The following is a 121896-nucleotide window of genomic DNA, read 5'->3' on the forward strand; positions in this document are numbered from 1 at the left end:
GGAAACAGAGCTGCTGTTCGATGGATGGAATTACAGCTTCGTAAGATGAGGACAACAATGTAGACGTACTTAATGCTACTGATTGTACACCTAAAAATAATTAAGATGGGGAGTTCCCACTGGGGATCAGCGGGTTAGGAACTAGTATCCCTGAGGATACAGGTTCAACCCCCGGCCTCACTCAGTGGGTTAAGGATCCTGTATTGCCCTGAGCTGTGGCATAGGTCACAGGTATGGCTCGGATCTGGCACGGCTGTGGTGTAGGCCTGCAGCTGCAGCTCCAATTCGACCCCTAGCCTGGAAACTTCCATATGCCACAGGTGTGGCCCCAAAAAGACAGAAAAAAAAAAGAGTAAATTTTATAGTATGTGATACATATTATTAAAAAATTCAGGATACTAATCTCACATACAAATGAGGATAGCAGGGCATTCCCACTGTGGCTCAGCAGTAACAAACCCAACTAGTATCCACAAAGATTCAGGTTCAATCCCTCGCCACACTCAGTGGGTTAAGGATCTGGCGTGGCTGTGGCTGTGGTGTAGGCTGGCAGCTACAGCTCTGGTTCAACCCTTAGCCAGGGAACTTCCATATGCCACGGGTGCGACCCTAAAAAGATGGGAAAAAAAGGAGGAGAGCAGTATCAAGATTAAATCATACAGAAAGATATTTTAATATAAACAAAAATATTATTCAGTACTACTAAAGAAATTTTTAAAAACCTATACAAATGAGAGGTATGATCATAGGTCAGAAGACTTAATGTTGTTATGATGTCAATTCTTTCAAAATGGATCTAATACCTCAGAGCCACCTCAACCGAGGAAAAGACAAATTCACTCTAAACTCAAAGGGAAATGTGAAAGACATAGAACAGCCAAATCTTGATAAAGGAGAGCCATGTCAGAGACTTTACACTAATCTGTTTTCTTCCTTTTTAGGGCCACACCCATGGCATATGGAAATTCCCCGGATAGGGGTTGAATCTGAGCTGCAGCTGCCAACCTACGCCAGAGCCACAGCAAGGCCACATCTGAGCTCAATCTGTGACCTACACCACAGCTCACAGCAGCACCAGCTTCTTAATCCACTGAGCAAGGTGAGGGATCAAACCTGCATCCTCATGGATGCTAGTCAGATTCTTTACCCACTGAGGCACAAAAGGGAACTCCCCCCTTTTTCTTTTTGGTCTTTTGTCTTTTTAGGGGTGTACCTCAGCCTACGGAGGTTCCCAGGCTAGGGGTCTAATCGGAGTTACAGCTGCCGGCCTTGGCCAGAGCCACAGCAACGCGGGATCCGAGCCGCATCTTCGACCTACACCACAGCTCACGGCAACGCTGGATCCTCGACCCACTGAGCAATGCCAGGGATCGAACCAGAAACCTCATGGTTCCTAGTCGGATTCGTTTCTGCTGCGCCACGACGGGAACTCCTCCAAAAGGAACTCCTACACTACCTTTTTTAAAGACTTACTATATAATTCAAAAATGAAACAAGCCATAGGGGCTGTCAGCGGGGAGGAAACTTGCTTTCCTGTTTCTATTTCCATTCTCTGGAAGCAGAACAGACTCTCTGACGTTTAATGGAAAGCAACATCTTTGGAAAACACTACCCAGAGGACTTCAGTTATAAACGTATCATTCAAAAGAAGGGAGAAAAAACAAATTATTTTTCCATTTTCAATTTTATTCAAGTACAGAGTTAACAAGTTTAAGTTTTCTACATAGGAAATGACGGGTCAACTTCAGACGCTTTGTAGAAAAATTAGCATTCAAGAAAAAAAGAACAAATATAAATTCATATTTGCCTTTGTGACTGAAAGAAAAAAGTAACTCTTTTAAAAGTTATCAAAAATTCAACCTTATCTGAGACCATTATAAATTTCAAACAGTAGATTTACCACACACATTACGTTTTCAAATTCTAACATAGCAAAACATAACCATGTAATTTGGCTACATCTAATTATTTCAAAAAAGTTTTAAAAAATTAACAAAGTTGCGACTATAAAACATTTAAATCTTTAATAAAACAAAACAATCCTTAAATTTCTTATAAATAGCTCTCAAGACATATATTACCCATCTGCTGCAAGCTTTCTTTACCTGAGAATTTCCCAGGATCCTTCACCACAAAGGATTTCGTTAATTCTCCCCAAATTTCACTCACATAAATATGATTCAACACCTATAAAAGTGGATGTGAACAAATGCATTCTTTTTTTTTTTTTTTTTTGGTCGAACCCACAGCATGCAAAAGTTCCCAGGCCAGGGATCAAACCTGGACCACAGCAATGACAACATGGGATCCTTAACTGCTAGGCTACCAGGGAACCCTGACAAATGCATTCTTAATCCATCGTTCCCCAATTAAGTTTTTGCTGAAAGAATTTTGCTGTCAAAAAAAAGAATACCTCTTTGGTAAAAAGCCAAATAGTTTTCCCCTGTTCAAAATGGACACCTCTGCAAATGTTTTACTGAGGAAGGGAGAGAAGAGAAAGAGAAAGAGAAAGAGTATTAGAATGGCTAGTGTTGGTTTAAAACATCGTGAAAACAGCTCTCCAGTCTTGCAAAGCAGGTCTAATATTGGAGCGTGCATCACTGCCTTGAATGCAGCACTGGATTAGAAGGTCTGAGGCTTCAAAAATACACTTCAATGGCAGGAAACATGGTTTAAAAACAAGGCCATGGGGATTTAGCAAATTAACGAAAATCCCCTGCAGAAAATGCCATGAACCCAGGGGCATCGGGCACTGTCCTTGAATAAGGAAGGCCCAGCGTGTTCCCTGGACCTGTGGGGTCTTGTCCCAAGGCTACACTCTTCTTAGTTTTAGCTTAAACCCTCTTTCATTTCCAAGAGGGATAGAACATGACCATACACCAAAATGAGATGCTCTTTAGAAAAGCGGTCAAGGGAAAAAAAGCTCTAGGCAGCTTAAACGCACACAGCTCTGGAATTCCCTTTGCAGGGTAACAGAAGCACCAATGGTTGTAAACTTTCGGCCAAAATTAAATTAGCACATAATCTTAAAAAGGCAGAAGGTGACAATTTGGGGATGGGGGTGGGAATTAGTACTGCACAGAGCTCATCATCCATCATCAAGGTGCCTCTGAGCAACTGGACATAAAACAACAGGGTGTGGGAGCCCCTGCTAGCCACAGGGGATGGGCACTCGAACCCCAGATCCCCAGTAACCCCGCCCACCATCAGCCCATCTGCTCTACAAAGGAGCTCTGAACACTTCTGGCCAACAATTCTTTCAAGCCATTTCCCAAGAAACTGTGAGGACAAAAAGCAAAACCAACTAACTGGGATCACAGAAGATTCGACCCAGTAATGACACAGCAGGGTTTCCAAAAGCCTCAGATCAGTCTCTGCCTGGTCTGCAAGCAGGTGACATGTCTACGCATACACAGCAACACTCCCAAAAGAATCCCTCCCGCTACTTAAGTCTCTTTACTCGTGAAAATGAGAGGGGAAAACATTTCCACATCAGATGAACAGCACAGAGGAAGCAAGCATTCACGGTTTTTAAAAATCTTCAGCTTTCTTCGATAAAGGAGTCTGACCAGCAGCTCTGGGAATGCACTTTTAAAACCGGGTATAAAAAACTGTAGGAAGCAAAAGTCTATTATTTAAAAAAGATTATCGGTGAGTTTACAAATGAACATCGTCCTTACAGCAACTCAAAGAGACTGGCACGATTTTTCCAGTTTCTTAAAACACAATAGCACAAAAATGGAGGTCCTTTAAACCCATGAATGTTGACTGATCACCTGAGTATTGTTTGCTACAATTAATAATCATGAAAGTCAACTTATTTATATGCACTCAGAGTATGTCCACATCTCTTGATCTCTCACATAAACTTGCTTAAACTTTGAGCTGACAATAAAAATTAGAGTGACTGTAACTCCATCTTTAGAAAGGAACATCATTAAGCACAAACCAAGTCTCTCTTTGTCTTTTTAGGGCCGCACCTAAAAATGGAGGTTCCCAGGCTAAGGGTCAAATCAGAGCTATAGCTGCTGTCTTATGCCACAGCCACAGCAATGCAGGATCCGAGCCGTGTCTGCAACCTACACCACAGCTCCCAGCAATGCCAGATCCTTAACCCACTGATTGAGGCAAGGGATCGAACTCTCAACCTCATGGTTCCTAGTCAGATTTATTTTTGCTGTGCCACAACAGGAACTCCCACAAACAAAGTCTTAAGCAGCTGGAGAAAATGTAGGTTGGTGGGGGAGTGGCCAGGGAGTGGGAGAGGTAGTGGGAAGGCAGTTCCGAGGGCCTGGCCACCGAAACGTCCTTTCCCTTGGGTCTCCCCCTGAGCTTCTTTCTGCACAGAGAGAGCCCAACAAAGGCGAGCTAAAGAACACAGGGCCTGGTCAGCCTGCCCTTGGCCTACCATAAGGGCCAATTCTAAAGTCACGCAGCTGGCTGCCAGACCCCGCTAGACCCCAGCAGGAAGAAAACACAATGAAACCAGGTACTGGGGGCAGGCTCTTGGCCTGCTTTGCCTCTTGGTCTTTGCTCAGGCCAAGCGCGACTTACCCAGAGCCCCGTGACACCCCACCAGCCTCTGCGGCCACCTCTGCACACCACCCACTGCCTCCACCTGCCCGACCACAGAGCTTCCACACCCATGGGCTTAATCAAGGGCTGGGACCCTAGAGGATCTTTGCACCACTGGGTTCAAAGAGCTCCTGGCCTGCAAAGAAATCTGATCAAGTTCACAAAACAAGGCTCTCTCACACATACAATGAGTGCCTTTAAAAAACCCGACATCTCCAGCACTGTAAATAAGGCAAGATCTCGGAGGAATTCATGCATGCTTTGCCGCCTCTGCCTGTTTTCTTGGGAGGAGGGCAAAGGAACCAGGTGGAAATAAAGAGCTGGATGACCTTCCCGGGCCAGCATTTTGGCCTCCCACAGCCCAGCTGAGGCAGGACCCACATCGGCCCAAGGCAGGCAAGAGGCGCAGAGAGCGGGCCACATCTTTTCACTCTGGGCCCCTCTCTGCCAGGGTGCCGAGAGGATTCTTTCCACCTGTGTGAAGTATAAGAGGCGGGCCCCCACCGTGTCTCCAGCGGGGTCTCCAAGGGACTTTGCATGACGTAAACTCTCCCTGACTGCGTATCAACACCGAAAGTGGGTGTTTTCTTGGGCAGGTGCCTGGAGTCAAGTTACCACCCTCGAAGTATGTATTTTGGAAATTTCTGTGGTTTCTGCTTATGGCTTAATGAAATACCTCCCCACCGGCCTTTTCTTCTAAGTCTATTTGGTCATGTCGACAACTTGTATAATTAAGAGGCCTGGTCAGCCCCGTTTGAGGTGCTGCCTGTGATCCTCACCTTGGTCAATCTATCCCCCCAAATCATAATGGACGTTAACAGTGTGATCACGTCACACATCTGGAAAACAAAAGCCCTTTGGCGTTTCCAGTTTCAAAGGCCTCAAGGGGAAGAAAACCTGGGTGACTTTAGGAACAGAAACAGGGGTACAGCAGGCTTCAATCAAGAAGCAACGCCCCCAGGAAGCTCCTAAAGCATCACTACCATCAACCCACAAATAAGTAAGAGCTACAGCCCCCCATCCTTTCGGCAGAGAAAACAACATGAACACTGTTCTAGAATCATGAGAAAAAACACCACGAGTAAGAGTCAGATTACTGCAGTAACTCGGATCAGGTGGTGATAATCTGGTGAGGCAACCACATGGCTGATGATGGCAAGTTGTGCTTTTTTTCACATTAGAACAAAGATGCTGAACCCAGAAGGGAAGAGGGGACCCCCTGGGAAGGGTACGGGCAGAGGGAAGTCTGTGATTCCCAGCATCACAACCTCAAAGGGAAACGTTTGGGGGCTGGGAGGAAACAGCACAAGGGTGGAGTTGAAAGCAGATGCTTCCTCTTGGATCCAATAAATAGCAGGGAACCGGGAGCAGGGGTCCTGCAGGCGAGGTGTGGGAGAGGGGGCTGCATTCAGTCAGGGGCTAAGGGCTCCAGAGTTTGTCCTGTTTTTCTATTTCAAGGAAAGGAAGAATAGGCCACACAAGGCAAGCTTGTATCCCTGTGATAAGATATTGTACTCCAAATTCTGTTTGGGTAAAAACATGCAGAAGGAAACTACTAGCCTAACCGTTACCCCAGTTTTGAGGGGGTAAAACACATACAAAATGGAACTCAGGAGCAGCCCAGGTGAACACTGCAATCCTTTGGGGACAAATTGGTAGTTTCTTTCCAATTTCAGAATTCAAAAGCTAATCAGGTGATTCCCCCCAGCCCAGAGTTTTTTTAGACCCACCAAAGCCAGCTAAGGGAGGCCAACTTGTCACAAAGTACCAGTTACTGCTCAGACTCCTGGGACATTTGTTCCAAGGATGTCGCCTCCAGCCTGCAGGCCTGTGGAACCAGGAAGATGGGTGGGACCTTCACACGGAGAACTGGGGAGAGGGACGGCAGAGGGGGGCGATGAGCGTGCCCAGGTACAAGAGCACGCATATCCAGCAGGAAGCCATCTTGACCCAGAAGATGGACCAGCTCCCGCTGAAGAAGCTTTCAATGTTGGCACTTTCATAGCTGTGGAGACAAGAGGCCCAGCTGTGGTCAGAACAAGAATCTTCCACTAAGTGTGTCTCTCCCTGCTTCCACCCCCTCCAGCCTTTTTCCTCTGGCAACTTCATTCAGACATAATTCACATCCATTTGAAGTATACAATTCAGGAGTTCCCACTGTGGCTCAGTGGGTTATGAACCCCACTAGTATCCATGAGGATGTGAGATCGACCCATGGCCTCGATTAACCCTCCTTAATCAGTGGGTTAAGGATCCAGAGTTGCCATGAGCTGCGGTGTAGGTCACAGATGCAGCTAGAATCTGGAGTAGCTGTGGCTGTGGCTGTGGCGTAGGTTGGTGGCTACAGCTCCGATTCAACCCCTAGCCTGGGAACTTCTATATGCCACAGGTGTGGCCCTATAAAGACAAAAAAATATACAATTCAGTGGCTTATTTTATGTTCACAGACTTGTGTAACTACCGCTACAATCAATTTTAGAGCATTCTTATCACCCCAAAAAATAAAACCTGTGCCCTCGGGGAGCAGCCGAGAGGCTGCAGGGGATTCTGCTGCTGGTGCTAGACCACAGCACAGACAGCAACTAGGCTGCAGCTGCCAAGAACCCTGACCTGTCTGCTCCCTGCACTCAGAGCTTTGGTTTTGTTTTGGTTAGCCAAGGAAAGAAATGAAAATAAAGCCACTGCATTTGGAAAAAAAAGAAAAAAAGAAACCCTGTGCCCTTTAGCTGCCCTCCCCCCATTCTGCCCCTCCTCTGAGCCCCTGGCACGCACTTATCTACTTTCTGTCTATATGGCTTTGTCTATTCTGGACATGTCGACATGCAGAGAATTATGTGGCCTCTTGTGACTGGTGTTTTTCACTCAGCATAGTGGCCTCCAAGTGTACCCATGTTGCAGCATGTAATCTTCCTGTATTCCTTTTTGCTACCAAGCTCTTCCATTGTGTGGGTAGAGCACCTTTTGTTTATTCATTTGTTACCTGATGCACATTTTTTTTTTTAAGGGCCTCGCTCAGGTTCCCAGGCTAGGGGTTGAATCGGAGCTGTAGCCACCGGCCTACGCTACAGCCACAGCAACGTAGGATCTGAGTCACATCTGCAACCTACACCACGGCACAAGGCAATGCCAGAGTCTTAACCCACTGAGCATAGGCCAGGGATCGAACCCATGACCTCATGGATGCTAGCTGGGTTCATTATCTGCTGAGCCACAACAGGAACTCCCTCTGATGGACATTTAGATGTTTCCATTTTGGAGCTATTATGAATGATGCTGCTACGAACATTTGTGGACAAGTTTTTGTGTGGACACACGTGTTTTTCACACCTGGGGTGTATCCTTAGGAGTGGAATTGCTGAATCATAAAATAACCCTGCATTTGGCATGTTGACTAATTGCCAGACTACTTACCAAGGCAGCTGCACCATTTTACCTACCAGGAGTACGAGAGGACACCAGGTCCTCCACATCCTTGACAAGATCTGTTTTTTTGTTTTTTGTTTTTGTTTTTTGCCTCAACTATGGTTCCCTTCATCATTTCTTAAGCTTCCCAAGCCAAATTTGCCAGGAATTCTCAAATTATCACTGGGAAGCATTAGAAGTTTTAACACCTCTTCTTCCTCAGGAAGAACTTCCTGAGGGAAGCCTTCCCCATCTCGCTATTTGAAACCACCGCCCCCTCATCCCCAACTCCACGGGGTACTCCGCATTCCTCTTCCTCATTTTATTTTTCTCCTCAGTAGTCACCACCCTCTGACACACTGGATTTGGTCTGGATCACCATCGGTCTGCACCATTAAAATGCAGGCCCTGCCTCCCACGGCAGCATAGCACGGAACAGCCACTCAAATGTTTGTTGCACAATGAACCTAAATGTTTATCCCAAGCTATTCTTTTTTTTTTTTTTTTTTGGCCTCACCCCCTGCCAACGGAAGTTTTTGGGCCAGGAATTGAAGCTGAACCCCAGCTGCAGCCTACACTGGATCTTTAACCCACTTCATCGGGGGTGGGGGGGGGGATCAAACCCGTGCCTCAGCAGTGACCTGAGCCAAGGCAGAGACATTGGATCCTTAACTCATTGTGCCACAGCGGGAACTCCCTAAGTTATTTTTAATATCTATTCAGGTATATCCTAATTGACAACAAATTATGATTCAATAGAAAGTTTGGATCAAAGAAGGGTCCAAAAAAATAAAAAAGAAAGTCCATATGGAGTTCCTGTCGTGGTTCAGTGGTTAACGAATCCGACTAGGAACCACGAGGTTGTGGGTTCGATCCCTGGCCTTGCTCAGTGGGTTAAAGATCAGGCGTTGCTGTGAGCTGTGCTGTAGGTCGCAGACGTGTCTCGGTTCTTTTGTTGCTGTGGCTGTGGTATAGTCCAGCAGCTGTAGCTCTGATTCGACCCCTAGCCTGGGAACCTCTATATGCTGTGGGTGTAGCCCTAAAAAGCAAACAAACAAACAAACAAAACAAACAAATAAACAAAAAATCTCCATGTAATGACAAGGAAAGTTAGGCCCAGCATGTACTGCTAAGTTTAAAAAAACAAAACTAAACTAAACCCTCAAAGGGGAAAATATGTGTAATCACATTTATGTTTAAAAAAAACTGTATAGACTTAAAAATAGAGAAGAAATGAAAGGATACATGCCATAGTGTTAGCGGTGGTTATGTGGCAGAGCAGGGGTCCACTGCTACTTTTCATACTTTCACATTAACTTTTTTCGTTTTTTTATTTTTATTTTTTAAATTAAAAAAAAAAATTTTTTTTTTGGGGCCAGAGTGTGCAGTAGCTTGATGCAGGATCTCAGCTCCCAGACCAGAGACTGAACACGGGCCTCGGCAGTGAAAGCACTGAGTCCTAACCACTAGACCACCAGGGAATTCCAACATGAGTTTTTTAAGAAAGGTGATTCAAACTTTTATAATGAAAGTCTAAAAATAAAATAAACTTTTAAAAAAGACAAACAAAATACAAAGTAGAAAAAAAGAGTATCTTCTCTTCCTAAAAGCAAATGACTGTGGAGTTCCCATTGTGGCTCGATAAGAGTTTCCATGAGGATGCAGGTTTGATCTCTGGCCTTGCTCAGTGGGTTAAGGATCTGGGGTTGCCTCAAGGTGAGACATAGGTTGCAGATGCAGCTCAGATCCAGCATTGCCATGGCTGTGGTGGAGGCCTGCATTTGCAGCTCCAATTCAGTTTGCCACAAGTGCAGCCTTAAAAAAAAAAAAAAAAGCAGATTTCCCATCGTGGTGTAGTGGTTAACGAATCCAACTAGGAACCATGAGGTTGCAGGTTCGATCCCTGGCCTTGCTCAGTGGGTGAAGGATCCAACGTTGCCGTGAGCAGTGGTGTAGGTCGAAGACGCAGCTCGGATCCCGTGTTGCTGTGGCTCTGGCGTAGCCCGGAGGCCACAGCTCCCATTAGACTCCTAGCCTGGGAACCTCCATATGCCGCGGGTGCGGCCCTAAAAAAGGACGGAAAAAACAAAACAAACCTTCCAAAAACATCGAGGACAATGGGCTACTTACTTGAACCAGTTGGTGATGGTCATCATCACATAGAGGGAAGCCAAGAAGAACACAAAGTGGAAATAGGAATAGGTGTAGACGGTGCTCTTCTTCTCATCGTAAATCACCCGAGGGCCCTCTTTCACATTCTGCTGCTCTTCAGTGTCTGTGAACCACAAAGCAACCACAAGCTCAAGGCATGACCACATGCATGCTTACTGCTTCCACAAAATCATACTTGATAAATTCCATCCCAGGGGCTGTTGCGGAGAAAGTATGTTGAAAACCATTTGCACCCTCAGGCAATGTCATCTATGCCACAGGCCCCAAACCTCTACCTCACCCCCAGAATGTTCCATAACAGGAGGAGTTACCTCATATCACATTTATTTTAACTGACAAGAGCCCGGAAAAACATTAAATTTAGTATAAGCGCAAAAGAAAGTAAGAGCAGAGCAAGAGTCCTTAAGCCCCTGGGATCTTCCAATCCAAGGAGAAAAGTAAACTGAAATTTCCACATTTTCATTCCTTTAAAAAATGTGCTTCCTGCTCCTCTAAATCTCACTGTGTAATTTAACAACACAGTGAGATTTAGAGGATAAATGTGAGCCGAAATGCAGACTATTCCTTGCCTGCCAGAACACCAACACAAACAAATCCCAGCAACTCCTCGGGAAGAATGTATAAAGTATATAAACAATAAACCAGCTTCCGAATAAAAACTCCCCTTTACCACTCAAGTGATTGGTGTCTGAATCCCTAACGCCTAGAGCTACAAGTCTGTAGGGCCTCACAGAGGCACAGCAGCAAAGTTGGCTACTTACCCTCTCCACCAGAGCTGAAGCAAAAGCAACACCGGGCTACCTGGGAGGGCAAAACCAACAAAGTCAGAAGGGCTGCTTTCTGCTTTTCTATTTCCCCATCAGTAAAGCACTAAAAGCCACCTATGCACCAAACCTTACGCATCAAAACTACACGCCAAAGCCTGAACTGCACATTTTATCCCTTAGAAAGGTTCTAAGTGTCTGTTCTTCCCAGATGCTCTGGGGGCTGTGATAGGAAGCACAATGACATGGAGATGAGCCACTCAGAGTCCCTTCAAAGGCGCTCCCTTAGCCACTCAAGAGCTGTAAGCAGTCCCTAGAGTAAGCAGTCTCTAGAGGGCAGCTCCGGGCTTTGTCTCAGCTGCAGAGTCACCCTGCCCTAGAGCAAGCCCTTGCTGGGCATCCCTGGAGTGACGGCTTGTGGCAGGGGTGTAAGGCACAGCCAATGGCCCCTGGGGGTAGCTCTGAAGGGTCCTTGTCTGCCCTGATCACCTGAGGGGTCAGCAGTGGCTTGGTCCAGCCTGCAGTGCCCTCTGACTTCACTTTCTGCCCAGTTCTGCCCCACTCCCTCCCCTTCTTCCACAGGTATTGACCCCTAACAAACATTCTACACATCAGGCTCTGGCTCTGTGGCTGCTTCTGGAAAACTCAACCTGCAACACAGAGTGAATAAGACAAGTTCCCTCATTCACAGAGCTCTGCTCTACTTGCTACTTCATTACAGCCTCTTCGGCGCCTGGGGCTGGGTCATTATGTTGTTTACAGTTGAGGAAGGTGGGGTCAGGCAGGTGGAAAAACCAGCCTGAAGTCACAAAACTAGCTTAGTGACAGAGCTGAGAGGTGAAGGCAGGATGGGAACTCCAAGGTCTGTGATTCACAAGAGGCAGTAGGTAGCGTGTGTGATGTCTAAGAGATGGTAGAGCCACCAGTATCAGAGAGGGTAAGACTATGGGATCTGGAGCCAGGAGACTACCCACATTTCCTATTAAAATCAGGCTCTGATGCACATCAGAACTGCTATGAGATACCTCCTCACACCACCCAGAATGGCCATCATCAATAAGTCCACAAATAACAAATGCTGGAGAGGGTGTGGAGAAAAGGGAACCCTCCTACACTGTTGGTGGGAATGTAAATTGGTACAGCCACTATACAAAACAGTATGGAGATTCCTCAGAAAACTAAATATAGAACCACCATATGACCCAGCAACCCCATTCTTGGGCATATATCCAGACAAAACTTTCCTTGAAAAAGACACATGCACCCGAATGTTCACTGCAGCACTGTTCACAATAGCCAAGACATGGAATCAACCTAAATGTCCATCGACAGATGAATGGATTAAGAAAATGTGGTATATACACACGATGGCATACTACTCAGCCATAAGAAAGAACAAATGAATGCCATTTGCAGCAACATGGATGGAACCAGAGATGCTCATACTAGGTGAAGTGAGTCAGAAAGAGAAAGACAAATACCATATGATATCACTTATATCTGGAATCTAATATATGGCACAAATGAATCTTTCCACAGAAAAGAAACTCATGGATATGGAGAACAGACTGTGGCTGCCAAGGTGGGGGAAGTGGGATGGACTGAGAATTGGGCGTTAACAGATGCCAACTATTGCCTTTGGAATGGATAAGCAATGAGATCCTGCTGAATAGCACTGGGAACGATATCTAGTCACTTATGATGGAGCATGATAATGTGAGAAAATAGACAGAATGCTATAAACCAGCTCTAATGGGAAAAAAAAAAAAAATCAGGCTCTGAACTGACTACCTCTATGGAGATTGGAGTGGTGGGGACAGCAAAGGATGAGATGCTTTCCTCTGAAGAGTCTTTGGTACCTTCTGAATTTCATACCATGTTTCTGACCTACTCAAAACAATAAACTTGATTTAAAAAGAAATCAGGTTACAAAGAAGCACTACAGATGCAAGAAGGACCCTGTTGAACAGAATAAAAAGCACTACCTGTACTAAGACAGTCTGGGAAGTGCTGGGTCTTTAACCCTCTGGCTGACAACATTTTTACTACAAAGAACAGACAGCCAGGACAAGGACATGGAGCCTTCATCCCACTCAGACTCCTCAAATCCAAGCCCTTGCCTCCTTCCTGCATCAAGGAAACTTGTCATAGAGGGACTGGCCTTGACAGGATCTTGGATCAAGTGACATAGTCTAAGAGTCACGAATTTATTTAGTGGGTACAAGAAACGGTAGGCGCGGGGGGTGGGGGGTGTCCTCAGCTCTCTTGAAGACTAAGTTACCACAAGAAACGACAAATGTATATCCTATAAAACGTGATGCAAGGAGTTAACCAACCAATTTCCATCCTGCTTGCTCTCCAGTTCAGAGAGAAACACTGGGGCTCTTTCCTTGGAATGAGAAGAAAAACATCCTCTCTTAAATTTAACCCGGAGACTTGCTGTTCTTTGCACTTTAACTCTATACACAATAGGGATATTGAAACCAGAGGGGGGTGGGGTACAACCTCAGCAGGGGGCCACCCAGTCCGTGGAGAGAACAAACGCCTGCCTTCTTGAGGCCATTCTCTTCTGTATAATAGGCAGTAACTTATTCAAACTCAGCACAGTTTTCTCCTTCTTTAAGTGACAGATAGAGCTGGTAAATGATACTGGCAGATGGACAACCCCTCATAATAGTCCACTATCTCCAGGTCAGGTGCAGGGGAGGCCCATCCCCAGAGCCCCAGCTGCAGAACAAAGTGCCCATATCTGGACAGACAGCAAGGCTCTTCCTCCAGGGAAAGCCTGGAGGATGCAGCCAGGGGTGGCGTGCCAGGCAGGGGCAGCACGCCAGGCAAGGTCGGTAGTAGGGCCATCACAGAGCGGCTGAACTCTTGGGCAGCGGTGGTTAGGAGAACTTTTGGAGCAAGGGTACATGGTTTACAAGCTGCTAAATCAAAAGTTTAAAAGATATAACTTCTCTGTTTCTCCCTTCCTCTGTAAAATGGAGATAAAACCTTCCTTGGGTTTCTCTGAAGATGAGAGGAAATCACAGATGTAGCACTTAGAACAGTGCCTGGCGCACAGCAAATGCTCTCAAGTCTTAGCTATCATGGGAACTTCTTGTTCTTTCTACACTTTTGGGTTAGGGCTGAGTTTCCTCCTGGCTGTCTCCATCTAATTAGATCTTTCATGGCCTTGGTAGACGTTCCACTGAGGGCCCCAGAAAGATTTTTGCACAAGAGAGAAAGTGATAGACATTCTGCTGATCAATGGGCATCTGTTATCCATGGGATTCTCAGGATGCCCACTGTTGTTCACCCTTCTTCACTCAGGGAAACGGCCACCTGCTGGAGCTGATGCAGTGAGCAAGGTCATATACAGACAGTGCTCAACAGGGTGGCTCAGAGCAGAAGCTTGTTCCTCCCCTTCTCCATTTTTCTCTCCTCCTTCGAACAGCTACTACACAACCTCACAGTTGTGCCATGCACGGAAAGCACACAGGTACAGACTGGGGAAAGGGCTAGAGGTTAAAAAAACCCACGCACATTCTGTTTCGGCAGAGGAAAAGAGCAGAGAGCAGCTTGACAAGCTACCCAGGCCACTGGTGAGAGGAGGGTGACCAGATGCCACACTGGAGGCCAAATTTTTTGGAGGAAAATTGAGGGTTTATTTTCCCTTTTTTGGCCACCCAGATGGAAATTCCAGGGCCAAAGATCAAACCTGTGCCACAGCAGTGACCTGAGCCACAGCAGTGACAATTCCCAGATCCTTAACCCACTGAGCCACCAGGGAACTCCTAAAGGATTTATTTTAATCCCACAGTATATTCAGCACATTTCTTTTTCTGTAAAAAAACTGTGTTCTTTCCCAAGGAGCAAAATGGGATCACGGAATGCAGACCAATAAAGTTGCAAATAAAATAAACATATACAAAGCTTTCCTGAAAAACAGGTCTTCTGAGATGGAGCAGGACCAGAAAAGGACATGAACTTACTTCCAGTTCAGGAGCGCCGTATCGCCCTTGCAGAGCATCGGAACTTGATCTTGTCGTTGATGTCAAACTAAGAGACAAACAAAAAGGTCAGCGGAGCACATAACATGTCATATCATATCCAAGGAAGGCAGAGCTGCCTGGCCGAGGCTCCAACAAGACACTCTAACCTACAGTTCTGCTTAAATCAAAACAGTCTATTTTAGGAGTTCCCGTCGTACGTGGCGCAGTGGTTAATGAATCCAACTAGGAACCATGAGGTTGCAGGTTCGATCCCTGGCCTAGCTCAGCGGGTTAAGGATCCAGCATTGCCATGAGCTGTGGTGTGGGTCACACATGCGGCTCTAATCCTCCATTGCTGTCACTGTGGTGTAGGCCAGCGGCTACAGCTCCGATTGGACCCCTAGCCTGGGAACCTCCATACGCCTCGGATTCAGCCCTAAAAAGACAAAAAGACCAAAAAAAAAATTTTTTTTTATTCCTGCTACTTTCCGCATACCTAGCCTACAGGGGTAAAAAAGTATTTATTTTTCCTGAGGGAGAAGAAAGGACTATTTGAAGCAAAAATCAAAATATACAATATACGCAGTTAATCTATAAAGATTCATTTAACAAATATTTACTGAAGGTGTGCCATGTGCCAGGCCCTGTTCTAAGCACTGGGGACTCCATGAAATACAACAACCCTGCCCTCCTGCAGCTCAGGCACTCGTCTGGAGGTGGGTGAGGGCGGCTAGCAGAGAGGCAGGAATTTAGCAGGCTCATTTCCACCAAATGAACCACAAGAGGCAACACTGCCTTCTCTCCTCAGTCTCATCCTCTTTCGTAAGGAGAGGAGAGATCAATGAGACGCAAATGAACAATAAAAAGCCTTCCCCATAAAAAGGTCCTCAGGGATCCAAGAGCATCGCCTCTTTTGTGGTCCACTCAAGCCCAATACCATCACTTTCATTTCTGCGTGGAACAAACAGCTGTTAATGGATGCCCACTCCACTCCCACGTCCTGGCTTTGAGCCTGGTCTGAGGAAGGACAGAAACACTTCCCAAAGGCTGTGCACTCGAGACGAACACACACCTTGCTCCTGCTTTCGAGGCCGAGCTACAGTTTTGTGCATATGAATTAGGATTTATTGCAGTGTTTCCAAAGAAGAAAATGTAAAACTTTACGAAGACATCAATGCCCAGAATTTTCATCTGAAAGATGATGTTTATTTTTTAAAAGGATTTGAATAAATATTCTATTTTATAAGTTCTTGGGGATAAAATGGTTTCAGAAAAGCAAAGCTCTTGATCCGAGCACCTCTGCCACTTCACTCCCATCATCAGAGAGCACAAAATGGGGAAGCTTTTGTTCTCACTTCTAAAAATACCTATAATCAGTTCATCATTAGTGACATGTGACTTCTATAAGTAGATGTTCCCATAAAATAGGGTCTTTATTTAGTCACAGTCTTTACCCACAAAACACTCTTCTTGGAATTAGCAAGAAAATGTTTTTACAAACTCTTTAAAAGCTTAGGAAATTCTTACTGTCTGCACTCTTGTTATTACTAGCACCTGTCAGGTCAGCATAAGACAATTCCCACTTACCCATAATCTCTTCCCTCCCAGGGCTAAGGCAGGAGTGACTTTAACCCAGTACTTCCTGTGGGGGAGGGAGGAGCCAGAGAGCTTTTGGTTGGAACAAGACTTCAGTAAAGAGAGAATGTCTAATGAGCATCTCGAGCTCTCACTCATAAAAAACTAGCAGCACCTTGCAACCAAAAAACACCTAGCTGCTACCTCCAACCGCTCCCAACCACTGCTGTGCCAACAACCTCTTCCACTTTGGAAGAACAATACAAGTGCCTCACCAAGTCTGCTTCAGTTGCTTCTGGAACTGGCCAAAATCCACAAGATCACAGAAAATCTCGAGAGAACATGTCTAGATGCTCCTACTGGAGACCAGAGATTCAGAAGACCCTGAAAAACTTACAGGGCCCTTGAGAGATCCCATGACTGTTCTCAGCCTTGGTGTAATCAAGTTCAATTTTGTTGTCAGAGTACCAGGTCACGGGTGACGCGCAGCTCCCAAAGGAGACCAGACTTGGTGGGAAGGGGCCCTCAACATACCCTCTGAGGCAGAAACACGAAGATTTCTAGCTGGCAGGCTAGGGAGCAACAGGATGCCCAAAAATAAAGATACTCCCCTCCTTCTTAAATAAAAGCGGTAGGTCCAAAATGCATCAGAGGAAGAGAGACTCCCTGATTTGCCAACTTGTCTCAGGTCGAACCAACCTCTCCAGTGGCATCTCCTCCCACCTATTGCGTCAATGTCCCATTTCAGACGGGCAAGTTGTCTAACCTTTAATAAAGATTCTTAGTTTTTCCAATTTGCTATTCAAATTCCTAGACAGCTGAAAACAGAAATAACTTTTTTTTTTTTTCTCTTAAGCACAACTAAAACTGAAATAGCCAGGGAACATTTTACAGCACAAATGTCTCCTAATAATGCAATTATGCAAGCCATGCAGCTGATGGTTCTACCTCAGGGAAGGGCCACACTCCATGCCAGGCCAAGGGAAAATCAATGACTGTGCACCTGTCTCTCCCAACACACCAGCAAGGGAGACCAAGGAAAGCCTTCCTGAACTGAAGGAGAACCAGAGGAGCTGACTCCATGCCTCAGTTTCCTTTTACAAGGGAATAGAACCTGATGAACTCCAATGAGCCTGTCTAGTCTGACAGTTTGTGAACTTGAAACCAAGAGAATAGCCAATAATCAAAATCTAGAGACCAAGGAGTTCCTGTCGTCGTGGCGCAGTGGAAACGAATCCGACTAGGAACCATGAGGTTGCGGGTTCGATCCCTGGCCTGGCTCAGTGGGTTAAGGATCTGGCGTTGCCATGAGCCATGGTGTAGGTCACAGACACAGCTCGGATCTGGCGTGATTGTGGCTGTGGTGTAGGCCAGTGGCTACAGCTCTGATTCAACCCCTAGCCTGGGAACCTCCATATGCTGTGGGTGAGGCCCTAAAAAGGAAAAATAAATAAATAAATAAATCCAGAGGCCAAGAAGAGTCTTAAGGAATAGCTGGGGGGAAGTCAGGGCCTATCACAGCAAGAACCAGGCCTGAGGGGGTGTGGGGGCAGGAGCCTATTGAAAGAGCCATCAGGGAACACCTGACAGGATCCAGGCTGTGACCTCTCTTCACAGCAATAATGCCTGGATACAGGAGAAGGGGCTTCAGGAGAAAGGGAGTTCTCAGTTAGAAAGCCAGGAACAGGGTTTTGGCTGAGCCCTACTTCCAAGCTAAGACAGCCAAGAGTAATACTCATAGTGAGTGCTCCAGAAGTAGGACTTGGGACCAGGAGCCAGCAACTGCGAATGGAGGTCATCATGAGAGCCTCCTAAAACAGTGATAGAGAGGGACGTCCCATCATGGTGCAGCAGAAATGAATCCGACTAGGAACCATGAGGTTGTGGGTTCAATCCCTGGCCTAACTCAGTGGGTTAAGGACCCGGCATTGCTGTGAGCCGTGGCGTAGGCCCACAGCTATAGCTCCGATTAGACCCTCAGCCTGGGAACCTCCATATGCTTCAGGTGAGGCCCTAAAAAGACAAAAGACACACACACACACACACACACAAAAGGTGTGAGTGTGTGTGTGTGTGTGTGTGTGTGTGTGTGTGTGTGTGTGTGTGTGTGTGTGTGTGTGTGTTGGGGTGAGAAGACTCCAGATGGGTGAGAACACAGCACAGCACAATGAACCTCTAAACCTTACCAAAAAAACTCCCAATCCCAGACAATCTTGGACTTTCATTGAAAATGGGTGATTTCTTCTCTCTTCAATGCACACCATCACCCAGTCTTCTGGCTTCCTATAGTTTCTATCAAGAATTCTAGATATTCCTGCAATCACCTTCAAATGACAGTTTTCACTCAGGCAATGCAGCCTCCTTTGACAACATCTTCCAGCCTTTGAATCCTCAGTCTAGGACGTCAAGATTTGAAACCCCCCTAATGGGCTGCCTCCCACGCCTGGCAGCACTCCCCTTTTCAAGGCCCTCCTAGGCCTGAACACACCTTCCCGTGAGCTCCAAGACACCTGGTTGTCAAGTTCTCAAATCCAACTCCTCCTGCAGCTGTGGTGGGTCATCAGAGCAAACATCAGCCACCCAGACATCCCTCCAGCCCTCCTCCACCCCCACCCCAGAGCAGCACTTCACCGAGCCCTGAGAGGACTCAACCGCCATCACGAGGCAGTGGTTCGTGCCGTGTATTACACCAACACCCTAGAGCTGCCTGGTTACTCCTCATTTCCAGCCGGTGTGGCAGCTGTTTTCTATTTTCTCGCCCCTTTGGACGCTATGGTTTTGCAGCTTAATCACAAAACATTCATTAATGTTTGCCACTGGCATTTAGACAGATTTTAAGTAGCAGCTGTCAGCTTTGAAAGTTATCTCTTGGGAATATTAGACTAAACTTTACCGACCTCTACCAAGGTGCCTCTAAATTCTGAAATGTTGTATTTATCATTTTCTCTTTATCAGTGAAAATCTGAAAGGTGGAAATTCCATACCACAAACTAATACCATTAGTGGCAATTCTATCAGCACATTAAATAGTATTTTTGCCATCTTTTCCATTGATGGGCTTACAGTAAATCTAAATCCTATTTTATCTAAGAGACAATTTTTTTTTCATGTGGGATTAGGCATTCAGCGACTCACGAAAACTTTAATTTTATTCTGTCAATTATCTTTTTTTTTTTTTTGGTCTTTTTGTCTTTTTAGGGCCACATCTTTGGGGTATGGAGGTTCCAGGAAAGGGGTCAAATTGGAACTGTAGCCGCCGGCCTACACCACAGCCACAGCAACTCGGGATCTGAGCTGCATCTGTGACCTACGCCACAGCTCACAGAAATCCAGTAATCCAGCTCACCTCACCAGATCCTTAACCCACTGAGCGAGGGCAGGGATGGAATCCACAACCTCATGGTTCCTAGTCGGATTTGTTTCCGCTGTGCCACGATGGGAACTCTGCGAAAGGTACATATTTCATTGATGATCAAGCTTCTCTTTGATGGTAACCCTTTCATGTTTAGGTTTAGCTTCTCTGCTGTCAAAGAGAAGCTTGATCATCAGGGAAATACCTTTAGTGAGAAAGTTGCCATTTCTATCCTTTACTTTTCTCCTTCTTGTATTTTTTACACATTTTAAAGGTGGAATAAACCCCACCCTAAGCAACTGAAACACAGGCCGCTTGTGTATCTTACCTACTTTTGGAGGAGGACCTCACCTCCTTAACATAAAAAGGGGGTTTTTAGCATGAAAGAAAAGGGTTGTTTCCTGTCCCTCCTGACCAAGCACAACACAACCGTGTATATAGTACTTTGTACTCTTTCCATAAACAAAAGAACAAACGGTATTTTCTCTTGGAGGAGAAGGTTGCCAAAACATTCTGGCACATACCATCTCTTCCTCACTTTGCGCTCCCTTGCCCTCCAAAAATGCTTTAGCAAGTAATATTCAACTATCTTTTTGAGGGTTGCAACATTATCATATATTTATTTTACTTACCCCCCAGAAATACAAGTGAGGCAAATGAAGCCCAAACACCTAGATTTCATGCTATAATACCACCTTTTCACTTCAGGCTATGCCTTCGCTCTTCCACAGATGGTATTTGTTTGGCTACCACACACTATGAAAATGTACCTACGTTCTCCTCTTGTACTTTTAAAGTCTGCAGAGATGGCCTCAGGTAACTCCGGAAACTTACCATGAATATAAGATGCAGGCGCACAGGAGACTGGTACCCAGTCCAGCAACCAAGTTTTTGTCTCTGTACAGGTCCTGACCAAAGTCAGGCACACAGATGGTGACGTTCTTCCCATGTTCATCGAGAACTGGTGAAGAAAAGAGAGAGGAATCAGAGCCAAATTAGAAATGGCCGCTATAACTCAAGGAAGCAGTCTCTTTGGGAAGATTCAGGCAGTGCCAAACCGTGAAGCTGCATCATTGGGAATTAATTTCTACACTCTCGCCCACCTCGACTGAGACTACACTGCTGCTCCTGCAAAGCACACTCTCCCACGGAGGCAGGCTCTCAGAATCAGACGCTTGGGTTTCAGCTCAGTGATAATGGGTTCTTCACTTCTAGGACCTGCTAAGAGGTTTGCTCTTTTTCAGCACTATTGAAACAACAGTAAAAAGTAAACTTGGGGAGTTCCCGCCATGGCTCAGTGGTTAACGAATCCAACTAGGAACCATGAAGTGGCGGGTTCGATCCCTGGCCTTGCTCAGTGGGTTAATGATCTGGCGTTGCCGTGAGCTGTGGTGTAGGTTGAAGACGCAGCTCGGATCCCACATTGCTGTGGCTCTGGCGTAGGCCAGCGGCTACCGCTCCAATTCAACCCCTAGCCTAGGAACCTCTATATGCCACGGGTATGGCCCTAGAAATGGCAAAAAGACACACGCACACACAGAAAAGTAAACTTGGGTCCATTTTTTGGTTTTTTGGGCAGCAGATAACGTGCGGATAACTGAGCGTGCTCCGTATCTACCCTCTGGAGGAGTGCCAAGACTATTCAACAACCAATCAGGAACCAGCAGTAACTGCCCTCTGGCCAACAGCCTTCACCCAGACGAGAAGTCATTTACTGTTGGTAACAGGACAGTCACAACGTGTTTCAGGCTGTAACCTGGGAACCTCCTCGAGTGGTCTAGAGTTTCAAAAAACTGTGAGAGGCTACGTAACAAAGATTTCTATCATATTACCATCAGTAGGTGTTTACTTTTAAGGTAACACAGAGTCTTCAATTTTGCCAACTCTGCCCCAAAGTATGGAACAAAAACACATAATAACAGGCTCAAAACCTTTTTACAAACATGACATTCTAAAGAGTTTGGAGTTGAACTAAAATTATTACTGGTACTCACACTTGAAACTGTAAACTTAACTGTGTGTGCTGTGGTTTGAGGAATCTTTATTCTTAGGCCAATGAAAACTGTCTTTACCAAACTGACCAAAATATGAACTTTGCTGTTTAAGCAGTACCACCCGAAATCAAAAATAAAAGTTTGTTTCTGTATTTAAGTGATACTTACCCTTAAGAAGAAAAATGTCATAACCAAAAACCTCATTAAGTTAAAACCAGAGATTAATACATAGTCAAAACACTCATAAAAGAAAGTCTTAAATTAGACTAGATTTAAATAAAGACAATCTTTAAAAAGATTTAGCTTTTAAAAAAAAAAAATTATATCCAGGATAGACTATATTTAATGTAAGACCTACAATTATTTTCACACTGCACTATAAATAGCTATACAGGCAAGAACCACATATAGTACATGTATATGCTAAAATTTCCATTTTTTTTTTCTTTTTTGGCCACATCCACGGCATATGGAAGTTCCCAGGCCAGGCATCAAATCTAAGCTGCAGCTGCAACCTAACACAGCTGCAGCAATGCAGGACCCTTAACCCCCTGCCCTGGGCTGGGGATTGAACTTACATGGCCTCAGAAACAACATCAGATTCTTAACCCACTGTGCCACAGCAAGAACCCCCTCAAATTATCTTTGCTTTTGCTTTCTAAACTTAAAAAAAGAAAACAACTTCAATTTTCTATTCTAGAGAAAAAAGAGTACATGTATTTACCGTGACTTATATAAGATCAAATATACGCAAACATACATACATTTAGTATATATGTATATGCATTTACATACACACTTATTCATCACAAAAGTGATAAAGATGATGAAACACAATGAGTTTGGAAGTCAAAATAAGTCCTGGGAGTTCCTGTCGGGGTGCAGCAGAAACGAGTCTGACTACTATCCATGAGGATTCGGGTTCAATCCCTGGCCTCGTTCAGGGGGTTAAGGATCCGGTGTTGCCGCAGCTGTGGCTCCAATGTGACCCCTAACCTAGGAACTTCCATGTGCCGCAGGTACGACCCTAAAAAGCAAAAAAATAAAAAAGAAAGAAAGAAAATTGGATTTTTTGCTGGGAAAGCTCAAGCACTTGTATAATAACGTGTAATATAATAACGCTTTTCTAGTTCTCAAATATTCATTGTAACTACGAGAATAATAGCTACGTCTTATACAGTACCTATTTCATGTCAGGAACTGTACATATATATACACGCACACACACACTCTGAATTCTTAAAAACCACTTATAAAAGAGGAATTGTATTTTCTTGCTAAATAAATTTCTTGCTAACTAAAATTCTTATTTTAAAGGTGAGGGGACTAGGCATTAAAAAGTAAGTAACTTAACACAGGTTACTTAAGTGGAAGAACCAGGTCATGTAAATAAGTCCAGGGAGTCCAATTCCAAAGCTCAAGCATGTCCTGTCGTCTCTAAAAATAAATGCTATTTAAAAAGACTGATTCAAGGCCACACAGCCAGGAAAGGGTTGGGTTGGGCTCAAATTCTGTCTCCTGCTTCCCATTCCAAGCTCTTTCCACTTTCTGTTATAGTTAGAGAAATGCCCACCTGAACTAAAGTGATTAATAACCATTTAATACTCCTCCTCCTCCTACTAATAGAAAAATATTTCTTGACTGTTTTTGAGTATTTCTTGAATATTTCTGAGCAGGAAAATGCAGGTTAGGTCTACCAGCAAATTCAAGAGCCCTCTTTGGTTCGTGTCTCCCCTGCAGAGCAGGGAGACAAGAGAAGGGAGTTTCGTGTCCAGATGCCTCAAGAAGAACTTTATTTAATGAAGAAGCCTGGATCATCGCTCTATGTTGATTTATTGTCTCTTTAACAGTTAAACCATAGCTCATCGAGACAAAGTCCTCACTCCACAAATGGAAGCAAAAGCTCCCTAACGAGGCCGGCTTACCTACTTCTACGGGTTTGCTGGACAGAGCGGAAAACGTGAGATACGTGACGTAGCAGCTGATAAGCCCCGACTGCAGTAACCCGGAGTGTGGCTGACCTGGAAAATGGCAAGAGGCAGATCTGAAGGCGGTGTCTTACATTTCCATGATGAGAAGGACTATGTGCCTGAAAAAGAGGTCTCCCCCAAATGATAGCCCTGAAAACATGGAGCCCTACCTTTAAAGGAAAGAAAAGAAAAGGTATATAACATGTTTCTCAGACAACACTAATGAGACTGGAGCGGGAAGGACTCACTGAGCCTAACTGCTCTGCTAGAGAAGCCAACTTCTCCCAGCACTTTGGTGTGATAACGATAGCTGTGCTGAAACACACTGCCTGTCTCCTAAGGCTTCCACAGCAGTAAATCTCCTTAAATCACAGCAGTAAATCTCCTTAAATCACGAGATCTCCAAAGAAAAGGCATTATCGTTAAGGTGAGATTACACAGTGTAGTGGGGTAAATGATGGATTGTATTGGGAAGGCTTGGATTGCAGATTCAACAAGGCCATCAGACACTCACAGTTTATGACAATGGGAAAAAGCTCTTACCCTGCAGTGGACAAAAAAAACTTTTGGGAACACGGGAACACCAGAGCTTCAACATTACAGTATTTAAATTAAACTGTTGGAGAGTTAAGAGAAACCAAGATGTGATTTTTAAAAAAGGGATTTATCCTTTTTTGGGTGAAATTTTCACCTACCTGCTGACATGAAAGGATTTAGTTTTACCCAGCCTTTCCTCTGGTTAAATTTATTTCCAGAATTAAAATGGCTAATAAAGCTATAAAAATAGACCCTTTCACAATGTTGTTCTTTGACATGGGAGTAAGACTCATGTTAACAACTAATGGCACTAAACCAAATATTTCAAAATATTATAACTATTTCCAAAGACAGGACTGAACCCAAAGAATATTTTAATCTGAATATTAACAATGTTTTAGGAAATTCTTAACTGACTAATTACAGTCATAATCTCAATTTTAATAATGAACTTGATATTTTTATTATAGGAAAACTTTTAAATTGTTAAATACTAACTGCCTATTTAAATAATGATGTTAGAAAGAGTGCAAGGGGCTATCAATTTATTAGCCATATTGTACGTTTCCTATCCAGAAACCTGAATGTCAAGTACATTTTCAACACCTATCAAAAGAGACATATAAGAAACATCAAAAAAAAAAAAAAAATTCCCTCCAAAAAAAAAAAAAAAAAAGAACCATTAGACCAGGGACATTTCTTTCTATAACCAAAGAAAGCATACTAGCTTAAGATATTAGAAGTCATTTATAAAAGATAATTTACACCAGTATTTTCTAAAGCACTTTCAAATCCCATCAGCTCTTCCATTTGGCTTTGAAACTACCATGAGCAAGATGAGGTTTTTTTTTTTTTGTCTTTTGTTGTTGTTGTTGCTATTTCTTGGGCCGCTCCCGCGGCATATGGAGGTTCCCAGGCTAGGGGTTGAATCGGAGCTGTAGCCACCGGACTACGCCAGAGCCACAGCAACGTGGGATCCGAGCCGCGTCTGCAACCTACACCACAGCTCACGGCAACGCCGGATCGTTAACCCACTGAGCAAGGGCAGGGACCGAACCCGCAACCTCATGGTTCCTAGTCGGATTCGTTAACCACTGCACCACGACGGGAACTCCCCAAGATGAGGTTTATAGGTTTCTGCTGGCTTTGCTGAGTAAAGGCTTGGGTCTGAGAAAGGTTAGCTCCTGGGACCAGCTGCTGGCTGAGCCAGATTGGATTTCCTGCTTCATGACTCTGGGACCACGCTGTCCTCGAGTTGTGGTCCACAGGGGTCTTAGGTGAAAGATGAACCCAGAAACAGCTCCTTCCAGAGCTTTCTCATTCATTCAAGTTTTATACAGACATAATAGGGAAAATATCCACTAAAGGTTCCTGGTAGTACATTATTTCATGATGGCAACATCTATCTCCTTATTTATTGACTTGATTACACTCAAGTCTTTGCCACAAAGCATGCTTGACTATCCCATTCAGTCCAGGACAGTAAATGAAGAGGAGAGTCCCACCTTTCCCACTGCTGACCCCATCCATGGTAAATTAAGGAATGACCATAATTTTTTTCTAAGGGGGGGGGTGGCATTGCTCAAAGATATTTATAATATAAATAAGGAAGAATAGAAAAAACCATGCTTACGATCCTGGACACAGGGCGAGATGGCTACCACCGAAATAAGCAGACACAGGCCTCCGTTTACCCCCAGGAGAATTTTGTTTTCCACGCAGCCATCTTTCTGTGTATAAAACACTGCCATCAAAATCAAGCCTCCCGTGGCGATGGAGTACATGATGAGGGTCACCAAGGACAGACAGGCATACCACAGCTTGTTGGTCGCCGTGCCTGCAGTCCTGTTTCTCCGGGAAGTGGAGAAGAGGAAGAAGAGAAAAAACAGGTCAGTTGGTTCTCAGACAACATCTATCCCTCAGGCACTGGGAGCTAACACCACCCGGCCAGTCCCAGCCATCATAACCCAGGTAACCAAAAGACCTGTGGTTTTCCTAACTAGTAGTTAGAAGGTACAGGCATCTATGCAAAAAAGAGGATTGGCCCAAGCTTAGAATTTCTCCTAATCACTGAAAAAATTCCCCCCCCCGCTTTTTTGCTCTTTAGGGTTGCGCCCGCAGCATATGGAGGTTCCCAGGCTAGGGGTCCAATCAGAGCTATAGCTGCTGGCCTACACCACAGCCTCTGCCACACAGGATCCCAGCCGTGTCTTCGACCTACATCACACAGCTCATGGCAACACCAGATCCTTAACCCACTGAGCAAGGCCACGGATGGAACCTGCAACCTCATGGTTCCTAGTTGGATTCGCTTCCGCCGTGGCATGATGGGAACTCCAAAAAATTCCTTTTTACTCAAGTGTATTCATCAACTAAAATGAACATCCACACTCTTTATTCTAGCTTCCCCATTCTGGATGACAATTACCCTGGGACAGGTTTTGGCAGTATTAAAAAGTAGCCCGTTGGAGTTCCTGGTGACACAGCAGGTTAAGGATCCAGCATTATCACTGCTGTGGCTCAGGTCACTGCTGTGATGCAGGTCCAATCCCTGGCCTAGGGCGTGGCCAAAACAAAAAAACAAACAAAAAACCACAGAGCCTGGAGGTGCCAGTCTCTTACTCCAAGTGCTGCCAGCAGCTTCTGCTGATGCCACTCTCCTTGTTAGGGAGAAAGAAGCAAATGAACTTCACTCAGGAAGACGGAGCCAAGACCTCAGCTCTTTTGTCTCTGCACTGGAAGGGAGAATCTGTACTAGTACCATGTCTCCCAAACAATCCAGGTATGATTAGGGGAGAATGTGACATTAAAAAAAGTGAAGAGGAGTTCCCATCGTAGCTCAGCGGTAAGCAAACCCGACTAGCATCCATGAGGACACAGGTTCGATCCCTTACCTCAATCAGTGGGTTAAGGATCCGGTGTTGCTGTGAGCTGTGGTCTAGGCTGCAGACAAGGCTGGGATCCAGCATTGCTGTGGCAGTGGCGTAGGCAGGCGGCTACAGCTCCGATTGGACTCCTAGCCTGGGAACATCCATATGCCTTGGGTATGGCCCTAAAGGACAAAAAAAAAAATAGACCAAATAGAGTAAGTGAAGAATAAAATCAGCCAGGAGAAAAGCAAACATTTTAATGGGATGTACAATAAAGCATCTAAAAGAGGTTACCATGCTTCCAAGTTTATATAAATACTAATAAAGGAAAGGGACATGGTTCAACCATCTATAGAAATTGTTCAGAACAAAGAAAAGAGTGCTTAGCAGCGCTAAGTGAAGGGGACAGAACAACAACGGGGCGATGGACTGAATCACCGTCATCTGACTTAGGATTAAATGGCCCTTTGTAACCACATTCTCAGAAACCTTCGGAGGAAGCAACTTCCTTAATGTCTGCACAAAGCTGGGACGTGTTCAAGCAACTCAGCGAAAATGTGTCAATGATGAAAAAGTCACTGCAGCCAGAGACAAAGAATATGGGGAAGAAAGGCCAAAATGCAATGACCATCATACTCCTGAAACTGCACCAGGTGCACCCTGACCATGGAGTTATTCTGACATGGAAGACACACAAAACAAATGAAGAGAAAATGAGACTAGAGAAAGGAAAGAGCCACATGGTGACTGATGACATGGGGAGAGAATGAATCATACAGAAAGAGGTGAACACTGCTGACCATGTGTCAACTCACTAGGCGTTTGGGCCATGTCATCAGTCGAAGAAGGATTTTCTTAGACTTTCTTACAATTAACTTCTGCTTAGATTCCCAAGGTTCAACCTTCAACCCTAACCTCTCCCCCACTTCCATCTCTCTTACACCTTATCACGAAAAGCCTTTCCCTGCTCCGCTCTCTCCAGTTCCCACGCCCTGCTTTCTTGTTCTCTAGAGCACTTTTTACCATAGGACTTGCTCTGTGTGTGTGTGTGTGTGTGTGTGTGTGTGTGTGTGTGTGTGTGTCTTTTTAGGTGGCATATGGAGGTTCCCAGGCTAGGAGTCCAATCGGAGCTATAGCTGCTGGCCTACGCCACAGCCACAATCACGCCAGATCCCAAACTGTGTCTGCAACCTACACCACAGCTCACGGATCCTTAACCCACTGAGCGGGGCCAGGGATCAAACCCGCAACTTCATGGTTCCTAGTCGGATTCGTTTCCACTGTGCCACAACGGTAACTCCTGAACTTATTCTTATTTGCTTGATTTTAAGTTGATTATCTATCCCCCCTCCTCCCCAGAAGAATGTATGTTACACAGCACAAGATGTCATTGAGTTCACTGCTGCTCTCCTACTGTCGAATGCCTGGTAAGTAATAGGTGCTTAATGAAGAGTGGGTGCAAGAACTGCCAACTGTTAGAAAATAACCCGATGCAGCAATGGGAGCAGAGTGGCTGCTATTGCTATTGTTCCAGACTCAGCTGTTTCTCCTGATGACATTCGTTTTGGAGACATTCCACATAAGTGCCATGATTCATCTTTATGCTCTTGGTACCTGGCACACAGTTAACACTCAAAAAATTCTCAATCAATGCTCAGTGAGAAGCACTTGGATGAAGATTAGAAAAAGACCAGAAGGAGTTCCTGTCGTGGCGCAGTGGTTAACGAGTCTGACTAGGAACCATGAAGTTGCAGATTCAATTCCTGGCCTTGCTCAGTAGGTTAAGGATCCAGCGTTGCCGTGAGCTGTGGTGCAGGTCGCAGATGCAGCGCGAACCCTGTATTGCTGTGGCTCTGGCATAGGCTGGTGGCTACAGCTCCGATTGGACCCCTAGCCTGGGAACCTCCATATGCCGCGGGAGAGGCCCTAGAAAAGGCAAAAAAAAAGACCAGAAAACAAGGTGGAATGTATGCAAGCAGGTTATGAGCTGGGCTCAGGCTTGGGGTGAGGGTTAGTAGTAAACAAAACCCAACAAAAATATGTACTTAAAATTTAGAAAACCTAAAAAACGAGTTTTCCTTGGGAACACCTGAAAATACTGTCTACCTTTTGTTATTTCAGTTTTGATACAGAATTGATAATTCAAATAATAAAATTTGACCTAGAAATGTTAAAACCAAGACAAAAGGCTCAAAATGGAGTCACTTATGCTAAGCCTCAGATCACCAAACCAAGACAGCTTAGAGTTTGAACTCTCCCAGAAATGGAATCTTAAACCAGTCAATCAGGAATCCTGTCATTAACACTAGTCTAGGCAATCTAACTGGTGGACCTCTGCCATCCTCTAACGTAAAGTTATCACAAAATAACCAACCCACTGTTTTGCCTCATATAATTTCTTTGTCTTTGCTCCCTTTTGCCTAAAAAAGTCTTTTTTTTTTTGGCTGCACTTATAGCATGTGAAAGTTCCCCGGCCAGGGACTGAACCTGAACCACAACAGCCACCTGAGCTCCTGCAATGATAATGCCAGATCCTTAACCTACTGACCCACAAGAGAACGCCCCCCCACCCTTTTTTTTCTTTGTTATTAGAGCCACACCTACGGTGTACAGAGGTTCCCAGGCTAGGGGTTGAATTGGAGCTACAGCTGCTGGCCTACACCACAGCCACAGCAATGCGAGACCTCAAGCTGCATCTGTGACCTACACCACAGCTCATGGCAACACCGGATCCTTAACCCACTGAGCAAGGCCAGGGATCAAATGTGCATCCTCATGGATATTAGTTGGATTCTTGACTTGCTGAGCCACAATGGGAACTCTAAGAACTCCAATTTTTTTTTTTTAAGTCTTTTATTTTGTACAGCTCCTTGGAGCTCCTTTCTATTTGCTCAAGCAGACTCATAAAATTTTTATTATGCCTCAGCATATCTCCTAATAAAAGGAAAAAAAACACATTAAACATCTAGTCGAATCGCATCACTTTACAGGCATGAAAACTGAGGTCAGAAAAGCCAACTCATATGCCTCAAGTAAAACAGAAAGCCTGGGAGTGAAGGGCATTAAAATTTGTAGCCCTTCTGGTGTCCAGGCCCATGGCCTTTCTATCCATGGCCTCTGGGATCTTTTCCTTCTCAAGATTTCTACAAAAAGAAAAAAGAAAGGAAAAAGGAAGAAAAACTTAAGCAGTTTCATGAAAAGTGATATGAGTATTATCTTTTCTTGACTAACCGTCTAAGCCGAGAATTACTGTCAAAAAATTTTTAAAAAAATAAATTGGATGAATGTACATGAAAATAACAATATTAGTATGTTTTCTAGTGTAATCCTAATTTTAGAGAGACCAACCAAATATAAGTATGTAGACAAAAGGGATTTTGTTGGGATAGTGGCCTCAAAGCCAGAATATCAATTGCTGAAAAGCTCTTAAGCCATTCCTGAAGCTTGGTTTCTGGAAAGTCTTTAAAGCAACCAAACTCTTCCAAACTGCCTGTTAAAACTTGGCATCGATAATTAGTCCCGGAAAATGGCTTTAGAATCAATCAAAACAATAAAGTCAGAGCAAAGAAGCTCAAGTTTTCTCAAGAGAACACATCATTTAATGTGCAAATCAGGCACTCACTATCAAAGACATTAATATTTTACCATGAGTTCCTTACTCGAAGTTTATTTGTGAAAACTTCAGAAAAAAATTTAGGATGACGTATTTATTTTGTCTAATAAATTCAGAGTGAAAGTACATTAAGAATCATCAATGGAAAGAGTGATATTTAATTGATTAAAATGTATTTCCAACTCATTGTGCCTGTTTCTTCCACATAACTGAAAAAAAACAGGGTCACATAAAACTACAGTCGCCCATTTTGCTTACCTTTATGAAAACCTTGCTGCCTCAAAATATGATGTACTTGGAGTTCCCGTGGTGGCGCGGTGGAAACGAATCCAACTAGGAACCATGAGGTTGTGGGTTCCATCCCTGGCCTTGCTCAGTGGGTTAACGATCCGGTGTTGCTGTGAGCTGTGGTGTAGGTCACAGATGCGGCTCGGATTTGGCATTGTTGTGGCTCTGGCGTAGGCCGGTGACAACAGCTCCAATTAGACCCCTAGCCTGGGAACCTCCATAGGCCTCGTGTGAGGGCCTCAAAAAAACAAAAGAAAAAAAAAGAGCAATCTACTAGAAATCCCAAACAAATAAAACTAGGTTTCAGGGATGACTCAAAAAGCAAGACAACATGTAATAACTTAAATATGAGCACAACTTAGACCTAGAAATCTGTATTATTGTAGAGATTCAGACTTGAAAAATACTGAAATATGTTTGGAACGCTACTTGTATGACTATTCAATGTGCTGTAAATATTTTAAAAACTGACCATAAGCACATGAGTGCTTACTCTAATATTTACCAAATAATAAAAAGATTACTGCTATCTTTTCACTCATGTACCTAATGTTTTGATCCTTTTTTTTTTTTTTCAGGGCTGCACCCAAGGCATATGGAGGTTCCCAGGCTAGGGACTGAATCAGAGCTGTAGCTACCTGCCACAGCCACAGCAAGGAGGGATCCTAGTTACATCTGCGAACTACACCACAGCTCACGGCAACAGTGGATCCTTAACCCACTGAGTGAGGCCAGGAATCAAACCCGAAACCTCATGGTTACTAGTCATGTTTGTTAACCATTGGGCCATGATGGGAACTCCTAATTTTTAATCTTTAAAAAGCCAAACAAAAACAAAACAACTACAACTAACAGCAAGCTGAAGATACAACTAGAATGAAAAGTGTTTTGAGGGAATTTGGACAGTATATTTTGTTTTGTCCAAAATAAAAAATAAAATTCATATTCATATACAACTTTCAGATTCTCCACCTCAACAGTATAAAATAACATGATCCCTCCCTACAAAAATCTACAAAATAACAAAAGCCTTACTGGATCTAGCAGGCAGTTATTTTCATTCATATTTTATAAGTAAAGTAAAGACAGAGCAGTTAAGTGCTTTGCCCAGAGCCACAAAGACAGTCAACTTGGCCTTGAAGGGGCCGGACCCTTGTCTAGTTGTCATTTCCTCAATGTGGCTCAGCAAGAAATAAAACGAGCCACTAATAGTTTCGCATTTCCTACTTATCATGGAATGTGAACTCTATTTTCAAGGCACTTAGAGCCTGTATTTTCTAAAAGTCAGGATGGCTTTCCAAAGTAGCACAATAGATCTTACTAATGAAGGTGGTTGTTGAGAAGGAACAAAAAAATTCTTTTGGCTGTGCCCATGGATTGCGGAAGTTTCTGGGCCAGGGATTGAACCTGAGCCACAGCAGTGACAATGTCAAGTCCTTTACTGCTAGGTCACTGGGGAACTCCAAACAATTTGTTTTTTTTAAAGAGAGAATTATTCCACCACACATTCCCGGCAGAAAGTGAATCTCTCACTCCAAAGTACTTTTGTTTTAATCTCCTAGGGATGGGAGCCTAAGGGAAAGTCTACCCAAGTTTTCAGCCACTAACACAGGCAATGAAGCAGGGCTGTGAGGTGCCAGCAGCGGCACTGAGTGTAGCTAAGTCACAGCACTGGTTGACTTAGAGGATACAGGGAAAAGAGATCCAAAGAGCAGAAAGAAATCAAGTGGAGGTGTTCCTGTGGTGGCTCAATGGTAACAAACTCAACTAGTATCCATGAGGATGAGGGTCTGATCCTGGCCTCGTTCAGTGGGTTAAGGATTCAGGGTTGCCGTGTCATGTGGTGTAGGTTGCAGATGCAGCTAGGATCCTGCGTTGCTATGGCTGTGGCGCAGGCCAGCAGCTGAAGCTCTGATCTGACCCCAGCCTGGGACCTTCCGTATGCTGCAGGTGCAGTCCTAAAAAAGAAAAAAGAAAAAAGAAAAAAAAAGAAGTGGCAGCAAAAGGAAAGGTACAAAGGAAAGAAAAACAGTATGGGAGAGGTGGTAAATGAAGAGATCTCAAGAGCAGGAGGGCACGGACAGAACCAGCAAATCCTGGTTCTGGCAATAAACTCAGGATAGAGCCTCTATCAGAAGTAGGGCCTGGGCACTTTCTCCGAGTCAGGACGTTCACGTGGAAGCTTTCCATAAAGGCACATACCAGTTCTTGTTCCATTTATGTGCAAACTCCACAATCAAGAGGAGCTGGATGCCTATGAAGAGGAAGCCGCCGATGGCTCCCACATAACGCCAGGCTGCAAAAGAAGAGCGTTCAAAAGGAGATGAGAGCATGGTCCCAAGTATTTAATTCCCAAGAGAGCAATGACTCCAGTTACTTTTTACTGCATGCTCCCTATACTGTTAATCCATTTAATCCACACACAACCGTACAAGGTAGGTACTACTATTACGCCCACTTTACAGATGAGAAAAACTGTGTCGACATAGCTAACATGGTCCTATAGCCAGTAAAGGGTGTGGCTGGGATGTGAACACAGGCATTCCGGCGCCACACCATCCAAGCCTCACTGCCTCACCTCCAGGCTATAAATAAATGCCAGATATCCTAAAAGATGTAGTGATTGATAAAAATCAATAATGAGCCACAACTTAAAGTAAAAACACACATCACCAGAAAAACCAAGGATTCAACTTTTACTGGTTAAAGACCCATCAATGTCCAGTGAGGTTCAAACTGGGGGCCATGGACTCAAGTGTCTACCTCTGGTTCGGCCACAAAGCAGCTCCCAGCTTGGCTGAGCACAGAGCATCTCTGGGTTGTCTATAAAATGACAGAGCTGTGCTAGAGGACTGACCAAGAGGTCCCACCCCACGTTAAGCATATTATTCTAACATATACGAGGACCTCTGTGGGGAACAGAAACCTAGTTAACAGGAGTTTAGGTAAAAAGACAACTAGATACAACTTCCTTAAGGAGCATATAAAACCAGTATGACCCTAAGAAATGAGCTGGATCCTGGTTATGTGGCTCATTGAGGGGAGTATGGCCACTGCACAGGGTGAATTTTTTTTTTTTTTTTTTGGTCTTTTTGCCATTTCTTGGACCGCTCCTGCGGCAAATGGGAGGTTCCCAGGCTAGGGGTCTAATCGGAGCTGTAGCCGCCAGCCTATGCCAGAGCCACAGCAACGCGGGATCCGAGCCACGTCTGCGACCCACACCAAAGCTCAGGGCAACGCCGGATCGTTAACCCACTGAGCAAAGGCAGGGATCGAACCCGCAATCTCATGGTTCCTAGTCAGATTCGTTAACCACTGCGCCACAACGGGAACTCCCATATTTTTACTATCTTATTTGTTGTTCTTTTTTGGCCACTCAGAGGCACATGGAAGCTCCTGGACCAGGGATCAAATCTGAGCCACGGTTTCGACCTATGCTGCAACTACAGCAACGCTGGATCCTTTAACCCACTGTGCTGGCCTGGGGATGGAACCTGCATCCCAGTGTTCCAGAGATGCCACAGATCCCAATATGCCACAGCGGGAACTCCTATTTTCACTCTCTTAATTAAGAAAGTGAATCCATTTGGGTGTGAACAGTGTTTTTTAACCTCTGAAACTCAGGCCTTTTTTCCCTCCCTAGCTCATGTGAAAGAAGGGTCCTGTTTTTCAGCTATGATCGAATGCTTCATGTGAAATAATCTGGCAGGTTCTATCATCCATGAGGAATATAATTCAATGTTATATAGTTTTGCATAAAGTAAGTTTAGAAATAGCCTGGAGGCTGCCTTTCTTATCTCATTGCACCTGCAGCCAATTTAAAGCTGCCAAGAAGCCCTGTGCTCTGCACTGCTGGGTTTGTGTTCAGTGCTCAGAAAGAACAGAGTCACTGTGGGTCATGCTGACAGGCTAAACTAGTTTTCTTTCTTTCTTTTCTTTCCTCTCTTTTTTTTTTTCCTTCTTTCCTCCCCTCCTATCTTTTGCTTTTTAGGGCCACCCCCTCGGCATATGAAAGTTCCCAGGCTAAGGGTCAAATGGGAACTGCAGCTGCCAGCCTACACCACAGCCACAGCAACGCAGGATCCAAGCCGCATCAGAGACCTACACCATAGCTCACAGCAATGCCGGATCCTTAACCCACTGATTGAGGCCAGGGATCGAACCTATATCCTCATGGATACTAGTTGGGTTTATCACCACTGTGCCACAATGGGGACTTCGAAACTAGTTTTCAAACCAGTTTTAAGTGCCTCATTTCCCTTGAGGTCAAGAGCCTTAAAATTATCATTTCAATTCTTCAGCCAGCACAGAAACTAAAGGTCCCCTCACCCCTCGGCCAGGGAGGGAGGAAGTGGGGTTTTCTGAGGAGATAAGGACGAAGTGGGGGGGGGGGTGTGGGCAGGTGAGGAAGTTGTTTTTTTTTTGTTTTAAGCCACACAAAAAAAACTAGAAATCTAAAATATCAAAAGGACCCCAGACTACATTTTCTAACAGTTGTATAAAGTGAGTGAAAACAAAATAAACAGATAACCCCAATACCCCGTCTGTACCATTCAGAAAGGTCTCCTGATCTGGAATGAAGAAGGCTCCTGAGCACATGGCCCCCAACAGCAGAAGTTTAAAGAACCAAAAGCTGGAGGGGAAGGAAGGAAAAAAAAAAGGAAATGTATTTAAATGATATTCAAGGAAGGACAAAAGACCTCTTAGAAGGTAAGCGTGTCATTGCATGAGATTCTGTTCTCCCCAAATGGAGGGGAAGTAATTAAGTGACTGCAGACTGCCTTTTCCCATAATTAGGTGTGGCGTGGCCTCTGTGCAAAATCATTTCGTTTCAGGGGTGGAAATGATCTGGGGAAAGGTCTTCGTACAAGAAATAAACTTTTATCTCCACTGTATTTCTCAGTATGGCACACAGTGTTACAACAAGCTTCTAATTCTTAGGCCACTGTGTGGTGACAAGTGTCACCTTCCCTAAAATGAGCATCAACACTTTCTTTTTTTTTTCTTTTTTTTTTTTTTTTTTTGCCATTTCTTGGGCTGCTCCCCGCAGCATATGGAGGTTCCCAGGCTAGGGGTCTAATCAGAGCTGTAACTGCCAGCCTATGCCAGAGCCACAGCAACGCGGGATCCGAGCCGCGTCTGCAACCTACACCACACTTAATGGCAATGCCGGATCCTTAACCCACTGAGCAAAGCCAGGGACCGAACCCGAAACCTCATGGTTCCTAGTCAGATTCATTAACCACTGCGCCACAACGGGAACTCCACCACTTTCAACTAGAGGACAGCAGGCAGCAGGTCTGAGGAGCAGAAGGGGTCTAGAACATAAGGAAAGGAGACACGATCCCCACGAAGACTCACCCATTGTGAATGTAGGCTCTGCAACTTTTACTGTTGTTGACTTTCAAGGTCAGCAGGCAGAAGATAAAGAAGAAACAGGCCATTCCAAAACAGACTCTATACACTGCAGAATAGCCCACCAGCTTCTCGCAAGTGTCGCCAGCTTTAATACCTTTACAAATGTCTTCAAAAAAGGGGATCTGAAGAAAAAGAGAAAAAGCCATCTGTTAAAACTAGGTAAACAGAGGCTGCCATGCAGTGTTCTTTTAACCCACAAGTTAAAACCCAATGTGACATACACCGCCTGCAGAGAGAAACAGAGACGGAAAAGAAAGTCTCTCTTCCAAAGACCTTTTGCTTAATTTTCTGAATTTAAAGATACAGTGCTTATAACACACCACTCTGCCTTCACTTATCCCTAATGAATTCTGAAATCCAGCATCAGAATTTTTAAAAATTATACTTATAATACATGGATATCTTTTGCTTGAAATACATACATAGAATAATTGCACGTGTGCCATTATTTATACAGGAGAAGCTCCTGACCTGGAAATGAAATCAAAGGGTCAAGCAATGTCTACGTTTTAAAATTTCAAGAGATTAAGAGTTTCTGTTGGCCTAGTGGGTTAAGGACCCAGTGTTGTCACTGCTGTGGCTTGGGTTGCTACTCTGATGAGGGTTTGATCCTCAGCCTGGGAATTTTCATGTGCTGCAGGCGCAGCCAGATAAAATGTCAAGAGAGAAAGTTAAATCACACTTTCAAAGACTGCATTTACAGCCCATAGTACTATCTGAGACTGCTCACATTCCCAACCTAAATACCCAGTTGAAAGGTAAAAAAAAACACTATCTTGTTTCAACTTCCATCTTCCTCATTATTAATAAGGTTCACAATTTCTTTTTTTCGTCCTTTTTAGGGCTGCATCGGCGGCATATGGAAGTTCCCAGGCTAGAGGTCAAATCGGAGTTGCAGCTGTGAGCCACAGCCCCACCAGATATGAGCTACATTTGTGACCTATACCATGCAGCTCACGGCAATGCCGGCTCCATGACCCACTGAGCAGGGCCAGGAATCAAGCCCTCGTCCTTGTGGATATTAGTTGGGCTCGTTACCACTGAGCCACAACAAGAACTCCCAACTAATTTCTTAGTATAACTATGTCCCATACAATATGAGGGATATACTAAGGCTAAATATTGTATGGGAAATATTTATACTATAAAAGCATTCCTTGACAAGAGATGAAGCTCAAAAGAAGGCAGGGTCTGGCTGGGAAGGGCCAGGTGTTTGCCACACTCAAGAGTCTGGTTCCCAGCCTTGTAAGCAAGGGGAAACTACTATTTAAGCTGGACTGTCTCATGGAGTTCTTGTCATGGCTCAGTGGTTAACAAACCCGACTAGCATCCATAAGGATGCCGGTTCGATCCCCGGCCTTGCTCAGCGGGTTAAGGATCTGGCGTTTCCATGAGCCATGGTGTAGGTTACAGACACGGTTCAGATCTGCTATGGCTGTGGCTGTGGCTGTGGCGTAGGCTGGCAGCTACAGCTCCAATTCGACCCCTAGCCTGGGAACCTCCATATGCCATGGATGCAGACAAAATAAGCTGGACTGTCTTTGGCTGCACAGTGGAGGACATATGGGAAAGGGTTTGAGGCAGGAGGATGAACAAACAGTCTACTGGACTAAAATAAACAGCCACTGGATTTAATAGTGCAAGGTAATGGATGAAGAAGGTAAACCAGTGGCACAGAAAACAAATTCTGTGGGTAGGAATCAGAGTCAGTAGGACTGCAGGGATGACAAGAAAACAAAGGATGGTGGCGGGGAAGGTTCTCTGCTGCTTTTTCAAGCAGCAGGGGTATCAGGGGAGTAGGCTTGGCAGAGGATAATGAGTGGAACTGAAAAGAACAAATCAGGAGTTTGTTTTTAACATCCAGGGTTGGAAGCACCCTGGAGCATCCTAGTGAGACTGTCTAATCTGGAAATTGCTTCAGAGCAGTCATTATGATACAAGATACAGGAAGCGCCCCCGCACAGGTCATGAGAGAAGTCAGCAAGGGCCTTTCGAAGGCATTTGCATGTTTAGCTGTTTCACAGTGAGTGAGCAAACTCACAAGGTTAAAATCTTCATATACTGAAAGTAATGGTGGACCCACACAAGTGAATGAATCAGAGCCTCTAAAAGGAAACAAAAGCCTCACCCGTGTGAGTGGTACCAATAACATGGAGGGTCTATTGCTTTACATCTATAGAAGCCATATTCATAAAGGCACCACGTCACCCTCATTTATTCTGTTGTATTCACATGGGCTTTGTTGTTCCATAATAATCACTCCAGCTCTTTTCCTCCCTCCCTTCTCTGCTCCACTTTATCAACAAAGTGAATTCCTGCAGCACACCCGCCCCCACACTCCCCACTGTAACGCAAGCTCATCAGCATCCCTGTCATCTACACCAGCCCATCTTTCAAGGTCGGGATCTTCTCCACCTCCCTACCCAACACCCACCGCTCCCCTCAAACCCAGTTCCAAAAGAATGCTACTGCCAGCTGACCTGAGTACCTATCTGATCAGCCCCCACCATATCAACCCTGGTTTACTGTGAGAGGCCCTTAGGCTCATCAAAGGGTGAGTATGTGCCTTTGCATATTTTATCCAAAGTAAGAGGAGGCAAATAACCTCCTGCTCCAAATACTAAGACCTGCTTTATTCTCTGTGGGTCACTTCGTCATTTAGCCTTCAGTAAGTGGTGATTATTTTCAGGCAAAGAACCTCTGAGTTGAACAAGCTGGCAGGATTTAGCAAGAGGAATTTGCTCTGATTAAATATTTGCTGTTCCAAGTTCCCTCCCAGTTTTAGAAAAAGAAAACATACAGATTCCACACTGCGGGGTGAAGGGGACGGGCCTGCTAAGGGTGTTGCCCTGAAGTCTGGCTCTGGGCACCTAAGGACACTGCATCTGGGTTGGTTCTGTACAGACCTGGGGGCAATAGATTTCCTCCCAACCCTCCAGCAACCAAACTCAAAGTCATAAATTATCAGTAAGAATAAACAGCTCACGTGGACTTCCAACCCTAATTCCACTAATAACCTGGGCAAATTATACACCCTCCCTGAGCCTCAATTTCCCGATGTGTTCAATGAAATAGTACTGCCACCCATCTCGTGAAGATGCCCTGATAATTAGATCGGTCAATCCCTGTAAAAAGTGCTCATCACTATTCATAACCTGTAGTAACCACTAGTAGACTTCTTTAATTCTAAAGTACTATCTATTTTATAAAAGGCACATTACATGATCCCCTGATTGGCTGATGCAGTCCCATTAAACCAAGGAGGGAGAGTAACACCTCAGAAGTCAGCAGATGCTCTCCTCACTTTCCAAAGGATTCGTATAGAAAGATACAGTCAGCCTGCCCTATCTGCTGACTCTGCATCCATGGGATCAACCAAACACAGGTGGAAAATACTTTCAAATTATTTTTTCCACAACATTCCAAAAAGCGAAACTTGAAACTTTCATGCACCAGCAACTATTTCTATAGCATTTACATTGTAGTAAGTCTGATACTAGATTTAAAGTATATGAGAGGGGAGTTTCCTTGTGGTGTAGCGGGTTAAGTATCCAGCATTGTCACTGCAGTGGCCCAGGTTGATGCTGTGGCGTGGGCTGGATCCCTGGTCTAAGAACTTCCACCTGCCATGAATGCAGCCAAAAACAGAAAGATAGATAATAAAATATACAAGAGGATGTGCCTAAGTTATATGCAACACCATTCTATGCAAGGTACTTGAGCACCAGTGAATTTCAGTATCTGACAGGGTCCTGGACCCAATCCCCCATGATACTAAGGAATAGCCGTACCAGGTAACTTTCAATAAGATGAACCCCTCCTTGGTACACATGTATGAGCAGACCTCAGAGATACTGCCAGTTTGGTTCCCGACCACTGTGGTAAGGTGAATATCGCAATGAAGCAAGTCACACGTGAACGTTTTAGTTTCCCAATGCACATAAAAGTTATGTTTGCATGATACCACAGTCTATTAAGTGTGCAAAAGCACTATGTGTTTTAAAAAAATCACACTGTATATACCTTAAATGAAAAATATTGCTTGAGAGTTCCCATCGTGGCTCAGCAATAATGAACCCAACTAGTATACATGAGGATATGGGTTCGGCCCCTGGCCTTGCTCAGGGGGTTAAGGATCTGGCACTGCCATGAGCTGTGGTGTAGGTCACAGAGGTGGCTCCTATCTGGTTCGTCTGTGGCTGTGGTATAGGCTGGCAGCTGTAGCTCTGATTAGACCCCTAGTCTGGGAACCTCCATATGCTCTGGTGCGGTGCTTAAAAAAAAAGAAAAAACAAACAGAAAACAACTAAGAAAGATTTTTTGCTAAAAACACTAACCATCATCTAAGCTTTCAGCAAGCCGTGGTAGTAACATCAAAGATCACTGATCGTGTAACAAATATAATAATAATAGTAAAGTTTGGAATAGTGTGAGAATTACCAAATATGACACAGACGGGAAGTGAGCAAATGCTGTTCAGAAAATGGCACCAATGGGCTCACTTGATGCAGGGTTGCTACAGACCTTCTATTTGTAAAAACTGCAGTATCGGTGAAGTGCCATAAAGTCAGGCACAATGAAACAAGGTACGCCTGTCAAAGAGCTGAGTCCTAAAAAACAGTGCTCACTACCTATCTTTCAGAGACCTAGTTACCACCCAAAAAAAACTATATCTCAACTCCCAAATCAGGTACGACATTTCAAAATAGCAACACAGGAGTTCCCATTGTGGCGCAGTGGTTAATGAATCCAACTAGGAACCATGAGGTTGCGGGTTCGATCCCTGCCCTGGCTCAATGGGTTAAGGATCCAGTGTTGCCGTGAGCTATGGTGTAGGTTACAGACTTGGCTCAGATCCTGCGTTTCTGTGGCTCTGGCATAGGCCGGCAGCTACAGCTCTGATTGGACCCCTAGCCTGGGAACCTCCATAGGCCACAGGAGTGGCCCAAGAAATGGCAAAAAAAAAATTTTTTTTTAATTAAAAAAAAAACACACAAAATACCAACACAAGTATTAAGCTCAAAAAGATGGAAGCTAGAAATCCCCATAATGTTGTCTACAGAGGAGAGATGCTAGCTTTGTCCCCCAAATAATTTTAATCCCCAGTAGATAAATATAAAGAAACAACAGAAGAGGAGTTCCCACTGTGGCGCAGTGGGTTAATGATCCAGCTAGTCTCTGTGCAGGGGCTGGTTCGATCCCTGGCCCAGCTCTATGGGTTAAGGATCTGGTGTTGCTGCAGCTGTGGTGTAAGCTGCAGCTCTGGCTCAGATTCAGTCCTTGGCCCAGGTACTTCGGTATGCCATGGGTGCACGGAGAAAGCAAAAGAAACAATAGAAGCTATAGAAAGGCATAGAGGTCTAGTTGGCCGGGGGCCCACTAAAGTATAGACTCTGGGAGTGGTTCTTACAGAAATTTAGAGGAGGAAAAAGAGGGTCATGTTTCTATATTAAAATACTATTTGGGAGAGATGAGAAGATGCCCTGTGAGCAAAGCTAGAGAGTCTTAACATTTCATTTTACCAAATGTTTAGGGCATTGAAGGAAATCAAGCTGTAAAAAAAGCTTTGGGCAGCTCAGCAAGAGTAATACCATTAACAACTAGAAGAAATAAGTCCTGCAGGTTGTTTCGTATCTCCTACCTAAAATGAATTTCAGAACCGAGACCCCCTCCCCCCACCCCTTTTTTTAGGGCCATGTGGAAGTTCCCAGGCTAGGGGTCGAATCAGAACTGCAGCTGCTGACCTACAGAGCTACAGGTGCTGGCCTTCACCACAGCCACAGCAACACAGGATCCCACGTGACCTACACCACAGCTCACAGCAACGCTGGATTGTTAACCCACTGAACGAGGCCTGGGATTGAATCCGCCTTCTCATGGTAGTATCCTGTTTCCCACCAATGGACAGGAGCTGCAAATTGAACAACACTAAAATCAACTTTTGGAATTCCCACTGTGGTGCAGGGAGTTAAGGATGCTACAGCTGTGGCATAGTTGCAGATGTGGCTCAGGTTCAGTTCCTGGCCTGGGAACTTCCATATGCCATGGATGCAGCCAAAAAAGAAAAATTAAATTAAAAATAAAATAAGGAGTTCCCGTCGTGGCGCAGTGGTTAACGAATCCGACTAGGAACCATGAGGTTGCGGGTTCGGTCCCTGCCCTTGCTCAGTGGGTTAACGATCCGGTGTTGCCGTGAGCTGTGGTGTAGGCCGCAGACGCGGCTCGGATCCCGCGTTGCTGTGGCTCTGGCGTAGGCCGGTGGCTACAGCTCCAATTGGACCCCTAGCCTGGGAACCTCCATATGCCGCAGGAGCGGCCCAAAGAAATAGCAAAAAGACAAAATAAATAAATAAATAAATAAAAATAAAATAAAATCTTCCTCAAGACAGCCATGAGGCAACCAAGGTTCATTTCTCAGTAAACTGTCACCATTGGGGCCTTTTTGGGGTTGTGGGGCTATTTTAAGAAACAGTAACAATCACTTCTCTTTTGTCTGGTTTTCTAGACATTTTTAAAAGAAGTCTAAATTGTGTCATTAGAAGCCATAAGGGGAACTAAAATTCCACTACGTCTGGTTTTATGTGACCCTTTCATCTCTGCAATCAGGAACTTAACATCTCTAAATAGCAACTCCCCAGATGACAGATGCATACAAGACAGAAACCAAAGCTAGTGCTCACATGTCCTCCTGCACCACGAGCATTTCATCAGGATCAAACAGCCACCAAAATGATTAGACAATTAGAAAACAACTCCAGTCAAACTTTAAATTATAAGCTTTCAGAGTTCCCTGGTGGCTCAGTGGGTTAAGGGTCCAGCATTGCCACTGTTGTGGCTTGGGTTGTTACTGGGGCTTGGGTTCAATCCCTGGCCCGGGAACTTCCACATACCATAGACATGGCCAAAACAATCAGAAGAAGGAGGAGGAGGAGGAGAAGGGAGAAGAGGAAGAAGGAAAAGGAGGAAGAGGAGGAGAAGAAGAGGCAGCAGCTTTCAATCCAGATAAGACAACTCGCAGAGAACTGATTCATAATGACAGTATGAAGGGCGCTTCCATAGAAGAGAAGCAGGGGTCAGCTGACATCAACCTGCTTTGAGAATTAGGTAATATGAAGGCAGACTATATAAAAAAGAACCACACACCAGCTACTGATCTTGAAGGAGAACCAGGAGTTAATCCCAGCAAAAACTCATATAACTCTTCCAGGAGGCAATAGCAGTGGGGGTTGGGGGCCATGGATTAGATAGGTCTGATGAGCTGATTGGATGTGGCCGACGAGTAAAGGCAGAGGAACCCAGGACGAAGACTCCCCACGGACCTGGCAGATGGTCGAGTGGCAGCCCAGCAGCAGACAGGAATGACAGGAAAAGAGGGGTTTGGGGGTGGCAGGGCAGTCATTTCACTTAATGACGGGTTACCAGTATCAAGGGGAAACAGGGCTGGTGGCTAAGCAAGGGTGTGGTGCTCCAGAGTGAACAAGGCTCTGAGAGGTAAGGATTTGGTCATAACCAGCAGAGGGGCAATGGAGACCCTCGGTGGAGTAGCTAAACTCACCTGGAGAGGAAATGGGCCAAGGAGGGGGAGGGAGACAGAGGTGGGAACAGCCCAGGATGCTGGGGAATGCAAACCTGCAGGGGCTGGGAAGAAGCGGGGAACAAGGAAGAAAGGGAAAACGTACAGAATCAAAAAGATGCTGAGGGAGGCTCTTGAGATGCAGTGTGGTTGGCAGTGTCAAATACTGCCTATGTGAGGAGCCAGGGGTAACCTTGAGACAAAGAGTCATTTGTGGCAGTGATCAGAATAGTCTCTAGAGGAGCTCCCGTCATGGCTCAGTGGTTAACGAATCCGACTAGGAACCATGAGGTTGGGGGTTCAATCCCTGGCCTTGCTTAGTGGGTTAAGGATCTGGCATTGCTGTGAGCTGTAGTATAGCTTGAAAACACTGCTTGCAAGCAAGTTCCCTTTGTGGCTCAGTGGTTAACAAACCCGACTAGGATCCATGAGGATTCGGGTTCAGTCCCTGGCCTCACTCAGTGGAAGGATCCCGCATTGCCATGAGCTGTGGTGTAGGTGAGACTTGGCTTGGATCGAGTATTGCTGTGGTTGTGGCAGAGGCCAGCAGCTACAGCTTCAATTTGACCCCTAGCCTGGGAACCTCCATATGCTGAGGGTGTGGCCCTTAAATAGAAAAAAAAAGAGGAGTTCCCGTCGTGGTGCAGTGGTTAACGAATCCGACTAGGAACCATGAGGTTGCGGATTCGGCCCCTGCCCTTGCTCAGTGGGTTAACAATCCGGCGTTGCCGTGAGCTGTGGTGTAGGTTGCAGACGCGGCTCGGATCCCGCGTTGCTGTGGCTCTGGCGTAGGCCGGTGGCTACAGCTCCAATTGGACCCCTAGCCTGGGAACCTCCATATGCCGCGGGAGCGGCCCAAGAAATAGCAACAACAACAAAAAGACAAAAGACAAAAAAAAAAAAAAAGACACTGCTCGGATCTGGCATTGCTGTGGCTGTGACGTAGGCTGGCAGCTTTAGCTACGATTTGACCCCTAGCCTGGGAATTTCCATATGCCATGGGGGCGGTCTTAAAAAAAAATTTTTTTTAAACATTTATTTACAATTACACCATCAATTGCTTTTTAAGTCCACACACGTGGCATATGGATATTCCTAGGCCAGGGGTCGAATGGGAGCTGCAGCTGCCGGCCGACACCACAGCCAGATCTGAGCCACATCTGTAACCTACAATATAGCCCACAGCAACACTGGATCCTTAACCTACTAAGCAAGGCCAGGGATAGAACCCACATCCTCATGGATACTGGTCGGATTCGTTACCACTGACCCACAATTATATTTTTTAATTGAAGTATAGTTGCTGAACAATATTATATAAATTACAGGTACACAACATAGTGATTCTCACAATTTTAAAGGCTATATTCCATGCGTAGTTATTATAAAATATTGGCTATAGCTCTCATGTTGTACAATATATCCTTGGTAGTTTTTTTGTTTTGTTTTGGTTTAACCCACTGTACCAGCCTGGGGATCGAACCTGCCCTTCCATAGCCACCCATACTGCTGCAGGACCATGCGCCACAACAGGAACTCCTCCTGGTAGCTTCTTTCATACCTAATAGTATGTACCCTTTAATCCCCTACCCCTGTATTGCCCCCCCTTTCCTCTCCCCACTGGTAATCGCTAGTTTGTTCTATCTGTGAGTCTGCTTCTTTTATATAATTACATTCTTGTTGCCAAAGAAAATGTAAATTACAGCAAAGATTCCGATAACTGAATACACTTGACCATCATTACTCCAACCCTAACCTGACTGCTTGCCAGAGGAAACTACAGTCACATTTTCATGTGTATTTTCTAAACTCTTTGCTGTGCTATTCCCTTCTCATTATGGTTTTGTTTGTCTTCGGTCTTTTTAGGGCTGCACCCATGGCACATGGAGGTTCCCAGGCTAGGGGTCCTATTGGAGCCAGAACCACAACAACAAGGGATCCGAGCCACGTCTGTGACCTACACCACAGCTCATGGCAATGCCGGATCCTTAACCCACTACGAGAGGCCAGGGATCGACCCCACATCCTTATGGATGCTAGTCAGGTTCGATAACCGCTGAGCCACGACAGGAGTTCTCATTATGTTTTAGATTGTCTCATGTCCAACACACAGATCTATCTATATCCTTTTAACTACCAGGTAGAAATCTACAACCCAGACCAATCATGATTTAGTTTCTACCACACCAGTGGCAGACATTTAAGTTGTTTCTGAGTTTTCACTGTTATGAATAATGTACAATTGATAGTGTCCATATTGTGTGTCTCTATGGAGAATGAATACCTAGAAAGTGAATATTGGGTTATAAAGTTTTAATGTTTTACTTATTTTTTGGCCACACCCATGGCACGTGGAAGTTCTCAGGCCAAGGGGCCAACCCATGCCACAGCTGTGACCCAAGCCATAGTAGTGACAATTCTGGGTCTGTAAGCCACTGAGCTACCAAGGAACTCCAAGGTTGGTTATGTTTCAAACTTTAAGATACTGCCAAACTCTCCCCAGGAAGAGTTTTTGGAAACTCTAGGGTTGGGGGTAATAGGGAAAGCAGAAGAGAGGAACAGAAGTTGCAACAGAGCTCCCCACACACCCATCTTGGGGGCCAGGGAAGTCTCTACTCCCCCCAGCGTCAGCATTTCAGCTCTAAGTACTGCCCCTCCCCCCATAATAAAGAAGGATCAGGTGGGAATGGGGGCCTCTGTGTCTAGAAAACAAACTTATATCCAACCCCAGAGACAAAACCACAGCTATGGAGGTCTGGACTTTGTTTTAGATGGAAAATACGGTTATTACCCCACATTCCCTCCCACAAAACACAGGGTCTGACGTAGGACTCTGTACTGCCCTGAGAGGAACAAGGCCCACTGGCGGTCCTCTCTTGAACAAAGAGATGCTGAACTTTCTATAAAGAGGACTAAGTATCTAAACAGGCAGAGCTTCCTAGTCAGATCACTTGTCAGTGGGACGATGTGTTTATGGCCTAAGTGAGCCCCAAATTAGCTAATTTCCTCTTGAATGAGTGAACCTGGAATAGAGAAGTGACTTTTTTTTTTTTTTTCCTGGTCTTTTTAGGGCCATACCCAAGGCATAGAGGTTCCCAGGCTAGGGGTCAAATTGGAGCTACATCTGCCGGCCACAGTCACAGCCACAGCAGCTCAAGATCCAAGCCACATCTGTGACCTATACCACAGCTCACGGCAACGCCGGATCCTTAACCCACTGGTTGAGGCCAGGGATCAAACCAACATCCTCATGGATACTAGTCAGGTTTATTATCACTGAGCCAGGATGGAAACTCTGGGAAGTGATAAATTATATGCGATTCCAACTATGTGCATGGTTGTTCTCTGGAAAATCATTAAAAGCCCAGTGAAATTAAGTGTTTGCATGTGTATTCTTCATCCCACACTATAAATTATAACTATACCTACATATCACAATACAATATTTGATCATTCCCTCACTCACTCATATCTTCTATGTACGGGTACTGTTCTAGGTTATGGAGATTCAAGCAGTGAATCAAACAGGTCAAAAGTCCACACTAACACAGGAGCTAACTTTCCGGTGAAGTGCTGTATCCACAAAGCCACGTGTACTCTGCTCTAGGGATATTTCAGGCATTTTCATGGTTAATTGTAGCAATCCATGATTTTGCCCTAGTGCGATACAAGAACCTAATATCTTCTAAAAGACGGACCTCTACCAAACCCATACACTAAAGATTCTGAGAGCCCCTAATCACTTGTTCCTCAATCCTAGTGCTGAGAACCCGGTCATGCAGATGGTTTGGTTTCTGGCCCAGCATCCTTCCCACTTTACACCGGACCAGGACCTGGGGACCCCCAGCAGGAGAAGAACTGGGATATACATTCATTTTCTCCATCCCCACTCCTTCCTTACCACCTCTTGGTTTGGTTACATAAAAGGATGCTGATTATTTTTTTGTTTGATTACATAAAAAGAAAGCTGATTTTTTTTTTTTTAACCTGTGAATGATTTATCATGTATTTTAAAAGGCCAGGAAGACTAAGACATTATACCATTAAACATGACACACTAAGTTTACTGCTATATTGTTCTCGCCTCGTCAACCCACTCTGCAGCTCACATGGCCCAGGTATCTGCAACTTAATCGGGAGCTCCAGTACCCTCAGCACAAAGTTCAGGCCATCGAAGTTTCCCTGTTAAAGGAAAGGGGAAGTTGGAGTTCCCATTATGGCGCAGTGGTTAAGGAATCCGACTAGGAACCATGAGGTTTCGGGTTCGATCCCTGGCCTTGCTTAGTGGGTTAAGGATCTGGCGTTGCTGTGAGCTGTGGTGTAGGTCACAGACGCAGCTCAGATCTGGCATTGCTGTGGCTCTGGTGTAGGCTGGCGGCCACAGCTCCGACTGGACCTGGGACTAGCCTGGGAACCTCCACAAGCCACGGGTACGGCCCTAGAAAAGACAAAAAAATAAAAAAATTTTAAAAATAAAGGAAAGGGGAAATTAACTGCACATGCCATGCACAGGGCCACTGAGGTCTACCTGGGGTCAGCAGAGCAAGGGACAGACAGCCTGTGGGCCAAAGCCAGCTAGTTCCTGTTGACGTAAATAAAGTTTTACTGGAACACGGCCATGCTCCTCTGTTGGCATTTTGTTGTGGCTGCAGAGTTGAGTAGTTGCTAAAAGCCACATGGCTCTCAAAGCTGAAATGTAAGTTCCTAGCTGCCTCTTTATAAGCCAAGTTTGCCCACCCTGGGACCACTAGCAAGTAGAGCTGAGGAGCTGTGCTCAACTGCTGAAGTGTAAACTAACCTCTCAAAGGCAAATGACAACTGGCAACACCTTACTCTACAGATCAAAAGCCAAAGGAACAGCAGAGACCCCAGCGGCTGGTCTGGACTCTTCTGAGTGTCCTGCCTTCTCCAGAGCACTCTGTTGCTGTTCCACAATGGAACTTGTCTTTTTAAGCGAATTAAATCTCCCATAGGTCATTTTTAGACCTGCAGATGAAGGATTTTAATTTATCTGCCTGGAAAAAACAAAAAAAAAAAAAAGCTTTGTGGAGGGCATGGTAGAGGACCTGTCTCTGAGTTCAATGCTCTCCCTCTGTGGGTCAGGAGCCCTCCTAATAGAAAGACCTCCTCACATGTGTTATACAAACACAGCCTGCGGAACCAAAAATAAAACCCGCACTGATGAAAGCCGGCATGTCGAGAGATAATTTTAGACTTAAATTTGAGAGATAATTTTAGACTTAATTTTAAGACAGTAGTAACAGTCTCACTGAAATTTAAAAACCACACCTCCCCAAATACCCAATCCCCTGGTGATTAAGCACAATCCTGCTTTAAAGGGCAACACATTCCAGTCCCTTCTACAAACCTCCTACCTCATCATCTCAGCTCCCAGGCCCCCGATGAAGACAGAGAAAAAGCATTCCTGAGTTCTAACGGGACCCCAAAGGTCAAAGGAGGGCAACCTAGGCTGACATCCCCATCTCCGAGGGTCCCTAAGGGAGTCCGGATTGTTTTGAACTTTTAAGCACAACCACGTGATGCGTAGCCTAACTCTGGGGGCTCCTTCTGCTTACACTTCCCACCTGAGGCCCAGTTCTCAAAGGACAACTGCCCTAAACCAACATCCTCTCATCTTTTTTTTGTTGTTGTTGTTGTTTTGTCTTTTTTCCTTTTTGCCTTCTCTAGGGCCGCTCTCACATCATATGGAGGTTCCCAGGCTAGGGGTCGAATCAGAACTGTTTGCTGCCAGCCTACGCCACAGCCACAGCAACGCCAGATCCAAGCCGCATCTGTGACCTACACCACAGCTCATGGCAATGCCGGATCCTTAACCCACTGAGCGAGGTCAGGGTTCGAACCCACAACCTCATAGTTCCTACTCGGATTCGTTAACCACTGCGCCACGACGGGAACTCCAACATCCTCTCATCTTGCACAAGGCTTGGCACTTGCATAGTCAGGAAAGGGGGGCGGGGAGGGAGAGGAAGGAAGGAAGAGAGGGAGGAATAGATTACCATGACTTAAAAGATTTTTTAAAACACAAACTCAGATTACAGTTGAACCACGTAACATGATCACCCTTTTAAACTCTCGTTATCAAGTATCAAGACTCGACAATTCCCAATATTTATATTTCCCACTCCCAGTGATGTGAGGCTACTGCTGTTATACGTTGTGCCATTTATCTGTTCCCTCTGACCCCGTTTGTATAATGACCGGGCTGTCCCCAACTCTAAGCCCTTGTCTGTCCTATTTATCTGCAGAGTGCTCCAAGGCCCTGTCTACAGACAGATGCTTAACAGATGCTTTTGATGATGACAGAAAAAAGGGTTAGGAAAACTTCAGTTCTCACAGCTTATCATCGTCCCCCTCCCACAGTCAGATGGATCCTGAAATGGAGATCCTGGTAATATCTGATGCCTCCTAAAAGCTTCTGGCTAACAGATCCTCCAGACCAAGAACAATAACTATTGTTTCTTGTCTTCTGGCTCCTGGCAAGCTCATTATTACTGGACAAGGATCAAACCTCTTTGTCTTTGGTTCTGACTCAAAAAGGCTCTCAGCAGGGTTTGCATTAGTTCAAATCACTGCCTGTGGAACAGAACTATTTCCCACCATCACTTTCCCTGCATTCACTGTGCATAGGAGGATGGGGCCTGAGCCACGAGAGAAGCAAAGGACCAGAGGGCTACAGAGACTCTGATTTCTCCACTTGCTATAGGTCTGGACAGAATTTAGACCTAAGATAAATCTGTTTGGAAACATGTGTTCCCAGAGGGATCCCAACTTGGAAGGGAGGGGACTCAGAAGATTTAAGAGGTGAAACCTCATTGCCAGCGTAACCCAGGAAACCTCCAATTGCCCACAGTGAGAACTTTCCCTCTGTGTTCCACAAAGTACTTGACGTTCAACGGCCCAGACCCACCTCCAACCTCAAAAACATAGTCAATTATATACTTGACACGTATAAGGTACAACAACAGTACAATGAACTCAGCTGAGACCTTTTGAAAAGCATCTTATCCCAGCTGGATAAAAAGAAAATATTCCGGAGTTCCCGTCGTGGCGCAGTGGTTAACGAATCCGACTAGGAACCATGAGGTTGCGGGTTCAGTCCCTGCCCTTGCTCAGTGGGTTAACGATCCGGCGTTGCCGTGAGCTGTGGTGTAGGTTGCAGACGCAGCTCAGATCTGGCATTGCTGTGGCTCTGGCGTAGGCCAGTGGCTACAGCTCCGATTTGACTCCTAGCCTGGGAATCTCCATATGCCGCGGGGAGAGGACCAAAGAAATAGCAAAAAGACAAAAAGAAAAGAAAAGAAAAGAAAAGAAAATATTCCAGAGTCAAAGAACTGAGTCGGCAAGACTTTTTTCTTCTGCACTAACTCAACACTTGTTCTAACACAAAAACATAAAAATCCAGCTGAGAATGGGGAGTTCTTCTCTGCAGAACTTCAAGGCACTATAGCAACACCTGATGCTAGGTCTCAGACACACGGTTCTCTTAATAGTCAACCAGTAAAGAACAAAGTCGAAACAAGAGCCAGACTGTCCAGCTTCAGCATGAGTACCTGTCATTTACGCTGGGACAAACTACATGGTGTCTGGGATCAAAGTGGAATATTTTTCACTGCTGCTGTCTGTTTGCTTTGAAAAGAGGGTCATGCCAAACACAGCTCGAAGACAGGTTCTATTTCACATGCAAAGCCACCGAATAAATAAATACTAGGACTTGTGGTTGCTCCTATTTTCTACTTCAGACAAACCATTGTCTCTGGAGCCCAGCTTCTGGCTCTCATGACAGGAAGGGGGCAGGTGTGGAAGAAAGCTGAGAAAGCTGCTGAGGGCCAGAGGTGGTAGCATTTCCAGAAGGAATACTTCTCCCTCATCACCCTGTTCAGAAGACAGATCAGGAATCAAGAGGAAGGATCAGTTTGCTAAGGCTCCCCCTGTTATTTTTGTGAACATCTGAGCAACAGCCAAACCTAGCTGTGCAGGCCAGAGAGGCACCCCGTGGCCAGAGGCCAGCAGTCCTGGGTCCTTACCCCTACCCTGCAGCTGAGGCAACATTTAACTCACTGCGCCTGGCTGGAGATCGAACCTGCGCTGGGGATCTGAGCTGCTGCAGCTGGATTCTTAACCCACTGTGCCACAGCAGAACTCCAGGAAAGCATTTTGGAATCTAAGTTGCTTCCAAGGAAAGTAGCTGTTGTGTTTATCCATAGTCGCTAGGCTGTGGGGACTCCAGAATTTGAAAATGGAGAAATAGAGGTAGCAAACTGCATTCTTAGGTCCCCCGTGGGATTATATCTGGAGAAAGAAGTCTGAAAGAAGTGAACACATGAAGCTGGGGACATGAGGACAGTTCAAGACTGCATAAGACAACTGGAAGATAACATCAAGGAGCTGGGTGGGGTTGAAACAGGATTGCCTGGAATGCAGAGTGGAAACCCAACAGGCTTATGACCTGTCTGAGGGAAGTATGTGGTCAGTACTGAACCTAGAAAAAAAGGGGGAGAACGGGTCCGTCTGGGTCCCCAGCACCACCCTGAGATGTGCCCCAACCAGCAGATACACACTTGGGAATAACCAAAGCCAGAAATGGATGCGCTGCTTCAGGGAGAGCAGGTGAAGGAGAAGGGCTCAGGTAAGAGATGACCACTTCAGAATTCCCACTGTGGCGCAGCGGAAATGAATCCGATTAGGAACCATGAGGATGCGGGTTCCATCCATGGCCTCGCTCAGTGGGTTAAGGATCCGGCGTTGCCGTGAGCCGTGGTGTAGGTCGCAGACATGGCTTGGATCTGGCATTGCTGTGGCTGTGGCATAGGCCGGCAGCTGTAACTCTGATTGGACCCCTAGACTGGGAACCTCCATATGTCACGGGTGCGGCCCTAAAAAGACGGAAGTCACAAAAAAATAAAAAATAAAAAAGAGATGACCACTGTATTGGGGGGGATAGATAACGAGATGTGGATGTGGCCTCTGGCTGAGGCTGACTATAAATAATCCTTCTTTATTTCATTTTCATCCATCTACTTCCTCATCATCTTATGTTAATACAGCTAACATACATCAATTTCCCATTACCGCATCCTCTCTAATGAACTGTGAAAACGACCAAGAAAAAGAAACCAAAAGATAATTTATATATCACCTCTGGGGAATGTGTTGAAAGAGACTGGATTTTCTGAATAAATAAGAGAAAAAAAATCATTGAAGCCCACCCTGCTTCTTGTGTTCCAAGGGCCTACACCCACAGCTGGCAGCCTCAACATGTATCCCCGTTCCCCTGCCCTGGCAAATTCATGCTAACAGTAGAAATTGTGATTAAAACACATCCTTAAGGAGTTCCCGTCATGGCTCAGTGATTAACGAACTAGACTAGCATCCATGAGGACGTGGGTTCCATCCCTGGCCTCGCTCAGTGGGTTAAGGATCCGGCGTTGCCGTGAGCTGAGGTGTAGGTCGCAGACGAAGCTCGGATCCCGAGTTGCTGTGGCTACGGTGTAGGCCAGCGGCTATAGCTCCGATTAGACTCCTAGCTGGGGAACCTCCATATGCTATGGGTGCAGCCCAAGAAAAAACAAAAATCGAATCAAATAAATAAAATAAAATACATCCTTAAGATTCTAGGGGTGTGGTGCTGAATGTAACTTGGGAATGTAACTGAAGGAGGGGCCAGATTTACATCCAATTCAGTTCAGTGTCCCATTTCCACCCCTCCTTCGTCCTGAAATTGAGGGGTCTGCTGATGTCAGTGGGTGGCCCAAAGCGATGAGGACATTTTCTAAACAGTTACCTGGATTAAAATGCCAGATACCAGCGTGCAAAGGGGAGACTACTTATGGCAGAGATGGGCTTCTGGGGCCCCAGCCTGGGGCTGCGTGCGAGTCTGCACAGCCTACTTGAGTTTCCACAGCCTCCCTGCTGCCTGCCACAAGGATGGGTAGGAAGCCTCAGGTCCATTTTGATACTCACTGCCTTTTCAGAAACGTGTGAACTCCAAAGAGTTGAAACTGCTTCAGGAGTTGCAAACCGAAATGCCTTTTCTCTGAGGGCAAGAATTAAGGGTAAATGTATGAGACCTGAGGTAAGTAAACATCTCGTGATGGGGCCTGTGGTGAGCTGTAGCACGCTCTTCTCAAGGCAGCCACATGCACCTTAAAACAAAACAAAAAACCAGAGTTCCCTGGTGTCTCAGTGGATTAAGGATCTGGCCAGGATCCCAGGCCAAGGAACTACCGTGTGCCACAGGCACAGCCAAAAAAAAAAAAAAAAAAAAAAAAGCCAAAATATAAAAACCTGAAATTAACACATCATTGTAAAACAACCATACTCCAATTTTAAAAAGAAAAAAAAAAATCTGCTGGCCAAAAAAGAGCCTGCAAGCCAATTTTCCAGTTCCTGGGCTAGATTTCCAGGCTCACATGAAATCTCTAGGTGGGGCCGTGGCTTATGACTTTGTGACCAGCTGGGCTTTTACCAAGTCCAGGGAGAGAATGGAATTCCAGAGCTGCTTTTAAGACACGGAGGAGAACTTTTTCTTTTAACGATTTTTTTAGGGGGAGGGGGCACCACACCCACAGCCTTGGACGTTCCAGGGCCAGTTATCCAACCCGTGCCACAGTTTCAACCTGTGCCACAGCTGGGGCAACACTGGATCCTTAACCTGCTGAGCCACACGGGAACTTTCTGGGAAAGCTCTTTTCATCCGACCAGAGGAACAATGCAATTTCCACATTACTACTCACAGGAAAACAAACCCAAATCCACCAGCAGAATAGTGTATAAAGCAAAACATGTTCCCAAAAGAGATTAAGTAAAATTACAAAGAAAATGTAACATCTTTTCAAACAAATGAAGGAACAAAACAAAAAAAAGATTGCTGTCAAAAACAAAGATTGTAGTAATTTCTCTCAGTACAAGGAGTAAGTCTTCAAAATACATTACAACAAATACATTACAACACCACCACCAACACCAGTCTTCCACCATGCAGAAGGTGTGTTTGGGGTCCGGGAAACAGAAAAAGCAAAGATACAGCCATCTCAGCACCCAAGTCAGCGAATCACAGCTGCCTGGGGACCAAGTGGAACACGAGATGGAGAAAATGGATCTAAGATGCTTCAGCTTAGGAAACTTTAGGGCTCTTCCTACCTCAGTGGCACACAGCTCAAGAGGAGAAGCCCGAGGGCCACAAAGGTCACCTGTCGTCCCTTTTCCAAGGCAGTCTTAGTCTTAGGAGCCCCTATTTCATGGGAAACAAGAAGAACCCTCCTATCTCCTCCCTCCTCAAATGCCTGTGCAGCCTCACGGGGTTGCCCACACCTCGAAGTATCATCACTGGTGTGGGTTCAATCCTGGTCTCGCTCAGTGGGTTAAGGATCCGGGTTGCCATGAGCTGTGGTGTAGGTCACAGATGCAGCTTGGGATCTGGCATTGCTGTGGCTCTGGCGTAGGCCGGTGGCTACAGCTCCAATTGGACACCTAGCCTGGGAACCTCCATATGCCACAGGTGAGGCCCTAAAATAGAAAAGAAAAGAAAAAATAAATAAATAAATAGTGTCATCATTGGCTTCCAAACAGAAGTCACATCTTGATTTCAGGAGGCTTAAATCAATCACCCATTTTGCTGCTGTAGTTTCACATTCCAAAACAGACTTTTAACACTCACAAGGCATCAAATATCTCAAGACTCTTCCTGCTGGAATCACACAGTTACTGACATCAGTGACCTGCAAAAGAACGGCTGGTACGTTCTGAGATGGGAAAAATGTTCCAGGAGGAGACAGAAATCACGCCCAACTCAACCAGCGCAGCAGAGCCCAAGGTCTCCTGGGAACGAGGAGCTTCCCGAGTGAGAACAGGCAGGACGGAGTCTGGCCCAGCCGCTCTTGGCAGCTCCCTCTCAAACTTTCTCACAGGCCACATCCTGAACCCGGGGCAAAAACTGAAAATAACTGAAAAGGGCCACCCTTGTGTTTTCAACCCATACGCCAAAGGCCCGCATGGACGGAGCCCTGTCCCCTGCCCATGAAGGCGAGGGTGCCGGGTGGGAGGCAATTACACACTCCTGCGTGAGCTGTTCCGAGGATGCGTGCTTTCCCCCACAGCATCACATCCTAGAACATTTCCACAGCCAACAAAGGGGAGGGGGTGGACCAGGCGTGCTCCCCACAAGGGACCTTTCAGAGCCCACCCTCAAGCTCAGCCTGAGAATGAAGTCAGCCTCTGTTCTATAGGCCGAGAAACAAGCTGACTTTGTGACCAGCTGGCTGGTCCCCTGTGAGGCCATAGAGATGGAAAAGGATTGGTTTCACCCACAGGGGCCTCACTCCCTGGGCACAAAGTCCAGCCAAACCATTTTTAAATAAGTCCATTCAGAGGACAGGCAGAGAAATATTCACAAGAGCCTCTGTGAGGCCTCAGGGTTGTCCCTTACCTGTCTCCCTCCCTCTGCTCCAACCCCAAATCACACTAACACACACCACTGCTGGGCTCACCTCCCTCAATAGCTCTGCCTGTTTCTATGATGACGGACTCCTGACGGACTCCTACCCAAGAATCGATCATGGCTTCCCATTTGCCATGAGACCAGGGCCAAAAGCCTCACCTTAGCACTGAAATTCCTGCAAGCCATTTACCTGGCCATGTCCCTTCTCTGTCCTACACATGCCTTGTCCTTGTGCTACCATGGAGCCTAGTCACTAAGAACTCAATCTGCCTGGGTTCAAATCTCAATTTCGCCACTTAGAGTTGAAGATCTTGGGCAAGGTGCTTCAGTGACCCAGTATGCTGGTTTTCTCATCTGTAGAGCAGGGATAACAGTAGGACTAGACGGCCTAGGTGAGTACCCTAGTGATGAACGGAGATGATACAGGTAAAATGCTTAGAATTTAAAAATCACCCAACAGATATTAGGGACTGAAATACTCATTATTATCATACAAGGTACTTCTTCCTTGAGGCCCTTCCCAGCAACACCAGTCAGTATCTTGTTTCTTTTCCTTCCTTCCTCCCTCCCTCTTCTCTCCTCTCTTTCTTCTAAAAACCTCCTGTTTCTGAAATGTTCTATGAACATCAGAAATCACAGACGCTGGCTGGAGCTGTTAGGGACTATTCCATGGGACAGATGATTTTAACACTGTTCAATCACTGAAATTATCATAAAACCCATATCTTAAAATATGCCCTGTGGCTGCCAAATTTACCCTTACCTCCAGTAATGATGTTTTTGATGGGTTTATACTTCCTCCAGCACTTCATGCATCCTTTCAAATGGCAACTAATTTCTACCTGGTTTTACACCTCAGAAGACTTTATACTTGTTTTCTGGTTTATAAATTCTTTTTCCCACAAATGTGAATGCCCCAAAGCTCCCATGGCAGGACCTTCCTGAGCAGAGATCCACTGTTTAGAGCATCAGAGGAAAATCTAAATTTCACAGATTTTGACAGGAGTTCTATTATCTTCCAGACCATACAACCACAGTTATAAAAGCCTTACCCAACAGAAAGCCTCAAAGGGCCTACTTTAACTAATGGATAAGAAGCTAGCAAGTGCTTCAAAGAAAATGGTTGTTCTCAAGCCCTTGAAGCAGCTTCAGCCAAAGTTGGGAGAACAAACACTTCCTCGGGAGTTGCTTCTGGGGGTCCACCCCCACGGCTCCAGGAGGGCCCGCCCTGACCTCGCCCCTCCTCCCCCTGCCAGGCCCCAGTGGGGGTAAGTGCTGAGCACTGAGTCTGTAGGGCAAATGGGGTTTGGCTGGACTTTCTTCCCCCGATTTCCTTCTGAGGAGAGTGGCCCCCAGGAATACCCGCAGCTCTTCCTAGCAAACTGGGCCTGTGCAGAGGACACATCCCCTGGCCTGGGTGGGGTCCCCAGGTGGGGTAAGTCTGACTCATTTGGGGATGCAGTAATAGGACGCCCGCATCCTTGCAGATACAAGTCAGGCCATCTTTCATCAGTGTTATGGGGGATAAAGGTGATGTCTGGCAACTACTGCTGACACTGCAGTCTTTTTGTCAATTTGTTCAGAACCTGGGAGGAGAAGGATGATGTTATTTATTGGGCTCCCTACGAATCCCAGCACATCCCCCCATAATCAGGCCTCATATGGGGAAATTCCTGAAAAAAGTCCTATTTGTGTCTCTATCAGCATCGTGTACCTAGTTTGCCTCTGCACACTCTGCCCAGGAAATGGCTGGAAGTCCATCTCTCATCCCTGAAGACGCCCTCCCTGCAACTGACATGGCCAGAAAAGTAAAGCTTGCCCTATAGCCTACTCCTCACACTACTGCGGGGTTATCGAGGCTTCATCTTATTTCCCATTCAGGCCACATAAGTGTTTACATAACTGCTCCCTGAAACACTGGAAGCCATCCATGGGAATTCCCGTTGTGGCTCAGCGGTTAATGAACCCAGCTAGGATCCATGAGGATGCAGTTTCGATCCCTGGCCTCGCTCAGTGGGTTAAGGATCCAGGGTTGCCGTGAGCTGTGGTGTAAGTCGCAGATGCAGCTCAGATCCCAAGTTGCTGTGGCTGTGATGTAGGCTGGCAGCCACAGTTCCGATTGGACCCCTAGCCTGGGAACCTCCATATGTCACAGGTGCAGCCCTAAATTGGACAAAAAAAAAAAAAAAAAAAAAACACTGGAAGCCATCCTTAGGACAGGGGAAATGTACAAGTCTACAAGGAAGGACTACACATTCATTCAGGAACAGCCATCAACAAGGCTAAGACAACATACACCATCTTCTCCACCAAAAGTATCAGACGGCTTCTGTCCTACCACTAAAGATCAGGATGGTGAAGGGTTTGCCCGCTTGGCAGGAAAGCAATGAAGAGGCTTCAGGAAGATTCAGGGCAAGCGGGTATAACCCAGAACCGCACTGTCCCCTGAACTGAGTGTTTTCCAGACACCCCCACCAAGCGCCAGGAGTGGGAAGAGCTGAAGAGGTGACTCACACGCTCCCGCATCTCGTTGGCCACGGTGTTGGACATCATGATGCAGCAGAGGATGACGACCAGGATGAAGTACAGCGCGTACATGAAGCGGGTGCTCCGGGACTGGCGGATCTTGGGGCAGCAGCCGCAGCAGAAGGAGCAGCCAGCGTTCCCACAGCAGCAGGCCAACTAGAGAAGGAACACAAACACCCTGAGAGCTGCCCTACAAACCCACTGACCCCCGACCTTTGAGTGCCGAGCGGCCATTCTTCTGAGGCGTCCTGCCCACAGAACATGCTTGGACCACTGAGTGTGTGAACAAAGCTTTTGCCAGAATTGGCCTGATACGGTCTTTAATAGACGTGAGGGCTTGGAAGATGCGCAATAATTAAACAGAAAAGGCACACTTCACCTGAAGCCCTGTGATCACTCTTAGACAAAATCAATTAGTGAAGAGCCAGAGAAGAAGCCAAGAACGAGAACAAGGACTACGTGAAGTAGGGACGATGTGAAAACTAAGAATCTGGGCTCAAGAAGGGGACCTGTCAAAATCCACCAGCCAAAGAAGGAACTGCATGGCGATAGGGAGGGAAGGGGGTAACTTAAGCACAAAAGGTACAAGTGCCTCTTACCATAAGCATTGCTGAGCAGAGCTTCACACCCCTAAGGGGAGGCATTAGGCTAATGAATGAGGCATGACTAGACTTGAATGGTCAACGCAACTGGACATAACTTGGGAATATTAAATAAGGATTAAGTTTTCAGGCTTGGGGCTGGTGTTAATTTTTTTTCTTGAAGCGTTCACATTTTTTAAGTTTTAGGGTTATAATAAAATTGAGAGGAAAGCATAGCTATTTCCCATATGCCCCCACCCACTCATCCATATGCACAGCCTCCCCCATTATCTTTCTTCTACTTTTTTGGGTAACACTTTAACAATTATATACATATGTACAACCATCATCACAACCGAATTTTAGAACACTTCTGTCCCAAAACCCCAGTCCATTCCTTCCTCCCCGACCAGTCCCCTTTGGTAACTATGGGTTTTTCAAAATCAGTGAGTCTGTTTCTGTTCTGCAAATAAGTTCATGTGTATCCCTTTTTTTTTTTGATTCCACATATAAGTGATAGCATATGATGTTTGTCTCTCACTGTCTAACTTCACTTAGTGTGATAATTTCTAGGTCTATCCACATGACTGCAAATGCCATTATTTCATTCTTTTTTAGGGCTGAGTAACAGTTCCTTGTATATATGTACCACATCTTCTTTATCATGCCTCTCCTTTTTTCTTTTTTTGGCCCACGGCATATGGAGTTCCCGGGCCAGGGATCAAATCCAAGCCATAGTTGTGACCTATGCTACGGTAGCAGCAACACCGGATCCCTAACCCACTGGGCAGGGCCAGGAATCGAACCTGTGTCCCAGCGCTCCAGAGATGCAACCAATCCTGTTGCAGGAACTCCACCTCCCCCATTATTAACATGTCACCAGAATTTTTTTTTTTTTTTAACCAAGGACGAACCTGCACAGGCACATCATAATCACACCATATCCGTGATTTAGTTAATTAAATCTTGGTGTCGAACATTCAAAGGGTTCAGATAAATGTGCCAGGACACATATCCATCATTATAGTATCACAGTATTTTCAATGAACTGAAAAGAAACTAGATCTTTAGTAAAGCACAGGGCAACAGAACACGCTGTTGTGAAAAGCTCAGTGTGCTCAGCCTGCCTGGGTTTGGCGCCTGGCTTTGCCACCTACTAGCAATGAACCACGAGCAAGTCGTTTATTTTTCAAGACTCAGACGCCTCATTTATTAAAGTGAGGGTGGTGACAGTACTTAGTGTACTTGGTGATTTCTTGCACAACCTAATCAGACATACCTGGTGTAAGGGAGGGATTTCTGTTTAACAAATAGGAAATTCTACAAGAGATTACCATAAACTACAAATAACAACCAAATCTACATGTATTAACACTACATATACAACCTACACCCCAACAATTCAATCTTTTGATAATGCGTTGGCAGAAAGTGCAGGGCTTTGCCTGGCTTCAAAAGAAGCATCAAATAGAAACATCACTTACAGTAAGAAGACATCACAGGTATAAGATCACAGGCTGTAACTATAAGGACATCACGACCAATCTTGGAAACAACTGCATTTCCTGAGTTACTGTGTCTGCTTCAGGAAACTGCCACTGTCTGAGCCCTTTTGTCATTCCGTACTATGGCATTACCTAACATTTCTGCTCATGTACTCTTCTCTCCATCTTGCATTCAGTTTTTCTAAGCCATTTACCTCGAGCCTCTTCTCACCTCCTGAGGCTGGGCCTCTGCTTTGCCAGACAAGCTGTTCTACTGGGCTGAGCGAACACATCACACAAGTGAGATCCTAACACTGCTGCCTGTGTGGTGTTTTTATAGGCCACCTTCTTTTACGACTCACTCATCCATATTCTCTGTCCCTGATTTTACAGATCCCTTTCTGCTCAGATGCCCCGATTTTCCTTTCCTTTCCCTCTGGCGCTCCCTCTTCTCCCCTCCCACTGGCTTCGCTGGCTTCTCTCCCAGGCCTGCCTCCCTCCTCCTCTGCCTCCCAAATTCTTTCCCAACTGCCTCACTTGCTGGCTGCTAACTCTTGAAGCTCTTAGATAATCAGTTTTACTGTACTTCTAACTCAAATGTGATAAAAATATGTACCCTACTTGGAAAAAGAAATATTTAGAAGCAGTTGATGTGTCATCCAGGAGAGAACTTAACCCACAGCAAAACCAACATTTAAACTTACTATCTCCACAGAGGGGGAAAAATGAAACAAGATACATACATCACGCGAGCCCAACTGGCCATTTAATGACAAACAGAGACAAAGGAATGTGATTATGGAAAATGTGAACAGAAAATCATATTGGTTTAATCCTATCCTATCATTAAAGTTATGTATCATTGCATGGATCTAATTTTTTAACCTCTCCTGCTTGCTCCCATTCGCTCTACACAGTGCTATGGTATTTGTGTGTGTGTGTATACATATATATATAGGTGTGTACATATACACATATGCCTAATGCTAGAATCAAACAGCAGGTCTCTACGAGCCTAAAAGTTATTTATCAAAGCAAATACATCAATCACCAAGAGCACAAGTGCATTATCTTCAGCTAAACATTGATATGGAAATGGAAATTCAAAACAGCATCCATACAAGCAATGTTATGTTAGCATAGATGAAAATCTCCCAGCCCTGCTGACTTATCATTTCTTTCCACAAGAGCATAATTTAGAAGAAAATAGGTTTACCTTTTATTCCCTGTCACAAAGCTTTACTACTCTGACCATGTCACTCCCCTAATCTTCACCTTCAAAACTGGAAAAATAACTCTTCACCAGCCTAACTTCTGCAGCTGTCACAAGCTTGGAAAGAAGTACCTGAATCTTGTTACCCTGGGGCTCCAGAGGACCTAAACATTTTCCTGAAGGAGTCAACGTATAAAAAAACAAATGCAGAATGTACAATACACCAAGAGTGAACCCTAATGTACACTACGACTTGGGATGATAACGATGCATCCGATGCATCCGTGTAGGTTCCCTGGTTGTAACAAATGTAACCTCTGGTCAGGGGTGTGGAGAGTGGGGGAGGCTGGGGGTGGTCAGGGGACAGATATGGGAATCTCCATACCTTCCTCTCAATTTTGCTATGAACCTAAAACATCTCTTAAAATATAAAGTCTTGGAGTTCCCGTCGTGGTGCAGTGGTTAACGAATCCGACTAGGAACCATGAGGTTGCGGGTTCGGCCCCTGCCCTTGCTCAGTGGGTTAACGATCCGGCGTTGCCGTGAGCTGTGGTGTAGGTTGCAGAAACGGCTCGGATCCCGCATTGCTGTGGCTCAGGCGTAGGCCAGTGGCTTCAGCTCCGATTCAACCCCTAGCCTGGGAACCTCCATATGCCGTGGGAGCGGCCCAAGAAATAGCAACAACAACAACAACAACAAAAGACAAAAAATATATATATATATATAAAGTCTTGGGATTTCCCATCATGGTTCAGCGAAAACAAATTTGACGAGCATCCATGAGGACTCAGGTTCAATCCCCAGCCTTGCTCAGTGGGTTAAGGATCTGGGGTTGCCGTGAGCTATGGCGTAGGTCGAAGACTCAGCTTGGATCTGGCGTGGCTGTGGCTGTGGCATAGGCTAGCAGCTATTGCTTCGATTTGACCCTTAGCCTGGGAACCTCCATTATGCCACAGGGTATGGCCCTAAAAAATAAAAAGCAAAAAATATAAATAAATAAAGTCTTATCAAAAAAAAAAAAAAATCAGTGGAGTTCCCATTGTAGCTAGCAGTAAGGAACCCAACTAGTATCCATGAGGACTCGGGGTTCAATTCCTGTGCTGGCTCAGTGGGTTACAGATCCAGTGTTGCTGCGAACTGTGGTGTGGGTCGCAGACATGGCTTGGATCCGGTGTTGCTGTGGCTCTGGCATAGGCCAGCAGCTGTAGCTCTGATTTGACCCCTAGCCTAGGAACTTCTAGATGCCACAGGCAATGCCCTAAAAGACATAAAACGAACAAACAACATATTAATAAAATGTGCCCATTAATGGCTCAATGAATGGATGCTGAGTGAATGATATACGATTCAGTGGTAATAGCAATACTGCTCAAATAAAAGGGCTGGCAATCCCACTCCCACTCCACAAGGCCAAGAACACAAGTGTCGTGCTGCACTCTGAATTTCTCATACCCAAATGCTATCACAAAGAGTTAATTATATAGGTTTTGTTTGTGTTTTTCTTTTTTTCCTAGGGCCACACTTGTAATATATGTAAGTTCCCGGACTAGGGGTTGAATTTGAGCTGTAGCTGCTGGTCTACGCCACAGCCACAGCCACACCAGATCCAAGCCTTGTCTCAGACCTATATCACAGCTCACAGCAACACTGGATACTTAACCCACTGAGTGAGGCCAGGGATCAAACCCTAGTCCTCATGGATACTAGTCGGGCTGGTTACCACTGAGCCACAATGACAATTCCTATAGGGCTTTAATTTGCAGATACTGCACACAATCTTTTGCCACAAGAAAGTAATATTCAAGGGGGGGACCCAAGACAATCCCTTTGGGGGTGATGCTTGCAATTCTTCTAGAAGTTCATCCTGCACGTAAACTTACACAAGGGCACAGAGATTTACATAACAAGGTTGTTTGTTAAAAGCATAAAAACTTTAAAAAAAATTTTTTTTCTTTTTTTTTTTCTGGCTACATCTGTGGCATGAGGAAGATTCCAGGTCAGGGACTGAACCTGCGCCCCAGCGGTGACCTGAGCTACTGCAGTGACCTGCCAGATCCTTAACCCGCTGAGCCACAATTTGTGAGAACTTCTAAAAACAATCTTATTCTCCAGCTACACAGGGACTGAATAAATGAATTATGGACTAAATATACCACAGGATATAATTTAAAAGAATAAGTCAACATTGGAGTTCCCGTCGTGGTGCAGTGGTTAATGAATCCAACTAGGAACCATGAGGTTGCAGGTTTGATCCCTGGCCTTGCTCGGTGGGTTAAGGATCCGGTGTTGCCAGGAGCTGTGGTGTAGGTTGCAGACAAGGCTCGGATCCCATGTTGCTGTGGCTCTGGCGTGGGCCGGTGGCTACAGCTCCGATTCAACCCCTAGCCTGGGAATCTCCATGTGCCATGGGAAGCAGCCCTAGAAAAGACAAAAAAACAAAACAAAACAAAAGAATAAGTCAACATTATGGGCATCCCTACTCTCCCCCATCCCATCCATATGTTGTCGTCCTAACCCCTATACCTCAATCTAATGTGACTGTATTTGGCCAGAGGGCCCTTAACAAGGTAGTGAAGGTTAAATAAGGTCATTGGGGTGAGCCCTAATCCAACACCACTGGTGTCCTTGTAAGAAGAGATTAAGATACAGACACCTAGAGAAAGACGACCATGTGAAGACACAGGAAGAAGTCAGCCCTATGTGAGTTAAGGAGAGAACACTCAAAGGAGACCAACCCTTCCTACTCCTTGATCTTGGACTTCCGACCCCCAGATCTGTGAGAAATTCAATTTCTGTTGCTTAAACCTCCCAGCCTGCAGTACCTGGCTATGACGGCTCCAGCAAGCTAACAGTCAGGTGTAAAACTGATATTTTACACTTATGCATATGTGTATGTGTGTGTGTGTGGATACAAAGACTATTGACATCGATTATCTGAAGAGTGCGCCTAGATGTGGGCAGGACAGTAAGACAGCAACGTCTCACTGTTCTGCTCTCTTGTCTGGGTTTTGACCATGTGCATGCATTACTCTCATGATTAAAAAAAGAAAACTGGAGCTCCCGTCGTGGCGCAGTGGTTAATGAATCCAACTAGGAACCATGAGGTTACGGGTTCGATCCCTGCCCTTGCTCAGTGGGTCAAGGTTCCGGCGTTGCCGTGAGCTGTGGTGTAGGTGGCAGACGTGGCTCGGATCCTGCGTTGCTGTGGCTCTGGCGTAGGCTGGCAGCTACAGCTCTGATTCGACCCCTAGCCCGGGAACCTCCATATGCCACGGGAGCAGCCCAAGAAATGGCAAAAAGACAAAAAAAAAAACAAAAAACTGGAGTTCCTGTCGTGGCACAGTGGTTAACAAATTCGACTAGGAACCATGAGGTTGTGGGTTCAATTCCTGGCCTTGCTCAGTGGGTTAAGGATCCAGCGTTGCCATGAGCTGTGGTGTAGGTCGCAGACATGGTTTGGATCTTGCATTGCTGTGGCTCTGGCATAGGCTGGTGGCTACAGCTCCGATTCGACCCCTGGCCTGGGAACCTCCAAATGTCGCAGGAAGCGGCCCTAGAAAAGGGAAAAAAACAAACAAACAAACAAAAAAAAAAAACTGACAATTTAAGAAAAGCAACTAAGTTTGGAGATATGGATATAAAAATAGTTGCAAACGTGGCACTGACTTCTGCGATTCTTTTCTTTCTGAAGAAGCCTCTCCCCCCAAAACATACTGACAAAGAAAAATTTCAAAGAGCCGTCCACACCATCTACCTAACTTCCTTTGAAACAGCAACAGCATGAATAGCAAAGGCTTTCCTAAATAAAAGGAGCTTTGTCCTTGCAGAGCAGAGTCCAAATGAAAGGAGAAGCCAGTTATCCTTGCTGCTACCTGGAGCTAGGCCTCCCCTTAGTGTTAGTTTTCTTCTCTCATCTAAGGTACACAGAAACACACAAACACACACACCGCTCTCCCTCCTTATCCTCCCCATTGGCCTTCAGTTGATAGTTCTAAGGACTGATGCCAGGCAACTAATAGTTCTAAGGACTGATGCCAGGTTCTTCTTTCGTTAAATTACAAAGCATAATTCCTTTATTACCCAGAATTCCCTGCCAACAACAATATCATTTGGAAATAGCAAAGAATCAGGAAGAAAGCCAAAGAGATGTCATGGCATTGACACACATGCGCGCACACACACACAACGCATATCTTGTGAGAGCTCCTCTCTACCTCTCTCAGGTCTGACTTTCCCAGTTCCAACAGGCCTGCTCACGCCCACTGGTGGGAAGAGTGCAGATCTAAGAAGCAGACGGCCTGGATTCTAATCCTGTGCAGCTCTAGGTCTTGGTTTTCCTCCCTTGCACATGGAAGAGGCCTCGGTAGATGACAGGTAATAGGGAAACAGGTTTTCACCTGGTGCTCAACTCATGGGCAATCGTGGTCTCAAGGTGGATACTCAGGCTGAAAGTCTCACTTAACAGAGAAAATGCAAAAGCACCAATGAGAACCATGTACCAGAGGCCTGGAGGCGCCCATGCCACAGGCTGATATTCCCTGCAAGAGAGGACCTGATGCCTACCATCCGTAAATTCTTAGATGCTGAAAAATGACCAGCAAGAGGCAAGCACACTGAGAAGAATTAGGAAGGTCCCTTGTGGCACAGCAGAAGCTGGCATTGCTGCAGCTATGGTGCAGGTTGCAAAGACAGCACTGGTTTGATCCCTGGCCCAGGAACTTCAACTGCTGCAGGTATGGTCAAAAAAAAAGAGAGCAAAGAATTAAAAAGTGAAGCAGGAGTTCCCATCATGAAGCAGCAGAAACAAATCCAACTAGGAACCATGAGGTTGAGGGTTCAATCCCTGGCCTTGCTCAGTGGGTTAAAGATCCAGCGCGGCTGTGGCTATGGCATAGGCCAGCAGTTGTAGCTCCAATTCGACCCTAGCCTGGGAACTTCTGTATGCCTCGGGTGTGGCCCTAAAAAGAACAACAACAAAAAAAAAGTGAAGCTGTCCAAAGCCGACTAAGCACCCACATCTATGGGCATCACTCTACTGCTTCCTGGGCTAGTTCTGCGCGGTTCAGCTCCCTTGGCAGTGTCACTAACAATAAACTTTATACCTCTTTTCAGTCTTTGCCTCCTTGAAACATTCCTGCTTTCAACGGGGGGCAAGAATCAGGGCAATTTTGCTTCCAGCCTCTGATTAGTCTAGTGGCTAGGACTCCTTGTTTTCATCCAGGCTGCCCAGGTTCAATCTCTGAGCAAAGAATGAAAATCTCACTCCAAGCCATCATGCGCTGCTGTCTCTCCAAGATCAGTTCTACTTAGGGAGGCAAACAAATGCATAAGACACTTCCAGCACAAGAGTCACCCCAAACATAGGTCACATTTTTTTAGTTTCAGTGCTTTCCGTTTGGGGAGAGTAAATCCCTCAGCAACATGGAAAAACGTTCACTCATTCAGGCTTATTCCTCGAGAGCTTCTGGACAGTTTAACTGGCTTTAGTGTGTCTTAACTAAGTCCAAACTGCAAAGTGAAAGAACACTTCAGATCTGACACCTCCCTTCATTCAGTCCCTTCTCCGGACTTGGAAATGCAGGAGTCCTAGCAGAACGGAGGAAAGACTTAAGAGATTTTTGTTAACAACAATAATTATGATGCTTTCCCTTAACAAATGGGGAGGAGAGGGGACCAGAGTGGGTAAGTTCCTAAAAAACTCTGAAGTTGTTGAAGCTGTAGAAGCAGAACCCAGGTGATCCTGGACAAGCTGGAGGATTATATCAAGGAAAAAAAAGAAGCACTCAAGACATGCTCTCGTTTAATTTCAATTTCCCCATCTTTCAGTAAGACGCAATACTCCTCATGTCATTTCACAGCCCACTTTCCTTCCTTCTGCTTTGAGGTTTTAGAATTACCTATAGGACGTTCCCGTCATGGCACAGTGGTTAACGAATCCGACTGGGAACCATGAGGTTGCAGGTTCGGTCCCTGGCCTCGCTCAGGGGGTTAACGATCCGGCATTGCTGTGAGCTGTGGTGTAGTTTGCAGACTCGGCTCGGATCCCATGTTGCTGTGGCTCTGGAGTAGGCCGGTGGCTAAAGCTCTGATTGGACCCCTAGCCTGGGAACCTCTATATGCCACGAGAGCGGCCCAAGAAATGGGAAAAAAAAAAAAAAAGAGAGAGAGAGAATTACATATAAATTATCTGTGGTCCACAGAGAGGTAATAAGCAACTGATCCTACTTTGACAGTAGGCTTTATTTAAATTTTGAGCTCCACAACCAACATTTTGCAGCTCACTCTAGGCAGGAGATAGCCGGGCCCCTGGCTGAGCTGCTGCAGCTGGTGTCTTGATGACATTTCTGGATAAGACACCTGTAGGCCAGGTGAGAGAAAAGGTGACTACAATTTCCTCTTGTCTTTCCTCAACTTTGGTTGAGAGGGACTCTCCAGCCCAGTGCCTGCACAGAGAAGGTCCTCCATCTAAGGAGGGGGCCCAAGGAGAGAGGGGTTGCCAGTGCATAATATATCCTGCCAACCTCCCAGAAACCTGCCTGCTGAAATCCATCTTGGCTAAAAGGGGCACTGGCCTACCTCAAAGGACCCTCTGAGGTAGGAGGTAGATGGGCCCCTGGGCTGAGAGCAGCTGGGACTTGTTTTTCTTTGACACCTCAAGGAAAAAGTTAGTTGAAGGAGCTGAGCTCAGCTGGAGTAGAGAGATAAGATTGTTAGAAGGAGGAGTTCCCGTCGTGGCACAGTGGTTAGCGACTCTGACTAGGAACCATGAGGTTGTGGGTTTGATCCTTGGCCTCGCTCAGTGGCTTAAGGATCCAGTGTTGCCATGAACTGTGGTGTAGGTCAAAGACACGGCTCGGATCCCTCGTTGCTGTGGCTGTGGTTTAGGCCGGTGGCTACAGCTCCAATTAGACCCCTAGCTTGGGAACCTCCATATGCTGTGGGTGTGGCCCTAGAAAAAGACAAAAAAAAAAAAAAGACATTGTTAGGAGGAGGAGGAGGAGGAGGAGGCAGAGAGTGGGGCAATGAGACCTAAAGGACAGTTTGTTGACCAACAGAGTGGTCAGGAGCTCTGAGCAGGTGAGACTTGGTGCTTGATTTTTTATAGACCAGGGTCATTTTGCTAAGCCATGAAGCCCGTGGCCTTGGGGCTACCTTTGTCTTTGGGAACTCATCCGTTACAGGGGCCTGTTCAGTAAGGAGAAGTCTGCATCCTTTTAGGCCTTGTTTCATTTTCCACCTAAGAAAGATGACCATTCAGTCACTACTGGGGTCAAGGAGCCCTCCCTGATCACACATTGCAGTAAGACTCCTGGGGTCAGAAAGGGAGGAGGCACCAGGCCATAATAAGTCCTAATACCATCCCAGCACCCTTTGCTCTGGAATCCATCTTTGCCAGAAGATATGCACGCACATTGGGGATGGTCTTGGGTCCAGTCAGGTGTTAGAATTAAAACAAGATAACTGACTAAAGGTAAACAAAGACCTGGAAGAACCATGCTATATAAGTGATTTTTTTTTTTTTTGGTCTTTTCTAGGGCCCCCTCCTGCGGCATATGGAGGTTCGCTGCCCTACGCCACAGCCACAGCAATGCGGGATCCAAGCTGCGTCTGCAACCTACACCACAGCTCACAGCAACGCCAGATCCTTAACCCCCTGAGCAAGGCCAAGGATCAAACCCACAACCTCATGGTTCCTAGTCAGATCCATTAACCACTGCACCATGACGGGAACTCTGTTAAATAGGTGATTTAAATCACCTCTCTGGTGTGCTCCTCACTCAGGGGGACACCGGCACCCCTCTTTGGGGTGTGTGTTACTTCTTTGCTTCTGACTTAAATAAACTGCTTCTCTGTGTGCTCTCCTACATGCTGTCCTGTGACTCTAACAAGAAACTTTATACCTGTTTTTACAGTTTTTGCCTCCTTGAAACATGCTTGCTTTCAACAGGGGGCAAGAATCTGGGCAATTCTACTTTTAGCCTCGAGCTACTCCAGGGACTAGGACTCCTGGTTTTCATCCAGGCTGCCCAGGTTCAACTCCTGAGCAGAAAATTAAGATCTCACTCCAACCCATCGCTCACTGCTGTCTCTCCGAGAACAAGACCAAATGCAGGTACAAACAAGATAGTTGGCTAGAGACAACCCCTCACCCCTGCCAACCCAGAGGACTGCCCCCCCATCCCCAAAAGTGACCTAAGCTGCTTTTACTGCACGCAGTTCATTCTGCAAGCTCACCTGTGTGTGCTCTTTCACACGTACTGTGCTTTTTGGTTTTTTTAATCTTTTTTTTTTTTTTGTCTTTTTAGGGCCAAACCTGCAGCATGCAGAGGTTCCCAGGCTACAGGCCCAATCAGAGCTGTAGCTGCTGGCCTATGCCACAGCAACACCAGATCCAAGCCGTGTTTGTGACCTACGCCATAGCTCACGGCAACGCCGGATCCTCTACCCAATGAGTAAGGCCAGGGATTGAACCTGCGTTCCTCACGGATGCCAGTCAGATTGTTTCCTCTGAGCCACGATGGGAACTCCACACGTACTGGGCTTTTAATAAACCCTGCACCTGCTTCACACTCTTGGTTCCCTTGCTGAATTCCTTCCCCCAAAAAGACAAAGACCCAGGTCCTCTCACTGTTTCTCATGCTCAGAAACAGCTTCCCACTGGGCTTATACAGACCTCTTTTCCACTACAACCAGGAGGCAGGAGGCCAAGGGAGAGGTAAATAGTACTCGCACCACCATGGTGCCAGGTGCTGCCCCTCACTGGTAGCGGTGCAAGGGGACATGGAAACTTGAACATAAACACGCAATTCTTCTCAAGAAAGGAGTGAGTATCTTACTGCGTGACATAGGTGGCAAGTAGCTGCTAATTCACAAAATAACAGTGTTTTTAGAAAACTCAACACATTTGTTTGGGGCTTAAAGTGGATTTCTCCCACACAAAAGAATACAGGGCAACCTACTAAAGCTTGCTTAATCCATAATAATATTAGCTAACCACATAGCTCACATTTAATCTCTTGCTCTTGGCAAGGTACAACAACTATTATCATCAGCTATTCTATCGCCCTCACTTTATTTTATTTATTTTTTATTTATTTTATTTATTTATTTATTTTTTGTCTTTTTGCAATTTCTTTGGGCCGCTTCCGCAGCATATGGAGGTTCCCAGGCTAGGGGTCCAATCGGAGCTGTAGCCACTGGCCTACGCCAGAGCACTAGGGAGTAGTAGAGCCACAATTTGCCTCTGTAGACTCTTTGCTATTCTTCTTGCTAGGATACAGAAGGTGAACAGCATGGGCCTGAAATCTCGATTTCCTATAGAAGGGGAACTGGCTGTGTGGGAAGGAGACAGCAAGCTAGGAAGCAGTTTTTCTCCCCTGCCCTCAAGGGCACCGTCATCATTCAACAAATACCTGAAGAAGGCATCTTGCTTTGAGTGTCCTTTCCTCTCTCCAGGAAACCTCTGCCCTCAGCAGACAGACCTGGATGCCCTCTATGAGAGCCCTGCCCCAAGCAGCTCAACCATTCCTCTCACCAAGCTCCCAACCTCACCACCAAGCTCCACCTCACTTTAAAAGCCCTATTCCTAGTCCTGTTGAAATAGGAGCTGCTGTTGTGGCGCAGTGGTTAACGAATCCGACTAGGAACCATGAGGTTGCCAGTTCGATCCCTGGCCCCGCTCAGCAAGTCAAGGATCTGGTTGGTGTTGCCATGAGCTGTGGTGTAGGTCGCAGATGGGGCTCAGATCTCACGTTGCTGTGGCTCTGGCGTAGGCAGGTGGCTACAGCTCCAATTAGACCCCTAGCCTGGGAACTTCCAGATGCTGAGTGTGTAGCCCAAAAAAGTGGAAAAAAAAAGAAAGAAAATCCTATTAAAATAACCTTAACTCTTGTAATGTTTTTCTTTTTTTTTTTTTTTTTGTTTTTTAGGGCCACACCTGCAGCTGTGGAGGTTCCCAAGGCTAGGGGTCAAATCAGAGCTGCAGCTGCTAGCCTACACCACAGCCACAGCAACACAAGATCTGAGCTGCGTCTGCGATCCACTCTGCAGCTCACAGCAACACCAGATCCTTAACCCACTGAACAAACCCAGGGATTGAACCCACGTCCTCATGGATACTAATCAGGTTCATTATCGCTGAGCCACAGTGGGAACTCCCATGATGTCTTTTAGAGTTTAACTGTTATAAGTAACCTCTACTTGGTAGAATTTGAAGCAAATAAAAATGGAATGGAAAAAATTAAGTAGCTACCTAAGTTCAAGAAGTTGAACAAGAAGCTGTTTATCTGCCTGGCCCAGCAATCAGCTCTTATGTGTCCATTTTGGATTCCTAAATTTTTCTCTTCATGAGTTCAGAGAATCCCTTAAAAGCTTGGAGGTTTTCACAATCCTGTAGCAACAGGATTCCAGAGGTTTGTCAGAAAGGAGTTTGGGGAAAGTGGTTTCTCACACAGGTTTCAACATACTAGAACATGCTGGTTTCAACAGTATTTCCACGAAAAGCACCGTCAAAGGTCAGTGTCCTTCCTTCATTGGCACTTGGTACCCACACCCAAGGGGACTGAATCTGAAATGGGCAAGGACAGGCTGTCAACACGAAGCCAGCACGGCTCTCAGTTACAAAGGATCCAGACCAAACCAGCCCCCCTTCTGGGACTTTCCTTCTCAGGAGATTAGGGTTACTGTCAGCACCAAAAGAAAGCTGATCAACAGAGTTCTCTGTTCTCAGACCACAGGTGGATTCTTTGAGTCATTCCATCACACCACCCGCTGCTTTTCTATCTTCTAAAAAAAAATACCGCACCTGATATACTTGAGTAGGTTGGGGAAGAGAATCTGTAAGGTTTAAGGTTAAAAGGTAAATCAACTCCACTTCCTGGCGGTTCAACAGAAAACAAACACTTGTGGGATTCAGATCATTTAAGTTTGTTAAACTCAGAACATGGGGGTAACATAATTCACTGTTAGGGGGCTGGCCTGTGCCCTGGGGGATGTTTAGCAGCTGCCTTGGCCTCTACACACCACATGCCAGTAGCAATCCCCCCTTCTCCCTCAAAAGGGGAGACAATCAGAAATGTCCCAGACTACTGCCCACCCATCTTCTGTCTGGAGAATGGGATTAAGAGCAAGAGCGATGGAGCCAGATGGTCTGTTTCACACCCAAGCTCAAATGCAGCCTAGTTATGCAGAATTCTTTACCTCTCCAGGTTTCAATTATCTTTTTTTTTTTTTTTTTTTTTTTTGCTTTTTAGGGCCACGCCCAAGGCATATGGAGGTTCCCTACAGCTGTCGGCCTACACCACAGCCAGAGCAACTCAGGACCCAAGCCACGTCTGCAACCTACACCACAGCTCACGGCAATGCTGGATCCTTAACCTTGAGTGAGGCCAGGGATCAAACAAGCAACCTCATGGCTCCTAGTCGGATTCTTTTCCACTGCGCCACAGTGGGAACTTCTCAATTACCTCATTTTAAAGCGGTAATAAAAATATCTAGGAGCTCCTGCTGTGGCACAATGGCATCGGTGGCATCTTGGGAGCACCAGCCTGGCACAGTGGATTAAGGATTCAGTGTTGCCACAGCTGCAACTGAGGTTGCAACTATGGCTTGGACCTAATCCCTGGCCTGGGAGCTGTATATGCCAGTGGGCGGCCAAAAATGATTTATTCTTATTTATTTATTTTGCTTTTTAGGGCCTCACCCATGACATTTGGAAGTTCCCAGGCTAGAGGCTGAATCGGAGCTACAGCTGCCAACCTACACCACACCCACAGCAACGCATCTGCGACCTACGCCACAGTTCAGGGCAACTCCGGATCCTTAACCCACTGAGCGAGGCCAGGGATTGAACCCGCATCCTCACAGATGCTAGTCAGATTAGTTTCCACTGTGCCACAAAAGGCACTCCAAAAATGATTTTCAAACAAACATCTACTTCACTGGGTGAGGATTAAATGCATCAATTCAGGAAAAGTTCTTAGCACAGAGCCTCTTAGCACAGGGTACATCTCCCCTCCAGAGAAAAACCTCTACATCTGTTATCATCTGCACCATCAGTCATGTCCCTCCTTCCCCAGGGAGGCCCACACTCCTCAGTCCATCAGGTAGATATGGAAAGTGGTCAAGAAGGCAGGGAGGTGAATGAACACCTGAGTAAAGCAATGCTTTTATTTTCTGCTCTAACGTGGAAGATAAAGGCAGCTGTTGAAGGAACATACTTTCAGAGATAAACGTCCTGCGATCTTTAAGAGAGGATCCTAGCAACTTGGGAAAGGAGTTCCATGCATGTGGAAGCACACAAAATACTGCCTGCCACATCAGTACACACAGGATGTCACAGTCATCAGCCAGTGATTGCAGCCACTTCCAAGCCTGGAAGCCCTGAGGGAATTCAGGAAGGAAACAAAGAGTACCTGCCATCTAGCAGGCATCAGAATGCAGCCACTCTGGATGGTGCCACCATTTTCAGGATGTGAAACACAGGATACTGGCCCCAGACAGCTGAGGTGCATTATCAAAGGGATATTTTCAGGGAGCCCAGACATAGAAAAGTGCTCAGTTCCTTGACATGAGATACCTAGTTTTCAGATACCAACAGTAATCTTTTGTTCCTATGACTGCCCTTTGTTGCAAATCTCCTATCTATGCTAGCATCCCCTTGCCTCCTCAGAGCAGTTTTCTCAGGATCACTTGAGATGCTGCCCCCCAGGCTTAAGTGCACATTTTGCCCCAAATTAAACTTAACTCTCAACGTTTAGGTTGTGCATATTTTTTAAGTTGACACCTCTTTACTTCCACTCAGAACAAACAAGGTAATGAGAACATTCGTTTGCACCCACTGAAGCCGCAAATACCTGCAGGAGGACAGGCCTGAGAAAGAGGAGTCACACGAGTTCTAGAGGCGAAAGTGTAAGAAAATGAAACCTTGAAATTCAAAAATGGACAAGTGACAGATGATGGGGCAAAAAGTGCCCACTGGGTTTAAAACTTTTTTTTTTTTTTCGGTCTTTTTAGGGCCACACCCGCGGCATGTGGAGGTTCCCAGGCTAGGGGTCGAATCAGAGCCGTAGCTGCCGGCCTGCGCCACAGCAATGCAGGATCCCAGCCACAGCCACAGCAATGCCAGATCCAGACCATGTCTGCAACCTCCACCACAGCTCACGGCAATGCCGGATCCTTAACCCACTGAGCGAGGCCAGGGATCCTCAAGGATACCAGGACAGCAACTTCCCTTAAACCATTTTTAAAGGTTAGTTTTAAGTCTGATACCAAGCTCGTTTCACCAGACAACAGACCAATAAATCAGGTGTTAGGGTGAGTATAACAGCTATATTTGGAAAGCCAGGAATCTGAGAATATGGTGGACTAACCAATGTCCTAGAGAGTCAAACTTTCAGGGGTCTGGGTGTTATTTCTTATATAGAATAAAGACCGGGTAGGTGAGGAGGTAAAGTAAAAAGGCCATAAACTGACTCCAGGAAGGGATGTGTTAACTTCTTTCCTGCAGCCATTTACAGGTGGGCTGGGTCAGGAAGTTTCTCGGGAGCTGAACAAAGGTATATTGGTTTAACATTCAGGCATGGGGGGCAGGGTTTCCAGAAATGGGCCATTGTTTACCCTTTAAACTATAGACAACATCTCTCTAGTGATTAATTTGTAGCAAAAGCAACAGAATACAAAGGGTAACGTAAAAGAAACAGATCTACCATGGAGCCAGATTTGTTTTTCCCTATTATAACTCTTCTCACCAAAATGGGCGGGGTGAGGAGAAATCCTGCTTGTTCTACTTCATAATACCTTATCAACAAGCAGTTAATGAAACACAAGACCCAGAATTTGCCTGATTGTGTCGTGGAGATTATGCCACAATGAAGAAATCTGCCAAGCCCTTTCTAAAAGGGGCTTTAGGCCAGCACAATCCCCAGACGCTGCCAAGCCACAGAGCGCTGGTGATGGGCTCCAAGTGTGCTCTGGGATGGAGAAGAGAAAGGGGCTTGTTTCACAGACAGTTCTAGGGGGCATGACCTCAGCTGTCACGGAGGCCAGCAGTCTCAAGGGATAAGGAGTGTACTCTTCTCCCCATCAAGTGAAAACCTATGTGCAACTCCCAAAGTATAGACTATGTGGATGCACTCTTAACACTACGAATGTTCTTACATAGTCACGTAACACGTATTTATCTACTACTGACCAAGCACTGTGCTAGGACCAAGTAGTACAGTCACTGCCCTCATGAAGCTCACATTCTAGTTGATGACTCATCAGCCCCCAAATTCTAGCCAAACTGGGACATGTCACAGCACTGAGGCAGAAAGCATCTGATCCAGTTCAGTCCCCTGATTTTCCTAAAAGGAAATCTGAGGTCCTGGAGTTCCCATCGTGGCTCAGGGGTTAATGAATCCGACTAGGAACCATGAGGTTGCAGGTTCGATCCCTGGCCTTGCTCAGTGGGTTAAGGATCCAGCGTTGCTGAGAACTGTGGTGTAGGGTAGGTCGCAGACGAGGCTCGGATCTGGCATTGCTGTGGCTCTGGCATAAGCCGGTGGCTAGGGCTCCAATTAGACCGCTAGCCTGGGAAATTCCATAGGCTGAGGGAGCAGACCTAGAAAAGGCAAAAAGAAAGACAAAAAGACAAAAAGAAAGACAGACAGACAGAAAGAAAGAAAGGAATCTGAGGTCCAAAAGGTTAGGTTATTGGACTTGACAAATTCAGTGATGGGCATCAGCGGATCAGCAAAAAACATACTGGTTGAGACAACTCAGCAGTCTGGAGGCAGAATGAGCTAATAACTCAGCTTTGGGTCCCACCCTTCTGTATCTACAGTGCAATCAACACACAGTCATGATGTAAAACCAATAAAAGATGGCGCCATAAATAGTTTAAACGATGTTCTATCAACCCCAGCAAGAAAAAAGTACACAGTTGTTGGGGTTTTTTGTCTTGTTTTTTTCTTTTCTTTTTTAGCTGCCCCACGGCACATGGGCAGATCTGAGCCATAGTTGTGACCTATACCGCAGCTGCGTCAGGCAGGGATGGAACCTGTCCTGGTGCTGCAGAACCCCTGCCAATCCTGTGCCACAGGAGGGACTCCAGGAAGTGTATCATTTGAAAGGTGTTCCATCACGACATAGTTAAAGTGATGGCAATTTATGGCATGTGCTGTCACCTTTGGAGGGGCCACAAAACTGAATGGTCTGGAAGCTACAGGCCATGACTGCTAAGTGCCTAAGCCCCTGATGTGCCACCCCCCACCCCCACTTCTGAGAAGCAGGCAGCAGGCACGTCCCTCCCCTGCATGCCCCACACAACCCACATACAGGGTCAACTGCTGGCCACCCTCGCTCCCCACCATGGAAAGGGGTCACTACTCAACCAACACACCCCCAACCGACGGCAGGTGACAAGACAGCCGTCTAGACTTGGGGTTGAGTCTAGCTGCAGTGGCTCCATTCAAAGACACACTTGCACACACACCTCCTACCCTGGATTTCCCAGCAGTCAGCACTTCATATCATCCTGTTCTTTACCCATCTCCAAAATGACCCATAAAAGGTGACATTTCAAAACTGTTTTCACATAAATGAACAGAAAAACTGGAAACAGAAATGTCACACAATGGCCTCAGGTTTGGAAAACCTAGGGCCATACCTGGATGGCACCAGGCCTCCAGGGAGCAGCGGGGGAGGGCGGGGAGAGGCAGGAAGGGGAGAGAGAAAGGCAGGTCTCTCCTCCTGGGTCACCCTCACCCATTGCGCTGCATGAAAGCCTGGTGGCCACATGAAAAGTCTTGATTTAACAGCCTTTTCTCAGGGCTGAAGTAACAGCTGCACTGTTTCCCTACAGCTGAGAAAACACTTTCTCACAGTCAATATCTCTGTTCTTCAGCTCCTCCAAACTTCAGGAAGCCTTCTTTCCAGCCCTCCTTTCCTTTCATCCCTAGAGCTGATCTGCTCCTCCCACTTCTAGCTTGAAGAGGAAGGAACCAAGAGGTGTGGGCCCCCGTGCCCCCCCCCCCCAACGCAGACATCTGCACTTTTTCCATGGAAACGCTGCCTAGATGCCCAGTGGAGTCTATCGGCAAATCCCCTATCCTCTTCTGAACCAAGGCCTCGTGACAAGGCCAGCTGGCAGCAAACCCTGGGTGGCACTTCTGATGATGCGTTATTCAGGGCCTGGCTGCCTTGGTGGCACCAGCTGGCAGAGAACGCTCATACACGTGCAAATGCCCCAGCAACCGTGCCCCCAACCTGAGAAACTTCCTGCTAATGTTCTTAAAATATATTTGCAAAAGGAAGTGAGGCCACACTTGAAAGAGCCCATGAATCGTGTTTGTTCCATCCAAGTATCAACAGAAGTGAAAACATTCTCTGCCCCAACCTTCACCTTTGTTACTTTTTAATTCATCAGAGCACTGGCTGAGGAGCACAGGGTGCAGAGGGGAGTCTAAGGAGGCCTCGGGGCGGGGGGGGGGGGGGGGGGGGGGAGTGTGTGGCAATTCTAATGAAAGATGTCACTTACTCTTGCCAGCAGTGGCACTCCCTCTGCTAAAGATAGAGCCCTTCTATCAGCCCTAGACCACGAAAGAACAGTACAAAATCAAACACCGTGACCGCAAAGCCAGGCTGACACAGACTAAATGAACTGTTATTGGGCTGCAAGGTAAACAGGCTCAAAGGGAAGGCAGTTCAGGAAATTGACTTTAATTACTGTCATTAGTTCAGTCAAACCTGGTGTTTCTCAAGCTATCTGGGTGGGGTGCATAGATGGTGGACGAGTAAAGGTTCCTTGGAAGATGGGATCTGTATTTTTTTTTTTTTCCCATTTCTTGGGCCGCTCCCATGGCATATGGAGGTTCCCAGGCTAGGGGTCCAATCGGAGCTGTAGCCGCCAGCCTACACCACAGCCACAGCAACGCGGGATCCAAGCCACGTCTGCGACCTACACCACAGCTCACGGCAATGCCAGACCCTTAACCCACTGAGCAAGGCCAGGGATCGAACCCGAAACCTGTGGTTCCTAGCTGGATTCATTAACCACTGAGCCACGACAGGAACTCCAATGGGATCTGTCTTGACCCTCCTTCCCCCAGGGAAATCCAGGACCTGGTGTTCCAGGGACCCCAAGTGGGGGAGGGGAAGACTGGGGCCATGGGAGGGCTGCTGGGAGGCCCTTCTGGAAGTGGGGGCCCCACCCTCCAAGGAGAGGGGGGAATTGGCCACACACAGGGAGTCCCCACAGACAGGGAGCTGGAGCGTGGGGTGGAGGAGGCACGGCAAAGGCATAACTAAAAAAACCTCCCTGGCCCCCAACTGGGTAGTGGTGGGAGGCTCAGGAAAGTGAAGAACTCTCTGGAGTGAGCTAGTCTGGTGGGGATGTGGGTGTGAACACAGGATCACAGACAAGAGGCCTGGATAAGGGGACGAACAAAGGAAGTGCAGGAAGGCCCCCAAAGAGACCAGCCTAGAGCAGAACCAAGGCAGAGACTGCTTCACAGCAAGAGCAGAGCGACCTCAGCAAATTCTAAATAGCCCAGTGCTGCTCCCAGGCCAGTGGCAAGGGCATCCCTGGGAGCCTGTCAGTTTCCACCGCGCAACTACTCAGAACTGGAAACTGCTGGAGCTCCCACTGTGGTGCAGTGGGTCAAATATCCAACTGCATTGGCTCACAATACTGCAGAGGAGAGGGTTCAATCCCCGGCCCGTTGCAGTGGGTTAAAGGAGCCAGTGTTGCTGCAACTACGGCTTGGATGCAATCCCTGGCCCAGGACCTTCCATATGCCACAGGTGTGGATATTTAAAAAAAAAAAAAAAAATTGGAGTTCCTGTCATTGCTCAGTGGTTAACATATCCGACTCGGAACCATGAGGTTGCAGGTTCGATCCTTGGCCTTGCTCAGTGGGTTAAGGATCTGGTGTTGCCGTGAGCTGTGGTGTAGGTTGCCGACATGGCTCGGATCCTGCGTTGCTATGGCTCTGGCGTAGGCCAGTGGCTACAGCTCCAATTAGACCCCCTAATTGGACCCCTGGGAACCTCCATATGCTTCAGTAGCGGCCCTAGGAAAGGCAAAAAGACAAAAAAAGAAAAAAAAAAAGAATTGAACCTATATTTATTTATTTACTTTTATTCTATTTCATTTTGCGCCTCACCCGCAGCACACAGTAGTTCCCGGGCCAGACAATGTCAAATCCCTATCCGCTAGGCCACCAGGAAACTCCAGAACCTGCATTTTAATAAGTTCCCCAGGTGATCTGTGGCTCCTTCGAAGTCCTACCCAAGTTCTGGGAACCAGGGCAAAGGCTGTCCTTCTGCAGCTGCAAGGCCTCTTGGATCTGGAACTAGCAGAGGTGCAGGTGTGTGTTTATGGAAGACATTCCACACCCCTCACAGCCAAGTTTCCGGCTCTTGGCTGAGGAGGACTCCTCAGGGAGGGCAAATAAGGGGATCAAACGCTGTTTCAACATAACAAGAGCCAGAGTTCCTATCGTGTCTGAGCAGTTAACAAACCCGACTAGTATCTATGAGGATAAGGGTTCGATCCCTGGCCTTGCTCAGTGGGTTAAGGATCTGGCGTTGCTGTGAGCTGTGGTGAGGTTTGCAGATGCAGCTCAGATCTGGTGTTGCTGTGGCTGTGGTGTAGGCCAGTGGGTACAGCTATTTGACCCCTAGCCTGGGAACCTCCGTATGCCCTAGGTGGGGCCCTAAAAAGACAAAAGACAAGAGCTGCTTGAATATAACAAGATACATGAGTTACAGCAGATGAGAGTGCAAGTCCAGGAAAAAGGTGTCTTTAAATAATTTATTATGGGATAATGCTCATGGACACATCCCTGGGAAAAGACAGAGTATAAAGACACTAAAATATTAACCCGAGCTATGATGTTTTTCTTTAACTTGTCCTGGTTTTCTCAGGCTTTTAACATTAGCATGAATTTCACAGTAAGTTCATTCGCTTGGGGTACATTAAAGAATAAGACAACTCTGACAAAATCAAAGACTATCAGCAGGAAAGAAATACCAGAGTGAGTTTCAAAAACAGCTTTATTTAAAATGGCCCCAAGCTGGAGTTCCCCTGTGGCTCAGTGGGTTAAGGATCTGGTGCTATCACTGCTGCAGCTTGGGTTGCTGCTGTGGTGCAGGTTCAGTCCCTGGCCTGAGAACGTCCATGTGCTACAGTCAAAAAAAGTAAATGAAATTAAATGCTCCTAACCTCACCTTCTGGGGTAAACACCCCAAGATGTGCTTTGACGTGGGGTACGTTCTACTGTACCATCCTCCCTGTGGAAAAATCAACTCCACCAAGCAACCATGTATGAACCACTGTTTTGTGGTGATTTCTCAGTGGCAGGAAAAAGCTTTGCTGACCCACTCTCTCCAGCCATTACTTCTCAACCTCACCAGCAAGTTCAGTGTCATTAAGAATCTTGAAAATCCATATATAGTGGTCCCTGAACAGAGACTCACTCTGTAAGAACAAAACTGGGTCACATGGGGACCAGACCCCAAAATGTGATTTCACCTACTCCAACACCAGAGTTCTTACACTCTGTTCCTTTTCCTGCTCCTGTGTCACATGCTGGCCCAAAGAGTTTGTCATTAAAACTAAATCACAGTAGCTTTTTCCTAACTTCAGGGACAAAATGTAGCACAGTTATTTTCTTATGTTCTATATTATTTTTTTTTTCTTTTGTCTTTTTAGGGCTGCACCTGCAGCATATGGAAGTTCTCAGGCTAGGGGTCGAATCGGAGCTACACTGCCGGTCTACACCATGGTCCCAGCAACTCGGAATCCAAGCCGCATCTGCCACTTACACCACAGCTCACGGCAATGCTGGATCCTTAACCCACTGAGTGAAGCCAGGTATTGAACCTGTGACCTCATGGTTTCTAGTCGGATTCATTTCCACTGCGCCACACCTCCTCTTATGTTCTATATTCTTTATTCTCTGGTATCTGGGGCCTTACTGACCCAGGAGGGACTGCCCCTCCCAGGCTAACTAATTCCTAGATACAGCAAATTATACCCTCACCCCAGTAAGTAAACCTCTCATATGCAAACCAACCAACTCAGGGCTAAATTCTGGGTCACCCCTTCTATGTGGCACTTAGGCTCCAGGAAGTAATAGTTTTCTGCCCTGATCATCCCAGGGCCAGGTACAGACAACTAGAGACCACCTCTATGCCCCAGAGCCCACTGAAATTATTCAAAGCAGCCAATCGTAAACCTGCTTACTCTGCCATGCCTTGCTTTTCCCAAGGAAGCCACAATAAAGGCTCCAGGTTACTGCCCATGCCTTCCCTTCACTCCTTCTGCCTCCTGACTGACCCTGGTGCTTCCCCCTGCAAGGCATGGGTAAACCTTTAACAGATCATTGTTCCAATGGCAGTCATCTCTTGAGCTCTTCACATCACCACATCTGAATAATAATAAAACCAGGAGTTCCCATCATGGCTCAATGGTTAATGAATCCAACTAGGAACCATGAAGTTGTGGGTTCAATCCCTGGCCCTGCTCAGTAGGTTAGGGATCTGGCGTTGCCTTGAGCGTGTGTAGGTCACAGACGCAGCTCAGATCCCACCTTGCTGTGGCTCTGGCGTAGGCCAATGGCTACAGCTCCGATTAGACCCCCAGCCTGGGAACCTCCATATGTCACGGGTGTGGCCCTCAGGACAAAAAGACCAAAAAAATAATAATAATAAAACCTACATTTTAAAACACACCCCCAGAATGGCTTCATCTTCTCAATTTTCCTTTCTTAATTCCATATATTTTCCCTAAGCTTTCACCACATGCTCCCAATTATGTATGGGCAGATGGCAAACAGAAAGAACACATCATAAATATTAATGAAAGCCTAGGAATCAGAAGATGATAGTTAGCTTGATTTTTCATGAACAAATATGCTTGGGATTTTATAGGGCATATATAATAATCATTCTGCTATAAAATTATATGTAGTTCATATCACTCATTTTTCTCATGGTACTTGGTAAGAAACACCACGTTTTACAAAGAGTATTCCACCCCTAGAACAAGTTTGCAATTCAGAGTTCTAATCCAATTAAAAGCCATTTTATAGGGGAAATTCCTAGTATACCCTTTGGCAACCAGAATAACTTGAAGTATTCCAGGATAGGAAAAACAAAACAAATAAACAAAAAAATGAGCTATCAGGACTAAGACCCAAAGATTTAACCTTTGATGATACAAAGTACCACCCATCAACTAAAAGTAAGGAGGGCTCTGATTGGCAAACATTTTAGCCCATGTCCAGTTTTCCCAAAGAAGGCAAGGGAGAAACTGGGGAAAGAGTAAAGTAGACAGCAAACACAAAATTAACAGCAGCAACAGCTACTTACAAGTGTGTACAAACGCAATGTATCAAGCACCTATTATGTGCAACATACACCTTACTAGAGTCTTTATATCCAGAAGTTAATTTCCACATAACCCTGGTATCACCAATCTCTACTGTACACAGGAAAGTTGGTCACGTAACAAAGGCACACCTAGTATGTAGAAGAACTAGGATTTCTGCCTCAGTCAAGTACCTCTCAGCTTCATTTCTTTCTGCTATTTAATGTAGTAATGTTTAATTATCAGTGTAACACCTTGATCATGCCTTCAGAAACTTCCTGTCATTCTATCCTGATAACCACCCTTCGTGACAAGCAAGAAGCATAGCTTCTGTTCCACGCTAGCAATAAAAGTAAAGCCTGAATAAGTTACCTATTCTTTTTCTTTCTTTCCTTTTTTTTTTTTTTTTTTTTGCTTTTTATGGCCGAGCCCATGGCATATGAAGGTTCCCAGGCTTGGAGTTGAATCAGAGCTGCAGCTGCTGGCCTACACCAGAACCACAGCAACGTGGGATCCAAGCCGTGTCTGTGACCTACACCACAACTCGGGGCAATGCCGAATCCTTAACCCACTGAGAAAGGTCAGGGATTGAACCTGTGTCCTCATGGATTGCTAGTCAGATTCATTTCCACTGAGCTGTGACAGGAACTCCACTGGAACCCGTTCTTGTTATTTCTAACACAGCACCCCATAGGGATAAGAGTGGTAAGCAGCAAAACCTTGAGTGTGCAAGGAGAGGAGACTTGTAACATAGGAAAGACAAAGAGCAGCTTTGCTACCTTAATGCTACCTTGAAAGAACAAGGTGGTTCTGTGCACATGTGTACTCTACACCTGCACATGCGTGTGTTTACATGTTCTGACATCCACCCAAGAAGAGCAAACACAACTCCAGAGACAAGGAGTTCCCGTCATGGCTCAGTAGAAACAAATCTGACTCACATCCACGAGGACGCAGGTTCGATCCCTGACCTTGCTCAACGGGTTAAGGATCTAGCGTTGCCATGAGCTGTGGCGTAGGTCACAGACTCAGCTCAGATCTGGCATTGCTGTGGCTGTGGTGTAGGCCAGCAGCTACAGCTCCAATTTGACCCCTAGCTTGGGAATCTCCATATGCCGCAGGTACAACCCTAAAAAACAAACAAACAAACAAACAAAAAAAAAAACAGAGACAGAACAAAGCCCCAGATCCCCTGTACTACTTTGAACTGTCAAACTTTGCCCCAGATCCCCTGTACTACTTTTAAGAAGGCAAGAATTATATGCTGTGCTACCACCAAAACACTGAAAATTAAAGCTGGGAGTGTCTCAGGCTACTAGGGAGATTCTTCTACCCAGTACTCATTATAAATTATAGTTACCTACCATTTCTTAAACACTTCCTCTGTATCAAGCACGACACTAAGGCGCTTCCAAGACATTCTTTCATTTAATCTTCAGAAAATCCCTATGATCCCAATACCATTTTATAAGAGAGGAAACCTGAGTCTCTGACTACAAGGGCCATCAGGATTCCAAAAACTTACAACACATCTCCAGGAGACCTGGATTACACTGTTTTGAAGCTAACTCTACTCCCCCACCCCACCCAATACAGAAACATAAAATCAAGAGACTATAGCAAGAATAGGCACCTAAGGCCTAAAGCAGTCAGAAGAGCCCATCAGATTTGCAATTTCCTCACCAGCTCTCACTGAGCATTGCTCCAAAGGTTTGCTACATAAGAGTACAGAAAAGGCCTTCAGCACCAAATAACATTCTGAAAGGCATGTGGCATTCTTCATTCTTCTCACAGGCTGTGGCAGTGGCAGGAGTCATAACTGTACTGAAGTGCAGGTTTTGTTTTTTGGGGGTGAGGGCTGTACCGGCAGCATATGGAAGTTCCCGGGCCAGGGATCAAACCCACACCTCGGAGTTCCCGTCGTGGCTGAGCGGAAACAAATCTGACTAGTATCTGTGAGGCTGCAGGTTCAATCCCTGGCCTTGCTCAGTGGGCTAAGGATCTGGTGTGGCCGTGAGCTGTGGTGTAGGTGGCAGACACAGCTCAGATCCCACGTTGCTGTGGCTATGGTGGAGGCTAGCAGCTACAGCTCAGATTGGATCCCTAGGCTGGGAACCTCCATATGCAGCCCTCAAAAGACAAAAGACACATAAAAAACAAAAGTCGCACCTCAGCAGTGACCCAAGCTGTTGCAGAAATAATGCCAGATCCTTAACCCACTGTACCACAGAGGGAACTCTGTATTGTACTTTCTAGGTGCCAGGTGGGGGCCTAAATTCCTGGTATAGAATCATTTCATCCTGGTAACCCTGTGAGGCAGATACTCATTTACCTTTTTTTTTTTTTTTTAACCGCTATCTCTGCCTCTTCACAAATGAGAAGGTATTACTTAACTTGCTGGCAAGAAAATGTACCACTTTAAAAATCAGAAAGTTTATAAGCTATGCTGACTTTGAAAGAGGGATGGAAAGACAAGATGCAGAAGCAGAAGGGGAAAAGGAAAAAGAAGGTCAATTCCATTTTGTCAAATGAGAAAATGAGGTAGACAGAAGGAAGGCAACCTTCCTAAAGTCCTGAGATGTGAACTCAGGCAGCCTGGTCCCTAGGGCTCTCGCCCACACCTCTGTGGAGCCATGACTAGGTCAGAGCCACCATCAAGAGTCACGGGCACACCCTCAGGACAAAATTATGTTCTAGAGGGGCAAGGTGTTTAAAAGCTTCTAGCAATTATTTTGGACTTGACCTGGCATTTGCAGCAAGCATAAAATCTGAACTGTAACTCAAACAGCCTTTTACCATTGGCCTTCTTCTTTCAACTATTAAGTTAAAAAAAAAAAATGTTAAGTTGCCACACTCTTATTTATGTGATTTTGCACAGAATAATCCATTTCTAAAACATCCTGGGATTCACATTTCTCACATTGCTAACATGAGAATACCTCCCACTCTTTCTAATATAAGTAGAAGGTCATTCCAAACTCTTCAAAGTAAACCACATAACAAGAAGATGCAAAAGCAAAAGACAGAAAACAAAAATTATAAGGCGAATTTTGCAGTTAAGTTCAGAGAGTTCCCTTCCCCTCAAAAGATCTCGATACTTTACATCCATAGGAACAACTCCCACCTCCTGAATTAAATTCTTGGGATTATCTCTTCAGAGACTGCATAAGATGAAACAGATTTCTGACCAACCTTTGAAGTTATCAAATGACTGGAAAATGCTCAATATAAACAAACAAGAATCTGAAGTCACCTACATTAACTATTAGCAGTTTAAGTCATCACTAGGCAAGGGTAAAAGTAAACCGGTAACAAACCTGCTCCCTACAGATAGGTAGGAATCCCTTGGCCAGTGGAGCAATACAGACAGACTAGTTCCCCCATATTAAAATGAAAATTATTTGCCTCTATAAAGAGTACATGATGGGCTGGAGTTCCCATCGTGGTGCAGTGGAAACGAATTCAACTAGGAACCATGAGGTTGCAGGTTTGATCCCTGGCCTTGCTCAGTGGGTTAAGGATCCGGCATTGCCATGAGCTGTGGTGTTGGTCACAGACGCAGCTCGGATCTGGCGTTGCTGTGGCTCTGGCGTAGGCCAGGGGCTACAGCTCTGATTCGACCCCTAGCCTGGGAACCTCCATATGCTGCGGGAGCAGCTCTAGAAAAGGCAAAAAGACAAAAAAAAAAAGAAAGAAAGAAAAAGAGTACATGATGAGATAGAACATGATGGAAGACAGCATGAGAAAAAGAATGTGTGTATATATACATATATTTATGTATATATATGACTGGGTCACTATGTTGTACAGCAGAAACTGACACAACACTGTAAACCTTAATAAAAAATAAATTTTTAAATAAAAAAAATTTTTTTAAAGAGTACATGAGATCAGCCCTGTAAAGTGCTCAACCCATGCACCCAGAACATAGTAAATATTCAGCGTTAGCTCGTATTAAGTGCACATGCCATTCAATATAAGGTTAGTTAACAGCTCTGCGCCTTGGTTACCTCATCTAAAAATAGAGATAATAGTTCCAACATCATAGGATTATTAGGATGAAAGAAAACAGAGTAAAGCACTTAGAACAGCAAAGTTAGTTATGAATACTGTTCTGAGTGCCCTCAAAAAGGAAGTCAAAGTAAATTATATAACAAGAGGCTTACAGGGCTGGGATTGGAATCTAGCAGCTTCAAAGTAGCTAGCAGTTCACTTCCTCAAACCCAAGTCTGCAGCTGATGCTTAGGGAGATATACCTGGCTGTCAGCTCTCTTCCCACTGCTCAAAGAACAAGGGGTCAAGGAACCTATGGACCCTCATTCCCACAGGACAAGGAACCTAAGGGCTCCCTTCTACCTGGCAGCTCCACCTGCTCTAGGAACAAGCAGCTTTCGATTCCTCAACCCCATCACTGAGACCTTGCATCTAGCCAAAAAGTTATTTCCCTCTCAATTTATTTGCCAGCTTTTCCCAGAAGGGATGTGGTAGAGGTGAATTTTATAACTACCCAAACAAATAACAAAAACAAAGACAATGGATCCCGTTTATGCACTACTCACTTCCAAACGCTACGAAGGACTCTATGACATGTGCACAATTGATCCCAACCTGCAAGATACTTTTGTTGTTAACCTCACTGTAGCGATGTGAACCTCCGGCTCAAGGAGATAAGTGGCCCAAGATCACTGCTTGCTAAGGTTGAGGACAGGGCCCAAACCCAAGTGTGATTTAGTGTCAGCATTCTTACCTACCTTATCAAACTAAATGCAGAGGGAGAAATGGAAAAAGGGATTAGTGCTTTTAAAAAACTGTAATTGTTGGAGTTCCCTGATGGTCTAGTGGTTAGGGATCTGGTATTGTTACTGCCACGCTATGGGTTTGACCCCTAGCCCAGGAACTTCCATATGCCCCAGGTGTGGCCAGGAAAAAAAAAAAAAAAAAAAAAGGCCCAATCAAAATTCATTTTCCAATTAAGTTATTAATAAATGAAATTTTGTTTGTTTTTTGTCTTTCTAGAACCACACTTGTGGCATATGGAGGTTCCCAAGCTAGGGGTCGAATCAGAGCTGTAGCGGCTGGCCTACACCACAGCCACAACAACGCCAGATCTGAGTTGCACCTGCGATCTACACCACAGCTCATGGCAACGCCAGATCCTTAATCCACTTAGCGAGGCCAGGGATGGAACCCTCAACCTCGTGGTTCCTAGTCGGATTTGTTTCCACTGCGCCACAACGGGAAGTCCAATAAATGAAAAATTTAAATAGAGAACTGGCTAGTGCTCCATACGGTGAGAAAGGGTATGGAGACTTTAGTCCTGACAACTCTGTGACTCAGGAGCACAGGTTAACTGCGATATATCGACGACTCCAGTTTCTATGGCCACAGTAGGGGTATTTTGTGATCTATATAAACAAAATCATCTCTCACGCCTGCAACAACATCTGCCACAGCCCTACATAACTTATAGTTGGACCTCTGTAAATATTTAATCTCATGATCGCACAAAGAAATGAGTCAACCTTTTTTTTTGTCTTTTGTCTTTTGTTGTTGTTGCTGTTATTGTTGCTATTTCTTGGGCCGCTCCCGCGGCATATGGAGGTTCCCAGGCTAGGGGTTGAATCGGAGCCGTAGCCACCGGCCTACGCCAGAGCCACAGCAACGCGGGATCCGAGCCGCATCTGCAACCTACACCACAGCTCACGGCAACGCCAGATCGTTAACCCACTGAGCAAGGGCAGGGACCGAACCCGCAACCTCATGGTTCCCAGTCGGATTCGTTAACCACTGCGCCACGACGGGAACTCCATGAGTCAACCTTTTAAGAATGACTGTCACCGTCGCCAAATGGCAACCTTTAACCCACTGACTGTCACTTTGTGACTAAACCCAACATGAAGAATTCCTCCAACACAGGGTCAATTAAAAAGATTAAAAGAATTGAGAGCCCAGAAATAAACTCTAACATTTATGGTCAATTAGTTTCTTTTTTTTTCCCCTTTCTTTTTTCTTTTTAGGGCCACACCCATAGCACATGGAAGTTTCCAGGATAGGGGTCAATTGAAGCTGTGGCTGCTGGCCTAAGCCACAGGCACAGCAATGAGGGATCCAAGCCTCATCTGGGACCTACACCACAGCTCACAGCAATGCCAGATCCTTAACCAACTGAGCGAGGCCAGGGATTGAACCCTAGTCCTCATGGATAGTAGGTGCATTCGTTACCACTGAGCCACAATGGAAACTTGTATGGTCAATTAATTTCTGACAAATGGGCCAAGTTAATCTACTAGAAGGAAGAAAAACCGTATTTTCAATAAACACTGTTAGAACTGGATATCAAAAGACAAAAGAATAAAGTTGGGCCCTGTCCTTACACCATATACAAAAATTAACTCAAAATGGATCAAAGACCTAAAGGTCTAAGCTAAAACTAGCAAACTCCTAGAAGAAAACACAGGACTAAATCTTCATGACCTTGAGTTAGGCAAAGCTTTTTTACAAATAAGACCAAAAGCACAAGCAACAAAAGAAAAAGAAAAAAAAATACACTAGACTACATCAAAACAAACTTTCGGAGTTCTCTAGTGGCTCGGCAGGTTAAGGATCCAGTATTGCCACTGCTGGGGCGCAGGTTTAGTCCTTGGCCCTGGAAATTCCACATGCTGTAGGCACAGACAAAAAATGCTAAACTTCTATGCTCCAAATGATGCTATCAAGAAAGCGAAAAGATAATTCACAGGATGAGAAAAGACATTGGCAAATTAGGTATCTTATAAAGAGCTGATATCTAAAACTTAAAAAGTTCTCTTAAAATTCAATTTTTAAAAAATCCAGGAGTTCCCACCATGGCTTAGTGGTTAATGAACCCAACTAGTAACCATAAGGATGAGGTTCGATCCCTGGCCTCGCTCAGTGAATGGGTTACGGATCCGGTGTTGCCATGAGCTATGGTGTAGGTTGCAGATGAGGCTCAGATCCCGAGTTGCTGTGGCTCTGGCTCCAATAGGACCCCTAGCCTGGGAACCTCCATATTCCACGGGTGTGGCCCTAAAAAGACAAAAGACCAAAAAAAAAAAAATCCAATTTAGAAACAAGCAAAAGCAACTTAAAAGACATTTCTCCAAAGAAGATACATGAATGGACAATAAGCATCTGAAAAGATGTTCAACAACATTAGTTATTAGGAAAATGCAAATCACAACCAAAATGATCACTTCACACACTTCAAAAAAAGACAGACAATATTAAGTCTTGGTGATGAGGATATGGATAAATTAGAACCCTCATACACTGCTCATAGAAATACAGATGGAGCAGCCTCTTTGGAGTATGACTTGGCAGTTTCTCAGAAGGTTAAACATAGTTACCCTATGACGCAGCAATTCCACTCCTAGGTATAAACCAAGAAGAAATGAAAACACAGTCACACAAAAACTTGTACACAAATGTTAATAACAACATTATTTAAAACAGCCATAAAGTGGAAACAACCCAAGCAACCATCAACTAACATACGGATGAATAAAATGCCGTATACTGCATAAAACGGAGCGAAGTATGGACACGTGCTATAACATGGATGAACCTTGAAAACATGCTAAGTGGAAGAAGCCAGTCATAAAAGCCACATATTGTACGGTCCCCTTCACATGCAATGTCCAGAACACGCAAATCCTTAGAGTTAGCAAGGAAATTATTAGTTGTCAGGGCTCTGAGGAAATTTGGGGGGAAATTGGGAACAAATGCTAATGGTCACAGAGGGGAGAAAACTGCCCTAATATTAGATTATACTGATGCTTGTACAACTCTGTGAATACACTAAAAAAACACTGAAGAGTTCCTGTGTTGCTTAGCGATAATGAACCCAACCAGTACCCCTGAGGATGCGGGTTTGATCCCTAGCCTGGATCCGTGGGTTAAGGATCCGGAGTTGCCATGAGCTGTGGTATAGGTCGAAGACATGGCTTGGATCTGGCATTGCTGTGGCTGTGGCTTAGGCCGGCAGCTGTAGCTCTGATTGGACGCCTGGCCAGGGAACTTTCAGATGCCGCTTGGGCGACCCTAAAAAGGTAAAACAAACAAAAAACACGGAATTTTACATTTCAATTGGATCAGCTATACAGCATGTGAACTATTGTCTCAAAACTATTTTTAAAAATTCTTTTTTTTAATTAATTAATTCTGTTTGTTTGTTTGCTTGTTTTAGGGCCACACCTGCGGCATATGAAAGTTTCCAGACTAGGGGTCGAATCTGAGCTGTAGCCGCTAGCCTACACCACAGCCACAGCAAAGCCAGATCCAAGCAGAGTCTGGGACCTACACCACAGCTCATGACAACGCTGGATCCTTAACCCACTGAGTGAGGCCCAGGATTGAACCCGTGTCCTCATGGATGCTAGTGAGATTCGTTTCCATTGAGCCACGATGGGAACTCCTATTTTTAAAAATTCTATAAAGAATTTCTTTAATTAAAAATTAGGAGTTCCTGGAGTTTCTGTCGTGGCACAGCGGAAATGAATCTGACTAGGAACCATGAGGTCGTGGGTTTCATCCCTGGCCTCACTCAGTAGGTTAAGGATCCAGCATTGCCGTGAGCTGTGGCATAGGTTGCAGACACAGCTCGGATCCCACGTTGCTGTGGCTGTGTGTAGGCTGGCACCAACAGCTCTGATTAGGCCCCTAGCCTGGGAACCTCCATGTGGTGCGGGTTCAGTCCTTAAAAAAAAAAAAGGACAAAAGACCAACAAAAAAAAAAAAAAATTAGGAGTTCCTGCCATGGCACAGTGTAAACAAATATGATTAGGAACCATGAGGTCGAGGGTTCAATCCCTGGCCTCGCTCAGTGGATTAAGGATCTGGCATTGCCCTGAGCTGAGGCATATAGGTTGCTGATGCAGCTCAGATCTGATGTTCTGCTGTGGCTGTGGCATAGGTCGGCAGCTATAGCTCCGACTGGACCTTAGCCTGGGAACCTCCATATACCTCAAGTGAAGCCCTAAAAAAGAAAAGAAAAAAAAATTTACCTAGCACGGTCATTTTTAGACAAATAATAAGTATTCCAAAGAAAAGAAAAAGAAGAAATGTCAAGTAATAATTTTAAGAGGTTGGACCTTTCTGCTCAACAGAGAAGTAAATGCTTGGGCATTTCTCCAAATCTACTTTCAGGGTAAAAATAGAAATATGAGCGTTTCTGAACACCTGTTAATTTAAACAAGAATAAAGTATCCCCAGGGGCAAATTCCCAGTCCTTAGGAGCAGAAATGGGTCCATGTAATTCCTAAATTATTGGTCAGCTGTAAAATGCTTTGTAAAGTTTACATAAGGTATTTCAGGGATCTTTCAACATTGAGTTTCCTTAAGGGACTGAATATTGGAAATGGCTGGTTCTTAGCACTGGAGCGCCTTCCTACTCCCCCCACAATTTTCTTCTCTTATAGCAAAAAACCAGCCCTTTCAATAGTAACCCACATCTGGCTGCTGCACTCTGACAAAGACTGACTGACAGCTTAACTATGATCTTGGCAACTATTTTTATGGGGGCACACTTTTTTTTGTAGTTCTTTTCACCTCAATATGCTTTAATCAAGAAAAGTCTACATTTACATATGTGAACGGTGGCTAGTGCAGATAAAAATATAAATTACACCATATATCCTTACTGACTGACTGTGCAACCAAATCGATAATCTCATTTTCCCATGTTAATGTAAAAATAGGTTAAATCTGTCATCTCTAAACCCACTTTCTAAATACACATCTCTCTCTCTCATACCCACACACACATGCACACCAACCATCTTCTTGGGTCAGGAGTAATATCAAAATGAAAATAGTGACAGGAAATGCAATCATATAACAGGTTGATTTTCCTACATTTTAAGCTTGCTAAAACAAGCTTGAAATTTTTTAAAGTAACCAACACACGTGTCAAATGAAAAACACACACCCCCCCAACCTCCCATTCCAACTCCACTGAAGTAACCACTGTTGACTATTTTATCTTAAAAACTCTCAAAAAAAAAAAAAAAAAAAAAAAAACGGAGTTCCCGTCGTGGTGCAGTGGTTAACGAATCCGACTAGGAACCATGAGGTTGCGGGTTCGATCCCTGGGCCTTGCTCAGTGGGTTAAGGATCCGGCATTGCCGTGAGCTGTGGTGTGGGTTGCAGATGTGGCTCGGATCCTGCGTTGCTGTGGCTCTGACCTAGGCTGGCGGCTCTAGCTCCGACTCGACCCCTAGCCTGGCATTGCTGTGGCTGTGGCATAGGCCGGTGGCTACAGCTCCAATTCGACCCCTAGCCTGGGAAACTCCACATGCTGAGGGAGCGGCCCAAGAAATGGCAAAAAGAAAAAAAATAATAAAAAGAAAAAATAAATAAAAATAAAAACTCTCAGAGGAGTTCCTACCGTGGCTCAGCAGGTTAAGAAACTGACATAGTGTCCATGAGGATGTCTGTTCAATCCCTGACCTGGCTCAGCTGGTTAAGGATCTGGCATTGCTGCAAGCTATGGCCAGGTCACAGATGGGGCTCAGATCTGGCGTTGCTGTGGCTGTGGTGTAGGCCAGCAGCTGCAGCTCCAACTTGACCCCTAGCCCAGGAATTTCCATATACTACAGGTGCAGCCATAAAAAGAAAAAAAACCCAAAACTCTCAGAAACCTTTACGCATATTCAAGCATCTATGCTTATCAATACATCTGTGCCTCATTCAATACATATGGGCCTATTCCTTTTGAAAGCCTTAAACATGGATTCATCATACACAGATTGTTTTGGGATTGGGTTTTTTTTTTGTTTTGGTTTGGTTTTTTTTGGCCATATCCACGGCATGTGCAAGTTCCCGGGCCAGGAGTAGAACTATACCACAGCAGCGACCCAGGCCACTACAGGGACAATGCCAGATCCTTAAGGTGCCGTGCTGCAAGAGAACTCCCGCATACTGTTTCTTGACCCTTACTTTATATCTTGGACACCTCTGTCTACAAACACAAATTTACCTCATTCTTTTTAAGGGCAAGATAATATTCCATCATAAAGATGGCTAATAACGTTTCATCTTAAATTAGTCTCCAGTATCAATGATTAAGATGTTCCGTGTTCACTTTTACTACAACAACAGCAGAAGTGCGAGGTCCAAGAACATGAACATATTTAATTATGATTCAAAGAGACGATGCTAATTTAAGGATTCCTCTCCAAAGGTAAATGAACATGAACCCACAAAGGTGGGTGTTTCTTTCACCTTGTGATACTTGTTATACTTTTTAACGTTGCCAGCCTGATTAGTGAAAAATATATCCATTCTGAATTGTAGTTTTTGTTTGTTTGTTGGCTTTTTAGGGTTGTACCCACAGCATATGGAGGTCCCCAGGCCAGGGGTCAAACTGGAGATATAGCTGCCAGCCTACACCACAGTCACAGCAAGGCCAGATCCAAGCCACATCTGTGACCTATGCCACAGCTCACAGCAATGCCGGATCCTTAACACACTGAGCGAGGCCAAGGATAGAACCTGAGTCCTCATGGATGCTAGTCAGGTTTGCTTCCGCTCATCCACAACGGGAACTCCGAACTGTACTTTTAAATTAAAAGACTGAGGATCTTCTCCCATACTTATTGGCCATTTGCAACTATCCATGACTTGTCTCCTTTTCTATTGTGTGTCTTTTCTGTTGTTTCATAAGAACACCTTTTGGTTTTTGTTTTTTGGGTTTTTGGGGGGTTTTTTTGGTCTTTTTGCCATTTCTTGGGCTGCTCTCGCAGCATATGGAGGTTTCCAGGCTAGGGGTCGAATTGGAGCTGTAGCCGCCGGCCTACGCCACAGCCACAGCAACGAGGGATCCAAGCCGTGTCTGCGATCTACACCACCGCTCACGGCAACACCTGATCCTTAACCCACTGAGCAAGGCCAGGGATTGAACTGCAACCTCATGGTTCCTAGTCGGATTCACTAACCACTGAGCCCTGATGGGAACTCCCAAAAAAGACCTTTTGTAAAAAGAAATCTGTCCCATGAATCATTGTTTTTTTTTTTATTTTGTTTACATTTTGCTATGGACAAGTTTCTACTTTTTATATATCAAATTCATCAATTTTGCTTATGCATCCTCTGCCACCATTACAAAAGCCTTTACTATTCCAAGATTAAAAATTTCTTCACCTTAGGAGTTCCCTTGTGGTGCAGTGGGGTAATAAAGTTCTGGCATTGTCACTGAAGCAGCTCGGGTTGCTGCTGTGGTGCAGGTCCAATCCCTGGCCTGTGAACTTCCACATGCCTCAGGTGCAGCCAAAATAATGTATTCATCTTTTCTCTTAATACTTTTTTATGGACCCACTTTTTACTGATTTAAATGTGGTTAAATATTAGAGTAACATTACTAAAAGGCATGGACCAATCCCCCAAAGAAGCTATTCACAACTTACAACTTGAGCACTGATATTGCCAAGGGAGAGCATCAGCCCTCCCCTGTATTCTGGGCCAGGTCCTGCTCCAAGTGCAAAATCCGAGTAAGGTACTGGATTACCCCCCACTTTACAGATAAGAAAACTAAAGGACACATCAAGGGCATATTGCTGGCAAGGGGCAGAAACTTTATCTGGACTCGGGCTACCTCTCCCCAGAATCAGCTGTTAGCTACTCAACTGTTCTGCCTCTGGACTACCCATAAAAGGTTACAAAATGCATACCAGAAATATGCTAAATTTTCTTACCATAAAGCATTCTTCTCCTTCTATCAAATTCATCTAACTAGCTTAGCTTAAGCGCTAAATTTTCTCTTCCTTCCTTCTTTCTTTTCCTTCCTTCCTCCCTCCCTCCCTTTCCTTCTTCAAGCCTGTACCTGCAGCATACGAAGTTCCCGAGCTAGGGATCGAATCAGAGCTGCGGCTGCTGACAGCCTACACCACAGCCATGGCAACACCAGATCTGAGGCGCATCGGGGACCTATGCCACAGCTTGCAGCCATGCCAAACTCTTAACCCACTGATCGAGGCCAGGGATCGAACCCATACCCTCTGGACACTATGTCAGGTTCTAAACCCGCTGAGCCACAACAGGACTCCCTCAAGCACACTGTGTGTGTGTCTTTTTAGGCCGCACCTGTGGCATGTGGAACTTCTTGGGCTAGGAGTCGAAGAGGAGCTACAACTGCTAGCCTATAACGCAGCCACAGTAACGCTAGATCTGAGCCTGTCTGCAACCCACACCATAGCTCATTGCAACCCCAGATCCTAACCTACTGAGCGGGGCCAGGAGATCGAACTTGCTTCCTTTAGTCGGGTTCTAAACCCTCTGAGCCACAATGGGAATTCCCAATAGATACTTTCTTTGAAAAAATCAGGAGCTCTAAAGTATAAGCTATTTAATTTATAGTCCCTGACTTTTATTACTTTCAAAGTCTTAAAACATCAGGAAGGGGGAATGAAAGGGCAGTGCTTAGTGGAAGAGGAGGGGCCTCTCCCTAAAAACCTGGAAATACGGTCAGACTCACAAAGAGGAGCTAAGAGAATAAGCCTCAGCCTCTTCTGGCACTCCGTGGGCTGCCTTCCTGCTTGCCACGCCACAGCAGGAAAATGAACTCAGAGACTCAGCTCTGCTAGAAAACCCTCAACCCTCTCCTCCCCCATCATAAGGAAATAATTTACTGCTTCATGCCTTTCAAAGCCTGCAGCCAGAAGCTACTGCTGGGCATGACAATTTGCATAGAGTGCCTCATTGGTTAACCAGCTCAATCTAAGTGGTCTAATACCCCTTACTCAGCAACCTGCAACTCTCACAAACTATATCACTTTGTAAGAAATAATGCACACTCTTAAAAACTACTTTCTGTTAAATCCTGTAAATCTATGATTCACACAAAGAGCAGAACTTCTTGAAAAAAAATTCAAACAACTGCTTGGGAGTTTAAGAGAAGAGAGAGGATAAAAGGTTTTTATTGCAGCAAAATGCAGTGTAAAAAAAAAATTGCTGAGATTTCAACTAAAAGATTATGTTTAAAATCTGTAGCCATGAGCTCTTAGTGGAACTGCTTTGCAAAGACAGCGGATGTCTCCAGAAAAAGCCCAATACCTACCTACCCATTCTCTCTTGTCATTTTCCAAATATCCACTGTGTGCTGGGTCCTGGGGCACAGCAAAGGCCAGGGGAGCAGGGTGGCAGGCCCTGCTGCAGCTGATTTGCTGTGTGAACCTGGAAGAAGGGCCTGAGCTCAAAAACACAAGAAGGTGGATATGCCACTGCCTTAAGGATTCATCTGGCTCCAGAAGATGACTGTGACTAACCAGATTCTCACAGTCCATAAGGTATCTGAGAATCGTAACCCACCATCAGGAGTGACAGGCATCAGTTACCACTGACTGACCATCAGAAATCTCAAGGTCAGCAGTGAGACGTTCTCTGGTTTACTGTCAACCAAAGACTTCCTGAGATGGTTCTAGTTCTGAACTGCCTGACCATTATCCTTACAAAGGATCTGGGTGTGCTAGAAGTTCCAATGATTTGGATTCCAAATGAAACTTCACATACCCAGAGATGCAATTCCCCTTGGTCAGCATGTCCCAATTTTGAGCTAATGGTTTAGGGAGACAATGAGGATTCCTTCTCGTAACCAAGAGCAGCTGCATCAAGCTAACTGTGGTCCTCCAAGCCCCAGGAGCCAGAGCCCATTCCACTTTCAACGCTGCCTCTTCTGCTCTACTAAAGGACTGCATCCGTCACTCCGATCAGGGCCAGTCAGTCACTTAGGCCTTGGGAGGCTGACAGGAAGAGGAATTCAAGCGGAGCTCGCTAAAATGAAATAGCGCTCTTTCCCAAGCTAGGAAGTTCCTGTCTCTGGAGTTGTTCTCTGACTATAGAACAAGAAGTCTGAGCACAGTTGCGTAGGAGAAACGGAAGACCCTTCCAGCCACTTCCAGCACCCAGCTTTCTGGGAGTTGGTCCAAAGAGAGGTGGGGGGGCCTGCCCCTCCCTCATGCAGCTAACAGGCTGTGAACTGGTCAGCCTTTCTGAAGGAGGTTGGCCTTGTCCAGGGCTTCTGAGCGATGCATTTTGTAGTTGGTGCTGCTATACTTGCTCTAAAACTACACATTTTTTTTCCAACAAGATTGATACTGAAGGAGGTCAGGAGACAGCAGAAAGATGAGCTCCAGGACAGACATTTACCACCAGCTACCTGTTGATACTTCAAGATAGAGGTAACAACAACAACAAGATAAACAACTGGGCTTTGCCTTCTGTGGACACTTTATTTAAACAGTTACAAAAGGGGTAGAGAGAGACTAAGCCCTGTTTAGGCAAAGGATCAAGAGGTCACACACTTCCCATTCTTGGGGTCAGGAAGACCCCAACTACACATGTGCAAAAAGACTCTCAGGGTCAAAAATGGAGGGAGCACCACCCCGTAATGAGTGGTGTCAGGTTTCCCACAAGCCTTTGTGCTGGAATCCATCTTGGCTAAAAGATACACCGGCGCATTTGGAGAGGGTCCTGGGTTCTATCAGGTGTGAGAGATACAACAAGATTAACTGACCAAAGGACAACAATTCCGGGAAGAACTGCCCTAGTATAAGTGATTTAAGTCATCCCTTTGACATGCTTCCCACTGGCGGGGGTGTCCACACTCCTCTCTGAGTATGTTACTTTGCTTCTGATTGCCTGTGTGCTCTCCACAGGTACTGTGCTTACAATAATAAACCTTGGGCTGTTTTTACGGATTTTGCCTCCTTGAGACACACTTATTTTCAACGGGGCAAGAATCAGGGCAACTCAACTTTTAGCCTCTAGCCCCTAATGGTCTAGAGGCTAGGACTCCTGGTTTGTAGCCAGGCTACCCAGGTTCAATTCTCAAGAAAGAAATCAAGATTTCTCTTCAAGCCATTGCTCACTGCTGTCCCCCCGGAATCATTCAGAGCATCTCATCCCAAAATATGCCACTTTGGCATATCAATTATTTTCAGTAACAGGCACCTGAGAAACAACAGGTGCAAGGAGGGCACTCTGACCCTTATGGTTCCTCCTGCTTGAGAAACAATAGGTGCAAGGAGGGCACTCTGACCCTCATGGTTCCCCCTGAAAGCAGGAGATGAAACTCCCACATCAGAGGTGCCCTCTTTGTCCCAGGACAAAGGCATTCTTATTCAAGGACAAGAAGTTGAGATAGAATTCTACACAAACAGACCTTGTTGAAACAATTTTTATCTTCCTTTCACCCACCCCACAAAGTTTAGTCCCTTCTCCATAACTGCTCTTTGTTCAATCCAATAAAAAGCATATTTGTCAGAGTTCCCGTCATGGCACAGGGGAAACTAATCTGACTAGCATACATAAGGACGCAGGTTCGATCCCTGGCCTCGCTCAGTGGGTTAAGGATCCGGTATTGCCGTGAGCTATGGCGTAGGCCAGTGGCTACAGCTCCAATTCGATCCCTAGCCTGGGAACCTCCATATGCTGTGGGTTCGGCCCTGAAAAAAAAACAAAAACAAAAACCATGAGGTTGCAGGTTCAATCCCTGGCCTTCCTCTATGGGTTAAGGATCTGGTGTTGCCGTGTGAGCTGTGGTGCAGGCCAAAGATGCAGCTTGGATCTGGTGTTGCTGTGGCTGTGGCATTGGCCAGCAGCTGTAGCTCCAATTCAACCCCTAGCTTGGGAACCTCCAATGCCACGGGTGCAGCCCTAAAAGGCACCAAAAAAAAAAAAAAAATTGTCATTTCTTGGGTCTTCATTGCCTTATGAGGGCTCTCAAGTCACATTAAACTTACATTATATAAATGTGTGTGCTTTTCTTCAGTTAAGTTTTGACAGTTAAATTTTCAGACCCAGTCAGAGACCCTAAGAGAACTTTTTCCTCCCCCACCACATTAGGGAACAAAAATGACCATAACAGGACTTGCAATTTTGTTTGTGAGAAACGTTAACTGAAGGCAGAATACTGTGACCAGATGAACTGAGCTGCAGAGGAACAAATGAAACATTCACGCCTCCACTCCACTGAGGCATGAGTCACTCCACGGCACATGTGGCCTTTCAACTTTCCATCCAATTGCAGCTAATTCTCCAGCCACCATCACAACAACTCACAAGCTGCAACTTTTCCAACACCTGCATCCACAAGCAAATTTGAGGTCTTTTTCAAGGTCAAGTACCAACTATTTCACGGTCTTTATATATCTCTTCAACATTTAACATCTGTAAAACTCTAACACCATTTTTTACAAGGTTCTCTCTCTCTCTCTCTTTTTTTTTTTGGTCTTTTCTAGGGCCGCATTAGCGGCATATGGAGGTTCCCAGGCTAGGGGTCTAATTGAAGCTGTAGCCTCTGGCTAGATTTGAGCTGCGTCTGCGCCCAGCTCACGGCAACGCCAGATCCTTAACCCACTGAGCGAGGCCAGGGATCAAACCCACAATCTCATGGCTCCTAGTCGGACTCATTACCCACTGAGCCAAAATGGGAACTCCGTGTTTTTTTTTGTTTTTTTGTTTTTTTTCAAACATGTCATTGACAAAATTTTTGAATGCTGTGCCCCAACCCTAGTGTCCCCTCAAGGCCTTGGTTTTTATTGTGTGAATCTGCATAGTGGGATTTTTAGGAATGCATATTCATGTTGTGCTATAATAGGGCTATTTCCAGGGCTCTACCCTAAAATAAGACATATGGGCATTAAAAAAAAAAGATTACATAAGTTACCTATAATAGTTTTTAAATTTTTTTTAATTTTTCTTGTCTTTTTAGGGCCACACAGCATGTGGAGGTTCCCAGGCTAGGGGTTGAATTGTAGCTGTAGCCGCCAGCCTAAACCACAGCCACAGCCATGTCAGATCCAAGCTATGTCTGAGACCTACACCACAGCTCACGGGAACACCGGATCCTTGACCCACTGAGCAAGGCCAGGGATCAAACCTGCGCCCTTATAGACGCTAGTCAGATTCATTTCCACTGAGCCATGACAGAAATTACCAATTTTTTTTGGGGGGGGGCGCTTTTTCAGGACCACACTCACAGCATATGGAGGATGGCTAGGGGTCAAATCGGAGCTACAGCTGCTGGCCTGCACCATGGCCACAGCAACATCAGATCTGAGCCACTGTCTACGACCTACACCACAGCTAATGGCAACGCCAGATCCTGAACCCACTGAGGGGGGCCAGGGATCAAACCTGCAACCTCATGGTTCTTAGATTTGTTTCCGTTGCACCACAAAGGGAACTCCCCCAAGAGTTTTTTTTAAAAAAGAAATGTACTAAACATCTGATAAAAAGAAAATAGTGAAACAAATGTTGATGTGATTAAAAGTAATTTGCCATTAAAATGTTCTTACTCTTACATATATGAAAATGTTCATAATGTTATATGAAAATAAGGATATAAAATAGTACATAAAGCATGGTCTAATTTATTTCATTTTAATACTAGAATGAAATAAAACAAGATACTACTAACAGGGTTTGTTCTGTCTAGGATTGCAATGATATTTATTTTCTTCCTTATACTTTTCTGTATTTACCAAGTGTTCTGTAATAACTTTAGTTTCTTTTTTATTATAGCTGATTTGCAGTATATATTACTTTTATAAAATAGTAAATACTGTTTGGGGTTTTTTTTTTCGTCTTTTTAGGGCTGCACCCACAGCATATAAACGTTCACAGGCTAGGGGTCCAATCAGAGCTGTAGCTGCTGGCCTACACCACAGCCACAGCAACTCAATATCCAAATCACATCCTCGGCCTACACCATAGCTCATGGCAACACTGGATCCTTAACCCACTGAGCAAGGCCAGGGATCGAACCTGTGTCCTCATGGATGCTAGTCAGATTCTTTTTTGCTGAGCCATGATGGGACTCCGTAAACACTGTTTTAAAGTTGGTTTTCATGTAACCTTACTTATCATTTGCTATAAAGACTGGATCAGTGTCTAGTAAATCAATCTACCTATAAAGATTTCCGTCACTAATAGTGAAATTCTCATTCTTATTCCTTCTTCCTAGTGCTATATACTATAATCTTTACAACACTTAAAGGCATAAAAAGGCAATAAAGAAGAGAGAATACCGAGAAATCCTCAATTAATGCTTACCCACCCCCTAAAAAAAGAGAGAAAAAAGAACAACGAACCAAAGGGGAAATGGAAACATTATATAGCCTGAAGTTCAAACATGAATGATTATATAACTAGATCAAAAAGCAAATCCCAACTACATGCTGTTTATAAGAGCCAAATTTTTAAATGTGAGACACAGATGGGTTGAAAGTTAAAAGGCTTCAAAAACACACATTGCTAGAAGGCAGAATGAATGATAAATATAGAAATAGTTTCATATGAGATATATGAACAAATATAATTATTGTTGCATGTTCTTAAACAATGTTATGGTAAAGACACCACAAGGAGCACAGAAGCAGGGAAATGAAGGATGAACTTGTGACTATTGAGCTCTTGGTTCTCTCCTTGTAATGAGCACTAGCTGCAAAATACGGACCCAAACCTTGAAAAATTTTGCATGAAAAAAAAAAACCCCACAAACTATCACACTGTCAACTTTTCAAATTGCTTACATGTAGAAATGATATTTTGGATAAATCGGATTAAATAAAGTATATTATTAAAATGAAAAAAAGACAGTTAAAAGGGTAGTGTGGCCCTCAAACAAAAACTTTAAGACGAAAAGCATTAACAGAGATAAAAGGGATCATTTTATAAAATGATCAATTAATTAAGGAGTCACAATAATCTCAAATGTGTATATACCTAAGACTTTAAAAATATATTAAACAAAAACTGAGAGAATTAATGGGAGAAAGAGACAAAACCACAATGACAATCCTATTTGGAAAAGTTAACATCCTTCTCCCAGTAACTCACAGAATTAGACCCCTCTATCATTAAAGACAGATTTGCACAACGGGAGCAACCAACTTGAACACGATAGCCAATAACTGTAGAATTCATCTTCTTTCAAGAGCATATGGAACAGTTCACCAAGGCACATCAAATTCTAGACCACAAAACTGTCACAGCAAAAATCGGGCATGAGAGAGATGATCATGTCCCAGATCTTGGGTGAGTCCCTGGGACAGGCTTGCCAAGTGAAGGTCCTTGGCTTCATGCAGGAGAGAATTCAAGAGTGAATCAAAGTAAAAGCAAGTTTATTTACAGAGATACACACTCCATAGACAGAGCATCTTAGAAGGGGAGACGTGGCCCAGGGCACGCAGGTCATCTCTTCCTAAAGTGAGAGCACCAGGCTATGGGGGTGGTTAGTTTCTTTAAGCTGGGTAATTTCACAGGCTAACAAGTAGGAGGAATATTCTAACAATCTTGGAGAAAGGATGGGAATTTCCAGGAAGTGGGGCACCACTCACTTTTTGGCCTTTTATGGTGGCCTCGGAATAGTCATGGCGCCTGTGGTGTATCATTTTAGCATGCTAATGAGTGCATAATAAGGCTCAAGGTCTACTGGAAGTCAAATCTTATACCATTTTGGTTCTAACCAGTTTTTGAGGTGTCCTGTTCTCAATGGATGTGTTATTCTTGTAGTGGTTGTACCCTGCCCCATCTCAAAACAATAGGTTAAAAAGGAGTGAACAAAATATCTTCTCTGATCACAAGAGTAAATCAGAAATCAGCAGCAAAAACATTCCTGAAAAATCCTCAAAATATTTGGAAAATAACAACACATTTCTAAACAACCTATAGATCAAAGAAGACATCACAAGGGAAATTAAAAATATTTTTTAAATTGTTAAAATATTTTAAATTGAGCAATAATGAAAACAGCATATCAAAATGTATGAGACGTAGAGTTCCCATTGTGGCTCAGCGGAAACAAATCTGACTAGCATCCATGAGGATATGGGTTCGATCCCTGGCCTTGCTCAGTGGGTTAAGGATCCGGCATTGCCGTGAGCTGTGGTGTAGGTCACAGACGCAACTCCAGTCTGGTGTTGCTGTGGCTCTGGCATAGGCCGGAGGCTACAGCTCTGATATGACCCCTAGCCTGGGAACCTCCATATGCCGCAGGTGCAGCCCTAAAAAAATGTATGGGATGTAAATGACTTTAAATACTCAGAGGGGAAAAAAGACCTAAAATAATGGTCTGAATTTCTACCTTACAAATAAATAAATTAAAGGGTAGATTAGGCTCAAAGTAAAGAGGGAAAACACCAATGAAATGGAAAATTACAATGAAAAATTACTAGTTCTTTCACGAGAGTAATTAATTGATAAATTATTATTAGAGTTATTAAAGGAAGAAAAAAAGAAGACAAATTACGTTTACCAGGAATGCATGAGGAGGTATGTGTTAAGCACACCATTATTTAGAATGTTATCTTTTTTTTTTTGTCTTTTTGCCATTTCTTGGGCTGCTCCCACGGCATATGGAGGTTCCCAGGCTAGGGGTCTAATCAGAGCTGCAGCCGCCGGCCTATGCCAGAGCCACAGCAACTCAGGATCTGAGCCGTGTCTGCGACCTACGCCACAGCTCAAGGCAACGCCGGATCTTTAACCCACTGAGCAAGGCCAAGGATCGAACCCGCAACCCCATGGTTCCTAGTCAGATTCGTTAACCACTGCGCCACGACGGGAACTCCTAGAATGTTATCTTGATACAAACAAACCACTAACAAATTCCTACAAAAACCATGCACTTAGAAAACCCATGACTTGGAGTTCCTGTTGTGGCTGAGTGGTTACCGAATCCAATTAGGAAGGATGAGGTTTTGGGTTCGATCCCTGGCCTTGCTCAGTGGGTTAAGGATCCGGCATTGCCGTGAGCGGTGGTGTAGGTTGCAGACGCGGCTCGGATCCCACGTTGCTGTGGCTCTGGCGTAGACCGGCGGCTACAGCTCCAATTCGACCCCTAGCTTGGGAACTTCCATATGCCGCGGGAGCAGTCCCAGAAAAGGCAAAAAGACAAAAAAAAAAAGAAGAAAACCCATGACTTTAACCCCAAAGGAGTTGAAAAATCAGACAGGGGAGAATAGGATTAGAACTATACTTTGGGAGTTCCCGTCGTGGCGCAGTGGTTAACGAATCCGACTAGGAACCATGAGGTTGCGGGTCCGATCCCTGCCCTTGCTCAGTGGGTTAAGGATCCGGCGTTGCCGTGAGCTGTGGTGTAGGTTGCAGACGCGGCTCGGATCCCGAGTTGCTGTGGCTCTGGCGTAGGCTGGTGGCTACAGCTCCGATTAGACCCCTAGCCTGGGAACCTCCATATGCCGAGGGAGCGGCCCAAGAAATAGCAAAAAGACAAAAAAAAAAAACAAAAAACAAAAAAAAAAAACCTATACTTTGGAAGATGGATCAACCTGCCAGTAGTGTGGAAAATGAGCAGGCAATGAAGAGACCAGAGGAGGAAAACCAGTTTACAGGATACACATTTCCATCTTCCTGCCACTAAGTCAAGCTGCTCAACACTCTGGCCTCACTTCTGAGGCTGTCTTTTGGTCAGTCTGGGATGGGCAGAAAGTACAGTGCTCACTAGGATAGAGTTTATTGTACTAGTCACTTGGGCTCCACAAGAAGCATTATCTCACGTGGCCTCCATTCCCACCTTCTTCCCTGGGTGCTTCAGCACTGAAGAATCTGGAAGATGAAACCACATTTCTCAGACTTCGTTGCTACTGGGGACCTGACAGTAATACTCACAGTATCTGGAAGGTGAAAATAAGGCGGGGGCCACCCTCCTGCTGGGATGTCTGCTGCCAAGCAAAGTCCTGGGACAGAACAGGCAGTTGCAATGGCCAGGCTTCGGGTCTCCACGTTAAGCCATCAGATGTGTGGGTGTCAAGAGGCAGTCATGTGGTAGTACCAGTTTGGGCTTCTAGATTTCTGGATTCCTGCTGCAGTGGTGTGTTCTTAAATTCAAGAGTTCACAAAGGGTGGCCCCGGGACTCCAGCTCCTCTTTTTTTTTCTTTTTAGGGTTGCAAGTGGGGCATATAGAAGTTGCCTGGCTAGGGATCGAATCAGAGCTACAGCTACCAGCCTATGTCACAGCCATACCAGATACTTAACCCACTAAGCAAGGCCAGGGATCAAACCCACGTCCTCATGGATGCTAGCGAGGTTTGTTTCTACTGTGCCGTAACAGGAACTCCCCAGTTCTTTTATTTCTTAAACAGCTAATTCACTACATTAAATCCCCTTTTGCTTAAAGTATCCAGAGCGGTCAGTTTCCTGCCTTGACACACCTGCATCACCAATTTACAGATAACAAAGAATCTTTTTACTATCTGTGTTCAACCCCCCCCCCTTTTAATGCTTTTTTAGGGCCACACCTGTGGCATATGGAAGTTTCTAGACTAGGGTTCCCATCAGAGCTGCAGCTACCCGCCTACACCACAGCATTGTGGGATCTGAACTGCATCTGCAACCTACACCACAGCTCTCGGCAACACCAAATCCTTAACCCACTGATAGAGGCCAGAGACTGAACCTGCAACCACAAGGTTCCTAGTCAGATTTGTTTCGACTGTGCCACAATGGGAACTCCTGTGTTCACCTCTTTCAACACTTCCATAAGGGAGGCAAAATACAAATTCTCCCCATTTGATAAACAAAGGCTCAGAAACTTAAAAACTGGAAACAGTAGTGAGCTCCCAACATCCGAAAGGCTCAACCACACCAGATATACACCTAGGAGGGTCATTTTTAAAAGACACCTAAGTTTTAGATGGGGAATTTAAAGGGATGCCTTTTAAAGTCTCTTCCAAAAGTTTCTGATACCACCATCTGCTTCATAAATCACTACACAAATAGCAAAACCTGGATCTCTCTAGACCTAGACTTATCTCTTCAAAATTTTCCAAAGAAGGAAAAAAAAAAATCCCGGTAGGTAAGATTCAACAAACTTAAACATGAAAAATTAATAATAATACAGTTGAAGGAGAAGGAAGAGAAAAATCAAGGAGATGGAAGTTACCTCTACACTAAACTTTGTCAGGTTACAAGAGAACTATGAGTGAATGAGCTTCAGCATCATGCAGTTTGGAGATAGGAAGTGTCCAAGCATCTTCTCCACCACCCCTCAAGGGCCAGCTTCAAATATGCTCAGACTATTACCTGCTCCTCCTTCCTGGTAACCCCCCTCCCCAAACTAGCTGCAAAACTGACATTCCACTGAAACCCCAGATTTCCCACTAGCAACTGGTCTCTCCCTTCACTACCATAGGTCTTGAAAGATAACAACCTACCCTACCCTGCCTTCAGTTCTTCAGCTTCCCAGTGACCCCCCAGCTCATGGCACTATAGCTTCTGCTCCCTGGAAACCGAGGCTGCCAATCCCCCCACCCCCACCCCAGGATTCTGTTGCTCTCACTAACTTACTAACTAATGAGAGAATCACTTAAGGACAAAGCTTCCCCTACTCCCACCCTGGAGAGCCCCCACCCCCGAACCCTAGGCTCTTTCCCCCTCCAGGCAGGACAGAGGCCTTCAAACCTCACTTAATTCTCACCAAGTTTTCTTCCTTTCCTGTTTGCTATAGGGGGTGTCTGCCTTTTAAATGTAGATGTCGGAGTTCCCGTCTTGGCGAAGTGGTTAACTGGCGCAGTGGTTAACGAAACCGACTAAGAACCATGAGGATTCGGGTTCGATCCCTGGCCTTGCTCAGCGGGTTAACGATCCGGCGTTGCCGTGAGCGGTAGTGTAGGTTGCAGACGCGGCTCGGATCCCGAGTTGCTGTGGCTCTGGTGTAGGCCGGTGGCTACAGCTAGGATTTGACCCCTAGCCTGGGAACCTCCATATGCCGCAGGAGCGGCCCAAGAAATAGCAAAAAGACAAAAAAAAAAAAAGAAAAGAAAAGGCAAAAAGATAAAAATAAATAAATAAATAAATAAATGTAGCTGTCTCCATAGCTGGTGGTCTTCTCAGACTACATCTGGTTTCTCCCAGGTCAGAAGATTCCTTTGAGAAGCTGAGAAATAGTAAGAACCTCCTTCCAGGAAAAGTATTCAGAACACACAGAGGCACGTGTAAGTGACTGCAAGGCTGCGTGGAACCCCCCAGAGCCCATTCTCAGGGACCCGCTCTCTACATGCTCCCCTGGGTAAGCTCATCTCCCCCAAGGGGGCCCCTGCTTACCTTTTCCCAAGCATTAAAAGGTCTAAAGCCGAGGTCCACAAACCTCGGGTCTGCAAAGATGTTCTGCCTCCGTGGAAATCTTATACTCAAGGACATCCAACATCAATTCAACAGTTACTCCCAAGCATGAATGCTGGCCCAGTTACTGCCTTTGACTTATATTATGCTAGGTACCCTACAAATATTTATCAATAGACAGATTTGCTTTAAGGGCTGCTTTTTTTTTTTTTTCTTTTTTTAAAGCAAATGAAATAAGTCAACAATGTCCTAGGGTCCTTAGGCATGACGCTGCCACAGCCGAAGAAAATTCACAATGATAGAGCATCTTACTACAAAGAACAGTTTCATTACTATGGTTACAAAATACTGCCATTGTTTCTGGGAACGCCACAGGAGGAGTGCAATGAGCAGGGAGTCAGGAACAAAAGACTGAACTCTTCCCTAGTTCTGGTGAACCACACACGCTAAGGATCAGAGCATTAGGCGACTCAGCCCTCCATTAAATTACTGAGATACAATGTGAGAATAAAACACTGGAAAATAAATCCCATAAAGACCTCGTGGGCTTTGTTTCAAAGAGCAGTTGGCCAGTTTATAAAAAAAGATAAACAAACATTAGTCTGCTTTTCCATCTCTCCTAGTTATCTTTGCATAAATAAGATTTGAGGGGTTGTATATATGCATTTTTCCTACTTTTGTTTTGACTAGCCAGTTTTCATGAGGGGGAAAATGCTGTCTAATCACTATATACTGTAACTTTACTTCAAACCCGCTAATTGTTTCACAATTTATTCTGTGATAAAAACCCACCCTAAGTTTTTCCATAACAGCTGCTTTCCTTAAACATCAGCTCAACTTTAAGCTACCAAGGCAAACTACAGAAGAGAAGCCAAAAGTCAAACCCGGTTCCCTTTAAAATTCAAACAGATGTTTTATGCAATCAAACCAACCTACTATTTAAATTTCCTACACACACGCTACAGGGACTCCCAGATTATGTTCTAAAATCTTTTAAAAATCATTATTACACAAGCTAGAAAATAGGGAGTTATCTCTGCTGGAAATGTTGTGGGGTTTTTTCTTTTTTTTGTCTTTTTGCCTTTTTCTAGGGCCGCACTCATAGCATATGGAGGTTCCCAGGATAGGGGTCTAATCGGAGCTGTAGCCGCCAGCCTATGCCAGAGCCACAGCAACACCAGATCCGAGCCACATCTGTGACCTACGCCACAGCTCACGGCAACACCAGATCCTTAACCCACTGAGCGAGGCCAGGGACCGAACCCACAACCTCATAGTTCCTGGTCGGATTCATTAACCACTGAGCCACGACAGGAACTCCTGGAAATGTTTTAAAATACATTTCAACAAGGGGTGCAAAGGTTCACCTTGGGACCACTTGGAAAACCTGATGTTAGGGACAATAAAGGTGGTTTAGATGAGTAAGTAAATTGATCAATACTGCTCACAGCAGTCAGTCTTAATCCTACATTCAACTAACCAGAGCAAACAGAAATAGCAATTCACTAACAATGCGGCTTGACTTGGGACACTGAAAGAACACACAATTAGAAAGCAGCTTTAGGGAGTTTCCATCTTGGTGCAATGGTTAACAAATCTGATTAGGAACCATGAGGTTGCGGGTTCGATCCCTGGCCTCGCTCAGTGGGTTAAGGATCCCGTGTTGCTGTGAGCTGTGGTGTAGGTCTCAGACATAGCTTGGATCTGACATTGCTGTGGCTGTGGCATAGGCCAGGACTACAGCTCTGATTCGACCCCTAGCCTGGGAACTTCCATATGCTGCTGGTGCGGCCCTAAAAAAGGACAAAAGACAAAAATAAATAAATAAACAAAAAGAAAGACAGCAGCTTAGGCAAAGGATAACACGGAATCGGTCTAAATGGCCTGCTCTGCAGACATCCCATGTTCTATGAGACATCCTTTTTAATGTCAGGTCATCATAGATGAACTGGCCTTGTACTGCTCTGAAATAAAAAGAGACGATGCCCTCGTTACTGCTCTATCCTTGCTAGGCCCTTAGCTAAATGGCAATTTACATTAAGACACTTGGGAAACTGAAATATCTCACAGTTGACTCACTCCCAAATATTCAATATCTCTGGGACACCCACAAGAGATATTCACAGAGAGGCACAGAAAGGGGGTTTTACCTTTTCTCTCATTAGCACAGAGATGAGTCAGAGGCTGCCTTCTGCTCCCTACAGATCAGCCTCCCTCAGCCCTCCCAGCAGAGCAATCCCACTCAGACCAAAGCTACTTGTCAACTCGTCCAGGTCAGCTATAAAGTTGCCCAAGAAAACAAATCTGAAGGAGCAACCTTCTCATGCAGACACCCCAACTACAACAGCTTCACTCTCTTTACTGTCCAAGGTCCGTTTCCAACAACCTGAACTTGGCTGACGACATAGAGAGCTGTGTTAGCCAACAGCTCAACATCAGCCAAATCGCTATCTTTGTCAGCCAAAACAATGTGGCCATTTTACAGTATTTTGCCCGCATGTTATAAAATGAACAGAAAAATAAAATTGCCAATACTAGTGCTAGGAAGCCCAGGTCTTGGAGTCCTCTTGTGGCTCAGGGGGTTAAGGACCTGGCATTTTCACTGCAGTGACTCGGGTTTGATCCCCAGCCTGGGAACTTCTACATGCTGTGAGAATCAACACACGTCTTTTCTATCAAAGGAAGCCTTGGTTACTCCATTTGTTCCTGTGTTGTCTGAGGCATGGCCAAAAAAAGCAGCAGCAGCACAGAACCTAGTGCAACTGAAACAGAGAGAAGCACCCTTCTGTAGCAGGAAACGGTGACTCAAACACCAATCACCATATAGGCAGACGGTATCCGCATAAGTGACTATAAAGAAAAAGACCAAAGTCAAAGATGATGTTGAAAATGGTTGAACTATACTGTCAATGGCATAAAGGGGGTGTAGCTGGGATTTTCTCATTATTTTTAGTCTTTTGGGAATTCACACACACACACACACACCTATTAACACATAAGCCTATGAACTGACTTACACAGATTTGCATTTACTTAACACCTCTGGAAAACTGACAAGTTTGCCGGTAGAGAACTACACTATTTTCTCTTATTTTCTCTTATGACACTTAATTTTCTGAGTATAAGCCCAGAAAACATGGCTGCAAATAAGTGGCTGGTGCACTTGAAAAACTCCCTTGGCCACTCCACAACTCAGTACGAGTAGATCAAACAAAGCACCTACAACATAATCCCAACTCTGCAAAGTAAAATGATATACATTAAATATGAGTGACTGCTGTAAAACAGCAAAACATGGTTCTCCCTTGGTGATGATATGTGCTTCACAAACACTCCAAACTGATCAAAAAAGCAGCAGTCACGGAAAGAATGAACTTTTGTGCCTGGATCTCTTCCAAGGGTAGAAGCAACACATGATATGGTAAGGACCTAACATTTCCCATCACTATAAACAAAGAGCTACAGGGACAAGAGTTTTGTAACCAAAAGCACTCAACAGGGGATGCAGATAGGTCATAGCACGCACTCAGTCTAGGCGGAGAGAAGAAACTCTAGCACGCCATATCCAGGAAACAATTCTAGTGCATCAGACGACCACAAACTAGGTAGTGTGGACAGGTTTGGGGTGTGGTTCTGAAGAGAACTCTCAGGTAATGGGAAGGTCATTTCTGAAGGAAACACTTCTGAAGTTTGGCCTTGAAAGCAGAGATTTGGGTTGTACGGAGAAGAAGGAGAGACATCTCTGGGAAATCAGTGCCTTTATGTGTGGGGTGTAACTTACCTTTTAAATAAGTCTTCAAGGACTGTTTGTGTGTGTGCCTGTCTGTCTGATTTAAGCTACAATCTAGAGGTGATCGGATGCCCTGATAAGGAAGACTCATTCCAGCTAACACTGAGAGCCACCCTCTAAAAGCCTCCTTCAGCCTCCTCGATGACCCCAGGTTTTGTTAATCAGAATAATGATGAGAAATGGTGAAAACTGCAAGAACTCTACCCAAACCACTGCATGAGGATCTGATCAAACTTTAACATAGCTTCTAGAAGCCTAAGGCTGCATCCCTGGGGTGACTCTACTGCCTTCTGCCTTTAGAGTTCTTGTCTGGAAAAGCTCAGGGCTATAAAAAGAGACTTTCTGTTCTAGCCAGCAACTAAGATAGGTGCTGACATCCTTTATTTTTTTAATTTTTTTTTTAGGGACCACACCCGCGGCATATAGAAGTTCCCAGGCTAGGAGTCGAATAGGAGCTGTAGCCTACACCACAGCCACAGCAACCAGGATCTGGGATCCGACCTGTGTCTGTGACCTACACTGAAGCTCACGACAATGCCAGATCCTTAACCTACTTAGTGGGGCCAGGGATCGAACCTATGAGGTCATGGACACAAGTGGGGTTTGTTACCACTGAGCCACCTTGGGAACTCCCTGACTTCCCTTTTTTTTTTGTCTTTTTGCCTTTTCTGGGACCGCTCCCTCGGCATATGGAGGTTCCCAGGCTAGGGGTCTAATTGGAGCTGTAGCCACCGGTCTACACCAGAGCCACATCTTAGACCTACCCCACAGCTCACAGCAATGCTGGATCCTTAATCCACTGAGCGAGGTCCAGGGATAGAACCCGCAACCTCATGGTTTCTAGTCGAATTTGTTAACCACTGCGCCACGGTGGGAATTCCCAACAACACTTTATAAGGTCTCATTTCCCTAACTCAGACCCCCGCACCCTCTTCCCTCCTCCTTCATCCTTCCAGTCACCTGTGCAAGTTAGGATGGCAATCAGCTCTTTCCTACCGTCATTGAGGTGTTCCTGAATAAAACCTGTTTTCATTGCTTTAACTAATGTCCAGCTATATTTATCTTTTTTTCCTTTTTACGGCCTCACCTGCGGCATATGGAAGTTCCCAGGCTAGGGGTGAAATCAGAGCTTTGCCCAGGCCCACGCCACAGCAGCGCTAGATCAGAGCCACATCTGTGACTCACGCTGCAGCTTGCAGCTGCAGCTCATGACAACGCAGGATCCTTAACCCAATAACTGAGGCCAGGGATTGAACCCACATCCTCACAGGCACTTATGTTGGGTTCTTAACCCCCTGAGCCACAATGGGAACTCTGATTTATCTTTGACAATGGACAGTCCCTGGTAGCTGGAAATACCTTGGCGTGGGTATCCCTGCACTTTCATGAACTGGCTACAAGGACTGAGTGAGTCTTCTGCCTGGGAATGGCACCCTGGGCTTGACCCATCCATGAGGTCCTGCTGCTTTAGCAGTCTTGGTCAAGTTTTGCCTTCTAGAAGGTTGTCACATTTGCCCAGGGGAGCAGGGACACTGCTTGTCAGTGCACCAAGAAGGGCAAATATGTGTAACTTCGTGAAGCTGCAGATCTGGCTACATGACTGTTCGTACCTGCCTCCTTGCTGATAAATGCACAAGTGGCCAAATCTGGTCTGAGACTTGTCCTTATAACCTGAAGCAGGTTGTAAGAAAGAAGCTAAACCTTGCCCATTTGTAACTCCTGGCAACCCCCAATATCTACTGAGACAGCCTCAGAGCTGTGTATTTAAAACTGCCTTAAAGCATTATAAGCAACAACCACAAGCAACAGTTCCTTATGATTTAATCATCCTATAATAAGAATAATAAAGAATTGGAGTTCCCGTTGTGGCGCAGCAGAAACAAATCCGACTAGAAGCCATTAGTTTCAGATTCGATCCCTGGCCTCTCTCAGTGGGTTAAGGATCTGGCGTTGCTGTGAGCTGTGGTGTAGGCCACAGACTCGCCTCGGATCCTGCATTGCTGTGGCTGTGGTGGAGGCCGGCAGCTGTAGCTCCGATTAGATCCCTAGCCTAGGAACCTCCATATGCCTCGGGTGCAGCCCTCAAAAAGACAAAAAAAAAAAAAGAACAATAAGGAATAGCAATCTCCAGGTTAAGAGCTCCAACTCAAGTCAGGTGGGCCAGGGCTGAAGGCCTGGCTCCCCCACTACCCAACATCAATCAAGTTAATTCATTTCTCTGCACTTCAGTTGCCTCACCTGGAGGAGGCCAACTAGAACATTACCCACCCCATAGGGTTATTGTGAAGAAAGAATGTTATAATGCAGGTAAAAACAGCACACTTGGAGGCATGAACCGAACTCCAGCTATTGTTATTACTATCGTTAATGCTTATACTTGCCTTCAGTAAATGCTGCCAAGCCTTATTCTCAAACTGCCTTGAAAAGGGTGTTGAGATTTTCCAATTACACATCTCATTTCACCTCGGACAGGGTGTCCTGTCACTTTCTGTAATGATCTTTCCCCACACTTCCAGCCCCAACAGGCCCTTAAATCTCAGGAGAGCAAAGACAGACTTCGTTCATCACCCAGTGCCCAGGGGTCTACCACGGTGCTGGGTACCTAGAAAGTGTTGAGTGACCACTCTCCTGTGACCTCTCCTTCCATAAGCATCCAGTAGCCAAGAGCCTAAGGAAAACCAAAGTGTGTATCAGAGTCATTGCAAAAATAAAATGACCTAGGGTTTCCCACTGTGGCTCAGCAAAAGCGAATCCGACTAGGAACCATGAAGTTGCAGGTTCTATCACTGGCCTTCCTCAGTGGGTTAAAGATCTGGCATTACCTTGAGCTGTACTGTAAGTCACAGATGCTGCTTGGTTCCTGTGTTGTTGTGAATGTGATGCAGGCTGGTAGCTACAGCTCCCATTCGACCCCTAGCCTGGGAACCTCCCTGTGCTATGGGCGCAGTCCTAAAAAGCCAAAAAAAAAAAGAAAGACCTAGAGATGGTCCAGGTGCAAGTAGGTAATAGCCGCTCGAAGTTCCTTACTCTGCCAAACCCTGTCCTAGAGACTTAATCACAAGCAATCCTCACAATACCTCCAGGAAGTATTCAACATTCAACAGCTGAGGAAAACTGAGGTAAGTAACATGGGCCCAGTCACACCAGTCCTCGGTGTCCAGATTTCCCAAATCAAACCCAGCCCTGGTCCAAAGCCTGGGCTTTTTTGTGGGTTACGAATTTTTCCTGATAGGGATCCAAGCTGCATCTGCGACCTACACCACAACTCACGGCAATGCCGGATCCCCGACTCACAAATCGAGGCCAGGGGGAGTTCCCGTCGTGGCGCAGTGGTTAACGAATCCAATTAGGAACCATGAGGTTGCAGTTCGGTCCCTGGCCTTGCTCAGTGGGTTAAGGATCTGGCATTGCTGTGAGCGGTGGTGTAGGTTGCAGACGCGGCTCGGATCCCGCGCTGCTGTGGCTCTGGCGTAGGCCGGTGGCTACAGCTCTGATTAGACCCCTAGCCTGGGAACCTCCATATGCCGCGGGTGCGGCCCAAGAAATAGCGGAAAAAAAAAAAAAAAATCGAGGCCAGGGATCAAACTGGAGTCCTAAGGGATCCTAGTCAGGTTCGTTATCGCTGAGCCACGATGAGAACTCCTCTCCATTTAATTTATAACAGGAATCCCAAACGTAACAAAGCCAAAAGAAAACTGGGTTTTCCTTGCCAACTGTTCTCACTTCAAGCCTTCTACCTCACCTCAGTAGACAGCACGATCATCTATCCAGTTTGTGTCATAAACACAATCTCACATTTCCACACCCCACTTCTCAGCAATGCAAAAGCCCAACTCTACCTCTAAAATACCCCCAGGAGGGAGTTCCTGTTGTGGCTCAGCGGCTAACGAATCCGACTAGGAACCACGAGGTCGCAGGTTCGATCCCTGGCCTTGCTTGTGGGTTAATGATCCGGCATTGCCATGAGCTGTGGTGTAAGTCGCAGACACGGCTCAGATCCCGCGTTGCTGTGGCTTTGGTCTAGGCCTAGGCTGGCGGCTACAGCTCTGATTAGACCCTTAGCCTGGGAACCTCCATGGGCCACAAGTGCGTCAGGAGCGGCCCTAGAAAAGACCCCCCCCCCCCCCCCCCGCAAAAAAAAAAAAAATACGCCTAGAAGTCAATGACATCCCACTGTGAGCACTACTACGCCCTAAATTAAGGTACCACACTCTGTCCTCCTTGTCTGCAGCAATAGCACATTGCCAGGATTCAAGCTCCACTGGGCAAGATTTTGGTTCATTGCTGAAGCCCTGAACACCGCTGGCACACAGGAGGAGGCAGTAAAAAATATTCACTAAATGAACAGCTCTGACTGCTCTCCCTTACCTCCATGCTAGTCTCTGACACAGTCAAGTCTTCACCGCACCCAAAGTGATCTCCTTTTTTTTTTTGTCTTTTTGCCTTTTCTAGGGCTGCTCCCAGGACATATGGAGGTTCCCAGGCTAGGGGTCTAATAGGAGCTGTAGCCACTGGCCTACACGACAGCCACACAGGATCTGAGCCGCGTCTGCAACCTACACCACAGCTCACGGCAACGCCGGGATTCTTAACCCACTGAGCAAGGCCAGGGATCGAACCCACAACCTCATGGTTCCTAGTCGGATTCGTTAACCACTGCACCATGACGGGAACTCCGTGATCTTCTCAGTGTAAATCAAGCCACCGTTCTCACCTGCTCAAAATCTTCCAACACCTCTCCCTGTAACAGGAATAAAATCCTAACTGCAATGGTGGCTGCCAGCCTCTGGTCACATCTGGTCATGTCTGCTTCTCTACCTCATCTACCTAAAGCCGCTCTGCCACCAGGACCTGTTATAGTACTCACTGTTGCATTGCTTACATGCTTATGAAATGCCGCCCCATCCCAACCCCCTAGCTGGACCGGCCACTGAGACAGAGATGACGTTTGTCTGGCTCACTGCCCTATCTCCAGCATCTCCACACAGTGATACTGTCACATAATCAGAAATTATATTTGGTCTTCATTCCTGAGTATGCGAGGCCCAGGAGACTTGTGGTTGGCAGCAGAAATGCGAGTGGGAGGGAGTCTTGGGGATTAAGCCCTCAACCTGTGGGACACTAATTCCAGGTAGGGTTAGAATTAAACTGAATTGTTGTACATCCAGTTAGTATCCAGAGAGTTGGGAAGTTGGTTGGTGGTAGTGGGGGGAACCCATACAATGATGGCAGAAGTGATGGAAGTAAAATCAATTCACAGGTACTCAAAGAAAAAAATTTTCTTTAAAGATTCATAGATAGCTTCTAAAGATACTGTGGTTTCTTTAAATGTGAACTTCTTAACAGTCCCATCCACTCGAAATCAGAATGTCATTAACTCCCTCCCTGCAATGAGACCCACCACAGTGAAGCCTCAAGCAGTCCCAAGAAAGCAGAAGTTAACTTTCCAGTGATGAACCGCCAGGATTTGGTTCTTTCCAAAGTCCTGAGAGGGGGATTTTAGAAAGTCATTAAATTCTGCCAAAATACCAACCATACCAATAATTCTTTTACAAGCCCACTTGAATACTGGCAATGATGTTTAGACTCTTTATTAGCTGTTGGGAGCCACAGAAAGCTTCAAGGGGCTTTCAAGGGACTGGAGAACAGGTGCCCAAAATATCTGTAATGTAATTACTATATTAACAAAGTGTCACATTAAATTGGAACTATCTCAAAACAACAATGAAGGATTTGCCAAAGCTTTCTTGAGATTCGGATCATTCGGAAAACAACTTTTTCTGGTGCACCTCCCTCTCCAAAGCCCTGAGAAGGTGTTTAGCGTCCTTTAGGGTGTCTGAGTCTCCCCGACTCAGGCAGGGCAAGTCATTCCATCTCAGGTAAAAAACCTCAATTTCCTCATCTCTGAAAAGGCCAGCTTGAATGCATGCCAAGTACAGTATGAGACCTCAAAAACCAAGCGATAACTTCACATGGCTACGCAAGAGAGGGCGGACTATCTGCCAGTATAATCAGTCGATTACAAAAACCCACAGCTTAACCCCTGCCATCACTTACGGTCACCTACACTGTGGCCTTTGATTTGTCGCCAGGCTAAATGGATTAGGATGCAAGAACAGCCCTTGTACTTGAATGGCCTCCCGGAGTTAGACTCATCTGAGAAAATGCACCATTAAAACTCAGTACAAAAATGGTGATAATCAACACGTCTAGGCAAGAGGGAGCGCGACATTCCAAAGGCTTTACCTACTTTTTTTTTTTTTTTTTCCGAACTCTGCAGGAAGGAGTGAAATCAGCGTTAAGGCGTTAAAATGTACTACCTCTGCCCCAGGCACTGCTAACCGGTAGAAGACGCCTATCCCAAGTGGACATACATGTTTAAGATATCATGAGTTTAACAGGCGAGAGTTACAAAACAGGTTCGGGCAAGTTCATGTGAAAGGAGGGATGGGAAGGCTCAAGCTCTTCCAAGGTAGCCGCGTTCGCGCCCAGCCAAGGTGGGTCGGGAAACTCAGGACACAGGGCTGAGTCTCCCCTGCGCCCAGCCCTGAGCACTGTGGTTTGGAAAGCAGGCTTCAAGACGTTCTCGAACGAACAGAGCCAATGCCTCGTCAGATGTCCACAGCGACCTGCCTGGGCCATACAACCCAAGTTTCGTTCAGGTCATGTAAAAGGAGAGGTTGCCCAAACGCACGTCTTATTCTGGGTTCATGGGCTTGGCAGAGCCAGGTGGGCTACAGAGCTCAGCACCACACACTCCTGCCCTGGGGAGGAGGCGACGTGCCCCAGATTCTGTCGGGATACTCCGCCCAAGCCTTGACCGCCCCGCCCTAAACGAAGTTTCACAGCCGAACGGGAAGACCTTGGGATCGCCTCTAGGGCTTCCCCGTGTCCCTCCCGCCTGTCTGCCCACAGCACAGGGTTTCCCCGACCGCTGAGCGCCGCGCTCCAGCCCGAGGCAATAACCCAGGCGGCACGGGTCACTGGTCCCAGTTTCGCCCGCGGAGCTGGGGCGCGCAGCCAGGGAAGCCGGCGCTGCCTCTGCTCCTGGCGGGGTCGCCCGATACGTCTCCCCCAGCTCACCTGCCCCGCACAGCACTGCGCTGACATTGCGACGGCCGACCACCACCGGCGTGCTCTCCTGCTCTCAGCTTCCCTCTGGCCCTCTAGGTTCCCTCCTGGCTCTAGAGCCCCTCTCCAAGAAGGCTCACGCTTCCACGCCTCGCAGCTCCAGCTGAGCGCCAAGCACGGCGGCCTGGGTAAAAACAACCGCCTCCAAACCCCGCCCCGCCACCGCTGGCCCCGCCCCCCCCCGGTCCCTAGAGGCCGGCCGCCGAGTCTGAGCCTGAACCCGCCCCTTTCCTGGCGCACCGCCTCGGAGCAGGCCTGCCCCTCGCAGGCACTTCCGCTGGCGTCAGGCGGTTGGTGGCAGTGATCGCTTTCCGGTGCCGCGCTGGACTCCCGGGTCTGCCCGCCGTCGAGCCGGCCTCCCTATCGGTTCCCGACTCAATAAAGCTTGGAGCCCTGAGTGAGCGATTTCGAGTGTTCTGCGCTGATCTGGCGCATTGGGAATGGCCGAGAGCTGGTCTGTACTCTGCCTTGTTGCCGAACTGGGATATCCATGAGATCCCTGTTCCAAAATTCTCTTTATCTTCCTCATCTGCCAAGATTGCTGAGCGCCCATTCTGCGTTTCCTAGGACATTGGTCTAATTTCCAGTCTCTCTTCCCCAACCCGTGTGACAGCGCATCCCGGTCCTGAAAATTAGTTTGCATTCCTGCTTCCTCTCACCAGACTCTAGCTAAAAAAAAAAAAAAAAAGTCCCCAATATTCTGTGCAAAAGGCAGAGAGGCACCCCAAATTTTTCCCCCTACCCAAATCTGCTCTCCTCGTGGCTACTTCCCCAAGAAGAGGAATTTCTGTTAGTGCAAACTTTCACCAAACCCTTTTACTCCTTAAAGCAAGCATTACGTTTTTTGTTTTGTTTTGTTTTTTCTGGGGCCACACCCGCGATATATGGAGGTTTCCAGGCTAGGGGTCCAATTGGAGCTGCAGCCGCCAGCCTACAGCAGAGCCACAGCTACACCAGACCCCAGCCGCGTCTGCGACCTACATCACAGGTCACGGCAGCGCCAGGTCCTTAACCCACTGAGCGAGGCCAGGGATCGAACCTGCCACCTCGTGGCTCCTAGTCGGATTCGTTAACCACTGCGCCACGAGGGGAACTCCAAGCATTACTTATTTTAGAAATGAGGCAACTGAAGCCCAAACAGTTTCAATAATTTGCCCAAAACATAACGGCAAAGCTGAAGAAGCAGGTGGACAGGAATCCACGTCTCCCCCCTCTGATATGACGCAAAGCCGGACCTTAAGCCTTTGGCAAAGTAGTGTCTTTGGGGGCAGTTTAGGAGGTGAAGACTTAGAGGAAAGTCTTAGCTGCACAGGATCTCCCAGAATTGAGACAGGCTGGGAACAGGGATCCTCTACCAGAGTGCTTGCACCTGCACAAAGGGCTCCTTGAGCAACAGAATACAAAAAAATTATAAGTGGCTAGAAATAACGGCACACATACACATTTGAGGCAATTTTGAGCAACAGGATACAAAAAGGTCACAAACAAACTACAGGTTTTTCAGGTGCCAGGAGTAAAAGCAGAGTACTGTCCATGATCCCTGAATACTGTACCACCATGGGGTAGAGAGACTACCAAAGCTATGCCTTTTGTCAAACTCACCCATCCATCCCTGCAGTTATCCCATTTAAAGACCCAAGCAGCTTCCCTCCCAGAGCTGGCAAGTTCACCTCTTTCTTTTTTTTTTTTTCTTTTTTTTTAGGGCCACACCCACAACCCAGATCCAATCGGAGCTGTAGCAGCCAGCCTACACCACAGCCACAGCAACGCAGGATCTGAGCCACGTCTGCAACCTATACCACAGTACATGGCAATGCCGGATCCTTAACCCAATGAGCAAGGCCAGGGATTGAACCTTCGTCCTCATAGATACTAGTCTGATTTGTTAACCTCTGAGCCACAATGGGAACTCCAAGGGCACCTGTTTCTTGCTTTTTCTCCCTGATGCAGCAGCTTCAGCCCTAACTAAGCCTTGCCTGAAATTCTTATCTGGCCTCTTAATTTCTGTTCATTAAACAGTCCAAGGACCGTGGTTGGTAACAGAATCTCCTAGAATCTCAGATGCCAGCATTTAGAAGAAGAAAAATAATGGGAGTTCCCGTCGTGACTCAGTGGTTAACAAATCTATCTAGGAACCATGAGGTTTCGGGTTCAATCCACAGACTCATTCAGTGGGTTAAGGATCT

The 121896-nt window shown here is 45.6% G+C and overlaps 1 protein-coding gene across 1 annotated transcript; it reads right to left on the reverse strand.

Annotated features, from left to right (window-relative positions):
• Positions 1-2168: 2168 nt before the first annotated feature.
• On the reverse strand, positions 2169-119860 carry SERINC5 (serine incorporator 5). Its single transcript, XM_047778190.1, has 12 exons — positions 119663-119860; positions 59052-59219; positions 36451-36629; positions 35640-35722; positions 33292-33385; positions 25952-26163; positions 23737-23832; positions 20652-20778; positions 14891-14957; positions 10911-10950; positions 10108-10252; positions 2169-6580 (listed from the first exon to the last, which is right to left on the reverse strand). Exons 1-12 carry the CDS (start codon positions 119687-119689, stop codon positions 6433-6435), a joined length of 1386 nt encoding a protein of 461 aa, XP_047634146.1. The 5' UTR covers positions 119690-119860; the 3' UTR covers positions 2169-6432.
• Positions 119861-121896: the final 2036 nt, after the last annotated feature.

The sequence above is a fragment of the Phacochoerus africanus genome, chromosome 4 (genome assembly GCF_016906955.1).
Source record: "Phacochoerus africanus isolate WHEZ1 chromosome 4, ROS_Pafr_v1, whole genome shotgun sequence".
Lineage (NCBI taxonomy): Eukaryota > Metazoa > Chordata > Mammalia > Artiodactyla > Suidae > Phacochoerus > Phacochoerus africanus.

What these genes read in the sequence shown, in the direction of transcription:
- SERINC5 (XM_047778190.1), bottom strand. Translation starts at nt 119,689, where the DNA reads ATGTCAGCGCAGTGCTGTGCGGGGCAG. An exon ending in GCCTGCATCTTATATTCATG is followed by an intron (nt 14,958 to 20,651) that starts GTAAGTTTCCGG and finishes TTTGTCTCTTAG; the next exon opens with TTTGACATCAACGACAAGAT. An exon ending in ACCATCACCAACTGGTTCAA is followed by an intron (nt 6,581 to 10,107) that starts GTAAGTAGCCCA and finishes TTGTCTCCACAG; the next exon opens with CTATGAAAGTGCCAACATTG.